This window comes from Seriola aureovittata, chromosome 4 (assembly GCF_021018895.1).
Source record: "Seriola aureovittata isolate HTS-2021-v1 ecotype China chromosome 4, ASM2101889v1, whole genome shotgun sequence".
NCBI classification, from domain to species: domain Eukaryota; kingdom Metazoa; phylum Chordata; class Actinopteri; order Carangiformes; family Carangidae; genus Seriola; species Seriola aureovittata.
Window position 1 is genome coordinate 8,349,925 of NC_079367.1, and position 125,216 is coordinate 8,475,140.

General features: G+C 39.9%; 13 protein-coding genes across 26 annotated transcripts in view; 4 read left to right on the forward strand and 9 right to left on the reverse strand.

Annotated features, from left to right (window-relative positions):
* The window catches only part of rap1gap2a (RAP1 GTPase activating protein 2a), an 87,252-nt gene extending 77,429 nt beyond the window's left edge, over window positions 1–9,823 (reverse strand). For both annotated transcript variants that reach the window (XM_056373590.1, XM_056373589.1), the window contains exon 1: window positions 9,704–9,823. In XM_056373590.1, the coding sequence (XP_056229565.1) occupies window positions 9,704–9,744 (41 nt within the window). In that variant the 5' untranslated portion in view covers window positions 9,745–9,823. The remainder of the gene's footprint in view (window positions 1–9,703) is intronic.
* Window positions 9,824–17,160: 7,337 nt separating this feature from the next.
* LOC130167885 (von Willebrand factor A domain-containing protein 5A-like) lies at window positions 17,161–27,478 on the reverse strand. 4 transcript variants are annotated; one of them, XM_056374407.1, is made up of 20 exons: window positions 27,212–27,478; window positions 26,495–26,539; window positions 26,185–26,387; window positions 25,868–26,090; window positions 24,429–24,604; window positions 24,210–24,324; window positions 23,891–24,066; window positions 23,712–23,800; window positions 23,321–23,465; window positions 21,827–21,906; window positions 21,633–21,747; window positions 21,316–21,474; window positions 21,059–21,162; window positions 20,354–20,574; window positions 19,646–19,684; window positions 19,239–19,301; window positions 18,790–18,828; window positions 18,310–18,476; window positions 17,928–18,051; window positions 17,161–17,812 (listed from the first exon to the last, which is right to left on the reverse strand). In XM_056374407.1, exons 2-20 carry the CDS (start codon window positions 26,532–26,534, stop codon window positions 17,733–17,735), a joined length of 2,358 nt encoding a protein of 785 aa, XP_056230382.1. In that variant the 5' UTR covers window positions 26,535–26,539; window positions 27,212–27,478; the 3' UTR covers window positions 17,161–17,732. The 4 variants fall into 4 exon arrangements, with proteins under 4 accessions (XP_056230382.1, XP_056230381.1, XP_056230380.1 ...); XM_056374406.1 differs by having other exon boundaries at window positions 18,310–18,497; XM_056374405.1 differs by having other exon boundaries at window positions 18,790–18,852.
* Window positions 27,479–28,632: 1,154 nt separating this feature from the next.
* On the reverse strand, window positions 28,633–37,860 carry LOC130167884 (von Willebrand factor A domain-containing protein 5A-like). 2 transcript variants are annotated; one of them, XM_056374402.1, is made up of 21 exons: window positions 37,553–37,860; window positions 36,991–37,035; window positions 36,508–36,710; window positions 36,191–36,413; window positions 35,472–35,647; window positions 35,253–35,367; window positions 35,001–35,176; window positions 34,822–34,910; window positions 34,567–34,711; window positions 34,252–34,331; window positions 34,058–34,172; window positions 33,813–33,971; window positions 33,560–33,663; window positions 32,949–33,169; window positions 32,424–32,474; window positions 32,167–32,214; window positions 31,691–31,747; window positions 31,373–31,441; window positions 30,634–30,803; window positions 30,396–30,519; window positions 28,633–28,963 (listed from the first exon to the last, which is right to left on the reverse strand). In XM_056374402.1, the coding sequence occupies exons 2-21, from the start codon at window positions 37,028–37,030 to the stop codon at window positions 28,884–28,886; spliced, it is 2,445 nt and encodes an 814-aa protein (XP_056230377.1). In that variant the 5' UTR covers window positions 37,031–37,035; window positions 37,553–37,860; the 3' UTR covers window positions 28,633–28,883. The 2 variants fall into 2 exon arrangements, with proteins under 2 accessions (XP_056230377.1, XP_056230378.1); XM_056374403.1 differs by lacking the exon at window positions 32,167–32,214.
* Window positions 37,861–38,736: 876 nt separating this feature from the next.
* LOC130167886 (von Willebrand factor A domain-containing protein 5A-like) lies at window positions 38,737–51,639 on the reverse strand. Of its 4 annotated transcripts, none has more exons than XM_056374408.1 (19): window positions 51,513–51,639; window positions 47,167–47,235; window positions 46,310–46,512; window positions 45,993–46,215; window positions 45,300–45,475; window positions 45,081–45,195; window positions 44,829–45,004; window positions 44,650–44,738; window positions 44,395–44,539; window positions 43,971–44,050; window positions 43,777–43,891; window positions 43,496–43,654; window positions 43,189–43,292; window positions 42,399–42,619; window positions 41,550–41,594; window positions 40,856–40,939; window positions 39,552–39,742; window positions 39,178–39,301; window positions 38,737–39,082 (listed from the first exon to the last, which is right to left on the reverse strand). In XM_056374408.1, the coding sequence occupies exons 2-19, from the start codon at window positions 47,210–47,212 to the stop codon at window positions 39,003–39,005; spliced, it is 2,376 nt and encodes a 791-aa protein (XP_056230383.1). In that variant the 5' UTR covers window positions 47,213–47,235; window positions 51,513–51,639; the 3' UTR covers window positions 38,737–39,002. The 4 variants fall into 4 exon arrangements, with proteins under 4 accessions (XP_056230383.1, XP_056230385.1, XP_056230384.1 ...); XM_056374410.1 differs by lacking the exon at window positions 51,513–51,639 and adding an exon at window positions 48,154–48,323; XM_056374409.1 differs by lacking the exon at window positions 51,513–51,639 and adding an exon at window positions 47,729–47,802.
* Window positions 49,960–58,951, forward strand: vwa7 (von Willebrand factor A domain containing 7). Its single transcript, XM_056374400.1, has 17 exons — window positions 49,960–50,323; window positions 51,407–51,689; window positions 51,823–52,056; window positions 52,246–52,342; window positions 53,472–53,606; window positions 53,738–53,933; window positions 54,107–54,276; window positions 54,718–54,830; window positions 54,959–55,075; window positions 55,491–55,709; window positions 56,110–56,242; window positions 56,410–56,562; window positions 56,678–56,770; window positions 56,886–57,181; window positions 57,533–57,669; window positions 57,893–58,052; window positions 58,178–58,951. The coding sequence occupies exons 2-17, from the start codon at window positions 51,444–51,446 to the stop codon at window positions 58,736–58,738; spliced, it is 3,060 nt and encodes a 1,019-aa protein (XP_056230375.1). The 5' UTR covers window positions 49,960–50,323; window positions 51,407–51,443; the 3' UTR covers window positions 58,739–58,951.
* A 1,444-nt stretch (window positions 58,952–60,395) lies between these two features.
* LOC130167888 (sodium- and chloride-dependent GABA transporter 2-like) lies at window positions 60,396–67,803 on the forward strand. Its single transcript, XM_056374412.1, has 15 exons — window positions 60,396–60,584; window positions 60,673–60,807; window positions 61,988–62,128; window positions 62,758–62,845; window positions 62,965–63,097; window positions 63,178–63,312; window positions 63,383–63,486; window positions 63,607–63,731; window positions 64,979–65,091; window positions 65,179–65,316; window positions 65,561–65,663; window positions 66,118–66,218; window positions 66,374–66,544; window positions 67,042–67,157; window positions 67,271–67,803. The coding sequence occupies exons 1-14, from the start codon at window positions 60,425–60,427 to the stop codon at window positions 67,147–67,149; spliced, it is 1,755 nt and encodes a 584-aa protein (XP_056230387.1). The 5' UTR covers window positions 60,396–60,424; the 3' UTR covers window positions 67,150–67,157; window positions 67,271–67,803.
* An 83-nt stretch (window positions 67,804–67,886) lies between these two features.
* On the reverse strand, window positions 67,887–74,721 carry si:ch211-132b12.7 (uncharacterized protein LOC564531 homolog). 2 transcript variants are annotated; one of them, XM_056374413.1, is made up of 4 exons: window positions 74,438–74,721; window positions 72,097–72,279; window positions 70,562–70,761; window positions 67,887–70,223 (listed from the first exon to the last, which is right to left on the reverse strand). In XM_056374413.1, the coding sequence occupies exons 2-4, from the start codon at window positions 72,269–72,271 to the stop codon at window positions 69,192–69,194; spliced, it is 1,407 nt and encodes a 468-aa protein (XP_056230388.1). In that variant the 5' UTR covers window positions 72,272–72,279; window positions 74,438–74,721; the 3' UTR covers window positions 67,887–69,191. The 2 variants fall into 2 exon arrangements, with proteins under 2 accessions (XP_056230388.1, XP_056230389.1); XM_056374414.1 differs by lacking the exon at window positions 74,438–74,721 and adding an exon at window positions 74,060–74,347.
* Window positions 74,722–75,179: 458 nt separating this feature from the next.
* Window positions 75,180–79,868, reverse strand: ccnp (cyclin P). Its single transcript, XM_056374416.1, has 9 exons — window positions 79,209–79,868; window positions 78,654–78,779; window positions 78,293–78,368; window positions 77,796–77,965; window positions 77,504–77,602; window positions 76,664–76,819; window positions 76,309–76,467; window positions 76,040–76,218; window positions 75,180–75,883 (listed from the first exon to the last, which is right to left on the reverse strand). The coding sequence occupies exons 1-9, from the start codon at window positions 79,260–79,262 to the stop codon at window positions 75,715–75,717; spliced, it is 1,188 nt and encodes a 395-aa protein (XP_056230391.1). The 5' UTR covers window positions 79,263–79,868; the 3' UTR covers window positions 75,180–75,714.
* A 1,802-nt stretch (window positions 79,869–81,670) lies between these two features.
* Window positions 81,671–91,804, reverse strand: akt2 (v-akt murine thymoma viral oncogene homolog 2). Of its 2 annotated transcripts, none has more exons than XM_056374391.1 (14): window positions 91,388–91,804; window positions 89,455–89,629; window positions 89,058–89,189; window positions 88,819–88,930; window positions 87,870–88,023; window positions 86,919–87,050; window positions 86,729–86,794; window positions 86,553–86,621; window positions 85,923–86,045; window positions 85,530–85,658; window positions 84,933–85,147; window positions 84,093–84,180; window positions 83,901–84,003; window positions 81,671–83,772 (listed from the first exon to the last, which is right to left on the reverse strand). In XM_056374391.1, exons 2-14 carry the CDS (start codon window positions 89,498–89,500, stop codon window positions 83,693–83,695), a joined length of 1,449 nt encoding a protein of 482 aa, XP_056230366.1. In that variant the 5' UTR covers window positions 89,501–89,629; window positions 91,388–91,804; the 3' UTR covers window positions 81,671–83,692. The 2 variants fall into 2 exon arrangements, with proteins under 2 accessions (XP_056230366.1, XP_056230367.1); XM_056374392.1 differs by lacking the exon at window positions 91,388–91,804 and adding an exon at window positions 91,141–91,164.
* A 396-nt stretch (window positions 91,805–92,200) lies between these two features.
* dhx40 (DEAH (Asp-Glu-Ala-His) box polypeptide 40) lies at window positions 92,201–97,572 on the reverse strand. 2 transcript variants are annotated; one of them, XM_056373141.1, is made up of 18 exons: window positions 96,961–97,572; window positions 96,638–96,828; window positions 96,326–96,471; window positions 96,115–96,234; window positions 95,701–95,937; window positions 95,501–95,567; window positions 95,283–95,414; window positions 95,093–95,192; window positions 94,886–94,972; window positions 94,556–94,738; window positions 94,375–94,455; window positions 94,102–94,259; window positions 93,648–93,762; window positions 93,456–93,564; window positions 93,140–93,234; window positions 92,964–93,033; window positions 92,610–92,838; window positions 92,201–92,421 (listed from the first exon to the last, which is right to left on the reverse strand). In XM_056373141.1, exons 2-18 carry the CDS (start codon window positions 96,807–96,809, stop codon window positions 92,300–92,302), a joined length of 2,223 nt encoding a protein of 740 aa, XP_056229116.1. In that variant the 5' UTR covers window positions 96,810–96,828; window positions 96,961–97,572; the 3' UTR covers window positions 92,201–92,299. The 2 variants fall into 2 exon arrangements, with proteins under 2 accessions (XP_056229116.1, XP_056229114.1); XM_056373139.1 differs by having other exon boundaries at window positions 96,638–96,856; window positions 96,961–97,571.
* Window positions 97,573–100,545: 2,973 nt separating this feature from the next.
* Window positions 100,546–104,394, reverse strand: LOC130167979 (uncharacterized). Of its 3 annotated transcripts, none has more exons than XM_056374532.1 (11): window positions 104,331–104,394; window positions 102,897–103,241; window positions 102,633–102,722; window positions 102,447–102,506; window positions 101,840–101,896; window positions 101,700–101,726; window positions 101,409–101,597; window positions 101,260–101,307; window positions 101,123–101,182; window positions 101,018–101,044; window positions 100,546–100,912 (listed from the first exon to the last, which is right to left on the reverse strand). In XM_056374532.1, the coding sequence occupies exons 1-11, from the start codon at window positions 104,389–104,391 to the stop codon at window positions 100,854–100,856; spliced, it is 1,023 nt and encodes a 340-aa protein (XP_056230507.1). In that variant the 5' UTR covers window positions 104,392–104,394; the 3' UTR covers window positions 100,546–100,853. The 3 variants fall into 3 exon arrangements, with proteins under 3 accessions (XP_056230507.1, XP_056230506.1, XP_056230508.1); XM_056374531.1 differs by having other exon boundaries at window positions 101,018–101,047; XM_056374533.1 differs by lacking the exon at window positions 101,123–101,182 and having other exon boundaries at window positions 101,018–101,047.
* Window positions 104,395–107,010: 2,616 nt separating this feature from the next.
* Window positions 107,011–113,709, forward strand: LOC130167955 (P2X purinoceptor 5-like). Its single transcript, XM_056374510.1, has 12 exons — window positions 107,011–107,172; window positions 108,032–108,182; window positions 108,495–108,566; window positions 110,342–110,417; window positions 110,759–110,855; window positions 111,016–111,096; window positions 111,235–111,376; window positions 111,614–111,750; window positions 111,879–111,972; window positions 112,105–112,170; window positions 112,261–112,343; window positions 112,989–113,709. Exons 1-12 carry the CDS (start codon window positions 107,036–107,038, stop codon window positions 113,065–113,067), a joined length of 1,215 nt encoding a protein of 404 aa, XP_056230485.1. The 5' UTR covers window positions 107,011–107,035; the 3' UTR covers window positions 113,068–113,709.
* A 2,906-nt stretch (window positions 113,710–116,615) lies between these two features.
* ly6d (lymphocyte antigen 6 family member D) lies at window positions 116,616–117,899 on the forward strand. The gene is made up of 3 exons (XM_056374547.1): window positions 116,616–116,717; window positions 117,043–117,147; window positions 117,278–117,899. Exons 1-3 carry the CDS (start codon window positions 116,666–116,668, stop codon window positions 117,355–117,357), a joined length of 237 nt encoding a protein of 78 aa, XP_056230522.1. The 5' UTR covers window positions 116,616–116,665; the 3' UTR covers window positions 117,358–117,899.
* Window positions 117,900–125,216: the final 7,317 nt, after the last annotated feature.

A 125,216-nucleotide genomic window follows, 5' to 3' on the forward strand; every position in this document is an offset into this window, starting at 1 on the left:
AAATCCTGGGCCAGCAGCTTGTTGCCAGTACTGTTTAAAAATCTGGCAGTTGTTTTGTCCCACACTGTGTCACAGGCTCCGCAACACTAAAATAATGCGTGCACTCATAAGAGAATTGAAGCAGTTACTCAAGTTACTTTCCCTAGTAACTAATTAGCTTTTGATGCAGTAATTAGTAAAGTAACTAGTAACTGTAATCAATTAATACTAGTCAAGATTGAAGTTTTGGTTTCCCTTACTCTGATACACACTAATTCACACTGATGAGTCATAGTTTATCCTTCCAACATGATGCATTTTTTTATGTTGTAGCTTGAGCAGGTGTTCCTATGTAAGAAGACCAGGCTGCAATTTGTGCAATGGGCTTCTATGCCACTAGCAGCTTCAAAAATATCTTTGATAATCAGTGTCAGATGTTACATCTACTCTGTCCTGTGTGACAGCTCCAGTACAATCATTGGTCAGCAGAGGTAATTGCCTTTTTCCTAACACTCCTCTGTCTCTGTGTTACTGTTGAAACAACTTTATCTCTGAAGAGAGCAATGATGCAGTTGTGGGGGAGAGTGTGGAGAACAAACAGGTGTGTGTCTTTACACTTTGGCAAGTGTGTGTGTGTTTGTGTGTGTGTGTGTGTGTGTGTGTGTGTGTGTGTGTGTGTGTGTGTGTGTGTGTGTGTGTGTGTGTGTGTGTGTGTGTGTGTGTGTAGGTGGGAGAGGGAGGTGAAAGAGAAAGAGAAAAATTGTGCCAAGGCAAAATTAAACTGTGACTAAACATAGCATTAAAAAGGCACATTGACTGTTTTCACAGTTCTTCATGTGCTGCATCATGTGCATAATACCAATTCAACATCTGAAGTTTCACAAAACTAGGTGAAACAAAACTTCTTCCGCCAAAGTAAATGTGTTATTGGATTCACCCTTTTTAAGATCCCCTGTAATACTAATCCTGTAAATCCACAAGTAGACATACACTACATTAAAGGTTCAGTTAACTCACATCATAAAAAGACATTTTTCCATTCACCAAGGTTTTAACATGTCAAAAAAAAAGCACATTTAAAAATGCAACAGTGATGCAGCTTTCTAAAAACATAGCCCCAGCAGTTCAGGATAATTCAGTATTCAGCAACAGTATTCACAGGGACTATTTCTTTAGCAATAAGTAGCTCCAATGAAGCTGTTCACAGCCGGGTCTGTCTGAATGTCCAGACTGGCAAGGACATAGTTCCTAAAAGATTTATTCCTACCTAAATCAAAAGTTTGAATCATTTCCACATAAAATCATAATTATCTCCATGGACTGATACCACTACCAGTAAGAGAGAAAATATGATGGTTTTTCTATTTATACAGACAGCACAACAGTGGTAATTGTATTGTACTAGTCCATAGTATGCATAATGATGCAGCATGTCTGAAATGAATGCACTGTGGTCTCATTTACACTATATTATATATAGTGTATATATATATATATATATATTTATTTCTCAGAGAATATTTTCAAAACTACACTTTCCTTCTTCTCTCTCTCCCATCAAACCAGTTTGCTCATTTTGTTTCAGTCCCTCGTCTGATTCTCAATAACTTTCTACCTGTTGTTCAATAGTACTGAGACTCTGCGAGAGACGTGATGTTTCCATCTTTATTACTTTTGTTCCTTCCTCACCAGCTCTTCCCTCTCTCTCCCCACCATGTAATAAGGTATTTAGTCATTAGATAGATACCCAGGGGGTGATATACACCCAGACAGACGTGAGAGACCTCTCTCTTTTCCGTCATCCATCTCTCCCTCCTGTGTCTCTAATAGGTTACTTAGTCATATGAGGTTTGCCAGGAGGGTTGCTGATTTAGAGACAGAGCTGATGCTCTGCTTTAATGGCTCCTGTCTCAACCACATCCATCACCATCTCTTATAACACACACACACACACAGATACTCACATGCTTGGAGCACAGAGACACTAAACCTGCATACTGAACAACAGCAAAACTTACTTTCAAATGCATCTCATTTAATATGCTTATCTGGATACAAATTGGTAAAGCACAGCTTTTATCTAGAGATCACCACTTAATTAATTATGATAATTATTTCTCTTGACTTCAAAGTCAGACTCTGCATTTGGAGGATGTTTGTATAAGGTTTGCGTGAACTATGATCACAACAGCCGCATTTTATTTGAATTAAATTGAGATCATTATCTCATCTTTAAAGATTATCTCATCTTTAAAGGTTAAAGGTTGTTGTATGTGTCTCTTAAACAATTCACCTACTAAAGCAAGTTTAGCAACAGATGACAGATAAAAGATAAATCTATCATATTTGATTGTACTCAGGTTATGAAACAAGCAGACGTTATTACCACTATGAGTCCATGAAATGCAGTGTTATATGACAATTATGAGATACTGTAATTTAAATGTGAATACATAAAAACACATGATATCTTAAGCTAAACACATAATCAAGTTGTGATGTAGGAATAATGAGAGCAATTAAACATTCGTGACCAGACTTTTACATACTTGTTTGAAAACACCACATGGGTTGATGGAAGAAATATCACCCATCTGCTGCCCTGAACACGATAACACAAAAATTATTCACACTGATTCACTCACACACACACAACACACACACACACACACACACACACACACACACACACGCACAGGCACTTGCACACACACAAATTAAAATGTACACAAAAACATAAAAACACATACTGTATGCACATACACAGAGGCATTATATGAAATGATTGTTCCATGTCCTTAATGACTCATGCGTCACTTCATCTTTTATGACTCATTTTAACAAACAGAACAACATAATGCAAATATTTTGGATGCAAGACAGAACAATATACTGTATGTTTCCAGTCAGAGAAATCAACTTTATAGGAATCTCTCTACTGTAACAACATGATATTGTATTCCACTCATAAGCAGTTGTAGAACTAAAAGTTAAAGTGGCAATACCGCATTATGGAGCAGTGTTTTTATGATTATTATAAGTGTTTTCTTGTGCATGTGCATGAGTGCCCACATGTTTGAGCATGTTGGTGCCATCTATAGGTGGCAGAAACACAGCTCCCACAAAGTGTGCCCTCAATCTGGCAGAAAAGACATTAAAAATCAAAAAATGACATGCATGGCAGTTCCATAATTAAAACATTAATCAAATGCAAGAGCTCCAAACTTGCCTTACCCTTTGAATATACAGTATGTTGACCCGACACAGCTGAGACAAATCATCTGTTGATTACAGATATTCATGTTATTTGCACTTGCCTTACAATACTGAAAACAAATTATAAACCAATCGCATCCTTGATGAGTTTTTGGGCTATTTCCAATCTCAGACGACTGATTCCCATCAAAGGAAACATTTAAGGAAACGTCCATCACCATTCCTCCTTTAAAATCATGTCTACCAACTTCGATAGGAAATAGGTTGAGGATACATGAGAGCTTAACAAATCAAGCAATGTGTTCATCTGAACTGGTGAAAGATGAAAAGGACATTTGCTTACTTCCAAAATTAGGCTATTATTATATAACATGGGCATATTTCCTGAAACATTAACAGTAAGTTTCGTATTGTTTTTTTTGTATGTGTTTTTATGTTTTTGTCAATGACACGGATATGCATTTTACGTTAAGGTCTTCAATATGTTGTCAGACTTCAGACACACAGGTAGGCCTGCCATTTGTGAAAATTACAAATCTGCAAACGACAACATCTGGAGCACAAGGAGTGGAATATATAAATAAATATAATCACCCGGACAACAAGACCACCAGTTAAACTGGAACAAGGGATTCAAGGGATTGACAAATGATTTGACCAATAATGTTTCATATTGTTTACATCAGTTCACTCCCAGGAGCAAAACAAACCAAACACCTTATATCCTGTTTTGCAGTTTAACTTGCCTATGCAATATATAGACTGCTCAAAAAAATTAAGGGAACACTTAATCACCACAGTATAACACCAAGTCAGTTAAACTTCAGGGATATCAATCTGTCCATTTAGGAGGCACAAGTGATTGTGAATCAATTTCATCAGCTTTAGTGCAAATGAAAGTGACAACAGGTGTAATGGAGAGGCAAAAGCAAGACAACCCATAAAAAGGGAATGGTCATCCATGACATCCTCTAGTGGGACCTGTTCTCACAGCCCAGCACTGTGCAGCTTGATTGGCAAGAAAACACCAGAATTGGCAAGTCCACCATTGTTGCCCCGTTCTCTTCAAAGATGAGAGCAGGTTCAAACTGCGCACACGTGACAGGCGTGAAAGAGTCTGGAGACGCTGAGGTGAACGTTATGCTGCCTATAACATCATCCAGCATGACTGGTTTGGCGGTGGGTCAGTGATGCTCTGGGGAGGCATATCCTTGGAGGGTCACACAGACCTCCATGTCATAGCCAATGGTACCCTGACTGCTACAACTGCCAGACCTCACGCTGGTGCAGTGGGCCCTGGGTTCCTCCTGGTGCAGTACAATGCCCGGCCTCATGTGGCCAGAGTGTATAGGCAGTTCCTGGATGACGAAGGCACTGATGCCATTGACTGATCCCCATGTTCCCCTGACCTAAATCCAATTTAGCACCTATGGGACATTATGTATCTGTGCATCCGACGCCACCAAGTATCGCCACAGACTGTCCAGGAGCCCACTGATGCCCTGATCCAGGTCTGGTAGGAGATCCCCCATAACACCATCCGCCGACTCATGCAAGTTGGATCAGCCCGTGATTTAAATTTTTTTCTTTGGTGTTTGCTGTGATTGTGAATCCAGTCCTCAATAAGTAAATTACTTTGGTTTCCATTGACCGTCATTTTGTTATCAACAAATTATACAATGAACATCAGGAATGATTTTCAACTTGAGTAATTTCTTCATCATTTGAGCAGTGTATAATAAGATGATCAAATTTTGTATGTTATGTATCTATAAAGTAACTAAAATCATTCTTGCGAATCAAAAGTGATAACCTTGAGAGGAGGCTGGATTTCTCACTAAAGGCTTTTCTCGGTGGGAAAGATGTTTTTGCTCTTCTTCCCGACTGACTTCAGCAAGAGTTTGATTTACCAACTCGCTCCGACTTCCATATCATGACTGAAGGCTGAATTTAGCCCGTTGATAGACAGATGGTTTGTCCAATCACCTGCCAAATGTTCTTGAAAGCACCTGCCCTTTTCCAGAAAGTTTCCAATGAAGCCTTCCCAGATGGTTCTGTGTAACAAACCATCTGGCGCATCAGACTACAAATATCGTGGATTAAAAAGTACAATAACTGCCTCTGAAATGTAGTGGAGTAGAAATGAAAATGCAAGTACTTAGGTCAGTGGTTCTTAACCTGGGTTCGATCGAACCCTAGGGGTTCGGTGAGTTGGTCTCAGGGGTTCGGCAGAGCCTCCGCCGCGGAGGTCCGGACACACTTGAATTATCGTGTAAATTCGTGATGACACACACGCCCCACTTGGCCATCACTGGCTGCAGATGATCATGCTACACTGCTTGGCCAATCAGCGTTGCGGGGAATTTAGTGCGCGCTCAGTAGTCAACGTGTGACTGTCGTTGTAGTACGTCGTGTGATTTCTTTAATATTTTATCCATACTAACTATGTCGAACTGGTCTCTCAAAGGCAACAGCAGAAGTCACACTGATTTGCAGGTATGTAATTTGTTGTGAGTTTATGCATTGTGTTGGTTTTGTTCTTTGAACAAGGTGATGTTCATGCAACGGCTCATTTTGTGTACCAGTAAAAAACATATCTATGTCTTGAATTTGAAAAAAATCATATTTTATTTTTCACTAAAGAGGGGTTCGGTGAATGCGCATATGAAACTGGTGGGGTTCGGTACCTCCAACAAGGTTAAGAACCACTGACTTAGGTAAAAGTAGTAAAATGACATTGTGCTGTTATTAAAGGAGAGTTTTGCCATAATGCTGCTGCATTATTGCATCTGTCTGCACTTAGAGCTAACATGGCAAATAAAGGAGCTTTGTATGAATAAGCAATAAAAACAAATGAATAAATGAATAAAATGGATTTTTTAAATGAACAGATGATAAAGCAATCCTCTTCTAACCAACTTATGCTTTCTCAATGCTTTTAGATCCCCCATCGCTGAAACCATGGGAGCTGCTCGTCTTCCTTGAGTAAAGGAAAGTGCACAGCAATATGTACACTGTTTTTTTCTTCTTTTTCATTCACTTAGATTGCTCCTGGTTCTCATTTTCTTAGCTTCCATTTCCTCATCGTCTATAATCCTCAATCTATCACTCTTTGTTAAACCTTCCACTTGTTTGCATTCTATTTTTATGTCTTTCTCCCCCCTATAGTTCTTCTCTCTGTTGGACGATTTTAGTGAAAGTGACAGCAAGCCCACCCATACACCCACTCTTCCAGCTCACACACACACACACACACACACACACACACACACACAAATGAAACACACCACATAACATTCATACACACAAATTAAAAAGCTGTGACATGTACGCACTCACTCACACACACATACACTGCACCTCCTCCACCCACGGCTTCTATGGCGCCTGCAGCCCTCCTCTCTCCCGTGGTTCACTCTTCCAGGCGACATTGATCAGAGAAAAACATCAATTTAATTCACGTATTTCCCCTTCACTGCAGCTCTGTGGTGGATATGAAGAGCTACACAATCCTAAGGTCCCACAAACACAATGGAAAACACCTACAGGGGCAACTGTAAAAACAATTTAATCAGGTGTACTCTGTGAACATGGCAATTTCCTCACACAGTTTTATTTCGCAGTTAATGGGAACACACAAATACAAACACAAGCTGCACATATTTAAAGTAAATCCCCTCTGCAGGCTGCAGTGACTCATGTCACTGTATCAAAGTTTGCATTGATTGTGTCACCAAAGAGGGTGAAGGAATGGAGGAGAAAAAGACAGATTTGGTTTGAAATCAGTTTGAGCCAAAGAGAGAAGAAAAACAACTGCAGAGATGATGAGCAACTGAGGTTTTTGAAAAGGTATGCGTAATGATCTACAGTCATTAATGACCAGAGGAGCATATGTGACAGAGGAATGGTGGAAGTGCAAGAGGGAAAAGGAGGAGAGAGGGAATGCGGAAAGTGAGAAGTGTTGACAGACTGAGGGTGGATTAATGAGCGATGGTTAATGATGAGCAGTGGAAGGAAGAGAGGTGTGAGGACAGAAGATAGGAGGTGTGTGCAGTTTTCTTTGAGTGGTTATTGACTTTTATCAGTGCTCAAGTGGTCTACTCAAGTCACAATGGGGAAAAAAGACATGAGAGAGAGAGAGAGCGTGGGCAGTATGAAAAAAAAGTAAAAACAAGTGAGGGAAACAGATAAAGATAAATGTAACAATGATTCACATTAAAGGGCAATATGAAGTAAAAAAAAAAATAAAGGCATCCCTGTCTGTCAAGGGCTGTTTTACATTGACACTGGTAGCATAAATATTCATAAGAATGCATGCATGGACAGTTTGTGCAAGTGCATATCTGTGTGCATGCTCATACACATTTAAGTAAGTGGGACAAATCCTAAATTCACTCCACCTGAGAGGAACAGATTAGCCGCCATCTATTTTGAGCAGGAATCAGTAGCGGGTAGTAGTACACAGAGCTGACAACAGGACCAGCCGTCCACTCAACATTGCAGAACTGCAATTTGTCAAGCCTCTTAGTCTGAGGCTGCTGTGTCAAGAGCCTCTTTTTGCTTTTCTGGTTCATATGAGCACGATTTAGAAGCTCAAAAGGCAAATACTCTAAAGTCAGCAATCACAGACCATTTATAGTTTGAAGGTTCCAGCTGAAAGCATAGCTCCACATGAAGCACATGTTCCAACAGATGATCATGACGTGATCGACAAAATGACGTAAATTCAAAACATGAAGCAAAACACGAGAGATTGCGCACTGCTCTGTGAATGCTGTGGAAACTGAACAAATAACAAAGCAGTTTTCAAAAAAAAAAAAAAAAACACGAAATATGCTGGGATACTGTATACAAACTTACTTTTTATATCATTGATGGTGCTTAGGGGGAAGAAACTTATTTCAGAGAAGAGTTCTCTTTAAGTGTCCCTCTGTAAGTTATGCTGAAAAGGCGGCCACTATTTGACCACAAGTGGAAATTATGCGATGACGTTAACTGTTTAAAGTGGAGTAACAGTGGTAGAGAGGAGTCATGAAGTCAGTGAACTGACATTACCCAATATAAGCTACTGCCCTCACCAGACCAAATAAGGCTGCAGAGGCAAAACCAAAGGAAGGGTGTGTTTTTTTGCTTATAGATTCAACTCTTTGTTATTTGTAAGTTTAAGTCCATTTAGAAGACTACAGAAAATAAGTGAAGTGAATTCCTGACATCTTGCACCTCATTAGTTCTGGTCTGCAGAAATACTTGAAGTACATCACATTTCATCGTCTGATGCTGGTAGATCTTACCCGCCTTAACAGTCAAGGACTTAATTGAAAAAATTAATCTCTTAGATGTCTTGCAAGAGGTTTGCTGTCTGCTACTATCACACACGCAGTTCTTCCTCTGAGGAAACAGACTCATGAATCAAATAAGATCTCTCCGCCTCCAACTGCCTCTCCCTCTGCACTGCATGCAGTAGGGACCATGTTTCCTCAGGGGGACCTTTGCTTGCACACATCGCACACGCTCACCATGTACTGTATGAGCACATGAACATGAATGAATCCCCACTGGCACACACACACACACACACATGCTGGAAGATTCATGCGTGCATGAAGACATTTACCCTCTGGCTCACACACAGTTCAGAACACATTACATGTGTTATCCACATTGTGTGTAATGTTCTTAGTCTTCTTAGAATTATACTAATCGAAAAAATCAAGAAAAATTTTAGACTTAATGTATATCAACAGTATTCTTGTTTGCCTTCAATTTCCTCTTGTGGTAAGAAAGCAGTGTTTCGCATTGCGTTTATTAAAAAACTAATAATAAATATTATTTTTATCCACCCACTCACATATGCAGAAACCTCACTTCATACCCCCACTCACCATCCGCCCTGTAAACAAATGCACACACACACACACACACACACACACACACACGTATAAACGCAACATGGTGTCATAAACTGTCAGAGAATGTAGCAGCATAACCAGACAATGCAGCACCATTGCAGCATTACAAGAAAAACAATTTGCGTGCCACCAGGCTTCCAGTGGCTCACTCTCACACGCACGCACGTGTACACACACACACACACACACACACACACACACACACACACACACACACACACACACACACACACACACGCATGCGCAAGTCTACTCTACATTATAATACAGATAAATACACAAACAGACTGCAATATTTTCCTCAAGTTTAAGATAACACAGGGAGGACAAAGACCCTCAGAAATCCATTTCCACTTCATTTGATTTTGTGTGTGTATGCAGATCACAAGTGTCATAGCTAACCTGTAACTCACACAGGCTCCCTACTCCAGCTGGAGAGTTCCCACATAAATCAACTCTCTCTCAAACACACACACACACACACACACACAGCCACACGCTCTTCCCATCAGTCATTTGGCTTCCAGTTTGCTTTTGTCAGCGGCAGTAACATTTCTGCTGTGTTTCTGCCCAAGAGGTAACAAGTGTGAAAGCCTTACCTCGGCTCCCCTGCAGATGCTTTACAAGCTGGGGTGAACATCTCACAGTCAGAAGATGGTGCAGCATTAGCAGTGGACCAGCTGCCAGAGCAGGAGAGGTTGAGTGAATGTGTGTAAGAGAGAGAAACAGAGAGGAGGGAGATAGTGTAGGGGGAGAGGGAGTGCATATAGGGGGAGGGTACAGCGATAAAGCGCAGGGTAGGGCAGAATTATAAGATGAGAGACAGTGTGAAAATGTGTGTGTGTGTGTGTGTGTGTGTGAGAGAGAGAATGGGAGATGGTGTTACCATGGAGAGGGCTACGCCTAAACTCCTTTAAAGCCTTTAAAAACCGAGGGAGTAACAGAGAGACGAAAGAGAAAGTCAAGCTGCAAAGGGAAGGAATTTTTTGGCAAAGGCAGAAAAGACAGACTAAAGGATTAAAGGAGGTAGAAGAGAGAAAAGGAAATTAATAATGGAGGAGAGGGAGGGTAGAGCAAGGGCACTGAGAAGTTAAAAGACTACGACCCGTGGCAAGATGAGCTCCCTACTCACCCTTACTGCTGACAGCATCATCACGCTGGGTTTGACACAGGTCAGACACAGACACTTACTTACTTAATATAAAAACAAAATCTGAAAGTGTAATTTCAGGTCTTGACATGAGAGTTACCTGTTCTTACAAAGCAGAGCAGTAACTCAAGCAGGGACATTGAGAGAGAAAAAAAAAGCAACCTTGCAAACAAGGTTGTAATACCTTCAATTTAAGCCCTTTTAAGCTGATTATTTTACCTGCACAAATCATCACCACAAAACCCAAACAACACCCTAAAAAAAAGCAGATCCTGCGCGCTCTGCCTTTGTTTAGAGAATTCAGGCAGGAGACACAGTATCCACAGACTTTCCTATTGGACTACTTTGTTTAAAAGAGTACATTTAATATTGATTATTTACAGCTATGGTGCATGGACTAAATGTTTCTGTTTTGATATGTAGGCTTAGTCTGTTTATCTAATATTAATATTTACAGTACATTGAATCAATAAAATACCAGGAAATCACTGCTAGGGAAAATGAGTAAAGTCAGTTTAGCTAAGGCTAGCCGTGGCTATTTTACCAGCTAGCTTTCACTTGATATAGTACTCTTACTGTAGCCTAGATAGCTTTTTCTTGGTTCTAATAATACATCTATGATTCACACAGGATCTGCAAAATGGTTAGAACTGGAAAACCCCCAGTTACTTTGACTGGTGAGTGTTCACACATAGTGCTTGCATCATACAACCTAAATAAGCAGCTTTTGCTGTGTTAATGCATTTGAAGTCGTTCACTGACAAGTGAAACCATATAATTGTGTATAGCTCCTTTATAATTTGCTGAAGCAATTGAATTACTTTGATTTTATTTAGATGCTAGTCATGGAGGCTCTGTGGTCATTTTGCCACTTTTCACCAAGTGGGAAATATTGTGGCTTTCAAGATCACAACTCCGAGTCTGACATTTACAGTTTTTCTGGCTTTCCTTTGCATAGTTATGATCTATATGATGTGAGTGTGTCATAACTGGGATGACAGCTTTTATAGAGCCCAGGGATTTCTATGGATTTACCAAGCCTGAGCTTGCAGCCTCAGCAGTCATACAAAGCCAGAAAGCCGTTACTGCAGGCTGGTTGTTTTTACTCTTTTCTTGTTACTGCTGATGTTAAATACTGTTTTTACAAAAAAGTTTAACATATGTTTATTTATATATGGTTAAACAGGCATCAAAAGTTTAGATTTTTTAGGGCCGTATGACTGTGACAGTGAATAAAACCCTGTTCTCACCTCACAGCAGTGTGTTAAAAGGGTTAACAGTAAAGGTCACTGATTTTGTTATTTGACACACATTTCAAATAGAGAAACAGGCAATGAAACACACACACAATGACTAACAAACACCATGGGATCAGAGGTGTCAGTTAAGTATATCCCCTACTGAAGTACAAAGGCTATCAGATCTCTCTCACAAACACACATACGCACACGCACACGCACACGCACACAGTGATTGATGTGTGGCTCAGAGGCCACAGTTTCCACTGATGGCCTAAACAGAAAAAAAGAAACATCAGCCACTCTAAACTATTTCTTATTGATCTTGTGTCCTTCCTGTGGCTGTAACAACACACACAGACACACAGCAGTCCAACAGAGGGAGAAACAGAGCGAGGAAAGGAAAGATTGCAGGTTTAATTAAATCCTTCCCCCCCTAATGGATAGACACAACTGAGCCCACAGGTGCGTGCTCATGAAAAGCTGCTGTCTCTCTTTCTCAACCCGCACGCAAGGACGCACGCAAGGACGCATGCACGCAAGGACGCACACACGCACGCACGCACGCACGCACACACACACACACACACACACATATATATAGGCTATAGTCACACCCACAGATCAGAGCACCTTCCTTTCATTTGTTGTTTGTTCTGAGGATGTCTTCTTTTCCTCTAATCTCCAGGCAGTTTAGTGCTCAGGGATCTTTTGTCACTTCTAATTGGTCCTGCTGGTTGGGGTTGCCTTGGAAACCAGTTTAGAAAGTGTTGGTTGGAGGTCTGCCAAAGGTTGGGATAAGATTGCCTGTAATGGCCTACTGTGACCAACTGTTAATGTAAAGACACGTTAAAAATAGTTCACCAGCGTTTGGTTTATAGTCTGTGGTTTCATTTCAGAGTCAGAAACCTGCTTCTTAAGTGAACTTCTAATGCAGCTATAAATTAATTGAACACACAACTGACTTGTTTGGATACAGAGTCCAAAACCTTTATTTGGGAAGGACCAGCATCCAAATAATCTATTACTTCTTTAGTCAAAAGCAGGATTCATATGATCAAAACTGGAGGAGCCTGGGTTGGTGTTGGTTTGTGACTTTGAGTATCACTGTTGCATACTGTCTGCCATAGTAACAAGTCCCCTACAGGCCTAAATCTGTCTGTGCGCTTCGGTAACAAGCAACACATCTGAGCCTTTGTCAGGTGTGAGCTGATGGCACATGTCTTTTGCTTCATGCAAGCCAGAGCTCACAGGTCCTATTATATCTGTAGGAATTTATTTAAACTTTTTTTGGAAATAAATCACCCCTAGACCCTTTTCCACGGGCACATGGATATGGATATGTGTATAAAATATTCATTGCAAGCAATTCAAATGTGTCTGTTGGGGGAAATTGGTCTTTTTCTCTACTCTAGAATTTGAACATTTTTCTCAGATACATAAAAAGCACAGCACATTTACACATTCCTTTAAATCAAGAACTATTCTTAGGCCTTTGCATAAATACAAAATATAAAACTACTGATTCTGTGTGTGCTCAAATGTTTCCAAAAATGATCCACACTGAAAGGACAGAATGAGCATATCACTCTTAGTGTCAAATAGTCGACTGATTTTCACAAAACAAGGTTTCCACTCGACAAATATTCTGTAATTCTTCCATCACTGCACTAATACTTCAAGATGGATGAAAAAAAAAAAAAAAAAAACATTCACCTCAGGTTTTCTCAGACAGATTTCAGTGTGAATTATATATCACAAAAACACAGATCATATCTTGTCACTGACAGTGAGTGAGAGGTCTGATTGAATGTTACTTTGGCAGTCTTCATCAAGGTCATTTATTTTCTGACTTCACAGCCATGTAGACAGCAGGAAGTGTGATGGGGGCACAAAAAAGAATGAGTACAACACAGATATTTAAGCCAAACAAATGCAAGAGGAGGAAGAATGAGGTGGGACAGAAGTAAAATGTCTGTCTGGTAGTAGGAAGATGATGAGAGAGACCAGAGTAACTTCAATTTCCCTGCAAACAGACAAAAATTACAAGTATTAAGACCTTTTCACTGTGGGGATTAGTGGGTAACTACTTTATCTTTTCAACAACCGAAGCTGCTCCTGACTCTCTCAGGACGTGAGAGCAGAGCAGCGACCTTTAACTATGGAAAAGTGACAGATAGAGGGCTAATAGACAGTTTCTGCCACCTAGTGGTAGTGGAAGAATGTAACACATGTGAAGGTGAAGTGACATGAAATAAGGCAAGACAGAAGGTCATTATGAAGTTACATTCAGTTGACTGCTGGTGCATACATACATACAAATAGTGCGTAGCAAGCTAATATTTTTCTCATATGATATCAGTATATATATATATTAAATTATAACATAATTGTGACAGCCAACCTTTTAAATCCTGTTTCAATGAGATTGTCACGTCACGGTGCATAGACACCATTTCTACCATTACACATTGTTAAAAACAGCAGTTCAGCACCTATCATTATGCTTATTACCATTCTGAGCAGAGCCATGAAACAGCCTTCATAGCTAGAAGCTCCCACTCTTCCCTAGCATCTATCTTGAAAGCATGAAGCCAGTTCAGAGCCAGAATGGTGGCCCACACTTCCTGGTTCACCCAATTCACCAAATCAAAGAAAAAAAACAGGGGAAAATAGGAAAGGGAAAATACTGCAGGATGGTTTTGAATAACTGTACATGTTCATTATGTATGAAATAAAGAGAAAAACACTTTCAATTAATTTGAAAGCCAACCCATTTTCATTATTATCATATACCCTTAGTTGCTTTAGTAATGTGTTTTATTTTGTTACTTTGCTTCATATTTTCTATATTTCAATTAAAGCATTGCAAGCAATTTATTACATAGATTTGATTATTAAACTAATTAAAAAATAAAACTATAACCCACCGATGTAAGCTTTGGTTTTTCCACCCCCTCTGTGGTTCAGCATCTTTCCAGCAGCCAGAGCTGGATTTAGTAGCCAGCATCCAGCAGCCTTCTGGAGGGAAACCAACTGCAGTAAAGTGTCTCTGGGTGGTTGCTCAGGGTGAGTTCTTCTACTCATCTTATATGAGTCTGTTTGAGGAGCAAGCTAAAAAAAAAAAAAGAAAGAACACACACAAAAATATCTAAAGTCTGAAAGTAAAATATGAATGTGACAGCATTTATGCTAGCAGAGCTCCACACCAAGCAAAAACAATGTTTAACTTATATTTTATTATTATTATCATTATTATTATTATTATTATTATTATTAAGGATTATCCTTCACTTGTGAGATGTAGATGTTAAATTCTTCTTGCTTATATTGTGTTATATGTATGTGTATCAGTGTGGACTAAAGTAGTAGTAGAGTCCTTGCATGTCGAGTGTACGTGTGTTTGTCTGCAATTGGCAGCTCAGAATGAGTATTCAAAATTCACCATGAAGAAGAAACTCCTAACTTTAAATGTTTCTTGTCAAACCCTCCTGTCTTCTCTGTACATAATGAACTGGACTCACAATAATAACATCGTCTGTGTTTAACAGTGCCTCTGACTTGTTACTTACTGTCAGTCTCCCAGGCTGAAGTACACACCGACAAAGCTGTATCTTTGGAAACTACACATTTGAAAGGAAAAAATTAAGGATAAATAAATAAATAAATAAATAATAATAATAATAATAATATAATAATAATAATAATAATAATAATAAATTATTTATATAGCCCATTTCAAAACACGTTACAAACTGCTTTACATTGAATAAAAAAATGGTTCAGTTGTAAAGCTCGTAAAGAATGTAAAAATTGTTCTTGCAAGAGAAATGTATTCACTGTTAATACTGGAAAGAAAAGAAAAAGAAAAAAAAAAGTCTATATACAGATTTGTGTTGCAAGGTGACTTTTCCATATACTGTATAAGTGTATACTATTTTGAAAACTTTTACTACAATTTCTACCAGATGTTTTTCCTAAGTTCCAAAGCAGTCTTCTGTTTTTTGGTTAGCGGCTAGATACCTGAGATAAAAGATTATACTGGTAGCATTTAACATGGACAGCTCCTGTATTACGCCCGTTAAGACTCATGGGATATACTGTTGATAATAATAATGAGTTTACCTGCTAGTGGGGGTCGTGTCGAGTTCAGGATCCTTTCACACACAAAAATGAACCGCTCCAGAGTTCGTTTGGGACCGGACCAAGACCACCTCCTCGCAAGGGTCTCGGTGCGATTCTTTTGGTCTTCACCCGAGGGTTTTCACACCTGCCCAAACAAATTGTACCAAGGGGGAAAACGAACCACGGTTCAGTTTAACTGGATTAAGATTAAAAATCGCAGGTGTGAAAACAACCGTAGTCTAAAAAAAAAAAAAGTGAATTAGAAGCCATATCTAGGAAAAGACAACTTTGTTAAAGGTGGTTAATACTTAAGCGTCTCTGGGCCAATTTAGTGTCCACTAAAGTATATGTGCCCCAGTGTGACACAGTTGACATCATGGGTACACAGGATGAAGAAATGTTTTGACCTCTTATTTGAACCTCTATGCACAACTCCTAATTTAGCTATTCATTGTCACTTTTTCCGCATATCCAAGTTTAATTGTTTTAAGTAACAGCATTTTCAGATAAAAAACAACATTCAAGGCTTAAAAACAGAAGAATAATTCCATATGTTAGCGCCATTGACTCGTTAAGGTACAGTACAAATATAGTAAGGATAATAAAGGTACAAAAACGTACAACATCTGGAAAACACAAACAACACAGAGAAACAACATCAACAGACAATAAAAACAGCATGACAAAAACAAGCAAGCAGACTGAAATGAGGGAGACAACTTATCTTGGCTAGAATGCTAATGAGTAAAAAATGTTTAAGTTGGTGATAAAATGCTAATGTTGGTTACCATGCCACCCAAATTCTCAGCATCACTTCGACCAAGCTGTTAGATTTATTTATTTAATCCGTTTATGAAAAATAACTGATCAAAGCAGCAACAGGTTTCTTAATCTTACATTAGCACATAATAGCGTGGTACAGACTGGTGAAACATAGTGACACCGTTAATCTTATGTTTTTATTTTACAGTTCGACATAATGTTACTGAAAACACAGTAAAGCAGAGATATGAGCCCCTCACTGTGAATATGATCATTATTCTGGAGGGTCAAATAGCTCTATGATGTCAATCACTAAATTAATTCAACTAAATGACTGAATTATAATGACTGAATTAACTTTACAGCTGCGTCACTGAACTACAGAAAACAGAGGAAACGCCTACCTTTGATAACAGACGAGAGTTTTCGAGGCAATTAATTATCTACTCGAGAATAAGAAGCTGATGGAAACACACAGACCAGCAGCGTCCAAACCCGACACAAACCCTGTCCCGTAACCACACCTGGAAGTTCAACTTCTTTCACGTTCGTCCTGCTGGATGTTTGTCATAATCAAACTGCTGCAGTCAAGTAGTTTAATTCCCTCACGGTGTGGTACCGAGTCTACTCGTTGCAACCCAAAACAATGCCATCACGGCCACGCCTCTCCCGGGTATGCTCCCTTTTTCAACAAGGACACCGGGCAGGTGGGCGTTGACGCTCCAATCATTCCAGTTCCAAAGTTTGATGGCGAAAACAAACGTCTGCTCTCCTCGTGCCCAAAGGTTTTATATTTTAAAATTTATTTATATTGATTAATACTGAAAGGCTACAGCATATGATCACAACCTGAACGATAATATCAACACCTGTATATCATACAGAATTTACAAAACATGACTGAAACAATACTTACATGGGAAACAATACAAGCCAACAATGTGTAGCTGAATGACATACTCAAGCACACACATCCACCAGTGTAGTTATATGATGGGGGGGGGGGGGTATTGTATCTGTATAGTGTATACCATGATTTCTCAAACTGTTATAGAACACTGCATGGAAAAAAAAACCTGTTGGTCTCTTATGTGTGTATGCATGATTCGTGAATCAAGTTTCAAGCCCAAAGATTCAAGTTTAATGTTTGTGAGTGAAACAGTTTCCGATACAAGGCAACATTTAAGGCACAAAACAGAGGATCTATGTCTTGTTACATGGTTGATCCTGAACAGATGAAGCATAGAGCATTACATATAGTTCAAACAGTAACGTGCAATGTTAAGGTTGTAGGTTGGAATAAATCTGCTTCTGTGCAGCGATCCTGAAGGAGAAGCCAGTTTAATAAAGACCTCAGAGCCCCAGGAAATCTTTCTGCACCTCACAACCCAACAGTGCTTTTCCAGCTTCCACACACTCTGCCACACATGGTGCTAAAAAAAACAAAGCAAAAAAAAAAAAGTATTAGCAGAAGTCACTGAATGAGGGAAAACAGATGATTTTAATCATTACACACAATAGTTTATCACTTATTATTATGACTTTTACCATTCTGAGCACGGAGCCATGACACAGCCTTCATAGCCAGAAGCTCCCACTCTTCTTTAGCATCCATCTTGAAAGAATAAAGCCAAATCAGAGCCAGAACGGTGGCCCACATTTCCTGGTTCACCTAATTCACACAAAATTCAAACAAAGACACATAATTTCAATGAGGAAATGTGACTGTATACTTTTGAAGTGTTACTAACAACAGTAATATCATATAAAATAAGACAACATACTCAAACACTTTCATGTGAGCTATTCTCATATACTGTGTTGTCAATGCTTTTCACAAACAGGTGGTTAAAAGTAGCACCTGGGGGCATTATACCAAAGTTTCTCAATCTGGCAGTGTAGATATGTATTATCTTTAACAAGGACTCACAGCTGGAGGTTTTGTTTTGTCCACCTCCTCACTGGTCTTTCCCAGTGCGGCAGCCAGGGCTGGATCGAGCAGCCAGTAGCCAGATGCCTTCTGGAGGGAAACCAACTGTAGCAAAGGGTCTCTGGGTGGCTTCTTGATCGTGGGGGCTTCAACGTTTCCAAGACACGCTAGGGAAGAACCATCCATATCTGCATCAAAAATGCAAATTCAATGATTCAGAGACAACACATATGTGAGTTGTAACAATACACTTAAAATTATATTTGTAAATTGTGACAAAATTGACAAAAGTGATTTAAAAGCTGATTCAGAATTTAGAGATCTATCTATATCTTTCTAGAATGTATGCCATACACATACAATTTAAAACCGAAATAAATGTCTAAATAAAGCTAAATGTTGCTGAACCCTACAAATTGAAAAATTACAAATTACACTTTTCTTTCAAATGTTTGTGCACTACTGAAACAAAACAGATACCTTCGTCACTGGAAATCCTTGTGTATTCTTCAGATGCATCTGATAAGCAAGAATCATCATCAACTTTCAGAAGAAGAAATGCATTGTTAGAACAGCAAAATCATACCAAAATATTTTATGGTTCTAACTAAAATCTATCTATCTATCTATCTATTTATCTATCTCAATAACATTTAAAACCAGATCTTGCATTTACAGTGTTTTAACACAGTTTAATTGCTGTTTGGTATCTGAGGTACTTTGGAAGTTAAGAAACAATTTCTGGATTACAGTTAAACTTGCAGGTTACACGATGCCCTTTGACCCAGAAAGAATTCATGCCATACACTTCAATTAAGATTAACTACTGTTCAGCTAAGAAGTAAATGTCTGATAACGATACAAATTGAAGAGTTACCCAATACTCTTTTCTTTCAATAGTGTGTGCACCACTGAAACAAAACAAATACCTTTGTTACGCCACATCGGTTCACAGTATTGGAAATCTTCACATGTTGAGCTGTCGTCAAAAACTGTTTTTTTTTTCAGAAGAAATGCATTGTTAGAACAGCAAGATCATACTAAAAATATTCTATGGCTCTAGGTGAAATTAATAAGTCAGTTTTATTGTATTGTAATAGATGTTGGAACTTGTTTCCCTGAGTTGCTCTGGGTCTGACCTGCGTTTGCTTCACCTCTACACTTGGCTGACTGAGACTTAACTTGTTCATATTTAGTATTAGGCACCCATCTGACCTACTACTACTATCTGTGTTGAATATCTAACCTGTGTGGAGTATAGAAAACATTTCTTTCTTTCAGTGGATATAGAAATGCACCAGTGTGTGTTGAAAAAGCCAATTAACATTTTACTCACCCATAATGTCACATAGAGAATACATCATCCCACCAAGCACTGTGATAAAAAGAGAGTAGGATATTAAATGAGGGTCATTATATTGATAACTGATGATTATTGTGCAAGGGCACAATTAGTTCATATAAGTGCTCCAGTTTCTCTCTAATGTGAAATGTACCAGTTTTACCAGCTGCATTTCAGTAAAGGTCACATTATTTTGGTTTATTCACCTGTTGCATTTTTCCTTGCTAAACTCCAGCATTACAGTCATCTATTCCTTAATAAATGTATAGAGTTGTTGCCTTTGTTTTCTGTAACTTACTTTCAGTCACTTTTCATATCCGATTCATTTTTTGTTGGTTCTAAGTTCAGGTTATTTCTATCTTAAAATGAATTAGTGCATTAAAAGACTTTCTTGACTTATGGTTAGAGACGGTTTGTATTGTGCTGTCTCCGAAAGTATATTGCTGGTCCAATAATTAAAATGGTTTCTCATAATAATTCTTTCCCCCAAACTGAGCTAAATTTATCATCATAATTGAAACGTAATGAAGATGACACGATATGTGCTTAAAAATATAATATAATAATATAAAGTGTTCTTTCTTTGCCATACTGGCCAAGTCTATCACACATAAGTTTTACTGGTCTTAAACATACAACATGCACCGCCATTGAACTGGACAGGTTTCCTTTTTTCATTTGTTCCTGGAAAAATACACTCACTGGATGTTGGAATATTTCTGCGCACCAGAGGTCCTTCAATCGGCTCGCCATTGCCTTTATTGACAACAATGAAGGCAGTGTAGGAACTGCTCACTCCTGATTGGACACTGAGCTCCACCACCCTCTCCTTCACTCCTTCATCTTGTGGTGCCTCATCGTCTTTCTCCTCCATCTCCAGGGAGCGAATCAGAGTCCGAGCACCCAACCTGTGGACTGTTAATCTGAAAGGAGCAAGAAGTAAATACAGGCGGAGCTTACCTGCCATTTCTATGAATAGAAATCTATGAATAGACAATCCTGTTAAACATATATGGACTTAAGAAAACTTTTCAACACATAGAAATTAGAAGTAAATCAAACACTGTTAATGTTACAACACTTCCAGTACTTTGAGCTAAATGCTAGTGTCAGTATGCTAACATACCTACAATGGCAATGTTAACATGATGATGCTAAGCGGGTACATTGTTTCCTACATTCAATATCTCAGTAAGTGTATTAGCATGCTAACATTTGCTAATTGGAACATCAGACTTAAAACGTGTAAATTTTTATTTTTCATGTTATTTTACTGTACCGTGTATTTCACATGAGAGCCCACATAGGGACAAATGCTGCGTGGAATGGTTAATTACATAAACTCAATACTGTAAAGTCAGCACATAATTTAAAGTAATTCTGCTGTCTGATCAAAAAACGTTTTACCCAGTGTCCTCTGCAGGTTTGAGACTGAAGTGGAGCTGGCTCTGAGAGGGATGACCTGCCAGACTGTACTTCACCATCACAGAGCCTTCTGATGCCTCTGAACTCTGAGAACATGTTCGAAACGCTGCTTGTTAATGGGATGGCATACACCATTAAAGACATGTAATATGTATATATGTATCATTCCTTTTGTTGAGTGAGAAATCCAGCCTCAGACATTACATAGTTATTTCACTATGAGATGGTGCTGCTCCTACCTGCCCAGTGAGCTGGGCATAAAGCAGTGACCTTTGACCCTGGAAAACAGCTGTGATTGGTGGAGAGAGAACAGTGACAGACACTCCTTTTGGTAAATCCCACGTGACTGAGATATCCTCCACAGCTGGCTGCAGAGCAAATCGCAGTGACTGCATCACCTGGTTAAAAGAAAATATATACAAATGGTTGGGGGAGGTAATGAGTTTTTACAAAATTTTTTTACTTACAGTAGATTTGTAATCAGACCTTCTGTCTAAATAAAAATGAAAGGTTGCATTTTTTAATAAAATTTTTTCATCCATGTTACTTTTCTTACTTTAGGTTGCATCCTGTCAGTTCCTGTGATGAACTGGGCGTGACCGCCTCCTTCCTTGGCCAACCCATTGATAAGAGCAGAGCTGGCCCCTTCCCCAATCCCAAAGGAGAAACACCTGCAATACAGTAGTTTTGTTTTTAACACACAAAGCACTACAACATGAGACATACTGTGAGCCTGTGTTTTTGTTTCACCTGTGGGAACCTGAATTCTTCTTCACCAGATTTATCACTTCTTTGGTGTTGAACACCTCGCCGTCAGTAAAGACAAAGAGCTAGGGAGGAGAGTTTACACAGGAGTTACATAACATCACACCCAGAAACATGCAGCATGTGAAAGCCATTCACATCATTTTCTGAGTGGCATGTTGGATTGTTGTTTCAGTGACATGAGTGGATTTAATAGTAAAGTATGAAGAACAACAAAGGTGGGATAAGTATGAGCTTCAAACAAACCAGTTTCTTCAAGATTGTTCTTGTTTAACTGTGAGTAAAAGAGATAAGATATGTTCAGCCTGAACTGTTTCTTGTCCATTGCTTGCTCTGATTATGCCAGATGTCAGGCACCTCATGTGCTCCATTGAAACACTGGAACCACACAGTAAAGCTCTCAGCACACAACAGGGAGCGGTTTTAATAAATGGTATGACTGTGTCTCTTTTGCGAAACACCTGAACACTTTCTATGCCTGTTTTGACACACTTAACTCTGACAAGCTGGGTTAAAAGCTCCTGAGAGCTCCTGTCCAACAATCACCACACCCTGCATTCTTCACGCAGGAGGATGTACAGCCACAGCTGAGGTGCTACAAACCAGGCAAGGCCCCAGGACCTGATGGCATCCCGGCAACAGTGCTAAAGGCTGTTCCCATGGAGCTCGCCCTCCCTCTTCTACAAACCATGGTGGTTCCAAAGAAATCCTGCCTCACAGAATGCAATCACTGTTGGTCAGTAATCATAAAGTGCCTGGAAAGCTTGCGCTGAGCAGCGTCATGCCAGCATTCAACACAATCCAGCATCACCAACTGATAAGGAGGCTCCAGTACCTCAACGTCACCCCACTTCTCATCCACTGGATACACACCTTCCTCAGTGACAGAAAACAGACTGTAAGGGTCGGCACAGCAACATCTCCAATAATCACCATTAACACCGGAACCTCACAAGGCTGTGCCATCAGCCCCTTCCTCTACACGCTGTACTCTAATGACTGCATGAGTCCATAACCACATACTTTAAGTGCTCTGATGACACTGCCATACTTGCACTTCTCTCTCTCACTTGCACTCAGTGGTTTAACAAACACCGGCGCAGACAGGGAGGAACAGCCTGCCTGATCAAGCAGTGTCTTTTTATTGACCTTCTGAACGGTCCTGTATTGTCCACTGTGTTTGAGCATAAGGTAGTACATAAATGTACCTGGTGCTTTCTACCGAAGGTCAATAATCAACTTTGTAAACATTTAATCAGATCTGTGGCCCCATTTGTTGGGAGGAGTAGAGCTGTCAACTGATTACCAATCCTAACCCTGATTTAGATAAAGTGGAAGGGGAGGCTGTCAGTCACCAAACCTTGTGTCACCAGAATTGGTGGTGTCTTACTGAGTAACTTTAGTGCAAGTGACAGATTGATCATCACAAGCAGCATGTTCAAGCATGGGATAAGGCAAAAACATGTGCGAGTGTATTACTTGTCTAGGTTGATTGGGAATGCAGGGCTGGCTATAAATGTGCTTGAGAGACTCAAGGATCTCTGTTCCTCCCAGATCAGCAGCCATCTCTTCAACTTTCTTCACAGCCTCTTCCAAGGTCTTCTCACAGTACTCCACACTCTTTCTGCCATCAGGAACACAAATGAAGGAGGTCAGGTGGTGGAAAGTAGTGTAGAACTACCAAGTTTTCCCTAAACTTGTGCATGTCTTAACTATACTGTAACTCCTAAAATGTATTCCTACTAACTTTGCAGGGTTTAGTAGAATTGCCATATATCAATATTTACATCAACATAAACTGATGCATGAATAAACAAACAAACAGTAACATCAATAACTGAAACACATTTTTGTGCGCTTAGTCACTCACGGGAAGATGTGTTCATAAGTATCACCAAAACTGTAGATGTTGAAATAGCAGCCCATTGGTAAGCTCTTCAACAGGAGCAGCAGAGTATCCTGACGGAAGTAAAGGAAAGATAGTGAAAGTAAGTGTGCGAGAGGGAAAATGTGAATGATTTTATGATGAAGTTAACACTTGCTGAATACCCTGGCACTGCAAATGCGAGTTGCTTCCTGCATGCTGTCATCGGTAGGACAATCCATACTCCCAGATCGATCCAATAAGAACACAAATTCTCCACATGAAGCCACTGAAGACATCACAGACTGGGGGAACTCAGGGTACAGACTCAGCATCACAACTGGATCACCCATCAGAGTGCCTGAAACACAAGAGGAAAGACACAAAAATGCTTTTTATTGCACATCTACTAATAATTTTTCCTAATTACTTACCCCCTCATTACATCAGTTTGAAGACAGAGAACATTTATTTGTCAGGTAACAACTTCACTGATTTACACACCAGTCTTGGCTGTGGTCTGTCCTGCCTCCACCACAGCAGTGGGCTGGTGGGCATCTTTGTAATAAATCAACAGTTCAACATCTCTGTCAAACTTGTGTCCTGCAGCCAACTTCACCTGCAGTTCAAAAAACACACTCATGAACTTCATTAAAGTAATATGTTTTGTTCTTAGCACTGAGGAACAATCACACACAGCAGACACATTAACAGTCTACCTACCGTGGCCTGGGTCTGCTCTGTGTTGAGGTGCTGGAGAGGGTCCAGGGAACAGTTGGACTCTACTTTAGAGACTGGACGAGGAGAGGACACTCGGGCGGAAAAAGACAGACTGTAGGGAACCAGAGAGGCTGGAACAGAAGTCACCTGGACACTGGCACCTTCACTACCTCCACTTCCTGTGAACAATATGAGACGAGTTAAGAATACCATAATTGAAGAGACATTACCAACTGAGAACTGTTCGTCATGCAGAAGTTCTGGATGACCAGAGAAGATCCTTAAAATTAATGCAATGGTTATAAGACAAACATAGCAACCAGACACCCTCCTCACTGGCTATTTTCACCTTGTCTCTAAGGGTGAACACAGCCACTCTACAAAGGAAACTCTCTTGCATACACAATCCTATTTTTGTCAGTAGTTTCCCAGAACCCATGACAACAGGTGACTGCTCAACATAAATCAACTGATAAATCAAGAGCACTTCCTTAAGACTCTGCTCTGTTTTCAATAATTTGGGAACTGTGTTGCCACGGGCAATATAACTTTTGGTGGGGTCTCCCTGCGCAAATTGGTCGTAGTCAAGGCACCAGACTAAGAACAATTCAAGAACCCTGTTCGATTGAAAATGACCAGAGCAACCATGCTCACAGGAGAAGAACTGAGGCGCACTCCTGGAACCCGGCCTCCACCCACGGTTCACTCCCAGATGAATCATGCTCTCTGAAGAACTGCAGATGAAAGGAATCACCTGATCTTGGTTAATAATCTCACTCATACAAAGCAGGAGAGTACAACATTGACTGCTGACGGACAACTCTGAGTTGAAAATAACACAGAGGGTACAAGCCTCTTTTTTCTCAGACGAGGAAGTATACTCCTCACAGTACCTCAAATGTTGTCTCATGTAAATGTTATCTCTTTTTAGGTGGTTGGCTAGCCACCAGAACTTTTGGGAGTTGCCTGGTTTTTGTTTTGAATTGGGAGGACATGTGAAACTGGCACCTTCACATGGGATTGATGCAGCGCCAAGCGCAGACACCAATATGAACTGTTAGCTTACAGTTGAGGTTCAGTGAATATCTCCAACACTTCAGTTTGGTCTTTGCTAAACAATGATGTCTCATGCTCTATTTCTACACAATCTAAATACAATGGATGCAAAATCCACAGGGCACTTGTAGGTGTTTGTGGAAAACATATCAGCAAATGTGAAGGCTCTGGCATCAGTACTGATTTCAACCTCAAAAATCAGAGATTGTTTATAGCACAGCACAACCGGCAGAAAAGGAGAAGTCAAGTATTCTGTTGGTGTATTTCACAATGGTTTTTAACTTCCACCTGTGTGTGAATGGTGCATTTGGTAATTGATGCTTCCACAGAAACACAAAATACCATTTTGGTGTTCACTAAATTAAAGTGTTGGCTGCATTTTCTACCCTGAGGTTGGTAGCGAGGGTTGAGCACAGCAGGCAGACAAAACCTCAGCCCGTCATCAGCCTGCACAGCCAGCTCAGTGACGTACTCCAGCCGGATGGAGGCGCTCTCTCCTGGAGGCAGACTGCCCACACTCAGGGTGAATATATCTGGACTCTGCTCACTCTCCTCCAACAGGAAGGCCTGCTGACCAGAGCTCAGCGCATCATCATACTCCTCACGAGCCTGGAGCACAGATGACACATGTCAGCAACATTCACCATGTTTATTTTTTCTTTAAGATCCATTACAGTGAGTAAGCATTTACTGTCCAGCTCACCTGCTGTTTCTCCTTCACCTCAGCTACAATCTGTGTCTGTCCAATCTTAGCACTGAAATGACAGACAGCAGCATCTCCAGGCAGAGGGAAGACAAAAACAGCCTCTACTGGTTTGTCCTCCTTGTTCTCGTAGGTCAGAGTGGAGACCACTGTAGCCACATGGTCCCTGACCTCCAGCTCCACCTCGATGCTCTTCAGAGGAACTGACCGAGAAACATAAAGAAATACAATGATGAACATAAAGATATTTTAAGATAGTTGTTGATCCCACTTAGATAGTCTCTCTGTTTGTTTTCTAACAGCTCTGTACCTGGTTCCTTCTGGGCAGTTAGTAGACCACAGCAGTTCATCGTACCTGTGCAACAATTAACAAGGACACGTGAGAACTTTCTGTTGTAGGTGGTGGTAATGATACAGTGCATTATAGGTGCTCAACAGTTAGAAAAAAGTGAATCTATTTATTGTTTTTCACATGAATGTCATCATAAAAATGTAATAACCATCGTGATTATAAGCATGCTTTGAGGACTGAATCCTGTAATTAATCCATCAATCAATCGATACAGCACGTGATGTTCAATTTGTATCGATCGACAAGAAACTTAGGATCTCCACTGCCGTACGTCCGCACCCTTCCTGGTTCAGTCTTAATGCATTTTTTTGTGTTTTTGTTTTTATTTTTATTTAGTCAGCTGTCTGCTAAAATATTTATGATGACATTCATGTGAACAATAAATAGATTCACTTTTTTTCTACAGAGGAAAAGAGGAAATTTTAAAATGCATTTTACATTTCCAGTCAACGTCTCATTAACAGTAAACAGAAACATCTGTCTGCGAAGGCAACTTACTTTCTCCTTTGCCAAATTGTTACGACATTACAATAACAAATCACTAAGACTCATATCCCAGTGTAACAGAAACACTATCCAGCAGTTATTAATAAGGAACATGTCAGTGGTGAACTTCTGGTAACCAGTGCGTCATCTCGGGTCACGACAATAAATACACAGAAGGAAAATGCTTACCTCTGATGACAAGCGTTTAAAGACTGGGACAGTTTCACTGTAGCTCTCTCTTGTATGTGTCGAGACAACCTGTGTGTAACAGATGAGCCCTTATCCCGAGTGAAACTGAAAGAAAACTGTTGTCACGCCTCCCGGGTACGCTCGATTTCATCACAGAAGATTGCCGGATGGGTGGAGCTTAAAGTGACAATCTGAGTCATGTTCCAAAAATTTCATGTGACGCCTATTTTTTTTTATTTTTCCAGTGTCTAATACCTCACCTGGATTAAAGTTTGAAGTTGAATCCGCTGCAATAAAAATCACGAAACTCTACTTCCTCTGCTAAAATGAAGCAGGCAACACAAGGTTTCCTTTCACAATAAATCAAACAGCCCACACAAAAATGCCTGACAGTTGTGTTATTGTCACCAGTGTTTACTCTGTGCTTTCTCTCTCCTTTCTTTCTTTTGCACAGTTGGCTTCATGATATAAGATGACAGCGTACATACACAATTTTTTAACACACTTAAGTATCGGCTACTCTGTGTCATTCAGTAACAAAATAACACATTATATATATTTATATGCTGATTAAAAGTCACATTGAAATATGTTCTTTCGAAGACAGAAACGTCTAATATACAATAACGTGATAATTTCAAAACAATTTAAACCTTCTCTCTTCTGGTTTCAACGAAATTAACACAAACATGTCATGTTTGACCAGTGCAGAGTTAGCTGAGACAAAAACACAGTCAAATCACGGCCAGCTGTGGTATTATGTGTCTCATATTTTCATCAAATGTATAGAGATTATGGCTGCAGTTACAAAACATGCACACATCGCCACCTAGAGGGACAGGATAGGAATGAACATGATGGTCCTCGAATCCTAAGTGTAATATATGATATATTTTAATGGGTAATGTGCATGTGAGATGGCTTTGGTGATGCTTTCCTGAGGTTTTCTAAATTTTGGATACTATATTACTCATGTCTGACTTGAATTGCGTTAGTGAGTATTTATTTTCATTATCCTTGTGAATATAACTCAGGATGTGTTGAGGACTATGTTTAAAACTGTGTGCAGTCTGAGGGCAAGATCTTAACTGAAGTGTTAGGTTCATCTCAAGGCAAAAACACTTCTGGACTCAGCTGTGATTTAGACTTAACCACCTCTAAACATTACAAACAAGCAGCAGTGTCTGGTTAGTTAGTTTTAAAAAAAACATCCCGGTTAAAGTTCTTAACCTTGGTACAATGGGGCCTGAAATTTATGCTGACAGCCCAAGGTTTGCATGTTTACCTCGTGTCACACAGTTTTTACTACACAATGAACAGAGCAGGTGTGTAGTCTCTAATTCAGAGATTAATACTCATTTTGGTCAAAGCTCGAAGTTTAACTTTCAGGTTTTTTTTTAGACACAAATTGACATCAAAAGCATCATTCACTTGATTTATATATGGTAAGGATTTAGCGCTGTTCTGACAAGTTTTTACAATGATCCACAATAGGTGAACCAAAATAGAGACCAATATAAAAGGCCAATAATGAGAAATAGAAAGAGAAACACCAAATGAAAGTAGAAAACATAACAGAATAAGACTGAATTGTGACAGTGTAAAGGCTGTAAAATGGAGTAAATCTGCTTCTCTGTACCAATCCTTAAGAGCAGCCGGTTTAATGAAAACCTCAGAGCCCCAGGACGTCTTCCTGCACCTTGCAACCCAACAGTGCATTTCCAGCTTTCACACACTCTGCCACAGATGGTGCTGAAAAAAAAGAGAGAAAAACAAGTCATCATAAGACTGGATGTGACAAAACTGTTGATTTAACCCTCGTATTATGTTGAAAAAAAATTACATTGATTATGTTGCGGGTCATTTTGACCCGTACTGTGTAAATGCACGCAAAACAGCCAAGAAAACAGGTTAAACTAATAACCAATTTATTTTAGATTATATAAACATTTAGAAAAGTGACATACAATACATTTTTAATTCCAACACTATATTTAAGAACTATTTTGTTTAAGTTTTTCCCTCTTCACAAACACATTTCTTTTTAACTTTAACTTTAAGATGCGCCATTTTCTCAGATTTTTAACGTTCAACATTTTCAATAAGCCTGTGTATATTCTCATTTGTCCAGGTCTAGGAACATTTTCAATGTTCTCCACTTGATGGGCAGAATGTTACTGTGTGCTTTCTGCAGATGTAATTCTTGCATTTCACACAACAGGTACTTGTTTTACTGTCCTCTCGGGAGGGACAGACCTGGCATCTTTTCCATTTCTTTTCACCTGTGTCCACTGGATGTTGGTTGGGTGACCTGAGCTTGACCTTTTCAATGACAGCTGTTGCTGCTGGGGATCGAGCTGGCCTGGCTCGCGTCTGGATCTTGGGAGTGACAAGTGCTTTGCCGAGTTCTTCCAGGAAAAGCCGACGTTGCTACAATTTGTCGGCATTCCATTGCTGGTTGATTTCAGTCCACAGGACATAGGCATTGTAAGCAGACACGTCCACAATGTTGTAGAAAATCACCAAAGGTCAATGGGCAGTCTTGCGCTGGCAGCTGTATGTTGCTGTGACTTTGTCCAGATTGTCAACTCCTCCTTTGGTGGAGTTATAATCCAGGATCATTTGTAGCTTAATGTCTTCTCTTTTGCTCAGAGATGCATCTGTGTGCATTGTACTCATTACAAGAACATTCTTGTTTCTCTTTGGGCAGTATGAAACAACTGCTGCTTTCTCAGTGAAAGCAAATATTGAGGAATGCAGAGGTCTGCCCTGTATCTTCAGAATTTCACTGGGAAGTTCTGGCTTATTTCTCCTGACTGTTCCCAACATGGTCAGCTTTCTCTTCTGAAGTTCATCTCCAAGGCGGTAGGATGTAAAGAAGTTTTCACAAGTGATGTTATGACCTTGCAGCCCTTCTGGGTCAAAATGACCCGCAACATCATCTTTGTATACAAACTCTGCACAGACACTCCACTACACATCAAAGTGTCCAGATTTTACAAACCAGTTCATGACCCTAGATGAGGAAAAGTCACCAAATTTCATGAAGGAAAAAAAAGGCTAACCAGTACTTTTGTCAACACAAAAACTGAAACGGGTCAAATTGACCCTTAACATAATATGAGGGTTAAACCAGCATATACTGTTAAAAACAACAGATCAGCATTACTATCATGGTTTTTACCATTCTGAGCACGGAGCCATGACACGGCCTTCATAGCCAGAAGCTCCCACTCCTCCTTAGCATCCATCTTGAAAGCATGAAGCCAGATCAGAGCCAGAATGGTGGCCCACACTTCCTGGTTCACCTAATTCCACAAATCAAAGAAAGTCACATGAGACAACAGATGACAGATAATCAAAGAAAACAAGGTACATAAAGTATCTCAGGGGAAAATTTGGCCTGATAGACAGTAACCCACCAATGCAGGCTTTGACTTGTCCACCTCCTCGCTGGTCTTTCCCAGTACATCAGCCAGAGCTGGATTTAACAGCCAGGAGCCGGACGCATTCTGGAGGGAAACCACTTGCAGCAAAGGGTCTCTGCAAGGCTGTTTGGGGATGGGTCTTTCAATATCTTCATCATCCAAGGCTGAAGAAAAATGTGCAAAAATAAAATCATCCCTGTAGATCATTCTACTGGTATCAGGTTTGTTTTGGGCCAATTTGATACTAATATCGGATTTGATAATATCAAAGCAATTGCAAAGATGAAATAATCTTTGTTGCACACAAAGATAATGTCACATTATATTGGTATGTAGGTAAGGTATACCATTTAATTTTGGATAATTGTCTAGCATAAGATGGATATATGCTGCCAATAAGAACATGACTGTTTGTCAATCTAAAAAAATGAAATAAATGATACAGTCGCTGAATTATTTCTGTCTTGACTTCGATGACTGTGCTGATATTATGGCTGAAAAAAAAAATAGATAAAGAATCCACGCTAGCAACTGTGTGAGGCTGTACATAGACACAGTGGTGCTTTGAGCTAAATGCTAATGTGAGAATATGCCAAAAAGGTCACAATGACAATGAAAATGCTAACATTTAGCACCTTTAGTTTTTTGCCACATTCACTTTCTTCATGCACTGTGTGTATATTTACAAAAATACACAGATTTGTGTTCCACTCCCATTCAGCTTTGTACTTACTTTTTATACTGGGCAGAGAATCACAGACCAGCGGAGCACTCAGTGGCCTTCCTCCTAAGATGAGCATCCCTTTAAGATTAAGAAAAAAGGTATTGTGGTTAAGAGAAAAAAAAACACAACTGACATCTGAGCTTATTACAATGACTGACATGTCGTTATAAGACGTTCTTAAGATGTAAAAGTTGTTAATGAGTATTTTAAAAAGTCACAAAAAATTTAAGCAGCAAAAAAGATATATTCTGCAACAGAAATTTGTTCCTTTGTTCAGTGTAGAAATACACAGATGTGTGTTCCACTCCCATTTAGCTTTTTACTTACTTCCTCGATGGGTCATGGAACATGCCTGGAAGGACACAGTATCAGGGGCAACCGACCCTTCAAGAGATTAAAAAAACAAAGAAAAACACAAAATTTGAGGTCAGGAAATTACATGAGAATTTTAAAACAAAAAATATCAACTAAACTACTGACTTCTGAGCATGCAACTTGCAATTACTTGCAAGTTGTTGCAAGTAATTAAACTGTATAAGTGGTTACATAATATTCAAAAAGTCACAAAAAATGCATAGAAGCTCAACCTTCCTCACTTGTGTCTTTGAGCAACTGCATATGTTGTCAGTGACTAACAAAAAATACCAGGGTAAAAACAACCACTGTATATCCAGTATTTCACATTAAAGAACAAAGAAAGAGCAATTCTGCCACAGAAATGTGCTGTTTTGTTCAGTGTTTACGTCAGTTTACTATAAAAACACACAGATGTGAGCTTCACTCCCATTCAGCTTTTTACTTACGTTTGCTTCTGCAAAATGACATAGGTTGCACCATAGCACCGACACAAACTTCAAGAAATAGAAAAACAAAAAAAAGTGTGGGATATCAGAGCCAGAATAACTCCTATAACAGTATTTCATATTAAAGCTGCAAAAAACAAAAAGAGAGATACAATCTTCCACAGAAATTTGTTTGTTTGTTCAGCGTTTACATCAATTTACTGTATTTACAAAAACACACAGATGTGTCTTCTATTCCCATTCAGCTTTGTACTTACAGTTCATTCTGCCTACAGAATTACAGACCAGCGGAGCTCCCATCATCATTCCTAAGACAGGTAAAAGTTTGAGAATTAAAAAAAACGTATTATGGTCAACCCAGAACAATTGAGCAGAATGCTTTTTCGCTATTACAGCTCCCACCCTATGGTACTCCTAGCCTGTATAACTGAGACATGCTAAGTCCTTAGCTTCTTTTACATCCCTTTAGAAAACTTTCCTTTTTGTGAAATGTTTGACATAGGTTATCTATACTAATTATTCCTATCTATTTGATTTTATTCATTTATTGTTTTTCCTTGTAAAGCTCTTTGTTACTTTGTTTAAAAAAAAGTTTATTATTATTATTATTGTTATTACGGGTGGAGCTGCTGTTGCAGCACATGAAGGAGTAAGAGCATATTATGGACGGGTGGTCAAAATGTTTTGGCTCATCAGTGTAGCAGTCATGGTCACCGATAATACCTCTAAAGCAGTGGGTGATAGAGTCTTAGTTTCTCATTTGGAATTGAAAAAGCACTTACCGGATAGTGGAATATCTCTGCGGACCACAGGTCCTTGAATCGGCTTGCCATTGCTTTTGTTCACAGCAATGAAGGCAGTGAAGGGACTGCTCACTCCTGATTGGACACTGAGCTCAACCACCTTCTTCTTCACTCCTCCATCTTGCTGTCCACTGTGTTCTCTCTCTTCCATCTCCAGGGAGCGAATCAGAGTCCGAGCACCCAACCTGTGGACTGTTAATCTGCAGATAGGACAGAGGAGTGAACACAGGTGGAGCTTCATTTGTATGAATACAATACAGAGATATGCAGTCCAACTAATTATATGGTAGGTCTTAAACATCAGATAACATCTCAGTATACAGATATTAGAGATACGTCATTTATGCTACATTTTGACTTTTATTGTGAGATAAAAGTGCAAACTAATGAGCGACACAAAAAGCCAGAGGTGGACACCAGCTCTAGCTCTGTATTCTTATCACTAAGATGTATCAATGACTGAACTGAAACATGCTAAAATTGTAGATAAATACCATAACATAGTTTTGTTGTGTGTCACCCACAATTTAAATAATTAAACTCAAAATTTGTAACGTGGTACAACCCAACACATAACAGCACTGTTTTACCCAGTGTCCTCTGCAGGTTTGAGATTGAATGGGAGCTGGTTCTCAGAGGGATGACCTGCCAGGCTGTACTTCACCGTCACACAGCCCTGTGCTGCCTCTGAACTCTGAGAAAGCATTACAGTGTTACAAACCATATTAATTACTGTAATCACATTATTTTTATCATTAAATCCTTCATTTAAACAGCTAATCTCATTGAGTTCAGGATCTCTTTTTCAAGGCCTCAAATCGAATGAGATGGTGCTGCTCATACCTTTCCAGTGAGCTGGGCATAAACCAGTGACCTTTGACCCTGGAAAACTGCTGTGATTGGTGGAGAGAGAGCAGTGACAGACACTCCTTTTGGTAAATCCCATGTGACTGTGATGTCCACCACTGCTGGCTGCAGAGCAAATCGCAGCGACTGCATCACCTGGTGGGAGAAAAGACAAATACAAATACAAATCTGCTGTTGCATATTTTAACTTGACAGCTTTGCTATGTTTATATCTTTCTTACTTTAGGTTGCATCCTGTCAGTCTCTGTGATGAATTGAGCATGACCTCCTCCTTCCTTGGCCAACCCATTGATAAGAGCAGAGCTGGCCCCTTCCCCAATCCCAAAGGAGAAACACCTGCAATACAGTAGTTTTGTTTTTAACACACACAGCACTACAACATGAGACATACTGTGAGTGGGTGTTATTGTTTCACCTGTGGGAACCTGAATTTGTCTTCACCAGATTTATCACTTCTTTGGTGTTGAACACCTCGCCGTCAGTAAAGACAAAGAGCTAGGGAGGAGAGTTTACACAGGAGTTACATAACATCACACCCAGACACATGCAGCATGTGTTAGGATGCTGCTGCAAGAACACAACTGCTTTCTATGGTGAAGTGTAAGGAATGACAAAAAGTTTGGACACATGGTAAGTGAATGGGAACATGTGTCCAAACTTTTGACTGGTAATGTATGTTAAAGACAACCTGTTTAAAATGTTAACCGTGTGTGTGCAGTGTGTGTTTTACTTGTCTTGGCTGACTGGGAATGCAGGGCTGGCTGTAAATATGTTTGAGGGGCTTCAGGATCTCTGTTCCTCCCAAATTAGCCTCCATCAGCTCAACCTTCTTCAGAGCCTCTTCCATAGAGCTCTGGCTGTACTCCACACTCTTACTGCCATCACAAAATATTTGAACATACGCACCAAGGCAATCACACATATACAAGCACTAAAAATAAAGACAGGAAGGTATTAAACTGAGTGACATGAGGGAGTCACTTACGGGAAGATGTGTTCAAAACTGGACCCAAAACTGTAGATGTTGAAATAGCAGCCCATTGGTAAGCTCTTCAACAGGAGCAGTAGAGTATCCTGACGTAAGCAGAGGAAAGATAGTGGAGGTTACTCTGTGAAAGGGACACTATGGATGATTTTATGATTGAGTTAGCACTTGCTGAATACCCTGGCACTGCTAATGCGAGTCTGTTGACCCCTGCCGTTGTTCATACGTGAACCCATACTCCCAGATCGATCCATCAAGAGCACAAACTCTCCACATGAGGCGACTGAAGACATCACAGACTGGGGGAACTCAGGGTACAGACTCAGCATCACGACTGGATCACCCATCAGAGTGCCTGAAACACATATTATTTATTCTAACATGTAACTTTCTATTCTAACAGAGTAACAACTTCTCTAATTTGCACTCACCAGTCTTGGCTGTGGTCTGTCCTGCCTCCACCACAGCAGTGGGCTGGTGGGCATCTTTGTAATAAATCAACAGTTCAACATCTCTGTCAAACTTGTGTCCTGCAGCCAACTTCACCTGCAGTTCAAAAAACACACTCATGAACTTCATTAAAGTAATATGTTTTGTTCTTAGCACTGAGGAACAATCGCACACAGCAGACACATTAACAGTCTACCTACCGTGGCCTGGGTCTGCTCTGTGTTGAGGTGCTGGAGAGGGTCCAGGGAACAGTTGGACTCTACTTTAGAGACTGGACGAGGAGAGGACACTCGGGCGGAAAAAGACAGACTGTAGGGAACCAGAGAGGCTGGAACAGAAGTCACCTGGACACTGGCACCTTCACTACCTCCACTTCCTGTGAAAAAGTTAGCAATCCTAAACTTACAGACATCTTACATTTAAGCATCTAACGTAAATCATAGCTACCAGTCAAACTAAAACAAGACAAGTCTACAGTTTTGCTAGCAGCTGTCTAAGGCTGTACTCAAGTATATTCTTTAGCTAAATGCTAATGGTAGCATGCTAACAGACCCATGTTTAGCAGCAGAAATCTTTACTTTGACTTGCTGGTTGTGCTCAAGGAAAATTCAGAGGATAAGACAATAGGATTCATCTTCTCGACGATATATGTACCAATGCATGGATGGCAGTCCATGTGGTGAAAGTACTGGCTGGTTTTCCTACAATGTGTTAAGTTCTCTGACATCAATATTGATTTCACCCTCAAAAATACCCGATCCTTTACAGCAGATTTACCAGATGTTCTGTTGGTGTATTTCACAATGGTTTTTAACTTCCACCTGTGTGTGAATGGTGCATTTGGTAATTGATGCTTCCACAGAAACACAAAAAGCCATTTTGGTGTTCACTAAATTAAAGTGTTGGCTGCATTTTCTACCCTGAGGTTGGTAGCGAGGGTTGAGCACAGCAGGCAGACAAAACCTCAGCCCGTCATCAGCCTGCACAGCCAGCTCAGTGACGTACTCCAGCCGGATGGAGGCGCTCTCTCTTGGAGGCAGACTGCCCACACTCAGGGTGAATATATCTGGACTCTGCTCACTCTCCTCCAACAGGAAGGCCTGCTGACCAGAGCTCAGCGCATCATCATACTCCTCACGAGCCTGGAGCACAGATGACACATGTCAGCAACATTCACCATGTTTATTTGTTCTTTAAGATCCATTACAGTGAGTAAGCATTTACTGTCCAGCTCACCTGCTGTTTCTCCTTCACCTCAGCTACAATCTGTGTCTGTCCGATCTTAGCACTGAAATGACAGACAGCAGCATCTCCAGGCAGAGGGAAGACAAAAACAGCCTCTACTGGTTTGTCCTCCTTGTTCTCGTAGGTCAGGGTGGAGACCACTGTAGCCACATGGTCCCTGACCTCCAGCTCCACCTCGATGCTCTTCAGAGGAACTGACCGAGAAATGGAAGGAAATACAATGATGAACATAAAGACAGAGTGAGAAATGTTGTGTGTTCTGTGAAGACATTTTAAGATAGTTGTTGATAGTGCTTAAAATTTCATTCATTTTCAACCACATTAACGCTGTTCACCAAGCTGACAGTTAAACACGCCTCTGTTTGACTGTCACAGGAGTGTTTACGTGCCCCAATGCCATTACAGCCAATACAAGCCTTTTTAACATTTTATAGTGGAAATCTGAGATTTTTCTGTTTTCTAACAGCTCTGTACCTGGTTCCTTCTGGGCAGTTAGTAGACCACAGCAGTTCATCGTACCTGTGCAACAATTAACAAAGACACGTGAGAACTTTGTGTTGTAGGGATGAATGGAAATGATACAGTGCATTATAGGTCAACCGGTTAATCTTTCTTATCTCTCTCCGCGTGTCCTGTTATCCCCAATCAATCAATCATTTCAGTAACACACTCTCCTCTCTACTGCCGTACGTTTTCGCCCTTCCTGGTTCAGTCTGGATACATTTTCTCCACTTTGTTAATGTGTTTTTGTTTTTATTTAGACAGCTGTTTGTTCGAAGGCTACAGATGACATCAAAAAATTCCAGTCATTCCCTCACTCTGACAAGCTACAGAAACATCTGTCTGTGGAAGGATCCTCGCATTATTTTTACGACATTACAATAACAAACCAATAAGATCGATAACCAAGTGTAACAGAAACACTATCCAGCAGTTATTAACGTTTCTCAGTGTATCTCATGTCAGCGGTGAACTTCTGGTAACCAGTGCGTCATCTCGGATCACGAGAATAAACACACAGAAGAAGAATGCTTACCTCTGACGATCAGCGTTTAGAGTCTGGGACAGTTTCACTGCAGCTCTCTCTTGTATGTGTCGTGACAATTTGTAGATGTGTAAAGCAGAAAATACCTTATCTCGATTGTGACTGAAAGAAAACTGTCAGTCACACCCCCGGGTACGCTCGATTTTCTACTAAAGATCCCCGAATGGGTGGAGCTTAAAGTTGCAAGCTGTGTTTACTGTCTTCGTTCTTCCTTCTTTCTCTCTTTTGTGTAGTTGGCTGTGTAGAAGACTGCGTACATACCTCATTTTCTACATACTACAATTATAGGCTACTGTGTGTCATGCAGCAACAACATAGCATATATCTATACTGTTTTAAAGTCAAACTGGAATTTGTTCTAAGACAAAACTTCTAAAATAAAAAAACCTGATAATTAAAAAACTTTTTACTTTGCCAAAACCCTTCTTTCCTCTGGTTTCATGAAATGAACACAAAATTGTCATGTTTGAATACACAAAAAAAACACATCATTTAATCACTGCCAGCTGTGGTAGGCCTATCATGTTTCAAACATTTATATCAAATGCAAAAAAGCCATGGCCTACTGGGAGAGAATAGTAATGAGCACACTTTATGAATAAACTGTCATAGTGGTTCTTCACTCCTCAGTATACCATGCAGGTGTGTGGTTACCATGGCCCATTACTCTTCTTATGGTGATTTTACAATATTGGTATTCCTCTGAAACATACTTTTTTTTTTAAATCAAAAAAGAACCAAGAGATGTTGACTCTGATCAAAACAGAGACAAACAGAGACAAAAAGAGATATTTAACCTGTAATATGTTCATATGTTCATTTCGTAAAGGGTTATGTGCCTGTGAGATGGGTTTAGTGATGCTTTCCTGAGGTTTCTAGTCGTTGGATACCAGAGTACAGTGGATTCACTGATTTACTTGGGTGTAAATGGTTTTAGACACAAGTTTTGGTGTAACTTTATTGCTAAAATCTCAAACAGTTAAATTGGAAAGTTTAGTATTTATATGGCCTTAATCCTGTTGATGTTGCTTTCAGTTGGTGTCCAAAAGTATTTTTTTCAGAATCTTTGCGAATATAACTCAGCTGTGATTTAGAGCTCTACCACCTCTTAACATTACCACAAGAAGCAGCTGTATCTGGTTGGTTAGTTTTAAAAAAACAAAACATCATCCATCATCCATCAACCATTTACTTGATTTACGTCAGATAAGGATTAAACGCTGTTCTGAAAAGTTTTTTTAGCATCTAGCAATACTGTAAAAGTCAAATACACAAAAAAACTAAGGGAAACACCAAATGAAAATACGAAAACATAATAGAATAATATAGAATTGTTACTGGGTAGATAGTAAGGTTCTATGTTGACAGTGTAAAAGCTGTAAAATGGAGTAAATCTGCGTCTCTGCACCAATCCTAAAGCACAGCTGGTTTAATGAAAACCTCAGAGCCCCAGGACGTCTTCCTGCACCTTGCAACCCAACAGTGCATTTCCAGCTTCCACACACTCTGCCACAGATGGTGCTGAAAAAAAAGAGAGAAAAACAAGTCAAATAGCTGATTTAACCAGCACATACTGTTAAAAACAACAGCATCAGCATTACTATCATGGTTTTTACCATTCTGAGCACGGAGCCATGACACGGCCTTCATAGCAAGAAGCTCCCACTCCTCCTTAGCATCCATCTTGAAAGCATGAAGCCAGATCAGAGCCAGAATGGTGGCCCACACTTCCTGTGTCACCTAATTCCACAAATCAAAGAAAGTCATGTAAGGACAACAAGTGACAGAAAATCAAAGAGAACAAAGTACATAAAGTATCTCAGGGGAAAATGTAGCCTGTTGGTTCTGAGCAACTTTACTTTAAAACAACATAATAACATGATGCACAAAAATAAGACACTGAAATATTTGATGCAGCCAGGTGGTCACTGTATAATATCAAAACAAATCCCAATATAAATCTGTGTCATTATATTTGACAGTAACCCACCAATGCAGGCTTTGACTTGTCCACCTCCTCGCTGGTCTTTCCCAGTACATCAGCCAGAGCTGGATTAAACAGCCAGGAGCCGGACGCATTCTGGAGGGAAACCACCTGCAGCAAAGAGTCTCTGCAAGGCTGTTTGGGTATGGGTCTTTCAATATCTTCATCATCCAAGGCTGAAGAAAGTACAGCTGAAGCTGATGGGAATGTCATTAGTTTTGCAGGTGTTTGGTCATAAAGCAAAGTAATGCACAAATACATTTTGACTTGATGATGACAAAAACTCAATAAAATATATAACATAAGTCTAGTAATCTTTAGACATTTAATGCAGAAATGTTACATTTTATACCTTTAAAGTTCAGTGTTTGCAGACTTCTACCAAAAACTAAAAAAATGTATTGCACTTTAAATAATATTCATTCCAACAGTGTCTGTAGGAAATCTATACCCAGTTAGAAAATATTGGGTCAAGAAATTATGCATGATGTTTTCATTCAAACACTTTTATACTACAAAATCTTACCTGTATAATAAAGTAAATATTATTTATATACATTTTCAAAATTGTATTTTTTATATATTTTGGGGGAATTTAATGTCTGTTTTTACCCTATGTAGATATGACAGGAAAAGACAAAAGGAGAAAGAGAGATGGGGGGCAACATGCACACAGTCCACTGCCAGATTCAAACCACCATCATTCCAGTTATGCAGCATGCATCTTAACCAGTAGCAACTGGAGCACACCGTATTTCTTTATTTAATATTGTAATATTTACTCCATTTCACTGTCACATTTCACTTTACTAATAAATGGATACACAAACGCATTGGCGTATCCATATATTAATAAAGTATTTTTAGTTTCACATGTACAATCAGAGTGCCCCAGATTTGTTTCTGACTGCCATTGCAGTTTCAGCTCTTACAACACTTATCACAGTGGACAGTTGTTTTGTTTTGTTTTTTCAAATTATGCTATTCAGTATCAGATTTGAATTAAATTATTCAAGTGAATCTTAACCTTTTGAATTTGAATTTCTCAGCTTGAACATTTGTATTGAAAGAATCAAATAATTTACATTTATATTTTTTATTTTTATTTTTGTATTTGTATTTATTATATCATCGCACATACTTCTGCCCATAAGAAATACCCAGAGAAATATTTTACAACAAAATGAATATGAAAATCAGTGTTAGTCTACAAAATGTTTTACTCACTTAAGTCTATTACAGTAATACCAGCATGTTGTGGCAGCTGTTGAAAACAGTTCAGTGAAAATTCAAAGTGCATGGGTGCTTACAACTATTGAGCTGAAGCAGTGAAAGCATCTGATTTGGTTTCCCCATTTTTCTGTGAAGGCTGCCAAGCGTAGCTCCTCTACAACCTTTTGAGAAAGCAGAACAACCAGGTACAGAATGGTTTCTGGATAAATCCACAGGACCCGTGTCACCTTGATGAAAAATGGTGGCATCCAGTGCAATGATATGGCTCTCTAATGTGGGACAATGACAAATGTAGAAAACTGTTAAGGTTATGTGTAGTGGTAAAACAGAGATTTTTCAGCTAATGAAAAAAATGTTTTAACGTGTTTTATTTAATTAGACACAATCTAATGGTTCTTTTGCATGTTATGGGCGTATACGTGCCTCCATGCACACATACATAAAGTACACTCACTGTTCATCCATTTACCGTATTTACAAATGTACAAGTTGTTCAATAATACTCGAAAAAATGTCACAAAAAATGTGTAACAGCTCAACCTTCCTCACTTACTGCTCTAGGCAAGTGCATGTTGTGTGCATGTCAATGACTAACAAAGCATACCAGAGCCAAAACAACTCCTATACAGTATTTCACATTAAAGTTGCAAAAAACAAAGAGAGCAATTCTGCCACTAAAATGTTTTTTTTGTTCAGTGGTTGAATCAACTTACTGTATTTATAGAAATACATTAAGATGTGGGAATAACTCCCATTCAGATTTTTACTTACATCCGAATCTTGCAATCTTGGGTCGAGCACGGGCCTTCAACAATACTTCAAGAAATTAAAAAAAAAAAAAAAAAAAAATTAGTGAATGAAAATATGAACTAAATGACGGGTTTCTGAGCAAGTAGTTAAAATACGTTAAATACTCAAGTTGTTCAAATATCCAAAATAACTTCATATAACGTAATAAGTGAGACTTTTTAAATACAAGTACATGCAGGTATGTGAACTTATCTTCAAATCAAATGCAATAATAACAATGATTTGTAAATTTGTGAATGAGTAACGATTTTTATAACGTGACAGCATTTGCATTGAGATTGTCTTCTACACCAATGACCCAAAACACGATGACCACTCACAGATGAAGCAAATAACATTGATTATCTCGTACCAATGGTGAATGCCCCCTGCTTGTAGTCAGTGTGTTGGATGTAGGAGAAATGATCAGGTATAAAGACCTGATAGAGCCAGACTACTGGGCTGGAGCATCTCTAAAGCGGGAAGACTCATGCTCCCAGTCGGCAGTGTTGAGTGCGTACCGACAGTGATCTGAGGACCGGTGACAAGATGTTAGGGGATGTGCTAGAACAAGTCAAATCTGCAACGGCTCCCCCTTGCAACTTGCAGGACTTAAAGGATCATCTGCTAACGTCTTGGGGCCGGACAGGTGCAAAGGGCACCTTCAGAGGTCTGGTAGACTACAAGCCTTAGCGGCACGCAAAAGACCATGGGTTGTCAAAATGTCATGGGTCATCAGTGTATCAGACTCAGCCTTGGTCACCAATAGTAACTTTAAAGCAGTGGGTGATACAGTATTAGTTTTTCATTTGCTACTGAAAAAGCACTTACCGGGTGTTGGAATATTTCTGCGCACCAGAGGTCCTTGAATCGGCTTGCTATTGCCTTTATTGACAACAATGAAGGCAGTGTAGGAACTGCTGACCCCTGATTGGACACTGAGCTCCACCACCTTCTTCTTCACTCCTTCATCTTGCTGTCCTCTGTGTTCTCTCTCTTCCATCTCCAGGGAGCGAATCAGAGTCCGAGCACCCAACCTGTGGACTGTTAATCTGCAGATAGGACAGAGGAGTGAACACAGGTAGAGATGTGCAGTATGTCTAGCTAATCATGTATTTGTTATGGTTAGGCTGTTTCCTTTCGTCATTCCCTGAGTTTTCCTGCCATTTTCCCCTCTATCATCGCGCAGCATCCAGCCTGCTGCAGTATTTAAACCCTGAAACTTCCCTGCAGTCTTTGCCAGATCATTAAGTGTAATCACGTGGTTCATCATCCCGGTCTCTCCAGTCGTCTGCCACAACCAACTCTGTAATTCCAGTCCTTGCCGTTTCCTCCGCCATATGCTTGCCCTGCTAAACAAGCTCCATCTCTTCCAACAATCCAGCCTCCCCCACCCCACAAGTCTTCAGTAAAACTGCATTTAAATTACTAACTGTCTTCTTGTCTGTATTCTGCATTTTGGGTCATAACATGTCCAATTTATGTTTTGCTGTACATGGTAGCATGACAAAGTTTAATTGTCTTTATTTTTAGAGCAATAACTATATTATATACTATTTTCCCATCTAAATAGTTGAACTCAAAATTTGGAATAGCACTGTCTGACCAAAAACTGTTTTACCCAGAGTCCTCTGCAGGTTTGAGATTGAATGGGAGCGGGTTCTGAGAGGGATGACCTGCCAGGCTGTACTTCACCATCACACAGCCCTGTGCTGCCTCTGAACTCTGAGAAAGCATTACAGTGTTAGAAACCATAGTAATTGCTATAACTACATGCTGCACAGAAATGCTCAGAATTAGTTTAACAGAGTCTGCTGCTTCCTGATCTACAGCAGTGTGATGACTTCAAATCATTATATTAATATAGCTGAATGCTGAAACAAATCAGAGCAGAGAGGTAATTCACTATGAGATGGTGCTGCTCCTACCTGCCCAGTGAGCTGGGCATAAACCAGTGACCTTTGACCCTGGAAAAGTGCTGTGATTGGTGGAGAGAGAGCAGTGGCAGACACTCCTTTTGGTAAATCCCATGTGACTGTGATGTCCACAACTGCTGGCTGCAGAGCAAATCGCAGTGACTGCATCACCTGGTGGGAGAAAAGACTTTCCACTGAGCTTTTACTTAATGAAACCATGATTTCTGTATAAATACAAATCTGCTGTTGCATATTTTAACTTGACAGCTTTGCTATGTTTATATCTTTCTTACTTTAGGTTGCATCCTGTCAGTCTCTGTGATGAATTGAGCATGACCTCCTCCTTCCTTGGCCAACCCATTGATAAGAGCAGAGCTGGCCCCTTCCCCAATCCCAAAGGAGAAACACCTGCAATACAGTAGTTTTGTTTTTAACACACAAAGCACTACAACATGAGACATACTGTGAGCGTGTGTTTTTGTTTCACCTGTGGGAACCTGAATTCTTCTTCACCAGATTTATCACTTCTTTGGTGTTGAACACCTCGCCGTCAGTAAAGACAAAGAGCTAGGGAGGAGAGTTTACACAGGAGTTACATAACATCACACCCAGACACATGCAGCATGTGTTAGGATGCTGCTGCAGGAACACAACTGCTTTCTATGGTGAAGTGTAAAGAATGACAAAAACCTGTTAGTCCAGTTAAAAAACAAACAGTAGGAAGTTCTGCACTGAATTGGTATGGTATTATTAAAGACAAAAGCCATATCTAAAATACACATACGTTACTAGTCAAAAGTTTGGACACATGGTAAGTGAATGGGAACATGTGTCCAAACTTTTGACTGGTAATGTATGTTAAAGACAACCTGTTTAAAATGTTAACCGTGTGTGTGCAGTGTGTGTTTTACTTGTCTTGGCTGACTGGGAATGCAGGGCTGGCTGTAAATATGTTTGAGGGGCTTCAGGATCTCTGTTCCTCCCAAATTAGCCTCCATCAGCTCAACCTTCTTCAGAGCCTCTTCCATAGAGCTCTGGCTGTACTCCACACTCTTACTGCCATCACAAAATATTTGAACATACGCACCAAGGCAATCACACATATACAAGCACTAAAAATAAAGACAGGAAGGTATTAAACTGAGTGAAATGAGGGAGTCACTTACGGGAAGATGTGTTCAAAACTGGACCCAAAACTGTAGATGTTGAAATAGCAGCCCATTGGTAAGCTCTTCAACAGGAGCAGTAGAGTATCCTGACGTAAGCAGAGGAAAAATATTGAAGGTTACTCTGTGAAAGGGACACTATGGATGATTTTATGATTGAGTTAGCACTTGCTGAATACCCTGGCACTGCTAATGCGAGTCTGTTGACCCCTGCCGTTGTTCATACGTGAACCCATACTCCCAGATCGATCCATCAAGAGCACAAACTCTCCACATGAGGCGACTGAAGACATCACAGACTGGGGGAACTCAGGGTACAGACTCAGCATCAAGACTGGATCACCCATCAGAGTGCCTGAAACACATATTATTTATTCTAACATGTAACTTTCTATTCTAACAGAGTAACAACTTCTCTAATTTGCACTCACCAGTCTTGGCTGTGGTCTGTCCTGCCTCCACCACAGCAGTGGGCTGGTGGGCATCTTTGTAATAAATCAACAGTTCAACATCTCTGTCAAACTTGTGTCCTGCAGCCAACTTCACCTGCAGTTCAAAAAACACACTCATGAACTTCATTAAAGTAATATGTTTTGTTCTTAGCACTGAGGAACAATCGCACACAGCAGACACATTAACAGTCTACCTACCGTGGCCTGGGTCTGCTCTGTGTTGAGGTGCTGGAGAGGGTCCAGGGAACAGTTGGACTCTACTTTAGAGACTGGACGAGGAGAGGACACTCGGGCGGAAAAAGACAGACTGTAGGGAACCAGAGAGGCTGGAACAGAAGTCACCTGGACACTGGCACCTTCACTACCTCCACTTCCTGTGAAAAAGTTAGCAATCCTAAACTTACAGACATCTTACATTTAAGCATCTAACGTAAATCATAGCTACCAGTCAAACTAAAACAAGACAAGTCTACAGTTTTGCTAGCAGCTGTCTAAGGCTGTACTCAAGTATATTCTTTAGCTAAATGCTAATGGTAGCATGCTAACAGACCCATGTTTAGCAGCAGAAATCTTTACTTTGACTTGCTGGTCAGAGGATAAGACAATAGGATTCATCTTCTGGACGATATATGTACCAATGCATGGATGGCAGTCCATGTGGTGAAAGTACTGGCTGGTTTTCCTACAATGTTTTCCAACAGTGTTTCACCCTCAAAAATCCCAGATGCTTTACAGCACAGCACAACTGCCAGATGTTCTGTTGGTGTATTTCACAATGGTTTTTAACTTCCACCTGTGTGTGAATGGTGCATTTGGTAATTGATGCTTCCACAGAAACACAAAAAACCAGTTTGGCGTTCACTAAATTAAAGTGTTGGCTGCATTTCTTACCCTGAGGTTGGTAGCGAGGGTTGAGCACAGCAGGCAGACAAAACCTCAGCCCGTCATCAGCCTGCACAGCCAGCTCAGTGACGTACTCCAGCCGGATGGAGGCGCTCTCTCCTGGAGGCAGACTGCCCACACTCAGGGTAAATATATCTGGACTCTGCTCACTCTCCTCCAACAGGAAGGCCTGCTGACCAGAGCTCAGCGCATCATCATACTCCTCACGAGCCTGGAGCACAGATGACACATGTCAGCAACATTCACCATGTTTATTTTTCCTTTAAGATCCATTACAGTGAGTAAGCATTTACTGTCCAGCTCACCTGCTGTTTCTCCTTCACCTCAGCTACAATCTGTGTCTGTCCGATCTTAGCACTGAAATGACAGACAGCAGCATCTCCAGGCAGAGGGAAGACAAAAACAGCCTCTACTGGTTTGTCCTCCTTGTTCTCGTAGGTCAGGGTGGAGACCACTGTAGCCACATGGTCCCTGACCTCCAGCTCCACCTCGATGCTCTTCAGAGGAACTGACCGAGAAATGGAAGGAAAAACAATGGACACAGACAAACAGAAAATAGTATTTACAATGATTGATGATTAAGGTTCCCAAATTGCTGGATTCTCTCCTTTCCCCCAAGTGTGAATATGTATACTTTATCAATTTTAAAGATGTTTTGAAAAACCCTATGGACCAAAAACTGACTCACATGGACAAATATCAGCACACACAAGTCAATTCACACCCACAATCATTCTTACACATGTTGAAATATCGACACTAAGGCCTTAAATAAGCAATATTTAAAATTATCAGTAAATCAATAAATTTCTTAATTTCAGTACTAGACAACCGAAGTTACAGGAGCTGAATTTAAGGTCTTCAAATTACGCATTCGGTTATATATGAATCCAAATGAAATTAGCAAATCTTCACATTTCAGATGGGCTAATCAGTTCTAATCTGATCAATTTTTAAGAATCTGAATAGACAGCACTATTTAACAGACTACAATGGGAAAAAATACAGACACAGAATCTGTATTTTGTTACTGCAAGTTAATATGGTTAATCAGTCGGTTCTCTGTGAGAGGCTGTGGGTATGAAGAAAAGTTAGTAAATCAACTTTTTACATGAGCAAAACCTAATATACAAAATAGATGTGTTGTCTGACAGCACTGTACCTGGTGCTTTATTGGCAGTAAGCAGGCCACAGCAGTTCACCATCATGTCAGCTCAACAGGTAACAAAGTCTGTAAAAATAAAAGAAATTAAACTTTATATACGTCTATATGAAACTATGTATTTTTTATTATTATTATTTCTTATATTTAAAGTGCATGGTGGTTTACAAGATGAGTTTTTGCTTTTTATATAAGATGAATCACAACATGGCGTGTGTGAGCTGTTAGAGTAGAGGGATCACACCAAAGAAGTGATGGTTAAAAAGACCAACGTAACTTACAATAATACCCAACAATGTGTAATATTACTGTTATTTGTTTGTGGCAGAAACTGTTACCTTACTGTCTTTTGTCAAAATGACAGATGTGACTCAACTGAAGGAAAATCTGTGCATCTGCGCAAAAGCAGAGCACTGTTCACCTGGTGTATAATAATACACGTGTACAGCATGCAGTAGGTTCAACATACAGTACATAGACATCTTCACCTATACACTATACAGTCAATAAAGGTGACTTTTAAGCATATTCCAATAATGAAAACAATTCATCCGAGGCATACCTTTACGTAGAAAGTGTACCGAGCGCATGAAGTGTCAGCCACGGAGGTTCCTGCCTGACCTATTTACAGTCAAATTCATGACACGCCTACTACCTACGCTCGGCTGGTGCGCCCACGAGGCAGGTCGAGTCGCCCTGTTACTTGCATTCTTCTATCTACCACTGACCTTTTCCCAAACCTACTAGCTAACGCTCAACTTATTGCTAATCCGTGCACGTGTTGTTAATAATCACGATACATGAATTAAGTCAAGTTATTTCACAATAGTTCAGTCATTCAGTTCCTACCGCCTAAAAGACAACGCACACTCAAATATAATGAGCAGTAAATCTAAATTGTGCACACCGATGAATAAATAAAGATGATACATTAGATTCTCAGAAGTCGGACACTAAATAATAAAAAAAATAAAATGATGGACTGACTTATTTCGGAAGAAATCTCAGTGGCATGTCATCAGCTTGGAGACGCTTCAAAAATGCTCAGCGTTAATGTGGCATACTCTGGATCCCTGCATGCTTTCTTCCAGTGGTCCACAATAATAAAATAGAACAGAAGTGCAGTCAGAGAGCACAGACCTCCGTCAAACAACATAAACCAAAATTCTGAGAAAAAAAAAATTTAAATTCAAAGAATATGATCCAGATCTGCCCCAGAATTTAATGGGTTCCTACCTCGGCCCTGCCCCGTCTACCCACCTGGTTCGGTACAAATCAGTTCAATACTTTTTGTTTAATCCTGCTGACAAACAAACAAACAGACGGACAGACACAGCTGAAAACCCCCTTAGTGGAAGTAATAAAAATATATTTCAAAATCATTGAGTGAGCCCTGCTGTCATGTGCTCTGTGGTTTTTAAGAACCAGTTAGTAGATGAAAATATGTTCACAACAAGTTGGAAGCCTAATGTATATATTTTTTTTTTTTTTATGTCTGTTCAACAAATAGGATGGAAGGATAGCAAAAGTAAATACTGAATTTCGTTTTGTTCAAATGATGCCTTTAATTCCTGGCAGTTTTTTTCTGTCTAGCTGTGCCTTCATATATTTAAACGTGATATGTATTTTCCGATGTCTGATGAGGTTTGAGGGTTTTCGGAGTAACTGGCATCAGCAATGTATTGGCATAAAAACTCCCCCACAACTGTAAAAAGTGGAGGGCAAGTGGTGCTGATAGCTATCACAAGATGAGAGCAGTAAAAAGACACCCGTTGGAAAATGGGAAGTAACTATCCAAATCAGGACCTTCATTATCATTGTTGCAGAGAGTGAGTTCTGCAGTCTGTTATGACTAAATTAATGCTTCTATACACAGAAAAATACCAGGAGCAGTTCTTATAAACACACAGAGAATATGTTAGCATAGCAAGAGTAGACCTATTATAATATGTAAAGTAATGTATGTGGTTGATGTGACAGTAAAACTGGGTCATGTGAATCTTCTTGCTGAAGCAAAACCAGTGTGAAAATCTATCAACCCAGAATAAAAGTGGGTTACCTTACCGCAGGTAAACAGGAAACATGCACTAACCACCTGCAGCTATCTTCCAGTAAATTGGGAAGTTCAAAGAAGTATGACCTCTGGTTGTTCTAAATGTTTTCACCCATCACCCTGCTTCTGTAGGTGTGTGTGATCAAGCTTCCCAACAATCTACTTTCACTTTCTGAGAGAAACAGTGGGTTTTTTTGTGGCTTGCTCACGAGTTGGAGTGAGACATACACACAACTACAGACACAAAACATTCTTCTTCTCTCTTTGTTTCTCTTTCACCCCATAACTAAAATGGGAACAAATATTTTTGCTCTGGAAAACTAGTTTAAGTCTTAAAAGGTGGTTGAGAAGCTGCCAAATCCCTGAAACAACACAAGACCAAAGCTGAAAAATACCCCAATCATTTAGTCCATGTCCTTTTACCACATTCAGTCACACAAACTGAAGTTCAGCATTGTCACAAGCGTTGGCTAGCAACTGATGCCCTTCTTTGAACAGCCATTAGAAATGCGGGTAACTATGGAGAGAGGAAGGGGTTGTAGTGTTTGCAGTTGTGAAAAGCAGTGTTTTTTGGTGTCTTTAGGAAAAGCGGGAGTGATGGAGGGAGAGAGGGCAGGGGGGGTTGGGGTAGGCCTTAAGTTGAACACCCTGACTGGTAATATATGCAGCCCTATTGTGGTGAATCAATGCACCATGCAATAATGGGGGGTAAGGAGGGGTACAAGGCTGTAGGGAAGCTATGACGGGATGTCCTCTGCCTCATGGTGTGCCCCCCTCACTAAGAAACACACCCAAGACCGTGCCGTGTCAACTAGACTCTCATCCGAGCTTCTTTCATTCATATCTTGGTTGTTATTTTTCTTACCGAGGAGCCAGCCAGAGACAAGAGCCCATGGTCAGACAAATGTGAAGACTCAATAATTTTGTCACACAGACAAGAATGCTGTGATATCAGGGGCCGTTTCCTCTGTTAACAAGTTGTGGTTCTAAGTTGTTATATGAACATACATTTGTGGCGTTGCTGTGCGCTGTGACTGTGGTGTCTCAGCTTAATGCGCGTCTCAACCAAGTCTAAAGAGGAAGAGTCTGACAGGATGAACTGAGGTAAGAACATTTTTATTTTGTGTCGAAAAACTTAGATTAAAGGTACAACTATAACGAAGTGTTTGTAGTTGTCTGGTAATATACAAACAGAGGTTGAAAAAATAATGAATACAGCATGTACTAATTTGTGCAATTAAAAAATGACTCATATTCTTGTTGATATTCTTTCACTGCGATGAAGGAGGAAGTTTGGTGCAAAGCTAAGCTCTAGTTAATACACTGTGCGTACATGCATCAGTAATGGGCAAACTAAGCAATGATAAGAAGTACGCAAACTATACAGGTTAAACACAAAAAAATGTATCAGATCAGAAAGTGATTGATAGGAGGAATCTTTGTGTTCTCAATTTAAGGCCCCACACCGATCAATTAAAAGTGATTTGCTGAATGGACGCTGGCAGAGTGGAGGGAGCAGTTGTTTGTGGGCCTCATGCTTTGTTTCAGTGTCTCCCTTGTGAAATCATAAGACTATGAGAACAAAACCAAAGTATTGTATCTGAATAAAGTGGACAAAGAACAATAGGAGCCTCTGTACAGACAAGGCTGAGAAAAATGTGAGAGAAGGTTTTAGGGGGGGGGGGTGTTATAAGGAGTGGGTGATGACAGAAAAGGACACATGGATGACTGGCACAGACTGATCAAATCAGCACAAAACTTTACTGAACAATAGGAGTCGGGTCAATTCATAACCATCTATTTAATAAGCAAGAATTGATTTTATGTGACAAAATCATGAATCATTAAAGAACTCTCTTGGTAATGTCGGTTCAGTTCAGCTAAATGTTGTTTGATGTTGGAACATTATTTTCAACATGCATCCATAAAAGGCAAAGCAACTAAAATAGCTTTGAAATTTTATAGCTCAAATTTATTGACGCTACACACGGAAGTGTAATGTGACAGGTGTTGCTTGACAAACCTGACCTGACTCTGCAGTTCCCATCTGCTGTACAGAGCATTTTAGCATCTATTTAGGTCTATACCATGTGCTATGCCTATTAAATTGCCTTAAAGTTGGATACAAGAGTGTATTTTGTATTGCAATTTACTGCAAAACCCATGGTTTTATTTTATTTTATGCAGGTACGATGTGACCTACTCAGCCTATCTCCAGGACATAATGTCAACAGCCAGAGGAAGAATCTGGGAGGAGAGTGGGAAACCATTGTACTGGTTTATTCTCGCTTACCTCCTCCTTCTGGCTCTACCATGCTTGGGTTTCCTCCCCAATTTTTGGTCTCGAGTGTTAACGCTGTCCTTCGACTCGCACACGCACCAGTACATGACGGAGCAGGCCATTCTCAACGTCACCTTGGAGACTCTAAAGAGCACCAAAAAACACCAGGGAAACCATGCACAGGAACAGGTGAGCTGATGTGTATTTACTGTGCGTCCAGTATAAAAGAGTCATTGAGGTCAATCATATTATCCATGTGATATCGAGCACTGAACTACTTCTCGTTCCAATGATGGTAAAAATCAGCCTGTGTCCCTCCCAGACCAGACTAGGCCGTGGCTTCTGGAGAGCTGTGGGAGAAGTGGTGAAGTCCAACGCTGCCATGGACTTCCTGATCTCCACCAGGTCCGACCCGGTGTACCACTTTGATTCAGAGCGTGTGGACAGTGCCATGGTGATGTTACAGCAGTTGTGGGCTCAGACTCTGCGCTCAGTACAGGCCGAAGAGTACCAAAGTGCTCACCACAGCTTGGGCCAGCTATTCCACTCCCTGCAGGTACACAGATGTGATTGATGAAGATGTGAAGATGTGATATACTGTAACAGTGGTAATTAGTTACAATTTATATATTAGCTTACTTCTGAACAATACTGTTTTCCAATTTAAGAACAATCTTTTTAAGTACTCATACATAAACATAATAAAACAGGTAAGGCTTTGTCTTTCATACATGTGTTTTGCCAGGACTTCTACAGCCACAGTAACTGGGTGGAGATGGGCCAGCACTCCATATACCTGCACCTGCTGCAGCCAGAGGAGCCTGCCATCCCTGTGGCTAAAGGTAATTCATATTCATATCTGTGATTACACTACTGCCCACTTCATCACATCAAAACCTGATCGTGGCATGACGATCTTACAAAGCATCTCTTCACAAAATCAGTTACTCAAGTTACTGACTGCAGATGTTTGCCTCATGGTGTCGATTGTGTATCATGATTAATATCACGATAAAGATCTCCCAGAACACAGTTTTTATTTGGGTTCATTAAAAGGAAAAACATTTATTGTACTCCAAATCAAAACATAAGGCCAGATATGGTTAAACAAAAACAAATTTGGGGAATTTTCCAACATTTGCTGTACATTAATTCATGATGTGCCAACTAGTGTTGCTGACTAAAACCATAAAGCTAAACAAACTAGATGACAAGTCAATAGTTTGTCAGTGGAAAGGCAGGTAATCTGGCTGGTTCAACAACCACACCTAACAACACAGACATTCTGGCAACTACAACAGTGGACACTCTGACTATGTAATGTATACATACTGAGGATAATGGCTAAAGAAAAACAAGTCTACAGACACATGGCTGATCAGCTGATGGGCAGAAGGAGGAAACACAGCTAGTGGTTTAGCTTTCATTTTTAGGGAATTAGTTCTATACCGTATAAATTCAGTTTTAAACATCAATTGTTTCAGTCATTTTCACTCACTATCACTGTTTGTGCCTTGCTCTTTAACATGTTGCATGGCCAGTACAACTGACTGAAATCTTAACAGGCGAATGACCAGTGCCATGGTTTTATTATTTATTTATTTATGATGGTAAAACTAAAAATGCCATCTACCTCACAGTTCCAATGTACTTGACCTTAAACCTGAAAAGTAATGTGAAGCCTTTTAACACGTTTTAACTCAGAATGGTAGACATTCCCTGTGACCAATCATTTGCCGGATAACTTGTAACAAAATATAGCTGTTGCATACTGTACCAAATCCTCACACAGCGTACTTGATGGTGAAGAAAAGACCTTCAATCCAAACAGTAAAAACCCAAACAAAGATGATTGGAAAGTATCAGTTTTGTATAAATTAAAAAAAAAAAAAAAAAAAAAAAAAAGGGCATACAATAAGGATTTGGAGCTTTAACGATGATAAACTAAACCCTCACTCTTTCTGTCCACAGAGGACACCCCTACCTGTATGGAGTGCTTCAGTATCACCTGTCGAAACAACCTTCTGCCAAGACTGACAAACACACAGCAAGGCCTCCAGCAGCTCACCACTGGCTACTTCAGCACTGACCATCTAAAACCTCAGGGTATGCTAGTCCAGCTTCAGCCACCAACAGCTGCAGTCCTGCCAAAAAAAACAACAACAAAGGAACGTGTGAATTAAAATCAAAAGCATTTTCCACACAGAATGTTTTCATGGCTTATTTTTACTTTTCAGGTAAATGTAGTCATGGGGGTATTCTGGACAGTAGCCGCTTTATGGGGGCTAAAGGGGGCATCAACAAGGACAGCACCTCACCTCTCTTCTCCCCTCACCATTACCTCCATGTGGAAGCTGCCACTTTGGCCACTGAGGCCACCCTGAGTGTACTGAGAGACCTCAGGGACACTGTTGGTCACGAAACCTTCCTCCGGTAACTTTAAACCACTGTTACAATTGTCTGAATAGAAAACACATAATAATATGCAGCAGGGTCCAAAAGTCTGAGACCATTTTCCCATTCAGCTTCCCAAGTATATGTTGCAAATGTCAGCTGATGATGGTATGTAGTATGTTTTTATGATCCTTCTAAACTTCTTTTGACAGGTTCTTCAGTGTGAAGCAGGTCCCTGCACTGGTATTCGTCATGGACACCACAGGTAGCATGTTTGAGGAGATCACTGCTGCTCGCCTCCGGGCTCACACCATCATCCAGAGCCGAGCCAACAGCCCTGGGCAGCCTGGCACCTTTCTACTTGTGCCCTTCCATGACCCAGGTGAGGGATATCTGTCACAGTTTGGAAAGAAAATAGTACTGTACAGAGCTGGAAAAATCTGCCTGAAGAGCTGGGCTAAAAAGTCATATGTTTGACCTCTTTCTATTATGGCCAAAAGCATATACCACAATACACTACTACTGCACAGGAGAGAAAAAAAACAAACACCTTTTGTGGCTCCAGAGGCAACCATGCAAAATTTGATACTGCCTGAAGTGATGTCATTTGAGTCAGTGTTGGTCAGGAATGAACACTACAAAGTTGCATTAGTGGTGTTAGAAAGAAGCAAGCTTACCGAGGCTACATAAGCCACTAGTGGTGTTATACACCCAAATCTCTGACCAAACTCTCGATATCTCTGGCTCCGCTGCATTGTTATTTCAGAAAACGTCTGTGGCTGTTACTTACCATCTAACATTTCTGGTCTACTGTGCTCTGCAGGTGTAGGACCAGTGTATGAGACCAATGACCCAAACCAGTTTATGCAACACATGGAGAACCTGATGGCGCTGGGAGGAGGAGACGAACCAGAGATGTGTCTCTCTGCCATTCAGGTAACTTTATAAGCTGTTGGTTTTGTTGGACTCGAGGTGAAGTGATCAGGTACAGTGGGGTCCAAGCAGCATGTGTGAATTGTAAGCACATGTGGCAGCTGATTTCACATTTCGCTGTGTGTTTACAGTTGGCGCTCACTCACAGTCCACCACTGTCAGAGATATTTGTATTCACTGATGCCTCCCCTAAAGATGCCCACAAGTTTGACACGGTGAAGGCACTCACACTTGAGAAACAGAGCAAGGTAGGTTTCTCAAGATTATTCCTCTCAATAAAAGATTTGTCATCTTCAGTATTGTACACATGCGGTTAGTCTGAAGACACTGAGCCATGGTTTTACTGGGATACGTTTGAATATAACATCTCAGACTTAAAGGTTTCACCTAATGATATTAACAATTCAAATTTTCAAGTCAGGAAGTCATTATCTACGTCTGCAGATGCTGCTTATATTGCTTCAAATAGGAGGAAGAGTATTACGTACATTGTGCATGTGCATTTTTCTTTCTGAGATGAATTGGGAAATTAAATGTGTCTTATCTTACATCCGGTGCATTTACTGTGGACAGACACTGTGACAAGCGAGAGGACAAGTTGTATTTTGGGCACATTTCTTTCAGCTCAACCATCGCTCAAGTTCCAATCTGATTTTCCCACAGGTGACATTTCTCCTAACTGAAGACCCCAAATATACAGAGACCAGAGGGAGGAGGAAGAGAAGGAGGAGAAAGAGGAGGAGTGGGGAAGTTTTGTCCCCTGATCGTTTCTCTCTTTACTCTTCCCTGTCCTCCCTGTCAGGAGGATTGACTATATTCACCACCAACTCTGACATCCACAAGGTCTCTACCATAGTGGAGGATTACACAGCTGCTGACAAGGTACAAGACTAAGATCCTTTTTAATGGGGATAAACATTTTAATCGTTTTTTTCTCCTGCTTTCCTACCTTGATAATTATCTCACAAGCCTTCAGATTTATCTCGTGGCCCATTATGGGTTTCCCGACAACTCAGCTACATCATTACTAATGAGTCTCTGGTTCATATTCCTATTAACAATCTGCCCACTGACTTTTGGTGCCAATTGGAGGCAAGCATTAAATCGCTCCATAGAGCTGACAGGAACTGCGGGGTTTGGTAATATCTGTGTGTCATCACTTTCACATAAAAGTTGTTGTGTGATCCATTTTCATTATAGAAATGTTGACTATCTCTTTGAAGTAGAAACATCAGTTATCATTGAGATATGTTCAGCACATTTTTTCTTCCTTACTCCCCAGGTGACCCTACTCCATGTGGAGAGTGCCCAGGAGTTGATGTCCTCCCATTGCTTCAGAGTTGACAGCTCAGTAAAAAATGTCACCCTACATGTCACTGGCATTCTGACAGAGTGTATCCTTACCAATCCTTCAGGTACATCTAGGGCAGAGTTATAGGGTATACAAGTATAAACTGGAAGATAAATCTAGGCAGCATTAGTATTCTGGGAACTACTGTCTGAGTTGCACTTTTGTAATGCTCTTCTATACATTTGACAATAAATTATTTTCCACAATTATTCATCTTTCTCTCCTGTTCAGACCAAAACCAGTCTCTGTTGAGCGAGCAAGGCCCCCTAGCAGAGTTGGAGCACTTTGAGGGTCTGTACCGTATCAGCCTGCTTCCCCCTATACAGCCAGGCCAGTGGAAAGTCCACGCCAAGAGTGACGGACACCTCACATTCAATGTGATAGGTAAAGAAAAACCGTGCAAGACACTGAGAAAATCCCCCTACAGATAATTATTTGCACATTAGATATTATTAGACTGCACTTTAGATAAAAGGTGTCTTTTGATCTGCACCACCAGGTGACAGCAGTGTAGATTTCCTGTATTACTTTGCCACTGTAACCAATGAGACACACCCAGGTCTGGCCAGAGTGGAGGGCAGTCCAGTAGCAGGTAAGGTATTGATATATAATTGGTGATGCATCAGTGACAGTCAACAGTAAATCTCACACCCAGGGATGTGCCTGCCATCTAACAAAAACACTTTCTACCTTATTTAACTTCCCAGGTGTCCCTGCCTTTCTGGTGCTGGCTGTTACAGGCCTGGCTCCAGAGGACGAGGCATCTTTCACTCATGTGATGCTGCTGGGAGGTCAAGGGGAGACGCTCCAGCAGGTGACGCTGAACTCCTCCTCCTCCTCTTCTTCTTCACCGTCATCCTACTCAGTGGACGAGCTGGTGGGATGGGTGGGCTCTGTTCCCAGCGTTCCCTTCTGTGTTCAACTTACAGGCCGAGACGGCAGAGGAAACAAGCTGGAGAGGGTTTCCACGGAGATGGTGCAGCCCACTCGTGTTCAGATACAGGTAAGCTGTAGTAGTGTTACACAAAACATGGGTTGCTCTGGTAACAAGGAGGTCAATGCTGTGACTCAGTTGTTAAACATGCTTTATGGATGTTAATTTCTCTCTTCTGTCGAACATATTCAGGGTTCTTAAATGATGCACCATAAATTTAAATTTTTATTTTTACCTTTTTATTACTCACAATTTTCACCCGATTCTGCAGTTCCTTTTAGCTCTATGGAACATTTTATAGCATCTTCTAGCTAACTGTTTTGACTTCATGGCATGCAACTGTTCCATGACCAACTTTCCATTGAAATTCTGTGTTGGTGAATTTTCTGATTCATACAATTTCATATTTTTGTACCTCAGGTGTTGTCTGTCCCTCACCTGGTACCCGGCCACAGCACAATAGTGGACTTCAACATCCTGAACCACGGCCCGGCCCGACTCTTCAGTCTGAGCATGGATGATGACTGTGGATATCTTCATAAGAGTGGACCTCACAGGTAGGGTAAAAAAAAAAACAAAGCATCTTGCTCAGTCACAGAATGAACAGCAGAGCACTTAAACTGTTGTCTCTTAATAAGGTAATAAAGTAAAATAATTTTGAAGAGATGTACATTTTTAAATCAGAATGGTCGCCATAATTATATGTGTGCTGTCAGAAATGAATAAAGCTTCTAAATAAAGCAAAATTAAGTTTTTAAAGTTTGACTTTCTGTTCCTTAGCTTCCCTGTTGCAGAAAACGGGTCTTTCCATGAGCAGGTGAACATCCACACTCCTGCCACGGCTCAGGCAGGAGCGACTGTCACTCTTACACTCACTGTTCGTGTTCATAACTCTACAGAATCAAATTACGCAGTGACCTACTTGACCGTGGTCCCCCCGGTGAGCATTAACTGAAAACAACCAGGATATAATTCATGCAGAAGTCTACTGTGTTTTTGTGGAGATCACTAATTAATCTCACACACTGATCATCGCTCTGACATCACTTCCTCTTCCTCCTGTAGGATCCTGACACGTCCCCACCATTGTGCTCTGCTGTAGGAGAGCAGTCCACCTGTCCCTCCATTTGCACACAGTCTAGCTGGAGTGCGTCTCTGGTCGTGTCAGACAGAGGGCGCTCCGGCCTCGCTGCCCTCCAGCTAAAGAGGGGTGAAGGCATTCTGACTTTATTCCTCAGCCCACCACCCACAGAGGAGTTCATGGGAAACACCCAGACTGGCACTGACCAACAAGAGGAACACAGGGACATGACAACCAGTGGAAGCCACTACCACCACCACCACCACAAGGCCAGATTAGAGAAGGGAGACTCCCCTTTAAATGTGTCTGAATGGGTCCTCGGATCATCTCAGCCACTGTGGGTGAGGTACACGTCCAGCTGCTGCTCTGCTCAGGCAGAGCTGCTGGTGTGGGATACGGCTGGAAATATGAAGCGCTGCAATCTAACGCCTGGTCAGCAGAGGCAGCTAAGAGACAGGAGTAGAGAAACTAGTGGAGCTGGTCGGATTAAACTCACAGGCATCTTTTTATTGCTCTTAAGCCTGTTGTGGTATCCTCTGCTTTAGCTTGATGTGATTACTAATGTTTTGCAGGTCAAACTAATCTATGTGTTGATCACTGGATCCCAGTATTCCAGACAAGGAGCTCATCAAAGAAGATATAAAGCTTGTCCTTTTATAACGCAAAGAAATGTGTCTTTACTTATTGCTGATACTGATTAAGTGTTTGCTACTGTAATTCTTAAAAAGTGCACTGAATAAAAGAATGAATAATTTGAATATTGCTGTCAATAACTTTGCTACTACACATATATCCATCTACACACTTACACATACATTCATACTCATACACATAATACAAACATTACACACTTACATACGATCATGCATATACTGAAAAATGCCAATAAAAACATTAATATAAAAAAGCAGACACTGACAAGAAACAAGAACACAGCAAAGCCCAATGACTTTTGAAAGACATCTTTTGTGTCTTTCAGTTCTGCCTGCTGTTTGTTCTGCACTGGATGAGTGTAAACACGCTGCTGCTCTAAAGGAGTTTGTTTAAACTGGTGTAAATAGAGATGATCAACTATCATTTGAGCAAAGTCTGACTGATGCAGGCTCCTAAGGCTAATTACCTAGGACAAAATATATTGCATCATTTACTCATAATGACAATGTGAAAATAGCTTATATATATGTGCTTCCATTTGTGTGGCTGGGCATGTGATAAAAAGAAGCGGCTGCTAAGAACAGATACAACTCAATAAATATGAAGTTAGGACAGATGAGGATATGTATAGAATAATTAGATGATATGTGCAACATCACAATAATATGTTAGAAAATGTTTTACCTGAGACCTTTAAGATTTGATTTGGCTATATCAAAAAATACACTTTTATGCTCCTGATGGTTAATTATGATTATGACATATTTTCATGGGCAGAAAGAAAAAAATTGTCAACTACTATGATGATTATATGAGTTATGCTGAGTATTGAGAAATGTTTGGTCTGATTTGGTTTACAGCTGGTTTGTTTGTAGGAAAGGATTTTTATGAAAGTACACAGACCTCATGTACAGTCCTGATGAAGGCAAGGAATCTGAAAACACAGGGGAAATTAAGCATGATGTGTAAGAGGTATGCAACTTGTTGAATTTCAATTGACACATCACAAATACCACCGGAAGATATTGAGAAACCAAGTGGTCATGCTTTACTTCAACTGCAGAATCTTCCCTGCAAACATCTGTTTAATGTTTCGGAGTGAGCCCACATGGCTTCTTTCAAACCAGACTTTGATTATGCAGACACAGTCTGACAGGCGAAGTTTGGCGAAGATTATTTTAGGCCTGTTATGACGTAGTGCTGCAGCATATATCAATGTCTGTGTCACCAGCTTTCAGATATCTGAAGGCTTCAGATATCTACTTAACTACATAATGTTGAAATTTATATTAAAAAATGTGTTTGATTCTTAGTTAAAAGTGTGAATAACTTAAGCCTTTCCTTGCAGAAGTCAGTTTCTCAAGGAAAGCAAAAATTGTTTAATTAACGATCAGCTGTTCTTTTAGAGATTGAAATTCCAGCTCGGCCAGGAGGTAAGTTACATTACAAATGAGAACTGAATAACTGTCAGGCGGTTACTCATTACACCTGTAAGGAATCCATGAAGAGGCAGAGACAACCTGAACACGAAGCACAGAGGTTAAAAGGAAGATTGGGTCCAGACTGAGCTTTTGGGGATGTTGAATAGAAAACAAGAGACACAAAACAAGCAAGAAGAGATGGAGGAGAGAGGACACTGGGGCAGTAAGGTGGAGTTTCTCCTGGCTGTGGCGGGAAATGTTGTCGGACTGGGCAACGTGTGGAGGTTTCCTTACCTCTGCTACAAAAACGGAGGGGGTAAGCATAACATAATAAACAATACTCACTGCTTGTTATCCAAAATGCATAGTACAGGTATGCACTGTTGTGTATTTTGTAAATTCAGGTGCATTCCTGGTGCCGTATCTGGTATTTGTGGTGACCTGTGGCATACCTCTATTCCTGCTGGAGACCACCATAGGCCAGTACACCCAGGAGGGCGGTATCACCTGCTGGAGGAAGCTGTGCCCGCTGGCAGAGGGTAAACTGTTCAGGACCGATTGTAACAGAACAAGGCAAAAAGTTCACCTATTGTACCAACCACAAAAAGCTGGAAAAAGCAAGACTCACTGGAAATTATTTTTGAAATGATTGCTGACAGGAGTAGCTGTCATTATAGACTTATGGTATTTCCCCACTGTGGGAAAGTTTCTTTTTTCAGTTCAGGCAGTTCAGTGTTTGACTGAGGTAATCACACTAAGAAGGGATGTGTGAGGCAGTAACACATTACCCACACTTCCTTACTGTAACAAGCTTAAACACAAATGATGAAAGACCATATATAATGGTTGTCAGCACAAGGCAAACATTGACAAACTAACATCTACATGTTCTCCGTGACCCCTTTTTCAAGCAAAAAATATATATTAATATTTAAACAAGGGAAGTTGGAAATGTTTTTAGTTGTGTTATTGAATGTTTATTTTAAGGAACACTCATCAAACTCAAGTCAAACTTTACAGGTGTTAGCGACCCGCTACTGCATAAGTGAATGAAGTTGTATTAACCCTTGTGGCTTCAAAACGGCTGCACGAAGTCACATAAACAGTGACAGAGTCGAAGTGAACTCACCAGACGTCTGTAACCGGCTCTCTGCCATTAGCTAGAAGCTCAAATGCTACATTAGCCGCTATTAGCATGACACCCATAATACATTCATTGTGACACCCCTGAATCTCTTACCGAAGTATCGGCAGTAGAGTTGCATTGTGGGTAATGTAGGTGCCAGGTTTTGACAAGGAACAAGAACACATGAAATGAAAAATATTTGTTCTTTGTTTTTGTTTTTTTAAACTGTCTAACTATATAGAGATGGAATGGTAAACCAAAGGAGGAATGTTTCTTATAACAAGGACTGAATATTTTAAACATGAGTTATCTGCTACATGTACATTCCCTCAGGTAAGCTCAGGTAAAAAAAAAAAAAAAAAAGAAAGAAAAAGAATGAAAAGTGCCATTCTTTAAATTTTCGTTTGGCCTTATATTTGCAAAACTATAAAATTGTAATAATTTTTATTTCCTTTTATTTATCTTTGGAGGTAAATTAGTCCCTTGGGTGAGTCATGTCATTTGTCAGGTGTTAGGTTCTAGTGATCCTGACCAATGACTGGTTTACTGAATGGAGGAAGTCAGGTTCTTCTAATGCATATCTGGCCCCGTAGGTATTGGCTATGGTGGGCAGCTGATCCTCTTCTACAGCTGTATGACCTACATTATTATCCTGTCCTGGGCTTTGCTCTACCTGGTGTTCTCCTTCAGCTCCCAGCTGCCCTGGTCCAGCTGCGACAACTACTGGAACACAGGTAAAATGGGCACTGTCACATGGCTTAAGGTTGACATGTGTAACACAGGACATGATAATACTATTTGCATGATTTGTGTGATATGTTATCACATATCAGTGAATTTTAATGAGGTCAGTAGTGGTTTCATGTTTTGTATCAATCAGGTGGGTAACAATATATATAAACTGAAACTACACCTGTAATTTTGTACAGAAAAATGATTGATTGCATTTCCATGATGTCTTATGTTGAATCATTTTTTCCACCATATTAGCCAGCAGCTAAATGGGATTCAGCCATCACTGATTTTAGTATGTACTTTTCCTACTGTGTCATGTCAAAATGTCTTATCTGAAAAAGATAAGACAAACCGTATGTTTTCATAAAATTTAGAGCACCTTTCTCAGACATTTGGTATGAAAATAATGAAAGTTAAAAGCATTTTTAAGAATCATCTATGTGTTTTTAAACATCACAGATGCATTAAGAAAAATTTCCTATACATGAAACAATGGGACACCACAGCACACCACAGCATGATTGATAAGCTATGCATGATGCTATTCAATGTTACCAACAAGGCAAAACTCTGACAAACTGTTTTTAAATGATATCAATTATTGACCTGAATCTTACTCTCCTTTCAGATGACTGTGTAGACTTTTCAACAAGAAATAACACCGTCCAATGGACCAACCAGACTAATTCAACCTCTGCTGCGACTGAATTCTGGGAGTAAGTCTATCATTAAAAAAACTAAGCCCCCAGACTGTTCTTCACATTCCAAGAAACAATTTAGTTGAATTTCATGCAAGATAAAACAACATTTTGTTCTTGTTGATCTTTTTCCATAGACGACGAGTGCTCGCTATTTCAGCGGGGATTGAGGAGATAGGCAGCATCAGGTGGGAGGTGCTGTTGTGTCTTATTGTCATGTGGATCATCTGCTACTTTTGCATCTGGAAAGGGGTCAAATCTACAGGAAAGGTATTAATAAAAGTCCTAAACTGTGGTAAATGTCTATACAATATTACTATCTTAATATCATATCTGTCTTTTTTCCCCAGGTGGTTTATTTCACTGCTACCTTTCCCTATTTGATGTTGTTAATTCTTTTGATCCGTGGCCTCTCTCTTCCTGGTGCTCTGCAAGGAGTGCTGTTTTATCTCCTGCCTGAACCTTCACGACTCACAGATCCACAGGTGGGATCCTAAAGATATGCCGTGGCAGTGTAAGTGGACAAATGTACTCACTGCTGCTTTATTGGAACAGGTGTGGATGGAGGCTGGGGCTCAGATCTTCTTCTCATACAGTGTGGGTGTGGGCTCCTTAACTGTGCTAGGCAGCTACAACACTTATAACAACAACTGCTATAAGTAAGTATTTGTCAGTGTGTAGCTACTTACCTGATCAAGAGCTAAGCAGCAGCATATCGAAAATGATCAACCATGTGCTAGGAATTTGTAGAGGATGCACTGTGTTTTTATGTTTTGCAGAGACTGTCTGTGGCTGTGTTTGCTGAACAGTGGCACCAGTGTGGTAGCTGGATTTGCAGTCTTCTCGGTGCTGGGGTTCATGGCTCATGAGCAGGGCGTTCCCATTGCAGAAGTGGCTGAGTCAGGTAATGGAAGCCACTAGAGATATTCAGAAAGATGCAACCTTGTCTTCCTAGACCCAACATTACAGAGCATCACTAAATTCTGGCCGTGCAGAGGAGGCCTCCACCCTGAAGTGTAGTCTACCAGTAACTTTAATAGTTTAAATACATTTTATGTTACTATGTTACTTACAAGTAACTTTAAATTCTATATAAAAACATTTAGCTGATAAGCTTTAAAATATCTCACATTGTTAAGATTAAACCAGTGGTTCTCAACCATTTGGCTTGTGAACAACAACAAACGACAACAGAAAAACTTTAAGAAATTCTTTCTGTTAAAACGTATGTACTGTTACTTGTAATGGAGAATTTTTGCATTGTTGTACAGGTACTTTTATCTTATGAATCACTTCCTCCACCACTGATCCATGATGGGTAGAATCTTTTCTGCCACCTTGAGGTCAACCTCAGACACAACAGGCACAATAACACTTACTCAGCGTAAAGCCAGTGTAAGCAGACACAACTGACGGTCACCTCTTTTACACTGCATGCATTCCTGCTCTGGTATGCAGTGTGCACCCTACAGACCCAGGCATAGCAGCTGACTCTAGCTGGCATGTTTTGGGTGTTTGAATTCTGTTGGCAAGGGGAGCGATGTGGTTTACTATCATCTGATGTAGTGCGGGGCCACTGTGGGGGTTGGTGTATGTAGTCTTAGCCCCCGCTTGATGTCTGGGCAAACGCAACCATGTGCATGGAAATTGATCAACTTTAGATGAACCTTTGCACTTTTTCACTCAGTCCTCATAGTCAGGCCCTAACTCTGCTCATGTTGCTTCACTCTCATGTCTCTTCTTCTCCCTACCCAAATATTTACATCACAAACACAATCAGGCAGACTTCCCAGCTACAGTGCTTCCCTCAATCATCAGTAAACACTAATTGACATACAGTACTCAGATCTCATATAAATCACATGTCACTATGCTCTTTTTTAATTCCACTTATTCCCACTTTTTGTTCCACACGTCCTCATGAAAAACCATGAATAAAAACTACAAATGATCACAAAAATAATGCAGTGCCTTGGCCCTTGTTGTTGACAGCAACATACTGTAGGTAATTAGGATTTTTTTCCTTTACAATTTGCATTCAGTTTTCTGTAAAGATAATTTTCTTGATCTGCCATTGAGACACACTCAAGAAGAGATCTAATACAGATAGTAGGAGACCAGTCCAGCATCCAATCTGATGTTGTTTCCCAGGTCCAGGCCTGGCATTCATTGCATACCCTCAGGCTGTAGCCATGATGCCTGTGCCTCAACTGTGGTCCATCTGTTTCTTTGTCATGCTCATTCTCCTGGGTCTGGACACACAAGTAAGATGCACACTGACTCTTTTTTCATAGAAGAACCCATTTCCATTTGGAAATCTTCTTATTCTGTCTTGTCTGTTCTCTGTTCAGTTTGTCGCTATGGAGGTGGTGATGACGTCTATCATAGATATGTTTCCTACTGTAATGCGCAGAGCAGGCCAACGGGAGCGCTTCCTCCTCCTCTTCTGCCTCACATGCTTCTGTTCTCAGGTTGTCATGATCACTGAGGTCAGTACTTAGTCTGATACCTACATTTTTTATTTATTACCCCAATGTGGCTGTGCATTGCTGTCAAAATACAACAATTTTTACGTCCTTATTTTGATGCTTTCAGGTTATTATAACATTTTTCTCATAACAACATAAAAGTTGATGTAATAATGTGAAAATATTGGCTCCAATAGTCTTCCATATTTCCAAATTGAGTTCTACATTAAAATGTCATAATAAATGTCTCTGCTGTTGTCTCCAGGGAGGGATGTATGTGTTCCAGATGTTTGACTACTACGCTTGTAACGGAGCCTGCATCCTCTTTCTCTGTGTGTTTGAAACCCTGGCACTAGGATGGGTATTTGGTAGGTTTGCTGTTTAAAAGGAATAGTTCCTCTTTTATTCCTCTGTCATGTCTGTAGTAACCCTCTGGAGTCTCTGATGGTTACCTGGCAACTGGTCTCGGCTAACCCTATATGTCTGTAAACCCCCTGTATGATTGTGAATTGTTGTTTTTACACCTAGTTTTATATGGAGGGTAGTCCAGCAATGTAGTACTGAACTTCAGTAGAGACTCTTGATCCTACATTCTCATTATGCAACCAATAGCATTGTTTTGGTACACATCCATGTATTTCAATTATCTTTCAACCATGTCTCTTCCCCACATTTGACACAGAACCTCCAGAGCTAAAGTGAGCATTATGCAACTGACAGACTGAAGAAAACTGTTCCCCTTTAAATCACACCAATCATTCACAAACATCTGGCCTCATCAGGTCATTCTGTACTATTTATCCAACCTCATCTCCCATCAAGGGATCGAGCGGTTGTATGACATCATAAAGGACATGACAGGTGTGCGTGCCAACCCATTCTTCAAAATCTGCTGGCTCTACCTCACACCACTGGTCTCCCTGGTGAGTCAGGCTTTCAGTGTTGCATATGTGCATTATGAATATCCTCATGTTCACCTGAATATGCATTTTGCACTTTACTGAAATATCCAGATAAATTATATATATAACGCTGACAAAATAACAAACTACTGAATGTCTCTTCATTGTTTTCTCAGGGCTCTTTTATATGTTCTTTAGTGGAGTACCAGCCTCTAACGTTCAATCGCTGGTATGTGTACCCAGCCTGGGCATATGTGTTGGGCTGGGTAATGGCCCTGTCCTCCATCCTGCTTGTGCCAGGTTGGGCATTATATAAGCTGGGAACTGGAACTGGAACCCTCAGTCAGGTGGGAGAACTTAGTTATATATTATGATAATGAAATCAAATGGCATTGACTCGGTTCATGTGCTTCATGACTCCTTTCTTCTTTAAATCCTTGTGCAAAATATTAACTAATAAATAAAATTTGAGTATGTTCCAATAAAAATCTGAATACCTGTAGTCTAACAGATCTTATCACCTTTTTACATTTTTAAAATTATTATTATGTAGCAGAAATGTCCTTTAAAAGTTTAAAATGTTTAAGTTAATTAAAGTCTCCATCTAGCCTTAATTATAATGTTCATATCCAGAGTACAAACTTTGAAAGATCCAACAGCCAACATGCAGTATTATTGATTAATAGTATTATTGTCTTAATGCTGTTTCACCACTGCAACAATGCAATAAACCCATATTATGCAACCAACTCATAACAAGGGCTTTAATTTTACACATTTGATCCAGGTCAGTGGAAAGTTTGGTATTGAAAATTACTGGTGAATATTTATTTAAATTTCTTAGCGTTTCCATCGTCTTTGTCGACCTGACCTGGACTACTCACTGACCCAAAAGAAAGAGGCTGAGCTGCAGCGCGTCGGAGGGGAAGCCCTTCAACAGTTCACTGATTGATATGAAAGGTTATCCAATCCTTAACCAATTTGGCAACTATACCTATGGACCCAACAAGTACGATCTGGCACAGAGCGGGCTGGTTACTGACTGTGATATTACTGTCTCTGCTTTTCCTCAGGCAAGTCTAGAATCCAGAGGTCAAAGATGAGCAAGACTTCCTCCTTTCAGTGTCCAACACTGGATGAAAAAGAACCAACTATATGTTTCACATAAAAGCCCCCATTTCGTAAATTGATATTTTTCCAGAAAAGATGTGATAGAATCTCTAGATGAAAGGTTTGAAATAAAGATAAAGAAAAAACTGAAAAGAATAGTTAACTTAATCAATAAACATAACAAAATTCACAGCCTCTGAAGCGAAAGTCTAATGTGATCCATTTCTTACATGTGGTCTTTGTTGCTCCTTATACTTTCTCAACCGACTTCCTTAAGTGTTTCTGATTAAAATACATTTCTTGGTAAACAGCAATGTTACGTAACTTGCTAACACACATTATATGTACTGTGTTTTGGATGGAGAAATTTAACAACAACTAGACGGAAACATGAATGCTTTTAGTCCAATTTGGGTTACTGGTTAGTGGTGCACTTCAGCCTCTTGCGGCCGAAATCAGTATTACAAAAGCAAACAATTACAAAATTCTTTTTTTTTCTTTTTTTCCTTTCTTCCCTCAGGGCTTGTTTTCATAATATGAGATGCAAGTTGAAAAGAGTCATATGACAAACTGAAAAAGTCACATTTTCATGTATCGCTTTATTTAAATACCTTAAAATTATGAAAAATACACCGTATAAACCACTTTAAATCTCATAAATGTGTGCGCTGCTGGCAGTGCTGTCATATGCACAAGTACAGCAAAATGGAAGAAAAATCATACACATGCCACACGTATAAAATCACTTAGTCAACATACTTTTAAACATAAACCCTGTCAAACTCTCTCACGCACACATTGCAAACTGTGCTCCGTCTATGAACAAAACAGATGACCACATAACACCAACAACCGGTGGCTTGGTGCAAACAAAAACATCATCAAAGTGAAAACGGACAACAGAGCTGCTGCATGAGAGGAAATGGTTGAACTGATTATCTTGAAGATGCTGTGTTGAATTCATAGTCTGGGGTTGAATTGCTTCCATTATCACAAGACGTGTTTATATAAAATAGATAAAGACTTCACTGAAGTAAATTTGTATGATAACCTGTGGTGATGATGAGCCCTGATAAAGCATAAAAATATCAAGTGATAAAGAGTTTTAAAGGCTTTGTTCAGAAGCATTTGAAAACAAGTCCTTGCAACAGTCCAGTGTAGTGCAGTCTGTTACGTTACAGAGGGATTTTCTCTGTAGCATTAAGCTCCCTGAGAGCCTTTATGTTCAGCTATGTTGTTTTGAAGGCACCAACCTTGGTGACTGCTTACCCTCTCTCTCTCTTGGGTGAAATAAATGATGAGAAACCATTTTTTCAACATTTATCTACCAGGAGATTGATTTATTCATATTTTCCCTGAATAAAGTTAGTCTGGTGTGACAGCAAAACGATCAAATTAACAATTAAAAATAGTACACACTCAAGTTATCATAATCGCATAAAGTACCACTTGTGTGTGCAAGCCAATATCCTCTTCCTCGTGGGGAACACATTTTATCTTCACATAATCTTTTAAGTGGCTCACATGCAGAGATGCTCTCCACCTATGTGTGGATCTACAAAGTCTGCAGTGGTGATGCAAAATGGTGCTTTGGGAATAAATAGAACTTTAGTGCATTAATTACAGGATCAGCTTTCAGATGTCAAACACTTAACTCTGGTGAAGGGAACTGGAAACAAAACTGCAATATGTACAGTAAGCAATAAAACTGAGTCACCTTTGGATTTCCATTGTCCTGCAGAGATATTTTGTGCAACCCCTTTAAAACTAGGTTTAAATAACAAGGGATAAACCATGAAAAACACACAATATCCAACATAGCTACTGGTTCTCCAATGGCTACCCTGAGAACCTGCTGTCCCTCTGAAGGCACCGCAGATTGTGCTAACCGGTAGAACTGTCAGGAGGCATAAAGGTGACTTTGTCTGAGGTTTTTTCGTCCTCGAGCATCCTGCTTTGCTCTGACTGAAGCTGCTGTGACACCGGACAGTTCTGGTTTGGGTCCAACAGGGTGGTGAGAAGGCGAGATGCTGGCACTTGTGAGTTCTCAGCAGCTAGAGGCCTGTTGGTTTCACCTGTGGCAACACTCTCCGGTTGACCAGCAGAGTCTGGTTGAGACAGGATTTGTAAATTCTGCAGGAGTTTGAGGTTGGGGTAGCTGCTGGACTCGGCCATGGCTCTGTGTAGACATTCCCAGGCTGCGATACCATTAATGTTGCAGCTGGGGTTGCTGGCAGCCTGAGACAGTAGCTCTGCGTGCTGGCGCAACTGGGCAATGTCTCGCTCTGTGGCGTTGCTCTGTTGCAGCAGGTCTTTCGTGCGCAGTGTAATTTCCAACAAACCTGACTGTCTGAGGATTTCTACCGTGTTGAGAAAACGGCGATGGCGAGCACTGGTGGTGCCGTTTCTGTTAAGCCCTCTAGTTGGAAGGGAAGGGGAGGTGGTGGTGGTGTGGACACTGGACACAGATGGCGAGCTCTGGCTCGAGGAGGCAGTAACGGAGCTGGAGGAGGATGGACTATCTCTGGTTGAAGAGGAACAAGGCTGCCCAGAGGCTGAGACTGCTAATTTGGGTTGCTTATAAAGGTGCTGGTCAGGTAGACTCCTGGTCACAGGTGTGTTATCACTCTTGTGTTCTGTGCAAACCCTCTTGCTCAGATTCTGGGAATCCCCATTTGATGAGGATTTATCAGGCGGCTTCTTACTGGGGTGTGGTGCAATGCGGGGGTAGGAGTTGAAAATAGGCAGGTATGTGCCTTTTATTTTCTTCCCTGTGACGTTGGACTTCCAGGACAAGGTCTTCTGGAGCTGCGAGGTGGTTGGCAACAAGCTAGGCTGCTGGCAAAGAATCATGTGGGGAACACCAGAACTGCCGGACTCCCAGAGCACCTGACCTGTTTTCTGGATGGTGCCCGGCTAGTGGCAAAGGAAGGAAGAGGAACACAAGTACGAAACACAGAGAAATCAAGGACCAAAAAGGAAACACTGTATTTGAAGGAAGGGAAGAAGTAAATGTACATTACAGAAATATGAAGACAACAAACGTATACACTACCACACATGAATGGAAAAAAAAGAACACCAAAATAACTGAGATGCTCCAAAGAGTTGAAATGTAGCCCAGAATTTTCAAATACATACCATTCTTACAGTTCCAGTCCTTATTCTTCACATCCTAATTCTTATATTTGTTTCTAAATAAATAGTATGTATCGAATTTCCTACGTCAGTGCCTGCACCTACACCTGCCTTACCTGCTTCAGCACCATGTTCTTGATTATGTAGATGGGTGGTAGCTCATGGCCTGCTGGCATCAGGGTATGATTCCCAGGATTTCCTTGCCCACGTTCTTGGTTTTTACCTGGCTGTGTGGTTTCTGCACACTCACTGCCTCTGGACTGGCTTTTGTTGCTGTGCTGGTCCTCCACATCTGTCTGCTGCCAGTCTGAGCCGTCTGCACAGAAGACACAACAGAGAGAACTGAGAAATGCTGACAGAGTAAAGCCATGCTCAAAGGGACAGTTGAACTGTTTTAACATAGTAAGTTGGTAGTGATACTGTTGCATTTTTAAACTTTTACTTTATGTTCACAAAAGGGAAGTGAAGAGAGACAGACATGCTGACAGTTACAGTATTCACCTTGGCATACATACCTGTGAAAACAGGTTTGTCATGTATTTAATGACCATAAATTACCTTTACCGTCTGTCATTTGATGATCAGTAATTAATGCTGTCATGCTTACATTACATAACGTATGATGTACTTTGGCTGTTGCGCATTAGTAACCCGCTTTGTAGTCATGTTTGTGGAAAATGCTATAAAAGCCTCATGTTGACTCTGCTGTTAACCTGTATAGCCACCAGAAAGCGCTGTTGGATTGGATTTGTCCACATGAATGCTGTCCTAGCAACAAAAGTTACCTGTTTCAGCACAGTGCTGCTTGTATAACTAGTACAGGCATAAGAAATGTGAGTTACTGTATCCAACTACATAATATGTGACATTGTTTTTTGTTGTTTTAGTTTTTTTTATGTCAGACCACACTGATTCATACAAATTTATCATAAGCTTTGCCTTGCTGCAAGAAGGCACCCATCATAAACGTATCACACCCTATACAATCCAACCATACATTACCACTGACTCACCCATTTAACAGCATTTCCAATTACTGTGGTTTGGATTAGATTCAGGTTTTATAAGAGTCACGTTATACAACATCGTTGCTTCAGTAGTTAGTATTAGGAAAGCAGCACATTTATCATGTTTTGGCTCTCTGGATTTGAAATGAAATAATGGCTATGAGATTGAAGTGCTGACTCTCTTTTTACATCAGTTTTAGGTCAATGCAGCAGGATAATGATCTTTAACACACAGCCACGGCAACCAAGGTCTGGTCAAACTGACGATTTTGACGATATGACGTCTTCATTGAAGTATTGGTAACTTTCTTCAATTAACCTCTGTCCCCTGAATTTTATGGGGTTTAGCAAGAAAACGTTTACAGTTCCTACACGCGTCAACTGACATGGATGTAAACCTACACAAATTAAACCTGAAGATCAACACAGTGACCTATTTTGTTATTGTTTGATTTCAAAACCAAAGAAAGTGCCCTGCCCATTATATACTGCACTGTTTGTCCCATCCAGCTTTTCTAATTATTACTGCCTGTGCTGACTTGTACAGATACACGTGGGAGTGTATGGGAAATAGCTATAGAGAATCAAACTTGGCAATTTGTCAATTCTCTTGTCATATTGCTGCCACATTTACGTCAACTCACCAGAGTAGCCAGAGTCTTTTTCTGAGCTGCAGTGGGAGCCCCTTCCACTGGAATCGTCGGCATCTTTCGAATCACGTATTGCCAGCAGAGTCGTACTGTTGCTCTTATCTTTAGCATCCTTGCTGGACGTGGCACAAGGACTGTGCTCGCTCAAGCAAGACTGTTCCTTAGGCATACTGGACCCTAATGAGAAAACACATGATATTCTGTCTGTAAATATTGGGAAACACAGACATAATAACATATTTTCAGAACTGTGATAAGACTGATAACATGATCACATGACCAATTATGTCTATCGGTATAGAAAATTAAATTGAAATCCTTTAGATGACAACAATAATCACACTTTTGCGGCAGCACCAGTTTTATTTAAAAAACCTGTTGTGTTAATGCTACACATACCTCCTAGATAAATATCATGTTGCTCCTCTTCTCTGTAATATTGGGCAGTCTGTAACAACATTTCCCCGAATTCTTTCCTAAGCTGTTTGTGCAATATATTGCATGACAACTTTACACCATTTTAGTGGTGTTGTCAATGCTTTTCTGCAGGTGAATCCACAATGGCACATACTGGCGGTTGGGTGATTGACTTTAGGGGGTGTAACCATGGCAACTTTCACACGATAACAGCCTGTGCATTACTTCTATTAATACCTCACAGAGAATACTGAGCCTGTTACTCGGTTGTTAACCCAAACAAAATGCTGTAATTCAAGCTAACAGACAGAGACATGTCTTTCATGCACCTGCATGACAACTATCAATCTGGAAGCCGCAGCAGGCAAAATGGCACTCCACATATGTCCTCACATTTTGCCTGTCAATGGCATCTGACAGATACCTGAGCAGTGAAAGAAATGTCTGACAAGGGGCTTTTAAAACAAACAAATAAATATATAATTAGGCTTTAACTGATTGAACAATGTGGATTAAAATTAGTACAAGGCTGATAGAACTGGATTAAATACTAATTTGTCCATACATAGTTTGAGTTATTCACCAGGAACCTATTGTACTACAACTCATTTGTCTATAAGAAAGTGATGCCCTGTGATGCATAGGTACAGCACCCCTATAGTGTAGATACACACAATTTGTCAAACAGGGTTTGGAGGCAATTACTGTATCTGATGGTACAAAGTAAAAAAAAAAAACGGAGGATTATGTAGTACATGGGTGAACCATTTTGGGAAATTATCTGCCACACCACCTCTCATAGATGACCTTGCACAACATCATCGCTCTGCTGTGCTTTCTCTTGTCTCGGAGAGGAGAAGATGTCTTTTACGAATTGACAAACTTTGCAGTTTCTATTCAAATTTTTAATTTACACTGCAGCAAGATGTAATGCTCTGCCGGGGAAGACACATGTGTTAGGTTTCTAATTGATAGTTGACTTTTTAGATCAACAGTATAACTTCAGTGTCAACTCCTGTCAAGGCAATTTTGTTTAAACTGCCATAAGTTAGAGCTTTCCCTGAACGGGCTGTACAGTCTTTGTCCCTGCAGAGGTCCACTAGTGCTCTCCAATATTGATAAATACAACGTCTCCTTTTTCACGGTTTATTTCATCTATGCAGGAAGTATGTAAAACTTTTGATATTTCGCGAAGGGAGTGGTTCCGTGAAGGCAGCACATGTCGCTCTCAGCTGAGGCAGCAGCAGCTACCCCCCCCCCCCCCCCCCCCCTTCCTCATGTTATGTAACCCTTAACTTTGAGTCCTGCCCTCTCTAACATACACTTCTCACACCAGTCGTACACAAAATACACAATAGACGAAGTGGTTAAAATTTTAAACGACATTACGTGTCGTTATTACATTAATAGCCACGTGAAAAAAAACGTAAAAGTTATAAAAGAGTGAAAGCTTGAATAGGAAGTGCAGAGATTTGGCAATATCACGTTTTCTCAAAGCCAATAGATTTATTATCGCTCCTACCGACATTGGAAAACTTACCTCTAAATGTGCAACAGCCAATTATTTCCAATTAAAGATCGTTTTTCCCCTTATGCTCAGTTTGAGGAAGCCGGATAAAGCTAACGTAAACAAGCAGGACCATGCTGGAACTGTTATGTCAGAATTACAGTACAGAAAAATTAAACATTTTTCTCTTTGTCAAAAATGCCGTGTGATAAGACTACAGTGAAAACGGGTTGAGCTAAGGCAACGTCTATCAAGCTGGTCAGAGGAAGAAACAACATATCCGTTTGGTTTCAATATATAACACACAACTATAAACAAAACACAGGATTTTGTTAATAACACCAACTAGTCCGTTAAATTCCAACTCTATCAGAAGTAATCATATTGATTTTATATTCAGACAGTACTTACATAAACGTTTATCCAACAGTAGCAACAATCAGGCTTTTGTTTTGAAATCCCGGTGGCTAATTCTGGCTAGCTTGACGCCGCCGTTTGACGCTACGACGAAATGTCAGAGTAGGGGGAAGAAAATACATAATCAATATCGACACATTACGTCATTAGAGCCTGTGTGAAGGTACAAAACTGACACAAAGCAGCCCACTGATAACACAATTAAACATGGAGCTGGTAAGTGTCGGTCTGCCACCTTAGTTGGACCCAGGGCCGCCAGATGGACCACCTACCAGACACAATAAAAATGATCTGTCTGTGCACTGAACGGCCATTGGTCCGTGAGAAAACTACGACAGCCAATCAGATATTAGACAGCGGTAGTGGAGGAAACCAAAGTGTGCAGAAAACAGGCTTGTTGGAGGATAAGTCACGTTTAGGATCGAGATGAAATCCATGCGCCAAGAGCGATGATTCAGTTTAAAAAAATAAAATAAAAAACAAGGCTGGCTGAGGTATGAACAAGAACTTGATGAGTTCAAACTTCAGTTATGTTGTTGGGTTAATTCCAAACAGCCTGTGATCACGGATTTGCACACAACTAGCCTTTGACAAGAAAGCCTGCATACACATAGGCCAACATTACTGCACAGGACAAAAGTGACACTCTACAGAAAATTAAAAGTTTTAGAGTACACCTGATGTGCATTTGTTTGACATTTAAATACCGTTGACATGAAGTTGATGTAGCAGCTGTCCCACATTTTTTTGTGACTCCTTTGAGCCAATCAGCTGTGTCAGCTTGCTTGTGCATATGAGCAGGAGTGGCAAACAATGCAGTCAGAGGTGCAGTACAGTGCTTTCATGTAGAACTGTCGTCACAGCCCGGTGGACTGGTAGAAATTTCAGTCGTGCAAAAATAAACAGCTGAAACGCCATACTTTGCAGCAGACACTTTATTTTTACATTAAAACTTCTCAAATAATTTGATAGACAGCCCACATCCTCTCCACAAATGACAAGACAAAGACAAATCACAATTCAAATATTTTCAAAAACCGGCTGCAAGATAAGACAATAAAACAGGTGTGCCACTAGGCTGGCTAAATCTCAAGCATGCTAAATGCATGCAATTCTTTGTCAAACAACATTTGGCATTAAATCTTTTACACTTCTTCCTCACCCAATTCCACATTACATCCTCAGGATCCAGAGGAGTCAAGTCGTCAAAATATATTAGTCTAAGATCTCCCACCATGAGGCTTTGGGAGTTCATGTGAGACTTGTGGACATCAAGTGCATATACCCAGCAGAGCAGAGATTTTCTTTAGACCTGGGTGTCTGCTGACATGCATAGTCTCTGGGGAGGAGAATTTAATAAAAGTAGCACAGGTCTCTCGGGTGTGGGCCTTGGCTGCAGCATTGGCCAGAATGTGCATGATCCTCAGCAGGGCAGTCTCACTGAAAAACAACCAAGCATACAGATGTCAAACTGACAGTGAGGACAGATGCCAGAGCTTTTAAAAGGGCATTGTGGATAAGAGGTCATCACTCAATGGCATGTAATACAAGATGGTTGAATAAGGGGGGGTGCATCTTACAAGTCAAAATACACACCTGCCGACATGGACACTGGAGGCCAGACACCACGCAGACTCCCCCTCTGGTGTCAGGGGCTCCTGCAGGATTTGGCGGGACAAGCAGAGGGCTGCTCCTGCCAGGTGCACAGGCAGAAACACCACACACTGGCCCTCCAAGAGAGACAGCTCCAGCAGATAACGAGCCATCCACACCACCTTGTGGCACAGATGACAGGGTGCATTGCAATATCACTTGCACTTAAAAAAAATAAATAAATAATTAGAAAACCAACAATGTAGATCTACCTTAGCACTGCAGCGAGCAATGGAGGCAAGAAGGAGAAGGAAATGCAGAGGAGGACAGTAGGACAAATCAAACTTCAGCCCACAGAGGACTTTGCGCTCCAGTCGCAGCAGCTGATGCTTAGTGTAGGTGTGGTCCATCAAGTAGCAGAGTCCAGACACCTGGAAGAAGCAGCTCATATCAGGAAAAATGTGTCTTCTTAGAGAAAGCATTTGGTTTTTATGCATTTCACTCATTCAAGGTCTAAAGAAGAAAAAAAAAAAAAAAAAAAAAAAAAAAAAAAAGTAAAATTTTTCATCTCCCATTTATCAATTGACTTTCTCTGGGTAATTAAAACTGCCAACTAAGCCAGCATACCTCAGGGAGGAGACACTCCTCTTTCTTTGCAGCAAGGAAGAGGCAAACCATGCCGAGGAGCTGCAGATTGGCAGTGGTCACTTTGATCTGACGCAAGGAGCAGTTGAGGAGGTGTATGGCCAGATAGAGGGTCTCTTCCTGGAAATGCATTGTCTCCTGGTAGGAAATAAACAAGGCATTCAAGATTGAAGACCGCTGGGGAAAAAAAAAAAAAAAAAAAAAAAAAAAAAAAGACCAAGAGCTTATTATAGCCCATTTTCTGGTTGTGTAAGTAAGTCACTGTGCCTGGCCAAGAACAAGTACAGTACATAACCCCCATAAAACTGTAATTTTACACTTTGGTGTTGAAAGGATTAAACAAATGAGGTATGTGTTAAGTGAGCTGTACAAGTGCTAATTTTGTTTGCGTTTGCTAGAGCCAGGTTCTCTGTTCCCTCTGGTTTCCTGTGTTTGTGGTAATATAAGCTAACTGGCTGCTGGCTTTAGTTTCAAATTTACCAGACAGACAGTTCTCATCTAACTCTCAGTGAGAAAGCATTAATAAGTGTTGCTGCATCGAAGTCTGTTTGCCCATTGATTTACCGCAACCTGAGCTCAAATGCAATCTCTACCCCAACCAGTTATGTTTGTAGGGTGGAAACAGACTGACGAGTAGAGCATTTTAGGTCAGACTACTCCTTTAATGAAGCCTAATTCTCAGGTGACAATTTAGATGGCAGGTCATCTAACATAGCATTTGAATTTTCTTCAGAGCCCAACAACAAACATATGACCTTAAATTACAATTAGACAAGATTTGTTTTGTGGGAGAAGAAATCTTCTATAAACAGTGGGACTCACATGAACTTGAATGAGCCAGTCTACCAGGACAGCTCGAGTGGCATCTGTGAAGTGCCGGGGCAGGTCAGTGGTGGGTAGAGCGTTCCATGTTTGAGTTCTCTGCAGGGTGAAAACAGAACAGGAGGCACACACTAAATAATTAAACATCTATGTTGTGATAATACTGTCTTCTTGGTCGTCCCCTCTTGTACAGTTAGTGATGAGGTCTGCATACAGCGCATTTTAGGATAATGTTCCTCCCTTAAAGAGAAACATACTCTGACATGAAGCATCCCTGTACATCATGTCTCACCATCATGTCCAAGAACACGTCCCAAGCATATGTCCGGTCCCATATGAGGCCCAGTTTCTCCAGTGCCATCTCTACTTCATGGCGCAACAAGCTGGGCACCAGCGCCTGCAGGCTGTGAAGACCCTGCAACCCATGAGGGTAAAGAAGCACAGGCTCCTCCACACACCCATCTGCACAGGGTGGAAAACAGGACAAGATAATAATAATACAAATAAATAATAATAAACACCAATAATAATAACAACAACAACAACAACATCTTTGACTATCTGAGCGCTGACAATTTGTTCCACCATGGAGAGTTCATGTTACATTTAGGCCTCAAGAAAAAAAAACAAACATACAGTCATCCTGATAACTCTATGAGAAGTGTAAACGTTGTGGTCATCCCCATGTTAAAGTGTATTTCACTTTGGTATTAAAAGAAGTTTGAAACCTTTTTTTTTTTCCCCTTTAAATGTTTTATTGTAACTGTTTTTTTGTATTGATTACACTACCAGCTGAATGTGCCCGACTGTCTTCATGGAAACCCATGATGATGCCTTCTTTGGTTTGCAACGATAACCTCCTCTCCTGCAAAAAGACAACACCTCACACATCAGTGCAAAATTTCCCTTCAAATGGAATTGTTACAATTATTAGAGGAAAAAAAAAAATAAATAAAAATACTCCAAGCTGATGCTCTTATCCAGAAGTTTACAGTGAATACAACAAAGAGTAGCTTCTGTTCCCTTCACAGCCTGACATTCCTCTAACCACCAAGTCATCATGGAACACCAATATGCTCGGAAAAGAACAGGACGAGAGATACACTAGTATGTTTTGGGCGAAGGGTGACATGCAGGACAGAGGTCGTACCCATCTGCGTTCTGGCTCCATTTTGACCGGGGCCATCTTGGACTCGTCTACTTCTACAGGCTGCCAGCGATCTATTGGCCCACAGGCATTAGCCCAAGTTCTTAATGGGGCTCGCCTCTCATCCACCTGGAGGGACAATAGAAAATCTTTACTGATATGATCCTGTGACACTTAAACACATTTTTATGAGCACAACTTCTAAAAATCTAATGTCTTTGATAGTGACTGTAGGGTGGCTGCAGTTCAATGTCTTCATGACAGTCAGTTATCAGTGGACAGGAATGACAAGAAATTAAATTAAAATGGTGATTCACTTCAGGTCATCACAGCTCAAGGCCCTGCTCCAGCCATCTAATCACAGACTCTTGACACCTGGGATTATGGCAGGTGAATGCAATTACTTTCCTGACAGCACAGATAAAGGAGCAGGCATGTATGTAGAGTAGGCAAAGCATTTAAAAATACATTTTTAACATAACGTACGAGTTACCCAGGGAAAGTTTAATGAAGCAACATATTGCTCCATATCGTTGAGCGCACTGTTCAGATGCTCACCTTCTTGTGTAAGTCCAGCAGAGGCTTAGAGTCGGAGAAACCGGTCCTGGCCATAGTCACAGCCGGAGACAGAGTTTCCGTGCCGGACCTCTGCAGCTACTTATTCAAGGGTGTCGGCGGAGGCCTGGAGCAGATAGAGTAGCCATGCTGCCCGGACAGCCCCTATTATAGACAGGTGGGCCGCACTGATTGGGGTGGGGACAGTGGTAAACAGGTGAGAACCGAGGACTTCCGGTCGACGCTTGGAAAATAAACCGCGTTTTGCTCAATGTGACTGTCATTTTATGTATGTATATAGTTATAATTTTGTACGTTTGAGTGACCAAAGGTGTATTTGGTCTTTAATGTTGTGGGTCACTGTGAAATAGCTTGTTATGAATCATAATAAAGCAATACTTTGTTTACTCGACATTCAAGATTTACTGGAAACATTTTAACGCATCTCAAGCAAAAACTTCACACCTACTCTTTTACTGTTGTGTCTCTGTTTTATCGCTTGTCATTGCAATAAATCTTTGTGGATTGTTTTGTTCACCCTCATTTGCATATCTGGGGGAGACAGAATGCAAATACTTTCAAATCCAATAAAACTATTTACTAAAGCCTCAGTTAAATCAACAGCTCTAGGGCAATGCGTTATATACTGCCCCCTGCCAAAGGTTTTAGAAATACAATGTTCAAGAGTCCAAAGTCCCAGTGTGCAACCCCATCCATCCTTAGAAACTTTTGACTATCCTCCAAAAAAGTCTGTGAATTTTCTCCCTTCATTTTTTAATTTTATGTATCTCTTCAATTTCTAAAATAGAATTAAGGAAAATGTTATTTTCCTACCCTATCTTGGCATCTGTCCACAATATTGCCCAAATGCTTTTTTCTGGAGAAATAACAAATCTCATTACTTTAGTTTGTTTCTGGCATAGAACTGTCAAATTTAAAAGGATTTACCTTTACCTTACCTTTTTGGCCAAGCTTGAAAAATAAAACATAAATTGCCACATTAGGCCCCCAAATTCTTTTTAACAATATGAGGGACATGATCTTGGTGTCCACTATGCAGGCTATAATACATCAAGCTTTACCAAAGATTCCTGTTGCAGTTGATTGATTACAGGTGTACAGTGTACACAGTAAAATGGCATAAAAAAAAGACACACAGAGCTTTATTCAGTAAAAATGTTTACTGGCACATTATAGTTGCAAATGTTATAAGCTACCATATTGTAGCAGGTATCACCCGTTACATTGTAAAGTCTTGCAAAGGGCGGTGGGGGTGGGGTGGGGGGGTGAAAGTGTCCACCAGGACAATGTCCTCCCCTTAAAGATTGCTTTTTTCATTGTCCTCTGAGCCTCAACTAACAGCAACAAGCAAAAGAAAATCGTTACACCAGCATCAGGTGTGACATTCGTGACTGTTGATCACATTCAAATATACAGAGAAGCAAGGTAACCATAGTAAAGCTGCAAATCAAACACTACAAAGATGCAGGCCTCCCCTTCTACTAATGTTGCATTCACCATCAAGCTTTTTTTTTTTGGTATTTACACAATAGTGAAGAGGCACTTGTTGTGCCTGTGTATGCCTACAGGAGAGGTCAGGGGTATTAACTTGCATTTTTAGCTGTGAAGCATTGCTTAAAGCGTGGCCAGCAGCGAGGTTCAGTGTATGGCTTCACAACCAATATTAAAAAAGTTCAGCAGCACCCCCTTACGGCCATGATAGCAATGAAGGCAAATCCACAGTGGTGTCCATCAGTGCAGTGGTTCTTGATATCTGGTCCTGCTGTTTCCAAAGCAGGACGCTAGGCTAGAGTATGATGGCTGTGCCTGAGCCAGTGAGAAGAGGTGCTGGAGTTGTGAACTGTAAATCAAAGCCATTTGATCACATTATCATCTGCAGGAACTGGGGCCACCTGTTGCTCAACGACGAGTCGAAACCTGCTGCTTTTCTGTGTCTTTGTCACCACGATCATTCAAACATCTCAGTCACCCTCAGTTACTCACACAAACTTAAAAAAAAATTTATGACGTGACATGTGGGATACCCCAGTGAATGCAGATCGATGTTCTAGCAAAACTTTTGAAATGGCAGAGGTAGTGCTCTGCTGATAATGGTAGGAAAAATGGTCAGCTTCTTTACTCAACACTGTAGAACATAGCAAAGGATGGGTCTTATCTACTTATTTACAACAGAGCAGCTTTACAATGTGTTCTGAAAAATGTAGGAAAGTTTGTTCTTTAACTGCTTAGTTTTAGGGGCAGATTTCAATGATCATACTGAGAATGTTTACCTTTATCACACTAACCTAATATGCTTAATTATGCTAATTATAGACAGTAATTGGAGTTATAATGCAGTTATTATCTGCCCATTTAAAACAAATTTCATGATAGTTAGCATCTCAGCTAAATTACCAATCCTCTAATGTAAACCCCTTGAAATGAAGAACTTAATCAAAAAGAAAGCAGTTTAAAACTTTTAATATAGATATTTTATATAATGTATACTTAAACAAGACAATGCGTCTTCCAAAATTTGAGAAATAGATGGACAAAAAAGGAGGAAAAAAACAACAAACAAAAACAGAACAATGGCAAACAGAAAGGTCTCGATGTTCCTATAGTGAAGCTCAAAGAGCAACAACATCTCTTCCAGCAATATGGAATTATAAAATGCTTATGTCAACATGAGCACATTTCAATGTGCTGTCCAGAACTTCTCTCAATCGTGTGCCGTCATGATTTAAATTATGCAGGTTTTTATTTCAACTACACAATACATCAGCTGATGTTTTGATTAGTTCCCCCTGTCTGCAGGTTGAAGGTTGGTCGACCAGCTCATGCAGTGTTTAGTTGGAATTGTAAACCTGCGAGCTGTTGCTCCAGACATACAACTACATAGATTCAAGTGCTTCGACACAGCATTAAAGAAAACAAAAACCAAAGACTCTAAACATCAAATGTGGAATCATTTGAAGTGTTAAAAATCCACCAAGTCAGTCAGTTTTTGGCCTTATTATAAAGACTTAACGATTGAACTTTTTTCATTCTTTAAATACAGGAACATTCAAACGCTTATTTCAAAAATATTTTAAACACTTACACTGATATTAACAACAGAAAATGAACAAAAGATTGGTGCTTAACTCCTCAGCTAGGGAGTGAGAATTACTGGACAGAGGACAGCGAATGGCTGTGTTCGTCTACATTGGTCTCTCTAGACGGGTTGGGGGAAAAAACTGTGGTCAAGCGTACAGTCTCTATTTTTCTCTTTCCTTCTATTATTCCTGTCTTTAACACAGAGTGACTGGCCTTAATGAACTCACACCTCCAACCAGCAGCTAGTTGGTTGGTCAGTCAGTCTGGACACAGCAACATGGACTCCAAAGAGCCTTACTGCGGCATCACTTTGAGTTAAATCAATGCAGCATTTAAAGCAAAGATTAGCCATGCATGAGATCCCAGTTTCTAATCCTGACTGAGTCATTTATTTAGCGCCAGGCTGGTCAAAGCAATCATAAATGACATGCTTGTTCCCTTTAAAAAAAAAAAAAAAAAGGCCATTGAGTGTGCCATGTAGTGTCCTCTCGTCGGTATTCCAGCAATAGTTCTGAGTTTTTAAAAACATGCATTAAAACAGACACAAATGGATGGTTGAGAATCAAAATGGTTGTTCATACATTCTCCTGCACTCATATGCACACACGCATTACATTCACGCATCTACTCAATTACACACATGCAGTGCAAACACAGAAATGCCAACCCTCCTCACCCTCCCCTCTTCCCCATTTCCACCTACTGTAGGAACAGTCCCACACTTGATTTGTAACAGCAAGTTCCAGAAAGAGCACTTGTTAAAAAAAATGAAATAAAAACAAACAAAAAAAAAATGCAGAAATATGGCTTTACATTTAAAACCGTAACGATTGATGAAATAAAAATTTGTTTTTTTCCCCCAAATCTTTTCCACTTTCCTAATTTTGATTATATTTCTATCAAGTACGTTTGTGTATATATATGCAGTCTATGCATGGATTGGTTGGTGTTGATGTGTGTGTAGCATGGGTACAGCTGGTAAAGAGGTGGTACTTGCTGGCATAACCTGGTTTTCAAAGTATCAAGGCTTTGATGTGGTGCCCAGTGTAGTGCAGCAGAGGTCCTGCAGGGAGGCCTAAAGCCAACCCTGAGAGGACGTACAGAGACAAAGCTGCCTGTCTATGCACACAAACCTGCTGAGGTCAGTCGTTCACAGCCTGTGTGTTCTTTTCATAATCTATAATCTGTGTCTTTTCTGATTTGCCAGTATGTGTATGTGGGTGTCTTTGTGTATGTGTTTGTGTGTGTGTGTGTGTGCGTTAAAGACCAAATGAAAATGTGTCTTGTGCCAGCCAAGTTTGTGTCGTTCGGATTCCCCAGCAGTGCGAGTGTGTATGTGGGATTGTGATTGTGTGTTAGCCTGCCCGCTTGTTCAAAAGTCTGAGTGATCATTCCCGTATGCTGGCAGAGTAGGAGAACTGAGGGAAGTGTGTACGCTGATCTGAATCCTCTGCATCTAAACTGTCATCTGCAGTAGGCACAATAGGAGAGAGAAAAAAGAACATTCAAAAGTTCAAAACAGATGTAAACTTCCTTAGAAATGTGAATCTAATCTTAAATCGCGAATAAAAGAGGCACAGGAGAAGATCTACTTACACTTATCTGGAGGAGTTATCGTAATGGTTTGTGCTGTGAACTCATCATCGAAATAACGCGTGTCCGTCTCTGATGTTACCTGGGGCTTGAAGGGTGGGATAAGCTGAGGGGAAGAAAAAAATCAGTCATTTTTTACACTCAGAACATCTTGTTTTAAATGTCACACAATTTGTTTTTTCCCAAGTTTCTCACCTTCTTTTCAGTGACATCCTGCCAGTTGATGGAGGTGAAGAACTTGTGGCTCATCACTTCTTTGGCATCGTCCGGTCCGCCTCCGAGCCTGTAAACAAAACAAAAACACTATCATTATCACCCACTCATCAGCCACACACAAATGTGGAAATACTGTTATTAGAAATGCACAACAAGCACTTACTTTGTGTTGTTCTCCGCTGACTTGCATTTACCAATTTCTCAACAAATTTATTCTTCATTTCCTTACTACTTACAGGTGCATGTGTTAGTAAGCCTGCAGGTAGAACTCAATGTGCTAATAATAGCAGTTGTTCGACCAAAACAACAATCAATTATGTGCTTGTGTGGCCATTACCCTGTACCAAAACTAATCAAGAAGGAACACAAGCTTAAATAATGTGGTTACTTATTTTATAGCTGAATACGTGGTGCCCTGGAGCATAGTGGAAGATTCAGAAAACTAATCAAGTGCATCACCAAAATCCCAGGAAAAAAAATTGTTTTCCTCAAGCTGTACTGCTGCATTTCCAAGAGGCAAACATTCAGTTGAACAGTCATGTTTGCACACTGAAACAGTATGTAAATAGTAAACAGCATTTAATTCTTAATTAGAGCCCATTATTAGCCCATCACAGATACATATATATTGGCATAAATGTTGGCTCATAAGTAACAAAAGACTGCACAGATTTATCATTTTGGGTACATATCTGTATTAACATCCATAGATGTACGGGACACGCTGTTATATTATTAAGTGCTTATTTTTTCCGAATTACGATGTCTCCAATTCTTATTTTCTTCTTAGTCTTTGGCTATCACAGTACACACACATACCTTTGTTTAGGATCCTTTTTGAGGAGACCAGCCAGCAGGGCCTTGGCTTCAGGAGCCAGATTCTTGGGGAAGCGTATTTCCTCCATGAGGATGAGCTCAAATAGACGCTCATGGTCCTGGTTGTAGAAGGGCAACCGACCACACATCATCTCATACATGACAACACCCAGTCCCCACCAGTCTACCGCTCGCCCGTAGTCATTGTCCTCCAGCACCTGATGGGGCAGGAATGAAAAGAGTTTAGAGAGAGAAATAAAAGAACTGACATTCAGTCAATTTAGAGGCAGGACTATCAGTTAACACTTTTACATCATTGCACTTGTTTCCCAATCTCAAAATAACAGTCAGCAAATATTTAGCAGAAGTAATTAAATTGTAAAAAATACTATCCCCTGGTAAAGTGAAGACAATGAGCTCTGTAGACAATATTACAAAACAATGACGCCATCATCATTGTTTTAAAATCAGACATCCTAATCAACAACTACAACTACTTCTCATCATGTGCTCATCCAGCCCTGTGACATCAGAGCTTCGTTACATAATCGTGGTCACAAATCCTACTGATGTCAGAGTCCACAGCCATTGTGGCGTTACCTCTGGTGCCAGGTATTCCGGGGTTCCACAGAAGGTTTTCATGGTGGCGCCATCTGTGATCCCCTCTTTACATAACCCAAAGTCTGTTATCTTTATGTGGCCGTCCTTGTCTAACATGAGGTTCTCCAGCTGTGCCGGGAAAGATTCAAATTAGAGTCAAATTAGTTGACAGCTGTGACAGGAAAAGGACTTAAAAATGGAATACATTGGAAAGGGCTCATGGTTACAGTACATTATTGAAACTTGAAGAGTAGGACTGAGCATTGTATCTGCATCAGTTAGTGAAAATGTTGATTGTATAACAATCTAAAGTTAGAGCATATTGAACAATATGTATCCAGTCTATTTTGCAATATATCAATACTAAACAGTCAGAGCAAGCAGACACCTTACCTTCAAATCCCTGTAAACTACATTGCGTGAGTGTAGGTACTCCAGTGCTGACACTATTTCTGCACCATAGAATCGTGCTCTGTCTTCTGTGAATACTCTATCCCGTGATAAGTGAAAGAAGAGCTGCAAAAGAATAAAAAAGTAAAGATAACTACCGGACAGAACAAATCCTCATGTTTTCGAGAGCTTTAATTTCATAAAAATCCTTAATTTGATTATGTTTCCCTTTTCTTAGTTACTTTTTATAGTGACTTTTCAATTTTCAATTACTTTTAAACATTTCTGTCTTTATTTCATTTAGAAAATAGCTTTTTAATCTGAATTGTTGGATTAACAACCAGCCGAGTACATGCAGTAACCAAAGCAATCCCTACTATGTATTGGTGTAACAACTAAGTTCAAAACTCTTTTGATATCATTTATTTCAAAAACATTTTGATGCATCATCAAATCCCACATTCAGCCCACAACTTGACCTGATTTGGATGTTTCCAAAAAGTTTAACAGTTGGACTTAAAACCTTAAATAGTTTTTCACCCCTGCTGCAATTACCCAATCTAAATGGTCATACACAGGTATAGTTACACAGCAGACACAACTGTAGCCCAGAGGTAAAAGAGAAAAACTTACTTCTCCTCCATTTGCATACTCCATCACAAAGCATAGCCGGTCATGTGTTTGAAATGCATATTTTAGTGTCTGTCGAGGAAGAAAAAGGAACGAAAATGCGTGACAGCATTACAAGGTATAAATGGTTCCTTAATCACAATACATTTACTAGTGCAATACAGGTGCTGGTAACTTACCGTTAGGAATGGGTGCCGTGTATTTTGGAGAACTCTGCTTTCCGTAACTGTGTGTGCCACCTCATCCTGGACGAATACACACACAAAGACATAATCAGAGCATATAATGAGAGCAAGATCACATACCAATATATAGCTGTGCTAAAACAGCTTAAAGTGAAGGTTCTTCTGCGATGTGATTAGCACTAACTTTAGCAATGATGACTTCTTTGCGAAGGATTTTCATGGCGTAGTACATCCCCGTGGCCTTTTCCTTCACCAGGATAACTTTACCAAATGTCCCTTTGCCGAGCAGCTTCAGGTAGTCAAAGTCACTCATGGTCTGTAGGAACAATGGTCAAAGATAAGCTATTAGAAAGATTCATACAACTTCACACCAGAGTGAGCTCATACCCTGTTTTTCCTCAAAGACACCATGAATGTTACATCTGTGAGTTTGATGGAACTTAATGTGTTCTTATGGAATATAAAAATATCTGTCTCTGAAACATACAGGAATAGCATTGTGATGAGTCAGTGGCTTCCCACTGTACTGTCGCCACTGCTGATGTTTGTGTGCTACATCTGATGTATGCCAACATGTGGGGCATGACATGATGTGACATGCTGAAATAGCTATAAATATCAAACTAGTGAACTGATACTTTCAATTAACACTTGAGAAAAAGCAGCAGGAAAGACAATTTTCTTCAGCGAAAAAAAAAAAAACTGACTTTGGCAATTCTTGGTGACAGGTGTGTAGCCAAGGTAGACATTGATCACTATTTGGATAATATCACATACATTGTAAATCAGGAAATCATTCAAATAAGGACAGGGCTGTAAAAGAATGTTTTTCACAAAATAAGAATTCAAAATGAAACTCCATACTATTTCCATACTGCATCTCTACATACAGTTAACAGTCAGTAGACCAACACTGTCCATAAAACCAGAGCAATTCAAAATCACTTGGAGTGAAACAGCACAGTGCACAAAATATATACACAAATACTACCCTCCACTCATTTAAAGGTTGCTTCACCAAAAAAGCTTTGAGAAAGAGGCTTAAAGTTTGAACAACTTGCTCAATAAAGATGAGCTTAGCTGGACAAACACAGCAAACACTCAGCTGCCAGGCACTGCTTGTGCAAATACTGACCACTTTTGTGTGGGATTTGGACACAGCAATCTCCATCTCCTCTGTGCCGCTGCTGTCACTTGGAGAGCCAAATTTGATCTCCATGGGCTCCTCATCCTGCTGCTGACTCTTCAGGCTATTTGCCACTGCCTGGATCGATCGCATCCATTCCTCCCTGAACCAGAAGAAAACACATATTACCCTTATCAAATATAGCCAGCGCCATGTCTACATTACTCTTACACAAATTGTATTCAAATTGTGAATTCATTGTATTCAGACAGATGTTTTAGATGCGCCAAATACATATCTTAAAGGAGAAACAGCAAGCTCAGTTTAGAAGGTAGAGGATAATCTGTACTATTCAGCTAGGGGATGCTGGGATTTGGTACTTGGCAGAGCCGATGTAAACAAAACTCAATGACGATTGCTTGGGTTAGGGGTGAATAATCAGTTCTAATCTGGCACTGAATTCTATTTTGAGCATGATGGTCTTTCCTTCTCACACAAACTAAAATGAATTTCATGACCTGTAGTGAATAATGGCCCATTTAGGCCCTTTGTTTCATTTTGTGAAAATGTTGTGTCTTTCTGTCCTTACCTCTATTAAAGCAAGACTTTATCCTTCAAACTTCTCTTAACTCCCAACACACTAAAATTAATTTCAGTCATCAAATAATTTTAGAGGGGTGGTGTGTGTTTATGCTGTGCCCAACCATAAAACAAGTGACATTTCAATGCAGCAGCCTTGACAAAGTTGCGCTGAAACACCTTGTTTTAAGAGATAATGAGGAGCAGGAGGCATAGTCATAGTCCTATAGTGTGAGCAGAAATTGTTTTTGCATGTAAACAGAATTTTTAGGTGCACTGGTCTAAGCCCACTACAGATGGCACTCTCAAATTTTAATCAAGACTACTTTTACCACAGGGCCAGTAAAATATAAAAACCCTTGGAATGAATGTCTTGTACCTCTCCTCGTTGCTGTCCACGTGAAAGGTGCGCTCAATAACCGAGGTCCACTGCAGACAACGAATGACAAACGTGTTGGGCCTGGGGCGCTCTGTCTTCATCAGCTGGCATTCTACAAAACACAGACACACCAACTAACACAGAAGAACTGAAGGCACCAACAACAAAACATAAAAACACTTTGCAGATTTAATCTGGCGGCTTGAATTTAAATTTGCCAGCCAGAACAGAAAGCTGACCTGCGACAGAGAAGTTGTTGAGCGGCGGGAGGCTGTGGTCACTGGACACCTCAGGCTTCTCTTTGTAGCCAATAAAGGAGCCATCGCTCTTTAAGATGAAGTAACGAGGCCGCCATGTTTTGATGTATTCACCTGGAAAACACAGACAAGTGGAGATTTTTGAGCCAACAGAGTTTTAATGTTTGACTACTCGTTGTATGGCAAGATACACTATTTAATGAAACTAAATTAAACTAAGCACTGCTGTTCTCAATCGATGAAAAAAACTACAAACTTGACAGATAGCTCACAAGCCTACAGGGGGGAGTATTTAATACTCAAATGGTAGATTTTGAGATGGACTACCACTACAATGTAGACTCAGATGATGGACAGTGAACACAGGGGGCCCCCTTACCTCTCTTGTGGAGCCATCCCTCTCTCACAACACTGACTTCATTCATGCTGGGGCAGAAGACTGTCTGGGCTGGGAGGGGGCTGCAGACAAGCTGGTGGAAATTGTGCAAACTGCTCCTATTGGTCAACTGCCTGACAGTGGCTCAGATACAAAAAACAACTATATAATATAATACCTAGAGGAAGGGAACAGAAAGAGACACTGTTAATTCAGGATACAAACACGGGTCTCAAATTGTCCATCAAATACAAAAACAATGCCCATTGTATCCTGGTGTAGCTTTAACATATAAATTACAGTCATGTGAGAAGGGCCATAAACAGCACACATCAGAAAAACATCACAAAAGTTATAGCGTGTCAAGTGAATACTTAATATATAAGTGCACTTTTACCCTTTGTTAAAAATTAAAAACCTCTGCTAACTTGTAAAGGTGTGAGCAAAACAGCTGGGTGACTTCAGACTATTTATAATTCAACTCCTCACTTCGAACAAAAGAGCATAGCCTTGGGAAATATTTTTTTTAACTCAATTGTCTTTTTGGGCATAAAGGGAACACTAAAAAATGAATGTGAAAAGACATAGGGCGTAAAGGAAGTAAAACTACAGCCAGAGAGGTGGAGGTGAACACACAAAGTGAAACTGATTTCTCATAACAAAGGAAACTTTCTGTATATTGCTCTTGATGCCTATCTGAGTGTTGTCACTACAGCACTGCACTTGAATAATTCCTCTCCTTCTGAGGCACTCTGTTGCCTTGAAACACAACTCCACAACAAAGAAAACTGCTGAAATCTGCACATCTGCTCAACCCTTATATGTGACCATCTGATAATTCTGACAGTGACATTCAAACTGAGACTAGTGTAATGACTATCGTGACCACAAGCTAGATATCAAAACTGCACTGCATCTTGTGCAACTCAGTTTCATGTTATTTCTATAATATAATTGTTCCTGGTGTTATGGTGATGCCAGGTAATGATCGAAGAATTGTGGGATCAATACCATTGATCAAACAATTAGAAAATTGGCTGTAAAGCTCTTTATTGTCAAATGTAATAACCTCCCACAGCTTTTGCTGAATGTTTGAGGAGAGGCCTTGCTGATCCAGGGTCAGCCCTGAATCAACAGCTTATGTTAGATAATAGGTTTACCAGAATTTCACAGTATTTCAGTGAAAGTGATGGGGTTGAATATTACAGTGCATACAGTCACCAGAACAAAGACTGTTTGAACTGCTTTGTTTACAAAGATAAAAACAGATAAGGCTTCTCTCGACTTCAGACCTTTTTTATGGCCATTCGAGGTGCATCCAAGGGTTGTTTATAGCTGTACACTTATTTATCTCAATGGTCAAAGTAATAGGTAGCTGCTGTTTGAAATAATAAATAAGATGCACAACTTTTCACTGTACACAGGATATCGATTTGTCTTTAGAAACACGACATCAGTAATATGTAGTAACACGTTAATGTTTGTGGCTTACATGTAACACCATGTGAAGAAACGACAAACCTTAAAAATAAAACAACTCGATAATTCTATGCTATTAATGTCTATAAAATTATACACTGCACCAAACACGACCACAAGCTGCCCAACGTAAACATTACAGTAACGTTAAACCATCCTCATCTTTCAGTGTAGCGGCTAGCTAACTGAGGCAAAGTCAACAAACGTTACCTTCCAAGTTCAAGACAGGTCGTTAGCTTCTCTATCGTAGCTTAACAATAAATAGATTGCTACAACACTTCAGCAATAGCTGATGGGCAGTCTGGCCAAGTGGCGCGCCAGACAGCAGTGAGGACACTGACCATGACCGCATTACGACCAAACAAGGCAGCTAGCCAAAATAGCTTTCAAGCTAACAGCTAGTTAGCATATCAGTTAGCCACTTGCGCTACTTCTCATTACCCCGGCTTTTACTTACCTCGACTTCAGTGACAAAAAAATACACCCAGCCGTTGGTACTTGAGGAGGCTCAGAGCCGCACAAAGCTCCCACCAGTTATCACTCGGAGCTTGTGTGTATTGAACTCTGTCAATGATCACACAGCTTTAGCGGACTGCTCGCTGAGCTTGTTTTCTTCTCTCACAACAGCAGCGGCGGCGGCGGCGGCGTGCTTGGTCAGTTGCTGCTGCAGTGGCTCAGTGAAGCCTACGCAAACCAGCCACAGAATGAAGTCCACTGAGCTCCAACTTGATGGATAGTTGCGTTGAATACGATTACAAATACTTTCCAAATCCTGGGTAGATATAAAAAAAAAAAAAAAAAAAACACAACCCGCCTCTTTGTGGGTTTAATATGGGTAGTCGCCTGCTTAGCGTGGAAGCCCTCCGTCCCAGCCAGACTGTACAGCAGCCCCACAGACGCACACAAAAGGAAGTGACGTACGAGGCCAGAGAGGGTCCACTGCACCTGAACAGTCGGTGTGAAAGTACATCAAGTACTATACTGTAACCTTAACCTCACCCCAGCTGTGCACTGCTGAATTACACATTATCTGAGAGATAGGCAGTGCAAAAATGTCTAAAAATTAATGTGAAATGCCCGAAAACGTCTTCCTTTTAAACCAGAGTTCCCACCTCCTCTTTAAACCAATAGCTTTCTTTTATTCTACCCACTGTTTAAGAATAAAGGAACAATTTTCCATAGATGTGAACCTTGTCAAAGACCCATGAAACCAACCACTGCTACAGCAATTGTGTGTAAAGTGATGGGGTTAAACAGGAGAGAGGCAATGTTATAAATGTAACAAAAGTTTATTATTCAGGTGTCATTTGCAAAATATTCCTTTGTGATACATATTATGAAACATGTCCTCAAAAGCAAGCGCTTTCTGTCAGAGGGCTTTACTTTGTTGCCTTTGTTGCTTTCTTTGCAGGTAGCGAGCACGAGCATCACTGACAGTGGCTTCGTTGTTTCGCTTCTCCAGCTTTTTTGTGACATCCTCAGTAGAAACCTCTGAAAAAAGAACAGTAGTAATGTATTAGTAAGTTATAAAACAGAGTATAGCTTATCCATTCATTCACCCAGTAAAACACTTCAGGCAAAAATGGCCTGTTAATCGACAGTGTGCTTTGGGTGGACCAAACACTAAGCTCTATAACATAACAGTTTCCAAATAAATATTAATTTAATTATTCAGAAACCTGGTTGTCTTTTGGCTGCTTCCCTGTTCTCCCATTTTATCATCTCTTCATCAGTAACTTCTTCTCTTGCTACGCTGCTCAGTTCATAGACATCCACCTCATGGAGTTTAGGCAGCAAGTCCTTCACCCACTCATATCGAATAGGACACACGGTCCTGATGTACACCCGGGAAGTCACCAGCACATCGTGGAAGATGACCCAGTTCAGCTCTGCCTCCTGGTCAAACAGCTTAGAGCAACAAGGAATCATGATCACAGGGGAAATTAGAGAGGAAGCATAACAGTTTATGTTCCAGACCTAATGGGTCATTGATTTGATTGAGATTTTTTTAATGAATTCAAAAATACATTTACCGATGATGATGGATGAATGTGAACCATGGATCCATGTCCATCCATTGTGCAGAATACCTTTCCCACAGACCTATGTGGGATGGAAAAAATAACTGAACATCATTCACAGCCAGCACAAAATCTCACAAAAACTAGGGAGTTAAGTATGGATAATTTCAAATGAACCTTGATGATACCTTCTGGCAACGTTGGTGAAGTAGCCCGTGCACAGGCATCGCCTGAGGAGTTCACTCTTGTTGCCATCAAATGTTTCTACAGGGAAATCTCTCTTCTGGAAAGCAAGAGGGTGGATCGGCAAAAAAAAAATGACAGTCATATTAATTAGCACAGCAGTGTGTTGGCAAACAAATGAATGTGAGGAGCAACAATGATCTGTGACAGCTAATAATGATTAGACAACATTGTACAGTGCAGCTAAAACATTTAACAGAGCATGGATACCCAACATACTGTAGTCAGTGGTGTGAAAATGAGTTCTGTACATTACTGTACCTGTTGGAGGCGGAGGAGGATCTCTCGCAGCTGAGTCTCCACACTAAAGGCCGACTTCAGCGCCCTCCAGTGGATCCAGTTCTCTTTACACCACACTGATGGTCTGTCACTACAGAGTGATAATATCATCACATCAGGTCTTGCATACATGGCAACTGATGGACTAACTTTGACTGTACGTAAGTACTGTACCTGGATTTGCATGACTGAAACACACTCAGAAGTGTGGCAAAGTCATTCATACTGCCGCTTTTGTTGGCCAGCCCTCTGTGCTTCTTATCTGCCTCTTTCTGCTTCTCAGGGTGGCCTGCAGGAAGCTTGGCATTAGTCAAAGCCAAGTGAGCTCAGAGCTGACGTCTTTAGCTACTCCTCTGCATATGCCATTTCCTGGCACAGGGACTAAATTTATCAATAAACCAACACATCAGTAAATAAAAATAAATAAAATACAAATAAAATTATATATATATAGTCAGTTGCACTTTAGGGACAAGTTTAATATCTCTGCTATTAGACAATTGTCTAAATAAACACCGAGTGTTACAGATAACAGAGGAATGTTTTTTACCTTTGTAGTCTTTAATTACAAGCACGCTTTTAGTTCTATTTAAAGATTCCCAATATGTCAAAAAGTTACATTTCTGACCTGGCCTGATGAGGATATTCTCCACGGACAGCATGGCAGCCACAGGGAGCAGCAAGTCCTGGCAGCCGAGCGAGGCGGCTTTGAGCACAGCCCTGGTGAGGCCTGGGTGCAGCGGGAACTCCACCATCAACTCCCCCAGTCGGGTCACCCTACCTCTCCTATGGCCCACGCACCAGACACATAGAGCCCATGAAATGTCAGCAAGAATTACTTAACCCCCCCTGTGCTGTGCTTCGAGAACCAAACACTTGGTCGACAGGTATAACCACTCACCTGTCAATAGCATCAAATTGATAGAGCTGTTTTAATGCTTCTAGAATAAACCTCTCCTCTGGACAGTCCAGGTAAGGAAACCTTAAAAGAAATTAACTCTTTATTGAAGATGCTTAAAAAGGTGCGTGCAGAAATGATGAACTCTAAGAAAGCAAACAGACCAGAATGGGTACCAGTTTACCTAATGACATCATGGACGCCCAGGCACTTGAGTGTGAGTATCACTGCAGTCAGACTTGTCCTCTGAATTTCTGGAGCTGTATATTCGGGCATGCTCTTTTCCCAGAATTCCTTGGTATAGATTCGAAAGCATTTCCCGGCTGAGGTTCTTCCAGCTCGGCCTGCCCTCTGCTGAGCCTCACTCCTAATCACAGAAAATCCCCCCAAAAAATCCCATCCAAATCTCTGTTGGTAAGCTTTCTTAATAGCATGAGTGTTAGCAGGAAAATGACTAAAACAAAGCTATTTGCAAGTTTGAGATGACTGAGATTTTACATTTTTCACAACTCACTTTGATATTGGCACCACCTCCAAGATATCCATGCCCACCCTGGAGTTGTGGTTGAGTTGCTTCACAAACCCGCTGTCTATGATGTACCTATACAGGGAAATAATGGCATGATGATGTGTTTTGCAGTGAAACATTTCAGTGAAGTTGATTTAATGTCACAATTTCATGGATGTATATGATAAACCAGGGAAAACAGGCCTCACTCACTTTATACCATTGATGGTGAGAGATGTTGCTGCAATGTTAGTGGCCACTACACACTTCCTTATTTTTGGGGGCGGTGGCTGAAAGATCTGCCTCTGTTGATCTATTACAAGACCAAAAAAAATCAGAAACTACTTTCAATTTGGAAAATCTACCTTGCAATAAGATGTAACAGCTGTTGTATGCGTTATACCCGTGGGCATGGATCCATAAAGGGGTAAAATGAGAAGGCCCTCCACTGTTTGGTCCTGTACATCATAGCGATAGTCTATAGACTCTGCCTTTTCATACAGCAAGTCACAGGCACGCTCAATCTCTGACTGACCTGTCGAACATTAGGAGAATGAATGTGGCAGATTTTGTCAGTGTTGCGGCATAATCTGATTTTAGAGCTTGATAATTGTAACAAACCTGTCAAAAACACGAGAATATCCCCAGCCATTTCACTGGTGTGCACATCAAGGGCCATTTTCACTACCTGTGGAGCAAAGGCGGTCAAATTAATGAATAGCAACAAAATGTATCAAGCTCTAAAGTAAAAGGCTTTTCCTGTGACATTGTTAAGATTAAAAAAATCAACAAACAAACAAACAAACAAAAAATCCCAGTACCTCTTTTACATAACCAGTACTTTCAATGTCTTTCGGTCCTACAGCAGAACCAAAAGTGCAGGTTACAGGAAAAGTCCTTCCAGGTATAGCAAAGACGAGACAGTCGCCAAGAAAGGCTGAAAGTTTGTCAGTTTCCAAGGTGGCGGACATCACCACCACCTTCAAAGGAAAAGATCGACCCTTTGTGGCTTTAGCAGGGTTGGTGAAGATTTTCTTCAATAAACCCAGGAGAATATCCTGCAACAAATACAAACAATTGCTAAATGTGTGTGATGGAGGATGAGGAAAAGAACAAACAGTTTTTGGTTTATTGGATGTTGACAAGATGTATGTATATTAACAGCACAGTGCAGAAATTATTAATTATTATACATATTTAAGTGTTAATGACATACAGTGACTATATTGACTCACTGTGTTGAGGCTGCGTTCATGGACTTCATCCAAAATTACAACACTGTACTGAGAAAGTCCGGGGTCTGCCAGGATCTCTCTGAGCAAACAGCCATCCGTCATGTACTTCACCGCTGTGTCCTGGCTCAAACACAGTAACAGCTCAATTTTATCCGATATTCACATTAATACACTGGATATTCTGCAGGGATGTCTCATATCTGTCTCTCACCTGTGATGTGCAGTCATCAAAGCGGACTTGGTAGCCAACATCTCTACCCAGGGTGCATTGCATCTCCTGGGCTACCCTCTGGGCCACTGTGATGGCAGCCACCCGGCGGGGCTGGGTGATGCCAATTTTGCCATCTTTACAAAAACCTTTTTTTTTTTTTTTTAAAGAAACAACAAATGATTAATCTTCTGAATTCACAGTTTGTATCCTAACCTCACAAACTTCACACAAGGTAAAAGCTACATACTGCTGTGTTTAACGGTGCTTTTAACTTCATATTACAAGGGATAGGACAGCAGAATTACAGCTTACCAGCTTGATACAGGTACTGTGGAAGTTGTGTGGTTTTCCCGCTGCCGGTCTCACCGGTGACAACCAGAAAAGTGTTGTCTCTCACAGCCTGAACTAACTTGGTTTTGTGCTGGTAGATCGGCAGGTGTTTGGACTCGTTGTCTTTTGACTCCCATCTCGTTGATTTGGACATACCTGACAACTCTGAGCAGCTGTACCGGCAGATATCAGTGTGAGCAGCTAAACAGGCGAAAGAAATACTGCCGCTAATCACGCTGAACAGTTTGGTTGCTCTTTGTGCGACATAAACAGCGTTAAACTGTACGAAACACCATTTAACTTACCTCTGTCGTTTCACATACGACACATTGGCTAAAACACTTCCGCAAACTAACCCATTCCGCGTTTCTATTGGTCAACTTGAGCATGTGACCCAAGCTCCTCCACCACAATAAAAGTCTGGCTTGAAGAAGTTTACAGTAGGCTAATCGAGTCGGTTTTTTAATTTCAATTAAATCAAATAACAATATTTATTGTTTTTGCTGCTTTTAAATTTTTTTTTTTTTTTTTTTTTTAAATACCTGTGGATGTGAAATTCAGTCACAGCAAAAACCACCAAAAGACAGTATTTAAGTTAAAGCCATTTCCCACTATATATCATCATAGAATTAAAAAGACCAAAATAATTTTGCTGCAGGAATGGGGTTTTTTTTTCAGCACCGTAAAAGGTGTACAGAATCTAGATGTGCATTTTACACAGTAACAACCAAACAACTTTTCTCCAGGAAGCTGCCTTTGTCCTGATCTGTTAAGACCTGACATGTTAGAATCAAGTTATCTGGATCGCTTGTCTGAGTAACACCCAAAAACCCTGCTTTAGGTTTTATGTGGTTAAGATATGTAATTCCAAAAGTTACTTCTTATAACAGGGTAGTACACACCCAGTTTTAATATCAAGTGGTAACACTGCTAACCCAGGCGGGGTTTAAGACAGGAACCTTGAATTTAAAAGTGGACTTCCTGACAACCTGCATTATTCGTGGTTAATTTGATAAAATCAACACGAGTTGAGTTGATATATGATATAATGAAAATGATGTGAAGAATGCTTAATCAAGGCCATTATACTAATTTATAGATTTATTTTCACTACAAATCATGGTCAGTTCTTTGCAGAACTGTTCTCAATCTTGGTGTTTCCAAAATGACTTGAAGTAGTTGTCCTTTTCTGGTTATTTACATTAGATAAAGAAGAGGACCACTAGAGACAACACTGTAAAGAATCCTCTGTCTTGGCCCTGGTGTGATTCTCCTTAATTTACGCCCGACTGGAAGACAGGAAAAAATGGAGACCATCGTTCACACTGTTGCATGCAAGTGAGTGTGTAAATCAACCACAACCACAGAAGACAGAATCTTTAGATGAGCGTCCTCATAAAAGGATAAATAAGATGCTGCTCCACTTACCATTGCTGCAGGACTGTAAGCAGTCTAGTCCTTTACAGAGCTCTATATCACAGTGGAAATATACCTGTAGGAAAACATCCCCATAATAAAAAATGCACCAAGGCTAACAAACAAACATACTACTATCTAGATCTCTTACATACCTGGGTTTCAAATGTTGGGGGCTTTGCAAAAGTGAACAGTTTGACCACAAACCATTTGTGAAGAGAGGGATACATCAGGTCCTTGCTGGAGACAACTGGCAACCCAGCAGTTCTGTGGCTATCACCAGTGAAAGGACACCTGGATTTGACACACAGATTAGCATCAAATCATACTCTTCTTTTTTAAATTTCAGAAAAAGGTCACATCTATGTGTTTAACCCTTTAACAAGCAGGTTCCATCTTTGTGGGTTATGTGGGTCTTCACTTGGTGTGGCCCAGCAGTCCTCCAGCAGCAGAACCAAGTCCTTGTCCTCGTGTTTGAGAACAAACACCTCCACGTACACAGGCTGGCCGAGCTGAGTCACTGTTTGAGGGTCTCGAGAGGAATAGAAAGACCTGTAAGAGGAATCTGTGGATAAAAGCGTAGGAAAAAAATTAATTTCTACAAAGTTGGCAACAAGAAGGTTTCACTATGCTCCAATTATAAAACTGGACCTTCAATTTTGATGGCACCTTCTATGGTTTTGAAGATCTTTTTGAATAGAAACATCTATACAGACATCAATGTAAAAAATAATAAAATACATACAATAAATTTGGGAAAGATGGAAAGTAAAAAAAAAAAAAAAAAAAAAAAAAAAAAAAAAAATATATATATATATATATATTATATATATATATTTTTTTTTTTTATACACACAGTATATAAACTTGACCTTTGGCAAACCTCATTTCAGTCCTTAGTACTCCTTTGCTCTTCAGTGTTGATGAGTTCTCAGATTTTTCTTTCTGAACCTCAATGCCCAGTTGAGTTATTTGAGCCAGTGCAAAGCTACAACGAACAGTAAGACTGAAAATCAGAAGGAAATTAAAATTAGTTTCTAGTTGCTTCAAAAAGCAAGAAAAATTTAACATTTTCCTGTTCTTACCGGAAAGGAGTGTCACGAAATATGGAGCTGTTCTGCAGACGTTGTTTCACCTCAATGTTGACCCAATAGATTATAATCCCATCTGCTACCTGCAAGACAACAACCAAACCTGGTCTATATTAGTCACAAAAAATACCACATGACTCTGCCTGAAGACTGGGGATGTGATGTAATTGATTTATATTTACCATGGACTGAGCACCACAATCAGTGAATGGAAAGCTGAAAGTGACAGCATTATTGGATCTGCTTTTGGGGTTACAATTGTGGCTTTGACCTGAGGGGATCCAGACTCCATCCAGGTTCAGAGGTGGGACTGTGGCATTCTGGAGGATGGTAATGTTGAACCCATCCCTGTTGCAGAAAAATTGTCTTGGCACTGGTGGATAATGCTTTTTGTTTGCCTCTGCAGAAAGCACACTGGTTAATTACAAACAGATTTCTGAAGCATAATATAACTGCACACTTTGAATTACTACCTTTAATTTTCCTTTCACAGATGAGAGGTATTGACTTGACAATTTCAACTCTTCCTCTGTCTGCAAGTGCCATGATGACAACAGTCAGACTTGTGATATATTTCTAATGAACGAAATTGCAAAGACAGATTGGAAGATGAAAAAAAAGCACATATCTGCTTTAAAAATAAACGCACAAACAGGCTCAGGCTCAAGATACATTTCAGCTTACTTGTCTTTTCACAAAACAGCCATGGGAAGCAACTGTTAAGATAATAAAGGTGTCACTTCCTCCAAAGAAGTAGTGGCACTGTTTTGCTATTGCAATGGCTTGGTAATATCCACGGTGTTCATCTGCGTGTAAATGTGAACACAAACAGGATCATAGCAAACACAACCACTTCAACGATATGTGGATACGATATATTTAAGTCTGGCTTACCTTGAACATAAATGGTGAAAGGAAGATCAGCAAATTGCACCTTTGATATGTTGACGGACATGAACCCATCATGGCAGAGCAATGTATTATTATTCATAGTGTTATAATCTGTTGCTTGAAATCGTTTTGAGCCAGCATGGGCTTCACATTTGAAAAGAAACGGGGATATAGAAATAAATGTCAACCAAACAAAGTGTGTACTGCAGGTCTCCATCGTTGGTCACAGGTGGAGCAGCTGCTTCTCATTTGGCTTAATTGGCTGACTCCCATGTGACCAAAAGCAGCTCAAAAACTCATACAAACCAGTGAGCCGGCAGTGTGGTGTAGTTGTACTGTAGTACCATGTGAGGGCCCTGTGTTCAAATCAACTGGTTTCTGGGACCTTCCCTCCAGTTAAAGACATTCAGGTTAACCAGAAACTATCTGTAGGTGTGAATGTAGTTTTGTTTTCATTTATGATCAGCCGAGGAACTCACAAAAGTCTCATAATGGATCTCAAAGTCAAACTTTTAATAATGTAAAAACCATTTATAAGCTTCAAAAGTACCTAAAACACACTTAACATACACGTTTGCACAGACATACTTGCATACTCTCCTTCTGCATACATTATGGCATCTCTGATCTTCATTGCTGAACTATTGAGATAGAATTCATTTTTGCATTGTGAAAGATGCAACTGATTTCTTAAGCTTTGTTTTGTGTGAAGATCTTTATTTGATGATTTTTTCCAAACAGTAAACAGGAAAATGAATAATCAGTAAAATGCTTCAACAGCTGTGTAAAGTCTTTGTTCTCTACAGATGGTTGAGCTGGTCTGTGCTTCTGTTGTAAATCGGGTTATTGTATTCATGATCTGAGAGGGAAACAGCAAAACAACAAAGAAGTGGGACAGCAATTCAGTGCACAGTATTATTTCATCCCGAACATGCCCAAAGAATGAAGTGAAGTCAACACTCACTTTCTTTGGCTTTCTTCTTCCCAAAACCTGCTGCAAAACAGAACGCAACAGTGAGTAATGAAAAGATACTAGCTATTAATAAAAGACAAATCAAAATTGAAATACCTCGGTGAGGATTCTCCGCCTGAGTAGACATGCCTTGTTGCCTGAGTTCACCTTGGTTAGCTGTGTAATTAAATGTATAAGTGAACCAGGCAGCATTGAAATTATGTAATATTATAAAAGAAAAGTGCTTGTATTACCATAATAATGTCGACTGAAACTTGCTTGTCGTAATCTGTTGATGAGTTCTGGAGAGGTGAGGGAAGAAGTTATTCCAGTTTGAATTATGTCTCATGTTATGTTATGTGTACATGTACAACCTTTGGTAATTATGTTTATCATTAAGCACCTCTATGAAATCTGTGTTTTGTTCTTTGACTTTGCGCCCTTTCAAAGTTACACTGGTTCAAGTTTGGATGGATCCCACTCGTGCTTTGAGTGGGTGGATTCCTGTCCACATCATGCAGATGTCCTGGTAGACTATGAGGGTATCTGGTGGGGTCACCCGGCTGGTTGGCTGGGTCTTGATCATCGTTCTCTAATATTTAAAAGAAAATCAATTAAAAATATTGACATGTACATTAACATTTTAGGTTAGCAAGGTGAATCAATGGATGGAAGAAGAGCTGTGTGAACGCACCATAAACAAGATTACTGTTGTCTGCTCCTGTAGGAAAAAGAAACACATTGTGGATAGTGCATCACATGTACTACATAGTATACAGTTGAGTGAGAGAGAGAGAGAGAGAGAGAGAGTGTATGTTTTTAACTGTAGATTACCTCTCTGCTGTTCATGGACTGTCACTATTCCTGTTACTGCTGGTGGAGCACTGGCACCTGTAGTGGGACATTATATGCAGCAACTTGAATGAATACTTTCACACATAATAGCAAAAGCAATTTGTTTTCTTGGGCTCATAAATGTCTCATAATATGACTGATTAAACATCTAGACATACAGTATGTCCCTCAAGCAGAAGGAGAAGGATTGACTTAAATAGTGAGCAATCCTTTAACAAAACTAGGAGGGCACTCAGAGAGCACAGATCTCTGCCAAGGCTAATATCAAAACAACATACACCAAATTCAAATTCATAGTAAATGATCCCAATCTGCCCCAAAATTTAATGGGTTCTTCCCTGATCCATGCCCAATCCCTCTACCAAGTTTGGTTCAAATTGGTTCAGTACTCCGCATAATTCTGCTGACAAATAAACAGACATGGGTGAAAACACAACCTCTTTGGCAGAACTAATTATGCAAATGACACAATCAGTATCAATAAACAACCTACTATATATTCCTTTTTCTGTAAAAATAACTATGTACCAAGAAACAATCCACAGAAATGGATCTAAAGAAAATGGTAAATTATGAAATTTCTTACCTACAATATCAGCACCTACAGGATTGTTGGTATTGTCTTGTGATCTGTTCTTATAGATTACTGAAATAAAAACAAAGTTTTAAAATAACCAGTCACCAATCCATTTATCGAGCAATCAAATGCACCACACACCTTTCTTCTATCGACAGCTGTGGGGTGAATGTGTGAGACAGGGCAGGTACTCACAGTAACTGCAGCTGCTCAGCAGGATGAAAGCAGCCACGCCAACACAGATGTAAATCAGTAGCAACATTTCTCCTCTCAGTGTATCTGCATCTGTGGTTTTAAAACAACACCTTTCACAGGAAACTCATCGTTTGTCCGCCCCAATGTGTTCGGCCTATGAAATTTGTGACCATAGATAGGAAGAGGCCCCATGTCTCTCTCACAGCCTGCTGCTCAGACTTCAGAAAATATTACCATACAACCTCCAAACAGAAATCCACTTACCTGTTGCAGCAACCAACTCCACCTGAAGACAGTCAGTTCCCTGCTTACAGTAATAACAACCCAGGTCAGAGTACTGAAGTTCATCAATGCAGATGGAGTAGTTTCCTTCTGAGCCCTGATTTGGAAAAGCTTTCACCCGGCCGCTTTTTGGGAGTAGGAACTTGATACTCCCTTTAGAATTGAGATGCACCAGTTCCATCGCAGGAGTGTGGGCCCATGACACCCAACTGAAGTTGCTGTTTGCAAAGGTGCATGGAAGAAGCACAGACGAGCCAAGTGGAGCGCTGACTGTGTGCGTCTCACAAACTTCCAGAAGCTCACAAGATACCTCATTGTGTAGGTCATCTTAACGGGAAGAGAGAAAAAAGTTTTCAGGTTTAAGGCCACTGAACTCATGCTCAAAGAAGTAAGTAAATGTAACTGGATTACAATTATAAGCAGAAAAATAAAAAAAATATGAAAATGATAAACATGAATTACAAACACTCTTAAGCTATCATCTTAGTTAATATACAATGTGTATTAACCATGATATTATGTTCACTTTTTGGACCCTTTGATACTGTTCAAGTCAAATTGACATTATTGGGATTTTAAAAGCAATACAGAAATAAGAAATTACATAAAAAATCCTAATGAAACCTGAAATGAAACAATGTTTCCATTGATTTTATTATTTTTACACAAACAATAGAAACAGACCCAAACCTAGATTGTTTTAGTCACTGACTAAGAAATACATCTCTCAAAAATGCCTCAAAAATAATTTGCAAATGCAGATGATTTACAACAAATAGAGACACAATACAAAAACTAAATGTACACTGATTTAGTCGCTGTTGATGAAATGCACAACACCTAAAATAATCGATCGCTACCCCTAACCCATCTATGTGTCTCACTCGCTTCCAATATTAGCTTCAAGGCCGTCTCAGCAGACTTTTTCGCTTATAGAGGATTGAGTTTGAAATTTCCTATATACTGTGATGTAGTTATTTAGCTGTTTTGCCCCTCCCGCGATGTGTATGTGTGAGAGGTACAGTCCGGGGAAATGTTAAAAGTTTTGGAAAAACACAATGCAGGTTCCCACACAACAGACGGGAAAAGAGAGCGGGAAAGTAGAAGAGCAGATGCTTCTCAGTGCTTGGATTGTAACAATGTAGCAGGAGTTGTGTGGGGGGTATTAAAGTAGTGTAAAGTGTACTCAATTTTTTTAAATTATTTTTTTTATCTAACATGTCATACACAGATAATGAGCCAAGGGCACACAGTTTCAGGTTGAAAAGAAATTATCCTTGTAAATTTGACCTCATCAGAGTTAAAGTGAAATAAAAACGTATGATCAAACAATTAAATTAGCGAAAGAGACGTTTTATGTATTGAATGTCTTAAAACAAATAATATTTAATTCTCTAATTTCTGAAAAGGACTTACCATTCGATGACACACACATGAAGCACACGGCTAAAGGGAAAATCCACTTGTCAGTATTCATTGTCAACACCTCACACTGTGAACAGTACTACGATAATGCTGCATGTTAACCCCTCTAAGCATCATGGGACAAAACCACAAGACCATCACAGTTCATTTTGTTATTTACGGAAATGCTTTACTGTTTCAGTTTCACATGAGCAGCTAGATCACATTTACCAGTGAAGATCCCATTTAACAATGGAGGAGCCAAATGTTTTATGTATCAATTTTTGTTTGCAAACTGTATGGTGATCATGTCAAATACAAACTTCAAATTCACATCAATTAATAAGTGGGTTGGTAGATGAAGGCTAAAAAAGCTGTGACATGACATTGCCTTCAGACCACTTCCTGTTGAAACATGCAGGGGCTTCCAGAAAAGGAGGCTGTGTGATGAAAGCAGTTAAATAAGAAGGTTTACTATCACCTAGGCTAAAATCAAAGCAAAAGCACACAATTTAACCTCAATTTTACAACTTTACGGTGAGTCCTGCCTTAAATCCACATCTCACCCTGTAATTGAAACTAAATACTGATATTTTGACCCAAAAGTACATTTCTAATGAAATTCTGATTAAATACAAATACTCATGCTTCTAAAAGCCAATTGTCAGTGCTATAGCGGAAGAAAATGTCATGAAGGTATTGCCATTTTTATGTCTATGTAACTTCTTTCATTACTCAAAGCTACACATCTGCAGTGTTGTGGTAACATACTGCTGGGAGTCTCTTCTGATATCTCATTGTGTTTGATATACATTTTTTATCTTTTACATTCACCATGGTATTGGATTACTTTGCGAAAGTGAGTGTGGAGAAGTTAAGATTGAAATGAATACTCTCAAGAAATATGTACAAGGTTTATTATGTAATTAAAGGAGAATTCGGTTTGATATTACACTTCCATAAAGTTGGGGGACTTAAAAGATTAAAAAATAAATAAAAATAAGCAGAGGCAGAGATATGCGAACTTTTACTCTCAATGCATCAAACACAAAAAAGACTTGATCCTGCACCTCCCATAATGCCATCTCATTAGGCTGTATAGTACTCTTCCTCCCGAGCTGTATATAATTATTGTTTTGGTGATTAGCATAAAGTGAGCGACAACTAGCACTTTTCCATATGCATTACAGTAAATATCCAGTCAGAGATGACATAAATAAGTAAAGGAAAACATTAACATAGGTAATAACATTGTTCATGTTTAGACGTTAGATTCACAGTTACGGTCAAAATAATTTTGAGCTTGTAAAGTAATGTTCACAAATAATTCCAAAGTTTGTAGTTGTAAAGCAATGTAATTTTTCACACATGTATGTGCTCTAGGATTACACTGGACTTGACTTTATGAATATGAGCAAAGCAGGAGAAGCAGTCAGCGGGTTCCATTTGAAAGGATTTAATCTTTTGCTTGCAGTCAGTCAGGTGTGAGTGGTTACAGCCACACACAGGTCAAATTCTATCATATTATCTTGAATAAAGAGACAAACAATTCTAAATCAAAATCAGCACATCAATACATTCGCACTCTAAATATATAGTCATGTGAGAACAAACCAAGGAGATTAGATGTACTACCTAATGACAAAATAAAGACTACTTGAGGAAATATAATTAAATAATCTCACTCAACGCACTCAGGAACAAAGGTGAAATTACAGAGGGAACCAGCTCAGGTGAAGGGCAAAAAGGGAATGAGCTCAGGACACAGAACAATGAACACTCAAGACACCTCTGTGAGCTGCTAGCACACCTGTTCTCCTGCTGCTCTTCAGCCCAGCAAAGACAATTAAAAAGAAAATACTGCTATCCAATTTGCATTCACACACTCATGTGGGCGTTCTATGAATGAAAATCATCTATACATTAAATCTGTGAGCTGTACTCCAGCATAGTGTTACTAAAAAAGGTGTCAAGATTAGTAATGCCGTTTATGCCAAATTCATTCCCCGCCTATGTCATGTAAAAATTCAAAATTGTAACATCAGATAATTTTTGCCTCTTTTTAAATGGCAGTAGTGAAAATTATTCATTGTCAAAATCTGTTGTGTTGTGGTTTCAGAATGATTGAGACAGAGAACAATTAGATTCAAGATTAGATTAGATTAGATTTTTTTCCCCTGGGAATCAACATGTTTTTCCCCCAAATGATGTACAAATGGCTTGATACAGTAAATAATGCAATGTCTGATGTTTGAATGGGGAAAGAAGTTCCCCGCGGAGAATGCCCCTGAATATCGACTTAAGTTGGTGCTCAGCTCTGAATTCAATGTCAGGCTTTGCCCCTGATACATAACTACAGAGCTCAGATGATGCAGCTGTTTTATTGACTTTGACGACCCCTTGGCCTTTCGTTTGGCGCAACCATGAGACTGACAATTGTTTTTTAATGAAAAGACTCGAACGATGCACGCGTGTCTTTTTTATCGTTTCAGCTCAAATGAGCGTATTCATCAAAACAGAAATGTGTCCAGGAGCAACCGGATGTCACTGCACATGTCCTCACTGAGAGAAGACCAGTATTATTTCGAAAGTCTTAACCGGATATTGTGCATGTTGACGGTTATTGTTCATGGGAGGTGGGGGAGTGGGGGAGTGGGGGGTCCGCCTCCCGCAGACTGTGGTGCACTGACATCCCACTGGCCGCACACTGCTCCAGGATGGCCGGGAGCTGTTTGAAAGGACGTTTTCTTTCCGTATTTGACTACAAAACGGAAAAATATATTGTCGCCAAAAATAAGAAAGTTGGGGTTTTGTACAGAGTTATTCAGTTATCTATCATCGGTTACATTATTGGGTAAGTGAATTTCTTTTTTACCCTTTACCTCCTTCCATGTGACAAACTGGAGTCTATAAATGACATCACAATAAAAACATTTAGAAAAGAAGTTTATGTCTTTGAGTTAAGTCCCTAGAGTGAGTTTATATTGACCCTAGTCGTACTGATAATTGTATATCCTATTATAAATAAATGACTTAATAAATGTAACATTTACATAAACATATTGGTCACTGATTAAAGACTAACAGAGAGCCTACTACACCTACATTGTTCAGTTATAGACCATGGAGATGTTTCAAGGCTTGATTAAGTTAATGGGCTGTAATTATTATACATTATATATATTGTTGGTGCTATAGAGGACCAAGTGACAGGACCAGCTTGCCACTAATATCCTTAATAGAGCCTTATTTTATTGGCCAATTTAGATCACAGATACAGTAGGTACAAAGTAGCCTACTCAGTGCCTTGTTCAGTGCCCTGTAGCAAAAGCCATAAATAAAAAACCTATAGCAGACCTAACACAGAAAATAAATTGTGGTCATGTAGCACCTTTCTAAAAGCAGAAGTCAGTCAAGTACTTAATGTATAAAATACAGAAAATATAAGAATAACATTTTAAATTTAAATTTTATTCCTATTCCATGCTTGATATGATGCAACAGTATCACAGCAATGCTACTCCATGTAAGAATATTATGACTATAGTGATATCACAAAAACTACTGAAAAACACTGCATGTTTCACACAAACAATCTGAGAACTAAAATAACACATCTTTAAGCTGTTAAATTTTTACGTCATGCAACTTTTGTGGGTGTCAAGAGTCAGAATAAACAGGTGGTTTATTCTGAGAGTTGCTCTCATCCACAGGTGGGTTTTCGTAAGCAAGAAAGGCTACCAGGAGACAGATGAGGCCATACAGAGCTCTGTCATAACTAAACTAAAGGGAGTCTCCGTGACTAACACCTCTGAGTCTGGTCTGCTGGTGTGGGGACCGGAGGATTACGTCATTCCACCACAGGTGAAAACATTTACACAGTATGTGCAGACCATCAGGCCTATTACTAGAAACTTAAGTTTCATCTTTAGCCAGCTACATTATTTAGAATAAGAACAAAGGCTAGGAGAAAGGGCATCCACACACAGGTGGTAGGAAACTAAATGTCTCAACAGTCGCCCTGCATGAAAAAATGCAGCCCTCTCATGTGGGTATTACATAAAACAATACAGACGGACTAAGGGCTGAGGAGGGAGAAAGGCAGGCAGCAGGGGTCATCATGACATGATGTCCATATAAAGTCCAATTTACAGTGTGTGTTTCCTCTGCGTGTAGGGTGAAGCTGTTCTGTTTGTTGTAACCAATTTCTTAGAGACGCCAAACCAGAAGCTGGGATACTGTGCTGAGGTAAGAATATTTTGTAGAGTTGATTTAAATGTAAATCACTGACTGTATGTTAAACCCCTGTGGTACTCTCTGTGACTGTAATAGAAGCTGTCATAATGAATGGTATCTACTGTAAATCACTATTATGGCTTATGGTCCAGTATTCTCTTCTTTTATAATATGCAAAAAGACGTTTTACGATACATAACCCAAAACAATTAACATAGACAGATAATCAATCCCAAAAATATCTGTTTTATTATCAGTATGATTGTTTTAGGGAATTAACTTTGCTTGGTCCTGAGGGCAAGTAAGAGATTCTGTTTTCAGTGTTGATGCTGTTGTTATGTGGACATGCTTTCATGTCTTCTTCCCATTGCGTCTTTCTAGCAGTTAGTCACCAGGACGCACCACACGGATTTTTGAGACAATCATATTTTGTTTGATGTAGGAATACTAGTGAGGTTTCTGTTAAGAGAATCAGCTTGCTGCAGGGCAGGATGTGCCGTTTAGACACTGTGTTCTCTACGCAAACTCCACTCAAACTCAGTTTCAAGGCATCTGACTAACTGTGTTTATTTTAAAGTTATTTTATTTACTCTCCACTGTTTGACTTCTGATCATGTGGAAACTATTCCAGTCAGCCATGTCTCAGAGATACAGTAGGCCATGTATGACTGAGGTTAGAGAGGAGCTGGAAATGACCTGTCCTGTGATAGTAGAGCTGATTGAAAATCATACATTAACTGAAGCTTCTCGTTGCTCACATGATATTTTCTAGGTTCAGGTAACTGGAGAGACAATTCAGAGACATCTACTAGCAGAAGCACCTCAAATCAGCACAATATCACAGGATGATCAAGACTCATAATTTATATAAATTCAACAAAAGCAGTAAACAGAGAAACAGGTAGTAAGAAGAACTATGGCTGATCTGTTGTCCCTGATTTTTGACAACACGTGGCTGGTATATGGTGGCAAAGCCATCAGAACACTGGTCCACATTTTCTTCAGTGTTAGTCATAACAAAAGACTTTTAACTTTTAACAAAGGCTGACACCCCCCTCTACTTTCTATGAGTTTGTGTATGTGTGTGTGTCAGTTATCCTATTTCATCATTTCCCCTCAGCTTTATCTTTAGCTACAAATTTCCAGAGGGTTCCTGGTATGTAAACTCAGCCTCTCTTGGTCAGCAGCCAAGAAGAATAGAGAGCCCGTACAAGCATTGCACAGCCATAAAACACTGCTCTTGTGTACGTTTCAGACTTCACCAATTGCAGTTCCCAGCCCTCATTCACGGGTGCCTATAAACAGCCACTAACTACACGTTTACTTCCATATTTATAGTGTTGCTAGAATCTCTCATCTTTATCTGAAAGTGTTCTTCGCTATTAACAGGACCCCAGAGTTTCTAGTAACTATTTTGTTAGACACTGTTTCTGTCCATGAAATCTATGAGAGTTACACCCTTTTCATAAAATTTTAATTTCTAAAGTAACAGTGATACATATGGAAATCCGTATCTATCAGATAAAAAGTACAAAGTAAGAATGATGCTCAAGAGTGAAAATTATGATACAAAATTTTTTTTTTTAATTACAAAATACAAAAACTTTAGCCTTACCATACCATGGATAAAGTCCAGGTGTTTGTATCTTACAGTGAATTGCAATACACCTGATTACCCGATCAAGCTCGCTGCTAAAAGATTTTTTATCCAACTTTTGAAAAAGTGGAGCTGCTGTTAAAAGTGTTTTCTTGAACCTCTGCTCTTTTCCTTTGACATTTCTTCCCAGAGTCCCAAAGTGCTGGATGGCCACTGTCGAGTCGACAGGGACTGTGATAAGGGAAAGATGGTAGTGGCTGGTAATGGTAAGAAAGAACAACTACTGATTTTTAATTGGCGATAAATTGCTTGACTTTGTCCTTTTCTCAAAGATATCTTGGGTCTAAATTCAGCAAAAAAAATTCTGTGTCAGTATTAGTTTATGTTTGTTCAAGGGTATGTGCTAAATGTAACTAAAATACTGTAATAATTCTCATTTGAACGAATTATATAGTATATATATATATATATATATATATATATATATATATATATATATATATATATATATATATATATATAATCCAAGCAGAAACTCAAATGTGTCTTTTCACATGTGATGAGGTGGATGACTTAAAGCAGTTTTAATCTGTTGTCTTTTCTTCAGGAATCATGAGTGGCCGATGCTTAAGAAAAGATGAAAGCTCCAATGGTACCTGTGAAATCTATGGCTGGTGTCCCATTGAAAGAAAATTCAAACCACAGTAAGGAGCAGCTCAGTCACATAAGTTATTGATTAGTTATTGATCACACTCCAGCTCTTACAAATACTGTACATAGCTGCCACTTTGCTATGAGAAACTTGTCATGAACTATGTCCCTTAACCTGCCTTACCAAATGCCCATGTTTTGTTTTTTGAGCAGAGGGCCTCTGCTGACAAATGCTGAAAACTTCACCATCTACATCAAGAATTTCATCCAATTTCCCAAATTCAAATTTTCAAAGTAAGTCCTCTTCTTCTGTGCTCCACACTCAGCATGACACCACTGTGTGCTGCTTGCTTAACTGGAAACAGGAGTTGAGTAAGGGAGCAGTGCACATTCATATACACTCTGTGCTGCTCTCTGTTTCTCAACTTTGAGGTCCAACGTTCTTGAAACAACTGATGACTCTTATCTGAAGAAATGTCGATATGACGAGGAGCTCCACCCATATTGCCCCATCTTTCGTCTGGGAGACATCACCCAGCGAGCCAGATACAACTTCCAGGACATGTCTACGTTTGTTAGTATTATACTTTTCAACTGCATATATTTAAGAGTTAGTGCATGTTACATAACTTAAACCCTAAATTGTACCTTCAACTAATTAATTTAAAGTCACAGCATGAGAACTGACATAAACATCGCTATAGTGAAGCACCTGTTCCAATGTAAAAATGACTGAAATATAAAAATGACAGTTTTGAATGGTTATTAACATGTTTTTAATGGCACATATGATCTATCTTCTGTTTTCTAGGGTGGCTCTATTGGCATAATGATAAGTTGGAACTGTGACCTTGACAAAGGCTACTCTCACTGCCATCCACAGTACTACTTCACTCGCCTGGACATCAGTGTCTCCAACACAACCATCGCAACAGGATTTAACTTCAGGTCAGAAAAATATTTCCTGTTCTTTTCAACAATTTAGATATTTTTATTTACCATTAAAAACATATGATTTGAAAGGGGGGAAATTCGAAAGTCATAAAGATTATTATTGTTTTTTGTATTCTTTTCAGACACACGCGGTATTTTAAAAATGCTACTGGTGAGAGTTATCGATCTCTGTTCAAAGTCTACGGTGTCCGATTTAATATCATGGTGCATGGAAAGGTAATTTAGATGCATTTTTCAGGGAGAATGCATGAACTGTCTACTCTGCATTATGATGTGTCATAATTTAAGTAATAATGCAAACAACACTGTTTTGTAATTTTATTCTTACATTACTCTTGTGGTTCATAGGCCGGGATGTTCAGCATCATCCCAACAGCCATCAATGTTGCTTCAGGACTGGCTTTGATGGGTGCTGTAAGTAACATGAATAAGTTTGACTTCATGTTTGAATTTTGTATTTTCCCAGTTATGAAAGTCTCATCACTGCATAAAACTTTTTAACAGGGAGCTTTCTTCTGTGACATGGTCCTTCTCTACCTAATGAAGAAGGGCAACTCTTACAGAGAGCGGAAGTTTGAGGACTGCAGGTATGATAAACAACACAGAAGTACAGATGCAGAGTTTTCTTCCTCTTTTTCTAAATATTTAGGCTTCATCCATTTATGATAAATAATATTGTATTTGCCATTTTAACTAAAACGATTGAGATCCTTCAATGCATTATCTTTATGTTCTGACATTAACATTTGACTGCTGACCAATCAGCAGCATTCATTTCTGATGTATTATAGCAAGCTGGATACTATGTAGCTTATTAGTTAGCTTTAATTGATCTTAAGCTATGGTGGCCTGGATGGTTCAACACAATGCAGAGGCCACAACACAAATACAAAAGCAACAGCACAAATGCAAATTAAGCCACAACGGATGTTATGCAGTGCACCGTATAGCTATAACAATAAATATGAAAATGAAAAAAGGATCACAAAAGTACATAAATATGAAAAAATTAATACACTGAAAAACATTGCTAATTTGTGACAATCTCGTAGAGACATTAATCAGTTATCTAGCAACAACGTTTCACTTACTCAAACTGCTGCATTGTGTTGACCCGTCTGGGCCGCTGTATTAAGCTGCTTTTGGCTAGTGTTATTCTGGTATGATACATTGCTTATCTTCAAAAGGTGTATAATTGTTCTCACATATTTGCCACCACAATCTGTCCACAGAAGTAAGAAATCAACATCTGAAGACAACAGTGTGGAGGACAAAAAGGCTGCCATGGAGCAGGAGAATCTGACGTTTTAGTCTTTTCACTGCGTTAGATGAGTTTGTAACATGCCCTTGTTGGTTGTAGCGTAACATTATAATAATGAAACATGCAGTGCAGTGTAACTTCTGCTTTACTGGTGTGGAGCTCTTGTAAGGTGAGGCATCATCTTAAAAATTGGTTTTTAAGTTGGTAGCATTGTAGAGCTTCAAAATGATGATTGAAAACGATCATGAGCAGATATTCCATTAACTTTATACCACCATAAAACAAGTGTGTTTTAGCAACATTGTCTGAGATGCATGCAGACCACTGAAGATTAAGTTAAAGTTTTGCTGTTTTTTTCAACCCAAACAACTATTCATTTGTGGATTTTTAAAAAAAAATAGCTGCGTTATATTTTTAAATATATAATGCAAAGTTTTTAGTCATCATATGAATTTGACCACTCCTTTTACTCCTTTTAGCATTTTAATAGAGGGTGTAAGACTTTAATCACTTTTCGCTGTCTCTAGTAATGACATTGTTTACTGCTTGTTTTGCAGTGGCTAATGATTCGTATGAATGGAATATACCTCATATGTGAATAACACTTTAAGTTTGTTTCTTCAGAGTGGTGCATCATTTATGTGATTTTGTTCAGTCAGTTTAGCAACTAAACTTTTATTTATTAATTGATACAGAAAAATAAAGATTTCAATAAGAAACATGTCTGTATCTTGAGTTCCTTTTTTATTATATTAATTGCAGTAGAAGACAATGTTTTCCACAGCTCCCATGTCTTGTTTTTTACTGTTAGCTTGCTAGTCAGTAGCTGTAGCACGTGAAGCTGATATGTAACAAAGCTCTCTCTTCAGACTGGCCCTACATGTAAAATATGTGTAAACACAATGACGCCTCAGGGTGTACACATGTGATCACTGAATTGCTTTATGACAGCTTGTTTATTGGCTTTTCTTCTGCCTGACTTTAACACCTATTTTTTATAAACTGCATAAATGATAGTGATTATGACAAAGTGGTGGTGAGCTGAACTCTTGACACTGTGGCAGCACCAAGTGCAGCACAGAGCACCTTATCATATATTAGGGACATTGGTGGGCTCACAGCAAAGTGACAGCACTCCCTTCGAGACGTAGGATTATATCTCATAAAGAGCAGGCCACAGCCTGAATTACCCAAGAACCTGATTAAGAATTTTTCATTTTATTTTATCTTTCTCTGTCCTCTCAGTAAGAAGAAGTGACCATCATAGGCAGCTCTCACCCCTGGAAATTAAATTCAAGAACAAGTAAATCAGGTTCTTTGTTAAATATTTATTTTGAGGGGAATGTAACCAAGTAAACAATCTTTCACCTCAACTCTGTTATCTTATTTTCACACTTTCACAGTCTTCTTTTACATGACTTTGTAACTTGCGGTTTTACACATTGGTGTATTTCCACGCCGACAAAGAGTCAGCACCTCAGTGTAAGCAGTTTTTATTAGAACGACTTTCTTCTGAAGAAATAACTCTGCAGACAGCGTCTTTTGTGGATATGCAGAGTAAGAGGGACACCGTTTCTGGAGAAATGTTTTGTTACCTTGTAAAGTATCTTTTCTAGAATGCTCTTAACAAATGACTCACAGTTGCAGCTGCTCAGTGAGTGCAGAGCAACTTGGACAACAACAAAAGCACAGATGGCACAGAAAGCATCTTAGAGGGCGCTAAAACCCTAAAAAGAAAACTCTGCAGCATACTTTGTAACATATTAGTGATTTCTAACTCGGTAAATGCAGATATTCACTATTAAAATAAATCTTACAGTTGCCACGTGAATGATCCTATTTCTTCAAGGACTTGTTTCCCTTCAGGGTTGCATCACTGAAAAATAAATATTCATACACAGTCTTTTGCCTGTCCCCATTCTTGCCTACAGATGTCACTAAAGGACAACTTCTTGCTCTAGTCATGTTTGACAATGCAGTCATTTACAGTCAGGAGAGTCAAATGAAAGGAAAGTTGCTAAAACTCTTAATGATTCTACTCAGTATATGAATCAATTTAATTAAATCCCAAAAGTGGCAGTTGGTTGAGGATTTTATCCATGATCGGTGAGTGAACTGAAGAGAGCATTTCCACATTTTACTGCAATTTAAGTGTTTTTAATGCTCTACATACCATAATACTAATGTACAAATTCAACAAAACAAACAAAATAACAACGGTAGATTGTAGTGTTGAAGGCAATATACATAGTCTAAAACTAATTTCAGTGAGTTAAGTCAGGTTTCATCATCATTGTTCTTAATGGAGCTGAGGCATCGAGTTATAAAAGTGCATTTGAGTGAGTAGACTCATCTGTTATACTTCATATATAAACCTTCACACCAGATTTGACCAGATATTACCTTTTAAGTGACAGGTTTTGTGTTGATAAGGAAATATTGAAAACTTTAAATTAATTTCATTATAATAGTGACAATAAAAGGATAAGTTTCATATGCAGATCTGATCAAAATTCAGGAAGCACAAGAGATACTGTAGCTATCTTCTCGTTTACACCGCCTACTCCACATTCTTTTGCCTCGTCAAAACCAGTGGCACCACATTACCCATTATGCAACTCGACTGCCAGTTTGGTTGGAGATCCATGTGTGTTATGTTTCTGGCAGGTAATAGCCCAACTAGCAATATCACAGTGAAACAACATTTAAATGATGTCAGGCAGAAGTATTGAATCTTTGATGACGCCCAACATCGAAACCAAATTGAAAGTGCTCGATATGTTGAATCAGATTTTCAACCATGACTGACACTGAATCACCACTTATTCACCCATTATCTAAAAGGGTGCCTAGGATTGAATTTTAGTTCTTCCTGATGGCAGCCAGCGCTTGAAAAATGGTAAAAGCATGGGGTGTGGTGATGCCTATGACATAACATTTGTTGCTGGTCTAGTTTTTCATGGGTACTGGCGTTAGGTGGATTCTAGCATCCCTATGAAAACAACTGCAATTACACCAATGACATTTTAGGAAGTTTTCCTCAATACAATACTGTGACACATCTTTAATCAAAATTAATGTCAATTACCATTATTAACTGAGTCAGGTGCAAATTATGCAAGAGGCTCTCATCAGTTTCAGTTACATACTGTTACACCTATTCCACATTGTTCTGTCTTGTCAAAACCAGTGGCACCACATTACCCACCCGGACACCCAGTACCCCAGTTGGCACACTGAGACAAAATGTTAGTTCAAGCATTTCTGCAGACCCAAACCAAGCAAATATACAGACTGCTGAAGTCTATGAACTTGCTCAGTGCTCAGACGTAAAGCTAAACTCTGAAATTTACAGGTTACATACAACAACATCATTAGCTCTAACCCACAGGAGAGGGTTAAGAACAACCTTAACCTATCCTCCTCCAACTGCAACACACACCTTGTTCAATTGCAAAAGTACAGCAGATTAAATTACTCTTTGTCTGCTTAGGTTTTGTCTTTTCTTAGGGACAAAAGGGCTGAAACTACATTCATTGGCATAGCTTGCACAAGGAAGTGCACAAGTCAGTTCTAGTTTGGTATGTTGTGTTTGTGCCAGTATAAAAGTGCCAGAGCGAGAGGTTTGTCCACATACCACCTGACAACATGAAGGTCCTGCTTCTTACGCTGCTGCTCCTGCTGCTGTGTAGCACTCACGGTGAGGGAATTTTGCTTTATATTTTTAGCATGATTTTTCCTGAAGTACAGCTCAACATTGGGTATAATTACTAAAAATCATTAACTATAATGGAACCACTTGATTTGATCACTAATGTGTTACTCCTGTGGACAGACATTGTTTCTTTGAAAACAATACAAGAAAATGTCTTCCGTCATTGAGAAACTATCCAGTGTTCGCTGGATACTCAATCAGCCCAATATCAAAATTATAAATATTGATGTTACCTTCATGACTTCACAATATTGTGAGTGATAGACAAAAACCCTAAATCTATTTTTGATGGATTTTGTCTTCTCTTCAGTGCTGACGCTCAGATGCTACACCTGTGAAAATGAGAATGACGACATCTGCAAGATGGTGACACAGTGCCCTTCGTCGGCTCAGTACTGCAAAACCACCCAGGACGGTACATAGGACTCATTCTGCTGTGTTTTCTTTGTTTTAATATGTGTTTATATTTTTAGGAAAAACCCATATGTTTGTTTGTTGCAGGTATTTTGTATTTTTTTGTAATTTTTGTATCTGTTTTACAATAGGTGACAATTTGTATCGAAGCTGTGAGGAACTTTGCGTAGAAGACTTTTTCACAAGCTGCTGTGACGAGGACCTGTGCTAAACCTGGGGCATCACTCGGCAATCACTTTCACTTTCTGATTAGTCACAGTAGTATGAAAAATTTAACTTGAGAAGTGTGAATATGATCAAATGAAATATGAATGATTTGTTACTTTATCAAATTTTATCGTGATGATCCTGTCATTGATTTTTCTTGCTTATTTGAAGAGTCTGCTTGAAATCATTTCGGGTAAACTTTTGACTTGATTGTTTAGCCTCATTGATCATCCCATAGCCATCTTAAACTGTGCAACCCACTGTAGACACAGCCATGATTCCTTTAAAAAACTAGTGCCAGTGGCAAAGCAACTACACATACACACACACACACGCACATACACACACACACACACATGCGTGCACACACGCACACAAACACACACTTAATCCCTTCCTGTTGTCACTCAGTGGGTCACTTCAACAGCTTACCTCTATGTGGGTCGTTGTCTCTTACTGCTGCACTGTAACGCTGGACTCCCTTTAGAGTGTCATCTGTGTCAAACTCAATAAAATGCTGAATAATAAATATTTAATTGATCAAAATTGTTTGTTTCAGCTGTCTTTTCTTGCAGGTAAGGCAGGAAAAAAAACTCTGATGATGTCTGACGATTTAAAAGGGTTTTATAGTTATTGAGCCATATGAGCCACATGGGTTCGATAACATGTAGCTAACATGTATTGACTGTATGAGTTCGTCATGGGTTTTAGTTGGGTGGATTCTTGGCCATTACTGGCAGTGTAGAAAATATCTGTCTTCCGGTTAAAAAGAAGTACATAAGTTGTCTGTCCAAGCAGTTTATTATGACTCATTATGTTTAACTGTTTGGTGACTTTTAGCCACCCAGTAATTATGATAGTAGCAAAGGAGGAAGTCAGTCCTGGTTTTTTCTTTACCAGAACCCAGATGTAGATGTAGATCCATTGAGGTGACGCAAGAAAACTTATAGTGCCATGCTATTCCACTGATTGACAGTTGTTAGTGATCCTCATAGAAATGAAGCAATGTCAATGGTTTTGGGATGATGGGGTTTCCAACACCACCCCAACCATCCAACATGCAGTTAGGACAATTATAAGTGGGGACCATGTTGGGGATGGAGCAAAACTATTCTTCTTTAATCTAGACAATAAAACACACAAACAATATCCACCCAAAGAGTCTAGTTTATGCCTGTGGCTGGGGCATCTTGCTGGGGACATTCAGTCACTCTGCCCTGGTTACAGAAAGATGGTGGCCATTTCACACCCTGTTACTGTCAGGCAGGTACAAGACCTGGCTATATGGATATCCTCCCAGCATCAAAATAACGTGAAGCATGTTGCAATTAAATATTGAGTAACTAGAAATGTTGTGAGTAATTGCTGAATGATGTTAAAGAGGCTATTAAACAGTGCATAATGGGCTGAAGTCAGTGGGAAAGTGATCAGCCTATTTGATTCAATCCTTCATTTACTCATGTCCCATTTAAAATCAGAACTACAATGAAGTGACTATGCTGAATGAGTCAGTTGGATTCAAAATACTTCTCCATGTCACACATATAGCAAATCATACTCTCTGTTACATCAGCATGAAAATATAGGTCATAAGTGTTAATCTCTCCAGCTGTTTCTTCTCTACATTAGTACAGCTCACACATCAGAGGTAGATGATTGGTGGATTAACAGACCACAGCCTTCACACTTAACGTGTTAACAGTTAATACACACACATATTGTTCATGGAATTTGTCCAAATGATTCACAAATTGACCAAATGACTATTAGCAAAATGTCTTCAGATCAAAAATAAAACCACTGAATGAAAAACATTTTCATCTTTTGCATCACTTCTTGTTGACTTGGCCCAAACCAAAATCATGCCATCATTTCTAAGAATTATTGTCAGTTCTGAAGAAGCCAGTAGCTGCATAAAGCGACATTTACAGTGGGAAGAAAAGTACTACTCACAGCAGCCCACACAGGAAAGAACTGTGGTTGAGAACGTGAGAATTAGCATGCCCTGTGCCCGATATGTTTGTTTGTTTTACTGTTTAAATGGTGGCTGCATGAGGGTAAATGCATTTTTCACATATTACTTGTTATTTAAGCTAATCCTTTGGAAGGAAGGTTTTAAAAGAACTTGTTTGGTCTGCATCCTGGGTGAAATACCCTGGATGCTTTCTCATTTTATTTTATACTTTAAACTCCTACTCCACTACATTTATTTGAGAGATATAATCACTGGTTACTTTTTAATTTTAAGATAAAAAAAAAAAAAAACACATGATAATCTTATAAATTATCATTTCAAGGAGATAGATCTAGATAAAACGTTGCGAGTTCAGCATCAAACTTCCTTTCTTTACTCGCCAAGAGCTCTCTCCAGCGTTGGAAAGCAATGCAAACGTTAACTCTTGTCTATATCATGTCTCAGGCTTTCATACGTCCTATTGCTAAGGAACCAATCCTGTCAATTTGCAGGGACAGGGCAGGCAAAATAAACCCGAAACCTCGTCAGTTCGGAGAGCCAGAGTTTGCATTAGCACAACCACTAGTACTGTGTCAGCCACTGCCAGTTATAAACTAACAAACAACATAAACAAATACTCGATGCTAACTACGCTTACCGTTCTGAAAAGTTCACAACAGGCAATAGGCTTCTCATCTGAGTCTGGGTCTGACACATGTGGCTGAGTCTTTCGAATGTTACCTCAAACGCTAACCATTTTATACGCACTGCTCTTTCACCTGTCAACCCTAGTGCAAACAGCAGTCCTCGTGGCAGGACTTTATTTTTTTCTTCTTTTCTATCCCATTAATCATCTCATTACCCTCAGATTTATCTTGTGAACCTTTGGAGAGGCCCAGCCCCTAGATTGGGAACCACAGGATTAGACGGCCTGATTGTGTTAGAAGTAAAACAGTAAACAGGATATTGTTAATCTACTAGTTACAACAGTAAAATACTGCTTACACATAAATGCACACATATTAGCAATGTAATAACTTTATGTATGTCATGTGTAATATATCAGTCACAGGGTTTTTTTTTTTTTTACCTTTGATGGATTTTGCTCATAATTCTTCAGTAAATGATATATGATTTAATACTTCTTTCACTTAACTTTGAGTATTGGTTAAAAAAGAGCATGGTTGCTGGACAAAGCTTCCCTGAAAAAAGAAAAGAAAAAAGATTCAAAACAAAGACTCAATCTGTTGCTCCACCAGTGTCCAATGGTGGGCTTGTTGTCAAGAGTGAGTTCTGCTTTAGCTTGTAGAGTAATGGTGGTCCATCTATTGGATTAGTGGAGGGATTTCACTGTGGTATTAATCTGACAAGACAGCAGGCGACCCAGGCTGGGCTCACACTGAGCTGTTGTGTCTCTGTCAGTCTCTGGCTGTCACTCAGCTCGCTGTTTCACCTCCATCACACGCACCAGCGCGAACAGGAGACGTCTCGGCCAACATGAACCTTTTCTGCTTTTCACTGGTAGGAGACACACTTTACTTTCTGTACCTACTTAGGAAGCTGTGTGTGTGTGTAGCTGAGGCAGAGAGCGTCTTGTGATGCAAATGTGAGCTAGTCCACAAAGGTATACACCGAGTATCTGTAAATCCAAACATGTTGTGTAAGCCATTAGGTGTAGGAAACTACTTAGTATGAACAAGGTTTTTATCATAGAGTGCCTATAAATAAGATAAACATTATCTCAAAGACAGATGAGACAGATGACTGTAACTCTAGAAAGACACCTACTTTTATTTCCTGTTTGAAGTTAGATCATTAACCTAATGACAGTTAGCCTAATCACTAGATCTAGATCAATAGATATGTCACTTGTGTAAAAGTTTTAAATTCTAAATAAATAATTCTGTGCACTACAAGATAAGAATATTACACACTATGAATGTTACTATTATTGTGACCTTTAATTTCGCTTATGCAGTTAGCTGACTAATGCTGTAGGAGAAAGCAAAAAAGAAAGTATTGATAAGTGAGGGGGGAAAGGAGTTACGACAATGATGGCAGACGCACAAACGCACATATGGTCCTTCAGATGCTGCTGCAGCTGTCATGCTACACGTGGGCACGGGGGCATGTATACAGAGACTCGTCCCCGGACAGATGCTGGGGATGTTGACCAATAATCAGGGTGATTAACTAACGCCTTGCTACAGTAACCAGAGGCTTGAACTGCGGTTGCACTAATTGTCGTCTGATTGTTGTTATTCCACATCACGTGTACAGTAAATTCTTGCACAGACACAAACTCAATCATGAGATATAAAAAAAAAACTATTTTAAATATTTAAATACATGTAGGTAGGTTTTTGTAATCATTTGGCACAAGGGTTAAAGATACAGTTTTATGAAAAGTCTGAATAAGTCGGTAGAAAAATTTGTGTTTCTGTGTATTCGATCGTTTTTCAGTCAAAAACTGATGACAAATTACAAGAATTCAAACCTAAAAAGGCTGCTTGTACAGACTGATGATCATTTTGAACCAAAACACTTTCTCTCATTGCCACTAAAATACGTCCGTCTGGCGCACAGATAAGCGTACAGACAGCATGAGATGGGTGAAGAGAGAAAATGGTTGTGCATTCCTTGAAGGAATCTAAACAAGCTGAACAAATTTTAATCCACACCAAGATCTGTTCTGAGGAATTTCAATCCTCCTTTACATCCATGGTTGACAAGTAAATTTAAAAGAGCTTTAGGGCAGCGTTAGCAGCATATCCCTGCCGTCATATCAAATCCTCAGAACTGATTTCGATGTTTTTTCTGTTGGCTATGAAATGAAGGTTTACATAGGCTGTGTTGTGCATTTCATGAGTTTCAGGCTCTTGGATCAACCATTGGTTAAACTTTGAACTGATGTATGTGTTTATAGTAGTGTATGATTTGCTTCTCAATTCCTGAAGCACAGTGTGAGGTTTGGCTAACCAGTCACTACAGCCTAAAATTGTGTGTTTCCTATAAAACCTGTTTGATTTGTGCACACAATGTACTTCATCACAAGTACTCATCAGACTTAATCCAACAGCATAGATGAAATCCATTCATAAATCACACCTGCTTCCAAAACTGTCTCACAGCTGTGTTTGTGTGTGTGTGTCTGTGCGTGTGTGTGTGTGTGTGTGTGTGTGTGTGCGTGTGTGTGTCTGTCTGTCTGTCTGTCTGTCTGTCTGCCCACATGGCCTCAGGAGGGGTCTATGGACAGCCTGTACGAAGCGGTGCAGAGCTCCAGTGATGTCCCACCACAGCCCATCCCCAGCCGCTCATCCAGCCGCTCCTGCAGTCGCTCCTGCAGCCCAGCGGTCCTGCTGGATAACAACACAAAGTGGCGAGGCTCTGGAAGATCTATATCAATGGTGAGAGGAACACATTCTGAGTGTACAGAACATTGTGCACATTCACACTTAAACATGCATAGATTGTGACTGTAGGAGCCATGTGAACAATCATAACCAGATTGCTTTGGTTCCCATCTCAGAATTGGGACTTACGGACTCCCACACACCAGACTGTACCTATAACAGAAAGCTGATTATGAAATGATGAACAGAGCCATTTGACAGCTGCTGCTGAAGTCAGACATTTCAAAAAAACTTTAACTGAAGCTTGTTATGTAAATTAAACATCCCTGATGCCATATCAATGAATCTGAAAACAATATATATATTTTTTAAATGTGACACTGACATCTGACTGAAAATGATTTGCTTTTCCTTCAGGAGATGCCTCAGATGAATGGGACCAACTCTAATAAAAAGATAAGAAGGTGAGCTAAGAATGCTTACATTGTATTAGTTGGACAGAAATGCATAGTTTTTAGCTCTATTTTTGTAACTTGTTCCTATATTATTAATTCCACTGTGCTGTAATTAGAAAATGAAATTACTTTAAAACCATTGTAATCCTGGCAGCCATGCAGGCTTGCATGTGTCTGCTGTATACTTTGTGCTTCTTTTTACCGTGGATGTGCGTGCAAACCAAAGCAGAGAGCTGCCTTGCAAGTGAAAGGGCTTTCCCATAGAGTAATAATATGGCTCAAAAGGCTCCTTGTTTATTTTCACTGGGGGTTAATACTGTAAATCCTTCCTGCAGCAGAGCAGACAGACTCTTCAGCAGTGCTCCAAACTCTTTGGTATTCTGTCTGTTTAATGCCGTGCTCAGCTCTAAGAAGTGGGATTGACGGCCCATTAGAAACAATTGGAAAAGCTTTATATAAATTATATATATATTGTTCAGTTTGACTGGTAGTGAATGTTTTTTGAGAAGCAGGGCTCTGTGCACTCTTTCACCAGCAGAAGGCAGATTATAGTTCTGGGCTAGTTGGACTAAGCGGATTCAAGGCCCACCTACTTAGAGTCCCCAGTTGCCTCAACACCTTTACTCCCCCAGCTTTCCTTTGAAACAAAATACAACTTATAGTCACAGTGTGGTCTAGACTAGATGTTGTTTTAACAGAGAGTTTACTTTCTCATGGTGAGATACTGGCTTTTACCCTTATCTTCTGTGGTTGATGTGCTCTGTGGTTGTTGTTTTCGCCAAGAGTATTTGTCATGTGTTGTTGTTGCATCCAGTGATTATGAATTACAGAAAAACATCAGTTTGTTTTTTGTGCTGTCGTTTCACAGAAGGGATAAAAGGCCCCACTCTACTGCTAGTTACATGCAAGCATTTGATATCTCTGTTATTTTTAATTTCAGAACACATATATCCAAATCTGCATCAGATAATGAAACACTGGGTAAGTACAAGAAATTTCCTTCTGATTAATGATAACGTGATTCATTTAAAGATATAATCAACAACATATCCTCAGGACTACAGAGGAAGAAATTACATTTTAAAAGCTGCTAGAGAAATATTGTTATCTATTCTTTAGATTAAAACCTCCAATAACCCACCAGGCTGCCTGTCCGTGACTCTGACAACGATTTCATTCTTTCCGGTGTGTCTCTCTGGCCTCCATTCACCCAAATGTTTCACTTAAAATCCTCAGATTTGTCTCCCTCCACTGCAGATAACCCCGGCTGTAATACCGCAGTCTGGCAGGCCGCCAAGAGCCGAGAAGATTTAGTCCACATCACCAACAATCACAATGAAGGTAAATAGGAAATAAATAGGTTAAGCTCATCTATAGGCCAACGTTCATTTGGATTCTCAGCGTGACGTCTGCAGACATGGGCCAGGGGTTTCCAACCAATTCATCACCAAAATTACAGCCCAAACTGTTGTGTCTAATAATGTTACACAGGCCAGTAATGATCAAACATGATGTCAAATACCTTTTTCTAACTGCAGGGATTTGCACTAAGGTTGAGGAAGGTTGTTTAATTTGATTGTCAAGACAGTGACATAGTAAAACAAATCGCACATCTCCAGTGATCTACAGCACTCAAGAGATAGACGCGTAGAGAAACTCATAAATATATCGACTTCCTGATTATAGTAACCTTTTTTGGGAAGGGGTTCTGGTTTTTCTTTTGGTTTTCCCAGTGTTTCATTACCCTGATGACATATACTGTAATTATAATATGTTTTCTCCTTCTAGAAATGAGGAAGACTAAACACAGAACAGAAACCAAAGGAGGGAAAGGAGCCCATCATTCTGGCACAAAGAAAAAGGAGAAACCACCCTCAAGCCAGGTTAGAGTAAAAACCTCCACCTCAGTCTTCTCAGCCTGTTTCACTTATCAGACACCTCACTCAACACATGTTTTTATGCAAACATGGTGTAATGATGCAAAACTAAAGCATTGCAATGTAAAATGCGTTTAAAATATTTTTACACTTCTATTTGTGGGTAACATAAAAATATATTCAGGAACCCAGTGGAACAGCTTGTTACGTTTGGTTTATAGGTC

Bases quoted from the DNA above. Each gene is read 5' to 3' on its own strand.
- LOC130167885 (XM_056374404.1), bottom strand. From the start codon at position 26,534: ATGAACTGCTGTGGTCTACTAACTGCCCAGAAGGAACCAG. The intron at 24,605-25,867 runs GTAGAAAATGCA...TATTGTTCACAG, and splicing joins CCCTCGCTACCAACCTCAGG to GAAGTGGAGGTAGTGAAGGT. The intron at 24,067-24,209 runs GTGTGTAAATCA...CTTGTGTTTCAG, and splicing joins ACAGACCACAGCCAAGACTG to GCACTCTGATGGGTGATCCA.
- LOC130167884 (XM_056374402.1), bottom strand. From the start codon at position 37,030: ATGAACTGCTGTGGTCTACTAACTGCCCAGAAGGAACCAG. The intron at 34,712-34,821 runs GTAAGTGACTCC...TTGTGATGGCAG, and splicing joins AGTTTTGAACACATCTTCCC to TAAGAGTGTGGAGTACAGCC. The intron at 30,804-31,372 runs GTAAGTACAAAG...ATTTTTCTTCAG, and splicing joins TTCTCTGCCCAGTATAAAAA to CCTTGGATGATGAAGATATT.
- LOC130167886 (XM_056374408.1), bottom strand. From the start codon at position 47,212: ATGATGGTGAACTGCTGTGGCCTGCTTACTGCCAATAAAGCACCAG. The intron at 46,513-47,166 runs GTACAGTGCTGT...TTTCTCGGTCAG, and splicing joins TACTGCCAATAAAGCACCAG to TTCCTCTGAAGAGCATCGAG. The intron at 45,196-45,299 runs GTAGGTAGACTG...TTTGAACTGCAG, and splicing joins CAGAGCAGACCCAGGCCACG to GTGAAGTTGGCTGCAGGACA.
- vwa7 (XM_056374400.1), top strand. From the start codon at position 51,444: ATGTCAACAGCCAGAGGAAGAATCTGGGAGGAGAGTGGGAAACCATTG. The intron at 53,934-54,106 runs GTAACTTTAAAC...TTCTTTTGACAG, and splicing joins GGTCACGAAACCTTCCTCCG to GTTCTTCAGTGTGAAGCAGG. The intron at 56,563-56,677 runs GTAAAGAAAAAC...CTGCACCACCAG, and splicing joins CCTCACATTCAATGTGATAG to GTGACAGCAGTGTAGATTTC.
- LOC130167888 (XM_056374412.1), top strand. From the start codon at position 60,425: ATGTTGAATAGAAAACAAGAGACACAAAACAAGCAAGAAGAGATGGAG. The intron at 63,487-63,606 runs GTAAGTATTTGT...TATGTTTTGCAG, and splicing joins TATAACAACAACTGCTATAA to AGACTGTCTGTGGCTGTGTT. The intron at 65,317-65,560 runs GTCAGTACTTAG...TGTTGTCTCCAG, and splicing joins AGGTTGTCATGATCACTGAG to GGAGGGATGTATGTGTTCCA.
- si:ch211-132b12.7 (XM_056374413.1), bottom strand. From the start codon at position 72,271: ATGCCTAAGGAACAGTCTTGCTTGAGCGAGCACAGTCCTTGTGCCACG. The intron at 70,762-72,096 runs GTGAGTTGACGT...TCTTCTGTGCAG, and splicing joins AAAAGACTCTGGCTACTCTG to ACGGCTCAGACTGGCAGCAG. The intron at 70,224-70,561 runs GTAAGGCAGGTG...CTTTGCCACTAG, and splicing joins AGAACATGGTGCTGAAGCAG to CCGGGCACCATCCAGAAAAC.
- ccnp (XM_056374416.1), bottom strand. From the start codon at position 79,262: ATGGCCAGGACCGGTTTCTCCGACTCTAAGCCTCTGCTGGACTTACAC. The intron at 77,966-78,292 runs GTAGTGTAATCA...CACCCTGTGCAG, and splicing joins CAGTCGGGCACATTCAGCTG to ATGGGTGTGTGGAGGAGCCT. The intron at 76,219-76,308 runs GTAGATCTACAT...CTGTGCCACAAG, and splicing joins TTGCTCGCTGCAGTGCTAAG to GTGGTGTGGATGGCTCGTTA.
- akt2 (XM_056374391.1), bottom strand. From the start codon at position 89,500: ATGAATGAAGTCAGTGTTGTGAGAGAGGGATGGCTCCACAAGAGAG. The intron at 86,622-86,728 runs GTAAGTTACCAG...CTTCCTCGACAG, and splicing joins CACGGCACCCATTCCTAACG to ACACTAAAATATGCATTTCA. The intron at 85,148-85,529 runs GTAACGCCACAA...CTGCCCCATCAG, and splicing joins CGGAATACCTGGCACCAGAG to GTGCTGGAGGACAATGACTA.
- dhx40 (XM_056373141.1), bottom strand. From the start codon at position 96,809: ATGTCCAAATCAACGAGATGGGAGTCAAAAGACAACGAGTCCAAACAC. The intron at 95,938-96,114 runs GTGAGTCAATAT...TATTTGTTGCAG, and splicing joins ATGAACGCAGCCTCAACACA to GATATTCTCCTGGGTTTATT. The intron at 93,235-93,455 runs GTACAGTAATGT...CTTGCTTTCCAG, and splicing joins TCCTCCTCCGCCTCCAACAG to AAGAGAGATTTCCCTGTAGA.
- LOC130167979 (XM_056374531.1), bottom strand. From the start codon at position 104,391: ATGAATACTGACAAGTGGATTTTCCCTTTAGCCGTGTGCTTCATGTGT. The intron at 101,897-102,446 runs GTAAGAAATTTC...GTCCCACTACAG, and splicing joins TGTAGGTGCTGATATTGTAG to GTGCCAGTGCTCCACCAGCA. The intron at 101,048-101,122 runs GTATTTCAATTT...TCTGTTTTGCAG, and splicing joins GGCGGAGAATCCTCACCGAG to CAGGTTTTGGGAAGAAGAAA.
- LOC130167955 (XM_056374510.1), top strand. From the start codon at position 107,036: ATGGCCGGGAGCTGTTTGAAAGGACGTTTTCTTTCCGTATTTGACTAC. The intron at 108,183-108,494 runs GTGAAAACATTT...CTCTGCGTGTAG, and splicing joins ATTACGTCATTCCACCACAG to GGTGAAGCTGTTCTGTTTGT. The intron at 111,973-112,104 runs GTAATTTAGATG...TGTGGTTCATAG, and splicing joins ATATCATGGTGCATGGAAAG to GCCGGGATGTTCAGCATCAT.
- ly6d (XM_056374547.1), top strand. From the start codon at position 116,666: ATGAAGGTCCTGCTTCTTACGCTGCTGCTCCTGCTGCTGTGTAGCACT. The intron at 116,718-117,042 runs GTGAGGGAATTT...TCTTCTCTTCAG, and splicing joins GCTGCTGTGTAGCACTCACG to TGCTGACGCTCAGATGCTAC. The intron at 117,148-117,277 runs GTACATAGGACT...GTTTTACAATAG, and splicing joins CTGCAAAACCACCCAGGACG to GTGACAATTTGTATCGAAGC.